At 44.4% G+C, this 107,821-nt stretch overlaps 2 protein-coding genes across 3 annotated transcripts; both read left to right on the top strand.

Moving 5' to 3' along the window:
• Positions 1-16,147: 16,147 nt before the first annotated feature.
• Positions 16,148-48,453, top strand: LOC121553387 (protein FAM53B-like). 2 transcript variants are annotated; one of them, XM_041866455.2, is made up of 5 exons: positions 16,148-16,284; positions 32,549-32,808; positions 33,449-33,503; positions 35,983-36,839; positions 46,847-48,453. In XM_041866455.2, exons 2-5 carry the CDS (start codon positions 32,725-32,727, stop codon positions 47,204-47,206), a joined length of 1,356 nt encoding a protein of 451 aa, XP_041722389.2. In that variant the 5' UTR covers positions 16,148-16,284; positions 32,549-32,724; the 3' UTR covers positions 47,207-48,453. The 2 variants fall into 2 exon arrangements, with proteins under 2 accessions (XP_041722389.2, XP_041722390.2); XM_041866456.2 differs by having other exon boundaries at positions 16,148-16,327.
• Positions 48,454-71,302: 22,849 nt separating this feature from the next.
• Positions 71,303-100,267, top strand: LOC121553260 (NK1 transcription factor-related protein 2-like). The gene is made up of 2 exons (XM_041866281.2): positions 71,303-71,543; positions 99,319-100,267. Exons 1-2 carry the CDS (start codon positions 71,303-71,305, stop codon positions 99,939-99,941), a joined length of 864 nt encoding a protein of 287 aa, XP_041722215.1. The 3' UTR covers positions 99,942-100,267.
• Positions 100,268-107,821: the final 7,554 nt, after the last annotated feature.

The raw sequence follows: 107,821 nt of genomic DNA, 5'->3' as shown, positions 1-107,821 counted from the left end.
CGTGAGATATGATAAAGATAATTATGTGTATAGTGTGAATTGATCTGTGCAGCCCTATCAACTTTGGATCGGGGGTTTTCAGAAGGGTTGAACGTTCATTTGCCTACAAACCTTTACGTTCATTTGCCTGCAACACTGCCCCGGTGAACCACCTACTACAGTATCCAGCTACAAAGGACACGTTATGGTCACAAAGTTGTTACAGTTGTCATTGTTCTGTACTGTGCCCCATCTCTATTTCCCAAGGTTTGGAGAAGAGAGTATGGACCGTGTGCTGCGGTTGGGTGGAAAAAGAGGAAATCCCAGAAGACGCTGTCATACTTGATGTTGGGAATGGTGTCCTCTTAATTGAACTGGTAGGCTTTGAACAAAATGTAAAGGTGTGTAATTACTATTATGTAAAAAGGCCAATCAGGCCTACACACCTGTAGCATATAGGACAACATTAGCTTGAATGCTTTCTTTACCTATGTCAATAATTTGTGCATTTGCATGACTTCATGTTCTTTATGCATTCCGATTTTTACTTTAGGCCAAAAGTGGATACACAAATCCCACAGGAATAGATTATTCTGCAGCCTCTGTAGAATAATAGCTTTGTTATTACATAGTAATGGAGTTGAGTGGCTTTTGTTATTATACCAGTGATAAGGGACAGTACATTTTTCTCTTTTTCAATAACAAAAATAAGCGTTTTAGTGTTTTAGACGTGTGTATACCAGCAATTGTACTGTGCATGGTTACAGCAAATGGTATACTTAACAGTGGGTGGCACTATTGAACTGTATTGAGGGTATTTTCATCCATATCGGGTGAATCGTTTAGATATTAGAGCACTTTTTGTACATAGTCCCCCTATTGAAGGGGACCAAAAGTATAGGGACAAATTCACTTATATTTGCATTAAAGTAGTCAAAAGTTTAGTATTTGGTCCCGTATTCCTAGAACGCAATGATTATATCAAACTTGTGACTCTACAAACTTGTTGGATGCATTTGCTGTTTGTTTTGGTTGTGTTGTTTCAGATTATTTTGTGCCCATATTAATTTAATATAAACATTTAGCCACATCCCTCTTAAAGCTGCAATATGTAACTTTTTGGGCGACCTGACCAAATTCACATATAAATGTATGTTATAGATCTGTCATTTTCATTGAAAGTAAGTCTAAGAAGCCAAGAGAACGGAGCACATCACTCCGGTTCTTAAATCTTTACATTGGCTTCCAGTCAGGTACAGAATTGATTTCAAAGTGGTGCTTTTAGTTTATAAATCTTTGAATGGTTTAGGACCCGAGTACATGTCTGATATGTTTGAAGAATATAAACTGAGCAGGGCTCTTAGATCCATGAACACAGGTCAGCTAGTAGAGCCCAGAGCCCAAACTAAACATGGAGAAGCTGTGTTTAGCACTTATGCTGTACACAACTGGAATAAACTACCAGAAGATCTTAGATGTGCCCCAAACGTATCCATTTTAAAATCCATGTTAAAAACACTTATCTTTTCACGTGCCTACGACTGAGCACTTAAACTTAACCACACTGTTTAGCCTTATAGCTTCCTATGTTTTTATCCCATTATTTTTTATTTTTTTTAATGTTTTTTATTTTGTATTTTTATTATTATGATGTTTTCATTATTTTTGATAAACATCTTTGTAAAGCACATTGAATTGCTTCGATGTATGAATTGTGCTATATAAATAAACTTGCTTGCTTGCGGTAGATATGTTCTATGTGCACTATTTCTATGCTTCCCATTCTTAAGTTTAGTTTCTGCGTCTTTTACTTTCGGTTTTGCACACCAGCTTCAAACAGCTGAAAATACAATACTTTTGGTTATGAAAAATATATTTCACAGCGGTTTAGATGGTACGATGATTATATACACTATACTTGCTTGTTTTGTCACATAAACTGAATTTAGGACCAGGAAATGGCGGAGCGATTTCTGCATAATGCAGCTTTAAAGCTGGAATCCTTCATGGTGAAACTGCCACGTCTGTTTGCGATATTACAACAAGTTACTGCAAACAACAAACACTTTTTTTTTCATCATTGCACACATGATAGAAGAGCACAATATGTACTGCATTTGTTTTTACCACATTGGGCGACGCTCCTCACCTCCCCTACTCTGGATTCCATCTTTAAACAACTCTACTCCATCCCAGTAATATTATGTTTAGGACTTTGGGTCTCTTGATTGGACCCCAGACAAACCCAGCCATTGATGCTTAGCACCCCCCCCTCTCCCCCCTCCTTTCAGCGCACCATATTCCCTTGCCTGGGTCTGCTGCCATGAGGGGGAACTCTCCTGTGTTTACCCTGCAGGGTGGAGGGGTAGCAGAGAGGTGTTAAAAGTAATGGGACTCCGCCCAGATTTGGATTCAGCCACCTTATGCCCGAGCGAGCTGACAAGATTTAACACATCTGCAGGAAAATGTGTGCAGGAAAAGCAGGTTTTAAATGCTGCTCAGCCATACAATACCAAACCTGGGGATGAGTGAGGTTCCTCCCCCATACACACACATGCATACTCTTATATTGTACACCTACCTCCGGAGGTGTGTACTGTATACTGTATTTGGTCAGAGCGCTTGCTGTTGAAGTCAATATTGACCTTAGCCTGGCAGCAGTCCTGTCTGGGTATATCGGATGGTATGTTGGTCCATGCCTCCAGAACAGTAGAACACATGAAAAGTGTGTGTGTTCTCACCTATTCTGTGCTATGTTAATGGGGTCTGCAGGAGTGTGAGGAGACTCAGGTGTGTGTCTGTGGAACAGTATTTTACTTCAGAGTGCCTTGCACATAGTCTGGCTAACGCGTGAGTGTGAGTGTGTGAGTATGTGAGTGTGAGACTGGCCTGGAGCATATACTGAGAGAGTGGCCAGTGGCCACAGCCGGATGCTCAGAGGGTAGGGGGACTGTCCATAGAGGTCTGTCTCTCTCTGAGGGTCATCTTTAGTACTACCTAGTATCTGCCTGAGAGCGGGACAATCCCACCTCTGTCACCATTTTGATGCACTATGTTGTTTTCAACTGTTTTAAAGCCTCACCCTCCCACCACTGGCCGAAAGCACTTCACTGAGGTTTCTGGGCGCATCCATCCAAAACGAAGGGAGCCATTCCCTTGGACAAACACATTTCTCTAAACACTGAAACACTGTTGACCCCCTCATAAAACTTCAAAGATGTGACCTTTGGGTTGTGGTGAGTGTGTGGCTGCTTGGCTCACTCCAGATGTCTAGTTTTTCATGACCTACAGTGAAGGAAAAAAGTATTTGATCCCCTGCTGATTTTGTAAGTTTGCCCACTGACAAAGACATAATCAGTCTATAATTTTAATGGTAGGTTTATTTGAACAGTGAGAGACAGAATAACAACAAAAATAATCCAGAAAAACGCATGTCAAAAATGTTATAAATTGATTTGCATTTTAATGAGGGAAATAAGTATTTGACCCCTCTGCAAAACATGACTTAGTACTTGGTGGCAAAACCCTTGTTGGCAATCACAGAGGTCAAACGTTTCTTGTAGTTGGCCACCAGGTTTGCACACATCTCAGGAGGGATTTGGTCCCACTCCTCTTTGCAGATCTTCTCCAAGTCATTAAGGTTTCGAGGCTGACGTTTGGCAACTCAAACCTTCAGCTCCCTCCACAGATTTTCTATGGGATTAAGGTCTGGAGACTGGCTAGGCCACTCCAGGACCTTAATGTGCTTCTTCTTGAGCCACTCCTTTGTTGCCTTGGCCGTGTGTTTTGGGTCATTGTCATGCTGGAATACCCATCCACGACCCATTTTCAATGCGCTGGCTGAGGGAAGGAGGTTCTCACCCAAGATTTGACGGTACATGGCCCCGTCCATCGTCCCTTTGATGCAGTGAAGTTGTCCTGTCCCCTTAGCAGAAAAACACCCCCAAAGCATAATGTTTCCACCTCCATGTTTGACGGTGGGGATGGTGTTCTTGGGGTCATAGGCAGCATTACTCCTCCTCCAAACACGGCGAGTTGAGATGATGCCAAAGAGCTCGATTTTGGTCTCATCTGACCACAACACTTTCACCCAGTTCTCTGAATCATTCAGATGTTCATTGGCAAACTTCAGACGGCCCTGTATATGTGCTTTCTCGAGCAGGGGGACTTGCGGGCGCTGCAGGATTTCAGTCCTTCACGGCGTAATGTGTTACCAATTGTTTTCTTGGTGACTATGGTCCCAGCTGCCTTGAGATCATTGACAAGATCCTCCCATGTAGTTCTGAGCTGATTCCTCACCGTTCTCATGATCATTGCAACTCCACGAGGCCAGATCTTGCATGGAGCCCCAGGCCGAGGGAGATTGACAGTTATTTTGTGTTTCTTCCATTTGCGAATAATCGCACCAACTGTTGTCACCTTCTCACCAAGCTACTTGGCGATTATCTTGTCCCTGACATCCTTGGAGAGCTCTTTGGTCTTGGCCATGGTGGAGAGTTTGGAATCTGATTGATTGATTGCTTCTGTGGACAGGTGACTTTTATACAGGTAACAAGCTGAGATTAGGAGCACTCCCTTTAAGAGTGTGCTCCTAATCTCAGCTTGTTACCTGTATAAAAGACACCTGGGAGCCAGAAATCTTTCTGATTGAGAGGGGGTCAAATACTTATTTCCCTCATTAAAATGCAAATCAATTTATAACATTTTTGACATGCGTTTTTCTGGATGTTTTTGTTGTTATTCTGTCTCTCACTGTTCAAATAAACCTACCATTAAAATTATAGACTGATCATTTCTTTGTCAGTGGGCAAACGTACAAAATCAGCAGGGGATCAAATACCTTTTTCCATCACTGTATAAGGATCAAGGAAGTCTTTCATTGGTGCTAGGTCCTCAGCCTCAGCAGTGGTCAGGTTGGACCACATGGGCGAAAGCGCTATATTTTTGCACAGATGTTAGCGTCTGTCACGTGGCAACTCAAGTTCAACAGATATTGAAGCAAAAGATTGATGCTGAAAGCTGAAAGCAATTGTATAATGCCGAAGAGTTTGGGAAATGATAGACATCTCTCATACAGCCGTACTGTAGCTCAACACATATGGAGTACCTGGCTATTGTATATTAATGTAAACATGATTCAAGTACATACTGATATCAACTCACTGCCTTTTGCATCATACTAGGAGTTGGACTTTTGAGCTGCTCTGGAGAGCTGAGCGGCTTTGACGTATGCATCGACAAGGGCGCATTTGACACCATAAGCCTAAACCCAGAGAACACTGAGGAGGGCAAAGCATGTTACGTTCAAGCTCTGAGAGGGGCATTGAAAGAGGAGGGGGTCTTCCTGTAACTGGACGAAGGAACAGCTACTACAGATGTTCAGCCAAGGTGAGCGAACCGTCGGAGACACTCCTGGAATGTTATGAGTTGAACATTGGATTACACTTTTCACGACTCCTCCATTCCACTGTTAGTTTCCAGAATGCAAAGTCAGTTCTCATCAGTGATCATGATTGTTTATGGCATATTTTATGCCATTATGATGATCATTTTATAGGCTCAATAGCAGTGGTGGCTGGTGAAAAATATTCTCGGTGGGGCTGTGCCATACTTTTTTTTTCCTGTAACCATCGCGATATATTTTAACACAAACTGCAGGACAGCAGTGCTCAGTGAAACATTCAGTAATTATTTAATGCCAATATTAAAAAGTTGAGGCATTCTTACACAAAAACATATTACACAAACCCAAGCCTTTCATTTGCATTTAAAGTGAACTTTTCACCATTGGTAGTAAACAGGCAACGCAACAGGCATGCTGTCAGAACAGAGTGGAAAGTGGACAATAACATGAAATTATTATAAAGTTTATAGGAAATCTTACACTGTATAAAAGGATGTATAATATAGAAATGGATATCAAGTGGATGAACTCAAACCTTTGACTGGAAGAATAGCATACAGTATTTTATGATCATACTAAATGTGACTAATTGTTAATGTGCTCCAGAACTGCAACAATTAATTGATACAAAACAACATATATACAGTAATATTAGCAAAGACACTATTAAGACTTTCTAGAGTACCATATATAACTGGATTTTTTATGCTAAGGTCAACTATATACAAAGAAACATGCGGCCAGAGCTGCTCTGTGTGTGTGTGTCTGTCATCTTATTTGTACAGGAATTTTGCCCGTCTGTCCTTCTGAGTGGCAAACCTCTCAATGACCCTTTGATTAAAGTCAGGAATGTCCCTGACAAGTTTCTTCTCCATGGAGAGCATGGCCAGAGCGTTCAGGCGATCCTGTGTCATGCTGTTTCTCAGGAAGGTCTTGATCCTTTTCAGTGTAGAGAAGCACCTTTCTGACTCAGCAGTTGTCATGGGTGTGGTGATGAGGATCTTGAGGAGGCTGGCAGTCTCTGTGAAAGTGCTCTGAAGGTTGTTCTCCATGAAGAACTGGTACAGGGGCACTGCACCACTACAAGCCTTGAACTCACTGTTCTCATAGATGAGGGACAGTTCGGTTTTGAGCTTGGCCTTGTTCAACATGGGGTACGCCTCCACGGTTGTTTCAAGCGCTGTATCGGGGAACTTCACACTGTGTTGTGGGAACAACTCTCCGTGCAATAGTGTTGCGCTGATGAGGTGCTGGGTGAAGGAGAACCTCTCTTTGGCATGACTCCAGGATGGTATCACATACCTGTAAAAGATACATCATCAGCTTTAATTTGCAATTAAGCTATTTTGATGCAAGTGATCCTGACTGACACATGCCTATGTCCAACTCAAGTATATGATTACCAAGGTGCTGATTGTTCAGGGTTTTGGCTACATACTACCAGGCCTGAAAAAAGTTATAGGGGGAAACACTGACAATTACATCACAACTTACCTCTATAGCCAACCTCTGTTGTTCTCCTGGTCCCAGCATCCTCCGTCGCTTGATGGGCTGTTGCTGCTCGTCAGATGCGCTGTCCCCACACAAAGAGGGAATTGAGGCCCTGGGTCCAAAAAATATATATATATAGATATAAAAAAAAATATATATATATATATATAGACAGACAGACAGACAGACAGACAGATAGTGTGTATATACACACAAACTATGTCTAGTAACTGCTTTTAACCTGTGATGTACATAATTAACTGATGTTATTACGTTTTAAAGCCTTTTTCTATTACATTTGTGAGAGGGATGCAACATCATTTTGTTCTGCTGTGCACTTAGCAATAAAGTTAATCTTCAATAACAACTAGGCCTCTTCTAGAAATTGACCTGGTGGACACCTGAATAATTATTACAAACTGTGTAGTACTTTCCTGCATTATTATCAACGTCTGATTGTGTCTTCTCTTTCCTTTTAAAATACTAAAACAAATATAATTGTGACGGCTCTATGATAATCACTCACTTTGATGACCAGACACATTTAGGCTTTTAAACTGTTGTAAGTGAACTATTCATCTTTCTAACAACATCTTTATCAGCCAATAGTAAATATAGTTATTTACCTGATTGTTAGCATGCTGTCTGTGAACCTCTGGACAAGTGCTTTAATGAAGACAGGGTCGATGTTCCTCTTCTGCAGCTGGCTGAAAAGCATTTCCACATTTGGCATGATCTTGTGGAACAGTGCCAGGAAAAAACAGAAAGCCTCGTCTTCGAGCATCCTCACAAAGCCCCCCGCCTCTCTGACAGTCGGGGCATCAAAGTTCCCAGAGTCTCTGATGGTCTGGAAACACGTTAGGAGGTCATCCCTGTACTCGTACACAGTGTTTACAGCGCGACTGTGGAAGTTCCACCGTGTTGTAGAGGCTCTGGGAGTCTATGCGCAACCACTTCGTCAAGCACGGTGGTTCGCTTGGGAGACCTGGAGAAGAAAGCAGAAAATCCTGCAAGGTCGGAAAAGAAAGTGCCGATCCTGGGGATGCGTGAAGTAGCCTGCTGCATGATGAGGTTCAGCTGATGTGCATAGCAGTGGACGTAGTGCGCATTTTCGTACACATCCACTATTTTACGCTGCACTCCGCCGGTGGCTCCCCTCATCACACTTGCTCCGTCGTAAGCCTGGGCAATAAGTTTGGCCTTTTGTCCATGTGAGAGTATGGTGCTGAGCCTCTCCAGCAGCGCTGTAGCGATGGTGTCGGCGGTTGCGTTCTCGATCAAAATGAACTCGAAAACGCTCTTGGACGTTACTTTTAGCATCGATGTAGCGTATCACAAGCACCAACTGGCAGTGGGTGGAAAGCGTCAGTCGTCTCGTCAGCTTGAATGGCGATAAAATCAGCACTCTTTACTTCCTCCAGGATGTAATCCTTAAGCACTGACAGCATACAGTCCAACAGCTCGTTCTGTATCGTCTTTGACGTGCCCTTAAAAAACGGTAGCTGTCTTCAGGTGCTCCTCCAGCACACTGTCGAGGGAGGCAACAAAATCCACTAAGCCCCGGAAAATGCCGGGGTTGTCCGAGGAGTCAGTCTCCTCGTGCCCACGCAAGGCCAACTCAAAAGCCCCACAGAACTTCACACAATCGATAATTTTGGATAGAATGTGCCTGTTTTTATCCACCTCCTCATTGTGTTTCCTCACCGCAATCCTGTGGCCGTCATCCAGCTGCGTAGCAATGTTCACCCTTCCTAATACAGCTAGCTTTACAGAGTTGTCCATGTGTGCCCTGGTGTTCTCATGTTTCTTTACCTTCTCTGACAGGTGCTTCATATCCCTCACTCCGGTACCTGTCCATGCTGAATCTGACCCCGTCGTTTTAAAAAGCAAGCACGGAAAGCAAAATAAAGCATTAGCATCAGTGCACCCAGCTAGCCAAGCCTTCCTGGTGTACCAGCTACGGGAGAAGCCGCGCATATACTGCTTCCCTTTCTCGCTAGCCTGCTGTCTGATTGAGAGGTCAGGTTGATCTGGGCCCAGCTCTTTCACCCGAACTTTCTCTGACAAAGTTCTCCTCTCAAACGGATCTTGGAGGAGAGATTTCACCGAGTTAGGGTTGGGTCTTGGAGGAGTAACGTTTGCGCTCGCCATTGTCGTCTAGTAAAAATGGCGCCACTGGAGCCCGGTCCTTATTTTATCAGGGGCGAGCTTGGGGCGATAAAATAATCGCCCTCCTTGGATTCGAATTAAAATCGCTGATTAGCTACATTTTATGTCATACATTCATATCTTAAATTAGCAATTGGCTTAACTGCTACGTAGACCCGCCTCCTCGGGGCACTTTCTGTATCGCCCAGAGCTGACGAGGCGTTTGACAGGCAGAGGAAAGGTTGCGAATATGATTTTCTATCATATCTTACACATATTACTGTGTGCATTCCATATTTCAAACACACAAATATTGACATACTGATGTTTTTATTATTATTATTATTATTTTTATTTATTTTTTATTTTATTTTTTTAAATAATTTTATTTAAGGGGGCGGCGCCCTAGCGCCCTCTATCGGCCAGCCGCCACTGCTCAATAGCAAGTTAAGTGTTATCAACAGGGACTAGGGGAGTCTCTCATCGTTGTCTGATGAACATCTATTATCTCCAAAACAGAAGCTTTTCAGGAAATGGAAAGAATGGACATATTTTACTATTAATAAACATACAATTACCAAACTTCAGATGCTATTTTCAATACATTTTCTTGATCCTGAACCTAGAGTCATGAAAGGTTCAGAGTACATTGAGGGGAGGTACTGCTTTCAATACATCTGACAGCTGTTGGGCTTGTAAATCTTTGTTTGGGTGGTTCATTTGGGTGCTTCATTTTGGTGTCTGACCTATCATCAAAACATCGATATAATGCCACAACCAAGACAGCTCTCCGGTCTAACATCAGGTTATAACAAAAGCAGCCTTGATCAGCCAGTATTTAGGCACCTTTCAATAGGCGTAAGAGCTGGGGAGATGCTAGCAGATATCCATAGACTTCCAGTCATTGCGCTAACACAAGTTAGCATTGGCTCACGAAACTACCTCTGACTGTCTTCATACTGGACACAGAGACATAAGAATGGTATCCATGAGTTCATCTGACTCTGGGGAAGTAGATAAAGGGCCTCATTGCCAAAATCCCAAAGTATCCCTTTAAGCACAACAAATTCATAACATATAGAACAAATTGGATTCATAACACATCTGAATGGCAAAATATATATATAAAAAAATTATGACATTGTACACAAAATAACGAATTAGAGTCGTAACACATCATACAAATTGCAAAAAATTAATATATCTATTTTTTATAGTACACAAACAACAGGGACCACTTTTGGCTCGCGAGCACCACTTTCAAAACTACTGGCTAAAATTATACAAACGTTTGAGAGTGCATCTTTAGCAACCCTTTCAAAACCATGTTTTAGGGCAGGTTTTTTTTTCCCACAATCTTTTATTTCTCAATTGAAAAGTTACATTTTTGTGAAATGATCACAGCAGCAATCAGTATTCCCCAAAATAAATATCTTATTTTGTATTGAGTTATTTGTCTGGTTCTTTACTTTTTCCTTCCCTTTTCTCCAAATTGTATCAGATTCCAGACATCTGACATCTAAATTCTGCAATGACAATTCTTATTTTATTAGGATCCCCAAAAGCAGCAGCTACTCTTTCTGGGGTCCACATAAAACATGACATAATACAGAACAATCATATACAAGAACAGCTCAAGGACAGAACAACATACATTTAAAATAAGAATAATATGTAACCGTTCACTCTTTCTGGCATTACCATATCACTGTAACCTGGTGTCCTTCTCAAAGCATAGGAGGTACAACTGTGAGTCACAAGGAAATGTGAGGGTTAATGCTACTAAACGTGATGATCTGGATAAGAGCGTCTGCTAAATGACGTAAATGTAAATGTAATGATATTGTCAGACACAGCAGAGGGGGCCATTTGTCTGCCGAAGAAATGCATCAAGCCTTGTCCTCTAATCAGCAGCACCTTGTTACAAGCTAAGATGTCTGTGGCTACATTCCCACACACACAAAAAACTCAAAAAACTATTTCACATGAATTCAAGAGCCTCTCATATTATGTGCTGTTGTCAAAACCAGTTTTTATAAAAAGTCCTATATTCAGATAATTAATGTCATGTTTGGATTGATGAATCCAAAATCTCCATCCGGGAAAGATTGTAACTTTTGAATGTCAAATAGCTATTCATAAATAGCTATGTGGCTTTCTAATATGATCATCTTTTGCTAATATTACAAATATTTACAAATTGCGGCAGATTTCCTATGAAACCTTTTAGTTCAGATTGCCATCAGTTCTTATTGGCCTTTTATCAACCTCATTTCCTTTGTTCTAACTTACGTACGTATTATTATCTTTAAGTGGATTTTCCTGCCTTGTGGCATTGAGGTCATCACTGACCCATATGGACTCATCATCTTCATGTGCAGTTAGTTAGCTGTAGTCAGAAGACCTTGGACTATTAGGTCTTCCTAGTGTAGGGCATTGATAATCTTGTTCACTGGACACCAGCCATATGTCCTCTCTAGCCTATGTGAGGGAGGATAGAGAACTGAGAGTACAGGGAATAGTCATCTAGTCTGTACCCTTTTCAAATGCCTATTAACCAAAGAGGGATGGTATCATGTTCAAGTTCTGTAAATCCAGAGTGACAGTGTATAGCTTATTCATTAAAGGTGCAATCAGCAGTGGAAACAATAACAAAGTGTTATCCCTGCCACTGTTTCGGTAAAAAGCTGAGGGATGGGGCTGGTGAAATGTAACCAATCTCAAATTCATAGACAGACCTATAAATGCAAGATCTCCCCATCCATTATATCAACATTATAGTTTTAACCATGTTTTGAGGATATACAGTGTTTATTTACATTTACTTTGTTTACAAACATTGGAGTAAAACCAGGTTACATTTTGGGTTCTGATGGGTTAGGACAGTTGAACTAAGCTCATGAGGCATTTATAAGTTATATTCTTCAAGAATCAATGGGTACATATCACTAATTTATAAGTACAAAAATGTATGCAGCAATTGCAGTTTGCTCCTTTAATGTACAGTACCGTTGGATTAAGCTGTGGATGTATTCATCATGTCTACCTATGTCAACATTTTCCATTCAGAAGTCCTCTGTTTGCAATCCACCTTAATAACCAGTTCATAATGAATACACAGAGGGCATGGTTCAAAGAAAGATAAGTGATTTCCTGTCTTAACTCATTCTGTCATTAATAACTCTCAAACTACCTCTAATTGGAATCTGGGCGGGTGGCCCAATGGGAGCAGTGGATGCCGAGGCATGCTGTTGAGTAAACACATGCAACGTGTTACGAGACCTACTGCCTGGAAATTTACAAGGCACTGAAAATCCTGCCTGGGTGCGCATTGACACATTATACCATTACACAACTTTTTTCCCATGAAACAAGATGCTTCTTGACTGTCTTCACTTTGTGACCAATATTGTCTCATTGAAATGTACACTGTCTGAGACGAGACAGCATCTAAGGAATTCTTCAAATGGCTCTTTGTTTGCCTGGCACAGAAACAATGTATTTGTTCTGCACCACAGATTAGATTGAATTACAGACTGAAGCTCCCTGCTCCTTACCTAAAGCCCACTCCCTCGCGCAGGTGCTGTTGCTAAGAGACGCAGACACAAATATGGAGGCTTTGCGAGGCACTGCAATCCTCCAGAGTAGTTCAGTCAACTTTTCGATACAGCATGCCTTATCGTCAGGGTATCCTGCTAATGCAGTTGCAAAACACCATTCAAATAAACTTAAATTTTCATCTGTGGATAGCACCTTAGTTCCTTGTAGATTAATAGAAGTGATTGATAGATTTATCATTACCATGCAAATGTTTATGCATCTGCTATGTGATTGTGATCCTGTCACCCTGAGGGTTTGATAGTGGTTCATTTGTTAGTTTATGAGGCTGTGAACAGGAACACACCTGGAGCTCTGGTGTTGTTAATGGAAATAAAGCACGGCCACCGTACAGCATGTTTTAAGGCAGCAGTCATTAAACTGGCTCCAGGAATTTGAGGCCTAGTAAATTATACATTTTGTTTCACTCATCTGCTTGGAGCATGTTATCCTCTTTCAACAGCCGCATGGCATGCCAAGCTAGTTCTAGGGCAGGGGTGAGCAATCCTATCTGAAAAGGACTGGTGTGGCTGCAGGCTTTTGCTCCTTGTCCTGTTTTAGGATACACATGATCTGTGTTTCATGAGTCACAGAAGACATACACTATATGGGAATACACTATATGGGAATATGGGCGTTATTCTCAAAGCATTATACCCTGATGAAAACAGCTTGTCTGTCGAAACGTTGGTTATTAGGTTATTAAATTATTTCATCTGAGCTCCTAGAGTGTGCGGCTCTCCTATTATTTTTCAAGTGTTCTACTCCGCTAGCCAGCACCTCACCTAAACAGGTGTTCTACTCCGCTAGCCAGCACCTCGCCTAAACAGGTGTTCTACTCCGCTAGCCAGCACCTCGCCTAAACAGGTGTTCTACTCCGCTAGCCAGCACCTCGCCTAAACAGGTGTTGTACTCCGCTAGCCAGCACCTCGCCTAAACAGGTGTTCTACTCCGCTAGCCAGCACCTCGCCTAAACAGGTGTTCTACTCCGCTAGCCAGCACCTCGCCTAAACAGGTGTTCTACTCCTCTAGCCAGCACCTCGCCTAAACAGGTGTTGTACTCCGCTAGCCAGCACCTCGCCTAAACAGGTGTTCTACTCCGCTAGCCAGCACCTCGCCTAAACAGGTGTTCTACTCCGCTAGCCAGCACCTCTCCTAAACAGGTGTTCTACTCTGCTAGCCAGCACCTCTCCTAACAGGTGTTCTACTCCGCTAGCCAGCACCTCTCCTAAACAGGTGTTCTACTCCGCTAGCCAGCACCTCTCCTAAACAGGTGTTCTACTCCGCTAGCCAGCACCTCTCCTAAACAGGTGTTCTACTCCGCTAGCCAGCACCTCTCCTAAACAGGTGTTCTACTCCGCTAGCCAGCACCTCTCCTAAACAGGTGTTCTACTCTGCTAGCCAGCACCTCTCCTAACAGGTGTTCTACTCCGCTAGCCAGCACCTCTCCTAAACAGGTGTTCTACTCCGCTAGCCAGCACCTCTCCTAAACAGGTGTTCTACTCCGCTAGCCAGCACCTCTCCTAAACAGGTGTTCTACTCCTCTAGCCAGCACCTCGCCTAAACAGGTGTTGTACTCCGCTAGCCAGCACCTCGCCTAAACAGGTGTTCTACTCCGCTAGCCAGCACCTCGCCTAAACAGGTGTTCTACTCCGCTAGCCAGCACCTCTCCTAAACAGGTGTTCTACTCTGCTAGCCAGCACCTCTCCTAACAGGTGTTCTACTCCGCTAGCCAGCACCTCTCCTAAACAGGTGTTCTACTCCGCTAGCCAGCACCTCTCCTAAACAGGTGTTCTACTCCGCTAGCCAGCACCTCTCCTAAACAGGTGTTCTACTCCGCTAGCCAGCACCTCTCCTAAACAGGTGTTCTACTCCGCTAGCCAGCACCTCTCCTAAACAGGTGTTCTACTCCGCTAGCCAGCACCTCTCCTAAACAGGTGTTCTACTCCGCTAGCCAGCACCTCTCCTAAACAGGTGTTCTACTCCGCTAGCCAGCACCTCTCCTAAACAAGTGTTCTACTCCGCTAGCCAGCACCTCTCCTAAACAGGTGTTCTACTCCGCTAGCCAGCACCTCTCCTAAACAGGTGTTCTACTCCGCTAGCCAGCACCTCTCCTAAACAGGTGTTCTACTCCGCTAGCCAGCACCTCACCTAAACAGGTGTTCTACTCCGCTAGCCAGCACCTCTCCTAAACAGGTGTTCTACTCCGCTAGCCAGCACCTCTCCTAAACAGGTGTTCTACTCCGCTAGCCAGCACCTCACCTAAACAGGTGTTCTACTCCGCTAGCCAGCACCTCTTCTAAACAGGTGTTCTACTCCGCTAGCCAGCACCTCTCCTAAACAGGTGTTCTACTCCGCTAGCCAGCACCTCTCCTAAACAGGTGTGCGTTTCTTTCGCCTCCATGTTATTCTCAAAGCAACATGAAAATGTACAGTAGGTTCATAACTTCATCAGCAGGCAACGTGTGCTGGCACTGTGGGGAAGCCTCACTTTTATTCCACTCATAATGTTAATCAAAAGTTGCAGAGTTGATGCCACAGCCTTCTTGCCGCCCTAACACCATGAATGCTGTGCTTTCATTTCAGTCTCAAGTGTGATACAGTAAATATTTATGTTTTTTTGTTCTATCTCCTTGGAAACCATTTGACCTCTTAATATGATTTTCGGGCGCTGATTGAATTACTCCTGCATGTAGCTGTGCAGTTTTCCTTGCCGGGGAAGCAATGTAGAAGTGGGAGAGATTCCTCCTTGCCACATTTCAAACCATCTGTCAGGTCCCAGTGAAACCTTACAGGCAGCTCAGTCAATTTCACAGTTACAGAGCACACTGGAGTAGCTAAATATAATACTGTATATCTCTGCATACACCATTATACATTAATTTAGGCTACTAGGCCTAGTATTTAGCTACTGCTACAATAGTTTACAGAACTGTACTACATGTTTCTACATGACACTTTTAAATCTAGTATATTTTTTAGTAGAGCTATGGGTGTATATAGACATTACTGTGACAAAGAAGGAACACTTTTAGACATGCCTAACAAATGGCAATCTGAATGAGAGCATTGAATAGGACCTACTTATTTTGGTAAGTGTCATAAATTTCAGGTTACTAAGGCCTGGGAACATTTCGTTTCAATTCATATGCCACAGGCTGAAGAGGGTCAGTCAACCACAGTCAAATTGTGATAGTGGACACATTTCAAGTGAACTATTAACTGTGACAATGTTACTAAAGAGTTGTACATTCAGAATAGGTTGTGGGAAAAGGCACACACAAGTAGACGATACCAATATGGGGGGGTAATGATGTAGTTTATATTGAACTAGAAATATAAGTAAATAAATGTGTAATGAATGGCAAGAAACATGCTGAATCTATTAAATAGTATCTGTATAAGCACGGTTACGTTTAATTGTTCAAATTAGCTACAACACTGTGGAATCAATAGTTGCTTCCTCCCTCTGCGTAAGAAATGGTTTCGCTGTACGCGGATTTTGTTACAATGTTCCAGCGAGTCTGGAGTTTCATGCGGTTGCTCAGTCACACTGCCATCGCCGCTGTGGAGGCAGCAGTGCGCATGAGGATCGACACACTTTTCTGGTCCTTTGTTGCGGAAATCGAAGATGACTTAACTTCGACAGACTCTCAGCTGGCCAGGTAGTAAGCCATCCATCCCGACATCATATTGTCTTATGAATCGGTAGGCTACTCTTGAGAATGTATGCTAATCCTCTTTTGGGTGTCTTTGTTGCCGAAAGTAGTTTGTTGATTGCTGAAGTTTGCTTGAGCTTTTTTTCCATGCAAGAAGCATATAATCTTGTTGCTTATGGCTAGAGAAAGTTAAATATTGTCAACAATAGAACTTGGGAAGTGTTGCTTGCTTGTGATCCATGCTATCAAAATATGTGCTTGGGAAATTACATTTTCCGGGATTACATTGAAAGGCTGTAACCCCAACACAAATGGTTATCCTGTTTTATTTCTCTTAAAATAGCCTACTGCACAATGTAATTGAGGAACAAGGCAAATACCGTGTTGCGATGCTGCGTAAACTTGCTTGCTTTCCAGCTGCCGGTTGCGCATGTCTCCACTGTAGTAGGACAGCGCCTAGTCATATAGGAGAACAGAGAGGAGTTGATTGAGAGATCATTTGCGTTGTGAGCTGCGCAGTGCTTGGGCCACTGGGACAAAAGCCTTCCTGTATTCAAGGCTCCATCTCTGTAACCCGGTTCCGTTGGTCATACTTCACTCAACTTAACCCCCCTCTCAAACCCGCACTAGTACTATTTTTTTCCCCCGCTGCTCTCACCATGCCTGTGTAGCACATGGGGATGTGTGAAACTTACTTCTCAGCCTGAAGTGTGACCACTTGCAGCTGACTGCTAGCTTTTCGCGTGGTGCTGACTGGTAAGACAGTTTCAGGAGGGTGGTCACATGTGCTAGCAAGGCAGTGGTCCTGTGTTCGAGCCAAAGGTGCGTGACCCAGATCCACAGTTGTGCTCAGCTAAACGCTGGGGGCGCTGTTGAGTACATTTGAGGGGTGAATGTAGCACATTGGGATGTGTGAAACTTACTCCTCAGCCTGAAATGTCACCACTTGCACTGCCAAATTGCTAGCTCTTTATTTTTTTATTTCACCTTTATTTTAACCAGGTAAGCCAGTTGAGAACAAGTTCTCTTTTGGTGTCACGCCGACTGGTAAGACGCTTTACGAGGGTGGCAAGGCAAAGGTCCAAGTCTTGTGTGAGCCGAATCAGAAGGTACTCACTAAGCAAGCAGTGTGACATCCTTTACACCTGCATACCCTCAAATATCCAGAGCGGGAATTGTAGAGCTGGATATGTTGTTATTATGGTTGTAGGCACATTGGGGTTTGTAAGTTGTCCCGCTGTCATTTTTTAAAATACATTTTAGTCATTTAGCAGACGCTCTTATCCAGATCGACTTACTGTTAGTGCATACATTTTTCATACTGGCCCTCCGTGGGAATCGAACCCACAACCCTGGCGTTGCAAGCGCCATGCTCTACCAACTGAGCTACAGGAGGCCTACATGTCATGGTGTGTGCCTGTAACCCTTGTCTGTTTCAAGAATTGCCAGTTGGAGGGAAGTGTGTCTTTCTTATCTCATTTTGTTGACACCCTCCTCTGCACTGCAACCTTAGAAAAGATTGATAGTCATTTGAGGTGTTCCATGAGTCACACACACACCCCCTTACAGAAAAACCACATGATTTCACATGTGTAAAATCACATGATTTCAGTGAAATTGTTTTTGGAACACTTCACATGTTTTCAAGTGTAGTTTCATGTTATCACATAAACTTCATATAAGATCACATCCCACTGGAAACACACTGGTTCAATGAAATTATTTTGAACCAACGTGGAATATATGTTGAATTGACGTCTGCCCAGTGGGATGTGATCACATGAAAACATGTGTTTTTGGAACACTTCACGTGACATTCATGTGGGTTTTCCGTAAGGGCACACAAACACACTGCGCAAGACTTCACACTCTAGGCTATACAAATAAATAATAAAGAGAGTTGCACACTATATATAAGCTCTCAGTAATTTATTGGGTAAACCAATGTTTCGGCATCACTGTGATGGCACATGAGAAGGCACTGTGATATTAGGTTCATGGTTTACCTAATAAATTACTGGGAGCTTGTATATAGAGTGTGCAACTCTCTTGATTTTTATAGCCTACAGTTTACTCGCCGTTAGTCAACACCTCTACTAACTGTTTTGAGTGTGCGCCAGCTCATGCTTTTCACAAGACTTCACACTCAACAACATATTTCAGCCTTTTATCGTAACTGAGTTCTGTAATTAACATCATCCTTCTTGTTTATAGTTTTGCAGAGGAGGGGTTGCAGCAGGGATGTCTTGATATGAGTCATTTTGTTCTTTGTTTGTGTTGCTGAATGGAATGAAACTCAGAGACTTGTGAGAAAACACTTTACATGCAACTTTGAAGGTGTTCTGAATGGTATGGTTCAGTTTCAAGGAGCTCAGACAACCAAACCACTCCTCTGCTCTCTTAACAAAACAAAGTGTTGAGATCGAGGAGTTGGCAGGGAAATGCTGTATTGTTAGATTGCATTGTTTTTGGAGTCATGTTTTGGATCATGGTTGGAGTGTGTAATGTAATTGCGTGGCTACAGAATGTTTGGGTAGGCCTACACTGATTAAAGTACCACTGACAATGGTACACTTTGACTACGGGTTTGCCAGGGTCGTTTCCTTTGGGACTAGGGAAGTTATTGTTTTTGCCCTCTTGTTATGTTGTGGGAGAGATGGTTGATCTTTACTTCATGAACTAAATACCAGACAGTACCGGTTTTGTACCAGGATGGCCTGAAATTCCATGGAACGCTTACAGTGTACTTGTCTGTGTCTGCTCTCACCTTACTGGGACAGGAAGGAGGTATGTGGGTTTATACACCTCTGTTCTCTCTAGGTTTACTGAGGGGGTTATTGGCAAGTAAACTAAAGTGTAGTTTTAGTGAATGCGCCATGTACATACAGTAGTTGACCTTTCCGTTTCTTGCTTGCATGTGAAAACTAATCTCAGTTCAACTGGCAAACTAGGTGCAAAGTCAGGCTGAGATTGGATCAGCTCTAGTATCTAATTACAAAGGGGATGTTGATAGGTGTAGACCACCAGGCTTGTGTGTGTCTGAGACAGTCTAAGGGCTGTTTGTTGAGGACAGAACAGTTTATTGTGTGTTGGTTCATACTTCTCAGCTATGGTGGTAAACACAGTTATGATGACTAAGGCCATGTCTACACTTGACACTTACATGTGACTTCTGCTATCAGAATACGAAGCTCACAATGAAAAGACAGGTCTACACACACAAAAGTCGCTTTGTGGTTTGATTGTGTTCAGATCTGGCTGACCACTTCAGGATGTGGTCAGAGATGCAATGTGTGCCGATTTCTCCTCAGTCTGGACACAATCAGGCTACCAAAAGCGCATACAGTGGGCAACGTCATAAGCACTCCTCCCACAAGTCTCCAGAATACTTGGGTTTTGGGACCAAGAGGCACCTTTCCATTATAACGTTGGAGAAAATACATTCCTAGCATGTGGGGAAGGTGTTTGCTGGCCTCATAAATGCTAGCCAGCCAGCTAATATTTAGAAAAACAATTTTTTGTTAGGCTAGAGTTAAGCTAACTAGTTTGCAATCCCTTTAGCGTTGCTTGCTGGCTAGCTACAGAGGTTAGCTGGCTACTTCACTACAGTAGTTAGCTACTTCCATCAGCTGTTGTGTTATAATCATATTTAGCCTATTCCACCATTTGTAGAATGCATACTGGCATTTGAATATAGCGCGGAAACAGACACAATGTGGACAGGGTGGACACATCTACATGTAAATGTAGACGCATGATGTGTTCGGAATTCCATGATAAGAACTCCATTATCAGAATACAAAAGTTGCATGAACTGTCAAGTCTAGACAAGGCCTAAGCTTCCTCTTGCTTGTGATACGCAGCATTGTTTAGTGTCACAAAGATTGAAGATCATATCTTCCTCAAACCTTTCCAGACAATCTGTTGATATCAAACAACTGTGCTATGTCTAATTTTGTTGTATGCATTTGCAGGGTAAAGTACAACTTTGTAAACAAATAATCTTACAGAGTATAGGCCTCATTCAAGGAGTCTCTGTCTATGTTTCTGTCAAAGTAGATTTGCATGACAAGCACGATCTACCAAACTATCCACTGCAGTGTTAAAAAATGGTTTTCCTTGCTTCAATGTCTTCTTTTTAGCACAGTAAAGTCTGAAATGCTGGAATCTACATGTGAAAGAGTCAAGTCGAACAGGGTTGTCTCAGATAGCTAGGCAGGCGGTAGGCAGACAAGAGGGACTTGTTTTGGACATGGGATAGCTGCAGTAATTTATGGAGGTAATTAAGCAGAGTTTGTTTTTAAAGGGGATCACTCTGTGCTCCTGTGTGTGCTTAAGACGCACACATTTGCAAGGCTTTTGTGTGCGTGTCCCTATTAAGGCTTCATTCTCTGAGTGGGCAGCTGTGTGCCTGTCTGCGAGGCACTGGACCATACTCTCCCTCGCTCTCTCTGTAGCCCTCTCACTTTATCTCTCTCCTTTGCTCTCTCCCCTCTCTTTCTTTCTGTGGTTCCCTGGCCAAGGCGTTATGCAAAGCCTCCAGAAAAAAGGATTGTTAGCCATGCCAGTCTGTGCCTCTGTGTTGCACACATTTGATTTTAACGACAGCCCTTTCTCTCTTTCTGTGTGACCTTCAGTCATAACTGCTCTGCTTCGCCCACAGCGTCAAAAGCAGTGAGCTGAGTTCAAAACAAAAAGTAATGTTCCACGGTTCCCCCCACGTTTCTGTGTGTATACACTACCAGTCAAAAGTTTTAGAACACCTACTAATTCAAGGGTTTTTCTTTATTTTTACTATTTTCTACATTGTAGAATAATAGTGAAGACATCACAACGATTAAATAACACATGGAAACATGTAGTAACCAAAAAAGAGATTCTTCAAATAGCCACCCTTTGCCTTGATGACAGCTTTGCACACTCTTGGCATTCTCTCAACCAAGCTTCACCTGGAATGCTTTTCCAACAGTCTTGAAGGAATTCCCACATATGCTGAGCACTTGTTGGCTGCTTTTCCGTCACTCTGCGGTCTGACTCATCCCAAACCATCTCAATTTGGTTGAGGTCGGGGGATTGTGGAGGCCAGGTCATCTGATGCAGCACTCCATCACTCTCCTTCTTGGTAAAATAGCCCTTACACAGCCTGTAGGTGTGTTGGGTCATTGTCCTGTTGAAAAACAAATGATAGTCCCACTAAGCCCAAACCAGATGTGATGGCGTATCGCTGCAGAATGCTGTGGTAGCCATGCTGGTTAAGTGTGCCTTTTGAAATAAAAAATAAATCAATGACAGTGTCACCAGCAAAGCACCCCCACACCATAACACCTCCTCCTCCATGCTTTACGGTGGGAAATACACATGCAGAGATCATCCGTTCACCCACACCGCGTCTCACAAAGACACGGCGGTTGGAACCAAAAATCTCCAATTTGGACTCCAGACCTAAGGACACATTTCCACTGGTTTAATGTCCATTGCGCGTGTTTCTTGGCCCAAGCAAGTCTCTTCTTATTATTGGTGTCTTGTAGTAGTGGTTTCTTTGCAGCAATTCGACCACAAAGGCCTGATTCACACGGTCTCCTCTAAACAGTTGATGTTGAGATGTGTCTGTTACTTGAACTCTGTGAAGCATTTATTTGGGCTGCAATTTCTTGAGGCTGGTAACTCTAATGAACTTATCCTCTGCAGCAGAGGTAACTCTGGGTCTTCCATTCCTGTGGCGGTCCTCATGAGAGCCAGTTTCATCATAGCGCTTGATGGTTTTTGCGACTGCATTTGAAGAAACATTCAAAGTTTGGACTGTCATTTCTCTTAGCTTATTTGAGCTGTTCTTGCCATAATATGGACTTGGTCTTTTACCAATTAGGGCTACCCCCCCCCCACCCCCCACCACCACCTTGTCACAACACAACTGATTGGTTCAAACGCATTAAGAAAGAAAGAAATTCAACAAATTAACTTTTAAGAAGGTACATCTGTTAATTGAAATGCATTCCAGGTGACTACCTCATGAAGCTGGTTGAGAGAATGCCAAGATTGTGCAAAGCTGTCATCAAGGCAAAGGGTGGCTATTTGAAGAATCTCAAATATAAAATATTTTGATTTGTTTAACACTTTCTTGGTTACTACATGATTCCATATGTCTTATTTGATAGTTTTGATGTCTTCACTATTATTCTACAATGTAGAAAATAGTAAAAATAAAGAAAAACCCTTGAATGAGTAGGTGTTCTAAAACCTTTGACCGGTAGTGTATAGATCTCATTTACATGATGCATTTGTAAATATTACGTCTCGAACACCCACAGATTCTAAGATGGACTACTGAGAACAAAGGAGGCATTCTGGCGTACATCATTTTCTTCATTACCACTGATTGGTGAGAGGCCTGATACGAAGCCTTATGATGAGATGGACAAACACCTCTAATGGACAAACCCTGAATTCCCTGTTGACAACTGAAGTGACTTCATGTTTTGTTTTTGTTTTTTTCCGTTCACTATCATAAGACGTCTGTTATGAATGAGTAATTCTGTTTATTCTCCACCTTCTCCTTTCTTCCTGCTTTTCTTAACGACACCGCATATCTCCTGAATCATTCAATGTTTGGTTAGACTTTCTGTTGATTCTGTCTAGAGCGTAATCCCTCAATAATACACCCCTAAAAGATTTATAGAACCTTTCTGTTGTTTTATGGTGCAGACAGTCTAAATAAAAGGATTAGCGAGAAGAACCTGTTTTCCATGCTATTTCTGAAGCAGTGGCCTGCACTTCTCCGTTTTTCACAGTATTTGCCACAGTTTCTCTGCCAAGATGTTTCGCCTCTCACAATTGTGAGGTTTAATGAGCTGAGTGAAATCAGGTTTCTTCCATCTCAGTTGTAGTTATAATGGTAGCTAAGTTAGTGTTGGTGTGTTTTGGCAATCTCTTTGCACTACACCTTCATCTTTTACATTATGTGAACGTATAACTTGATTATTACAGTGTTACACTTTACTATGCAAAACTTAGCAATCATCTCTAATGTATAATTTAGCAGGATCAATACTTGATTGTGATGGCTGTGTGTCAGGAGAGGAGACACACCTGTAGATGTGTGTAGGAGGCACCTGCAGGTCATTAGTAACACAAACACAAGCATGACAACCAGTCATTAGTAATACAAACACACGCATGACAACCAGCCTGGCGGAGATAAGACAGAGTACAGAAAGATCAACGCATTCTCAGCTGCTGAAAATGAAATTCTCACACATTTACATTAAGATTATAAAAAAGCTGAAGGTGATCATCTGCCATTATATTAGTATGAAAGTATTGTATGGAAAGAATAACAAATATCTTAATCCATCTATTTTTACTATTTTCTACATTGTAGAATAATAGTGAAGACATCAAAACTATGAAATAACACATATGGAATCATGTAGTAACCAAAAAGGTGTTAAACAAATCAAAATATATTTTATATTTGAGATTCTTCAAATAGGCACCCTTTGCCTTGATGACAGCTTTGCACACTCAGTTTTGTCATAGTTTGGTTGAGTATAAAACTATCACTTAGAATTCATTTGTTGGCAGTCTAGAGTAATGCATTACTCATAAAACATGTTTAGAACTTTGATTATTCAGAAACATAAAATACCGCCATACCGTCAAAATAATATGATATTTTGGCCATATCGTCACCCTCCACCCCAACACACACCCACACCATTCATCCCCTAGCTCCCCCCAAACGAGTCCTGCAGCGTTATGTAACTATCTTGGAGGGGTGTGCTACCCGGGACGTGCGAAATAGGATTGGAAGTTACTTTCTGTATAACGTCACCTATTTAAACACCGTAGGAGTGGCCCCCTTCCTTAGCCTTGATGGAGTCCTGTGAGGGGGATTAACCATCATGGTCTGGTCTGGAGGCTCTCATGTAACATATCCCTAGTGGATTAGGGCCTGGTTAATGTGCATAGAGCAACCTGTCAGGGGTAATGGGAGAAACCACATGCTGAGGGAGCGATGGGTGAGGGGATGAGAGAGGAGGTAATTAGTGGGGTACCTGATGTGAGGAGAGCCCTGGAATGCAAAGGGTTTTCCAGAAGGGGGGCCTCTGGCCTGTACCTCCTTTATAATCACACACTTGGACCCACCCGGTTCAGTCTTGTTCTATAGAAAGGGATGATTTAAGAAGAAGTGATCCTACATCAGCTTTGACGAGCATAGCATCATTACAGCTCATACTGGACAGCAACACTGTTTGCAGTGTCTGGTGTCCATCTCTCAAGCCTGAACTAATGTAGTCCATTGATATGTACTGTTTAGATATGACATAGTCCTAGTTTATAACATCCAGGTCAGAGGTTGGCCTTTTTCAACATGAGCACATGTCCGCAAAATGCTGCATATGTTACCCATCCATACTGTAGCATGCCTGCCCATTGTCGACTAGGAATTGTATAGATCAACCAGCAGCACTGTACTGTAGTGAGGAAACACAGACAGATGTTGCTGCAGTAGTTTGAAAAACATCTGGGTGGATGTGTTGACAATGTCTTTATGTGTACTGTGTGGACAATAAAAGTGGATGTGAAGGCATGATGGGATATTGCACAAGTTGACTGTGTTCCTCCTTTTCTGATTGAGGGGCAGTGTGTGTGTGTGTGGCACCAGATACAGTATCTGTGTGTGAGAGACTGATTATAGCTTTGACAACACTTTGTTGATTTCCTTTCGCGGCTTTTCTTATCACATGTTAGCTAATGAAGTTGCTGCTGCTCACCAGCACCCTGAAATAGAGTGCTGACTGGTAAGCACAGGGGAAGTGTTATTTGTGTATGTGTCAGTAACTTTTTAAAATGGCAACACATTTTGCACTCCCATGTGGGGGGGGTTGACATATCAGTGCCATGGAAACCTTTCTCAAGAAAGGTGTGTTTCTCTCTCTGTTGTTTTTCTCCCTTTGTCACAGGACTGGGTTGTCATGGTCACTGCTCTTCTTTCAGAGATAAAGAAGTCAATGGCCTTTCAAAGTGCTCATAGAGATAGAGCCTTTATTTGTGTAGAATTGACTTAAAGGCCAAAATCAACCGCAGTTACCGCACATCAAGTCAGACGATGTCAAGTAAAAAGTTGAATGAATGAGAGCTGCTTTGTTTGTGTTCTCACCAAGCTCCTGTTGCATGATGGGTTGTCGTTTTGGGACAAAGTGTCCAGCCAACGGGTGCTGGGGTGATGGCCGGAGGGCGGCTTGGTATGCCGTGACCTCTCCAGCCCCGTTTTACGACCTCATCCTCAACATGAGAAAGGGCTGACCCAGCGTTAACTCTTCATGCCCACACAGACGCTGTCTGAGACTTTCACTAGAGAGTGATAGCTCTCCTGTACAGTAACCACATCCAATCAGTGATGGACACCAAACACTGTGCCACAAAAACCTTACAGGGCCTGATATTGTCCCCCCAGGTGCCCATTCACACTTCACACACAGGAAGCAGGGCGAGTAGCGACGACATCATCACATCTTCCAAAAACATAGCAGACATTGGATGAATATAAAATGTTAAAGCTGCAATATGTAACTTTTTCACCAAATTCACATAGAAATGTGAGTTATAGATCTGTCATTTTCATTGAAAGCAAGTCTAAGAAACAGTAGATCATCTACATGCGCTATTTCTATGCTTCCAGTTCTTAAGTTTAGTTTTTGCGTCTTGTACTTTCGGTTTTGTACACCAGCTTCAAACGGCTGAAAATACAATATTTTTGTTTATGTGAAAGAGATTTCACAGTGGTTTAGATGGTACAATGATTCTCTACACAATGGCCTCTTGTTTTACCACAAACTGAAATTGGGCGAACTATTAGAATTTTAGCAACCAGGAAATGGCGGAGCGTTTTCTGCATATTGCACCTGTAATATCTTGGAAAAAGTGATGGGAAAATAATCGGCCTCAGCGACAATTATTTGAATAATTCAATGGGTGTTTTTTGCACAAAGGTGATGACTAAAGTGTCTTATTAGGAATTTTCAAATCTGACTTCTCTATGTGGCCGTCTATGGAAATTGGCTTTCTGGGCCGGGGGTCTGTTAAACTGCAGTACCGAAGCAAAACTGTAGGAGCAGTAGAAACCGTGCTTCTAGACCGGAACCCTGGCCCCTTAGCATGGTGCCGTTACTAGTACTGGCCTTTCTGCCTCTCCTCAGTAATTGACCATTGAGAGCCAAGGGGCCTGTCCCCAGACCCAACTTCTATGATGAAGAAAAATCTGGTTATAATTACTGTTAGGTACAGTACTTCCCCTATGGAATTGGATTATATTTAGCTTTTTTCCCTTTAGGGATTTATAAATGCAATTACTATTGCCATTTAGTATGATCCTTTTTGGACCTTAACCTGAATTGGAGCCAACAAGTCTGCAGTAGAATTTATCCAGATATGGAACATGATTTAGGCCTTTACACTCATGGGAATTGGCAAATATGGATAGGGCTAAATTGAAATGTTTCTTACAGAAGAAATATGAAAAGCATATGCATAACCATGGTAGCAATTGAAAGGGAACAGTTTGGAGATAATGGGAACATTATTAGACCAAAGGTGTGTACACTACAGACTGAATCCAAACATTTACTGTACTTTTCGCCACATTTGTTGTTAACAATCTGAAAATACTCTGGAAATTCAGTAACACGATAAGACTATTCCTGGAAAATGTGATGTAGGTTTGAATGAAAGGACTAACTGGTGTCTCCAAGTGGCAATTTCAATGCACGTTTATGACTCAAAGAAGAGACTTCAACTTTAAGGTACTGTGCCGTTGAGGAACTAGAGCAAGCACACTTGTAGTTGTTTCGTTCGGAACACAACCCTGCATCCCCACCATCACATAATTACTGTTATTTACGCAATCCAAAAATGGTCCACTATAAATCGCAATCTGGGTCAGGTAGGCATGATTTGAAAGCTTGTTCTATTGCCAAGATGCCTAGCTAAGTTATAAAATACGATCTTACAGTGTTAGACTTGCGCAAGGCAATTCAAAGAAACAGGTCGTAATTTTGGTGCCCATAGAAAGGAGTCTGGTATGTTTGCCGCGGCGACTTTTCTTCACAATAAACAAACAGGCTCATTCTGTTGAAAACAACCCAGAGTATGACGCCATGGTATCTTGTAACTGTACACCAAACATAGTGGTCATAAACGGTGACAATATATGATTTTGACATGTTAAGTGCCCATTTGGACTCACGGGTGTTTGGCTTGCTTGTATGACATCAAAGCTGTATTTTATTATAATCCTCAACATCTCATCTTTCAAAATACACTGAACAAAAATATAAACGCAACAACAATTTCAAAGATTTTACTGAGTTACAGTTCATATAAGGAAATCAGTCAATTGAAATAGCTCAGTTGGTAGAGCATGGCATTTGCAACGCCAGGGTTGTGGGTTCGATTCCCACGGGGGGCCAGTATGAAAAAATGTATGCACTCACTAACTGTAAGTCGCTCTGGATAAGAGCCTGCTAAATTACTAAAATGTAAAAATGTACAGTTGAAACCGGGAAGAGCACACTTCTCCAGCGTGCCAGTGGCCATCGAAGGTGAGCATTTGCCGACTGAAGTCAGTTATGACGCCGAACTGCAGTCAGGTCAAGACCCTGGTGAGGACAACAAGCACGCAGACGAGCTTCCCTGAGACAGTTTGTGCAGAAATGATTTGGTTGTGCAAACCCACAGTTTCATCAGCTGTCCGGGTGGCTGGTCTCAGATGATCCCGCAGGTGAAGAATCCAAATGTGGAGGTCCTGGGCTGGCGTGGTTACACGTGGTCTGCTGTTGTGAGGCCGGTTGAACGTACTGCCACATTCTCTAAAACGACGGCTTATGGTAGAGAAATGAACATTAAATTCTCTGGCAACAACTCTGGTGGACATTCCTGCAGTCAGCATGCCAATTGCACACTCCCTCAACTTGAGACATCTGTGGCATTGTGTTGTGTGATGAAACTGTACATTTTAGAGTGGCCTTTTATTGCCCCCACCACAAGGTGCACCTGTGTAATGAGCATGCTGTTTAATCAGCTTCTTGATATGTTAAACTTGTCAGGTGGATGGATTATCTTGGCAAAGGAGAAATGCTCACTAACAGAGATGTAAACTAATTTGTGTACAAAATTTGAGAGAAATAAGCTTTTTGTGGGATCTATTTATTTCAGCTCATGAAACATGGGACCAACAGTTTACATGTTGTGTTCATATTTTAGTTGAGTCATCTCAATTTACGGCATTTCTCTCACTCAGAAAACAAAACATTTGCAAGTGTTGCCCAATTAGTGGGAGGGATAGGAGCAACTTCTTGTCGCTCGCGGTGCTCAAGTTCAGAACGTCTGTCAGTCAAAACCCTGTGAAGCGCAGATCAAGATGTCATGTATAGTATGTTACTGTACAGCCACTACATTCTTATTAGTGCCCAAATCTGCCATTTTCAACCCGTCCTATATACAGTTGAAGTCGGAAGTTTACATACACTTAGGTTGGAGTCATTAAAACTTGTTTTTCAACCACTCCACAAATTTCTTTTTAACAAACTATAGTTTTGGCAAGTCGGTTAGGACATCTACTTTGTGCATGAAACAAGTAATTTTTCCAACAATTGGTTACAGACAGATTATTTCACTTATAATTCACTGTATCACAATTCCAGTGGGTCAGAAGTTTACATACACTAAGTTGACTGTGCCTTTAAACAGCTTGGAAAATTCCAGAAAATGATGTCATGGCTTTAGAAGGTTCTGATAGGCTAATTGACATCATTTGAGTCAATTGGAGGTGTACCTGTGGATGTATTTCAAGGCCTACCTTCAAACTCAGTGCCTCTTTGCTTGACATCATGGGAAAATCAAAAGAAATCAGCCAAGACCTCAGAAAAAGAATTGTAGACCTCCACAAGTCTGGTTCATCATTGGGAGCAATTTCCAAATGCCTGAAGGTACCACATTCATCTGTACAAACAATAGTACGCAAGTATAAACACCATGGGACCATGCAGCCATTATACCGCTCAGGAAGGAGATGCGTTCTATCACCTAGAGATTAACTTACTTTGCTGCGAAAAGTGCAAATCAATCCCAGAACAACAGCAAAGGACCTTGTGAAGATGCCGGAGAACACCATCCCAACCGTGAAGCACGGGGGTGGCAGCATCATGCTGTGGGGGTGCTTTGCTGCAGGAGGGACTGGTGCACTTCACAAAATGGATGGCATCATGAGGAAGGAAAATTATGTGAATAAATTGAAGCAAGACATCAGTCAGGAAGTTAATGCTTGGTCACAAATGGGTCTTCCAAATGGACAATGACCCCAAGCATACTTCCAAAGTTGTGGCAAAATGGCTTAAGGACAACAAAGTCAAGGTATTGGTGTGGCCATTACAAAGCCTTGACCTCAATCCTATAGAACATGTGTGGGCAGAACTGAAAAAGCATGTGCGAGCAAGGAGGCCTACAAACCTGACTCAGTTACACCAGCTCTGTCAGGAGGAATGGGCCAAAATTCACCCAACTTATTGTGGGAAGCTTGTTGAAGGCTACCCGAAACGTTTGACCCAAGTTAAACAATTTAAAGGCAATGCTACCAAATACTAATTGAGTATGTCAACTTCTGACCCACTGGGAATGTGATGAAAGAAATAAAAGCTGAAATAAATCATTCTCTCTACTATTATTCTGACATTTCACATTCTTAAAATAAAGTGGTGATCCTAACTGACCTAAGACAGGGAAGTTTACTATGATTAAATGTCAGGAATTGTGAAAAACTGAGTTTAAATGTATTTGGCTAAGGTGTATGTAAACTTCCGACTTCAACTGCATGTGTACAAGTGTAAATGGCTAGCAGGCGTGGAACCATGGTAAAAATGTTACACGAGGCAATTGTAAGTTGAAAATGTACCACAGAAATGTGCCATTGTAGTCTTAAAATGTAGAACCACTAGGGTTTTGAGGATCCTCAAGTTCAGCAAGCAAATACAATTAGGCGGCGAGCATTGACCAGGAGGCCTAATGTGGCCAACAGAAGTCCTCCTCAGTCTCAGGGTGCTCCTTGTTCTGCATCATGTGGAATTGTTAAACATGGCTCCAGGGGGGAATTCTCACTGTGTTTGCCTTCTCCCATGACCCCCCGTAGCCACCACGGCTACAAACACACACACGTGTACACCTCAGTATACTCAGTCCCCTGTAGCTCAGTTGGTAGAGCATGGCATTTGCAACGCCAGGGTTTTGGGTTCGATTCCCACGGGGGGCCAGTATGAAAATGTATGCACTCACTAACTGTAAGTCGCTCTGGATAAGAGCGTCTGCTAAATGACTAAAATGTCCAGGTCCAGGGTCCGGTCACACTTGTCTTCCACTTCCTGACCCCATCACTCAAATGGCCCGCTGTTAAGACACACACTATACACTCACTCCACCACAGTGTTGTCTCACCCATATCTCAGTGTCACTACTAATCAGTAAACTAATAAGTAATATACTAATAAGTAATCTGAGTTGCCAGATAAAGAAGAACATTCTACCTCTCCCTGCCTCCCGCCTCCAGAGGCCCAGTCCTGCTCCACCGCCTCCTCCAGAGGCCCAGTCCTGCTCCACCGCCTCCTCCAGAGGCCCAGTCCTGTCTCCACCGCCTCCTCCAGAGGCCCAGTCCTGTCTCCACCGCCTCCTCCAGAGGCCCAGTCCTGTCTCCACCGCCTCCTCCAGAGGCCCAGTCCTGTCTCCACCGCCTCCTCCAGAGGCCCAGTCCTGTCTCCACCGCCTCCTCCAGAGGCCCAGTCCTGTCTCCACCGCCTCCTCCAGAGGCCCAGTCCTGTCTCCACCGCCTCCTCCAGAGGCCCAGTCCTGTCTCCACCGCCTCCTCCAGAGGCCCAGTCCTGTCTCCACCGCCTCCTCCAGAGGCCCAGTCCTGTCTCCACCGCCTCCTCCAGAGGCCCAGTCCTGTCTCCACCGCCTCCTCCAGAGGCCCAGTCCTGTCTCCACCGCCTCCTCCAGAGGCCCAGTCCTGTCTCCACCGCCTCCTCCAGAGGCCCAGTCCTGTCTCCACCGCCTCCTCCAGAGGCCCAGTCCTGTCTCCACCGCCTCCTCCAGAGGCCCAGTCCTGTCTCCACCGCCTCCTCCAGAGGCCCAGTCCTGTCTCCACCGCCTCCTCCAGAGGCCCAGTCCTGTCTCCACCGCCTCCTCCAGAGGCCCAGTCCTGCTCCACCGCCGCCTCCAGCCACCAGAGACCAAGTCCTGCTCCACTTACTCCCAGAGATACATGGAGAATGGGAATCATATGCTGGCAGTGGGCCTGCATGGCTTGGCTGGCCCACATGAAACATTAGGAGGCTCCATGGGACCAGAGAGGAGAGAAGAGGACATGAGGAGGGGAATGGCCCCTGGACTCTTTTGCCCTTGTGGGTGGAGGACAGCCCACAGGGCCTGATGCCCTCCTTATTTCAACTCCTTTGTTTCCCACAGTTGGCAAGCACAGTACCCCCTTTGTCATATAGTATATTAATGCAACCTTAACGTCCAGTACATTCTGTCCTCTCCAACTGGCCCCATCCATTTTCTATCCACAGGCCTTACATGCTCTCTCTCCTCCCACTTCATTAAACCATATCTTATGGAGAACCCAGAACAGTCATGGTGTTAGTTGAGGAGCTCTGGAGGCTGTGGTAGCTGTGTATGTTGGCCCACAGTAGAAACTGCAAGCTGTCATTAGTAGGCTGTTGATTGGAGGATAAGGCCTGGCCCTCTCTAATCAGCTGTTTTGCATGCTATTCCTGATATAGCCTAGCTCTGTCTGTCGGGGGGGATTCAACTGCATGTTTTGGATTAGCTCCCTGATGTTGTGAGTGAAAGATTCCTAGAGGAGGACTCCGTAAAGAGTGAGCCTGTGCTGTCCCAGCCCAGTGGACTGTAGCTGTATGTGTTTAGGCCTGTCTCTCTAAAGGCCCTGCTGCTTGCCATATAGACACACCCACCAGGAGAAATCCTCCTGTCCTCCTCGCCCTGCGCCTGGGGACACACTGTGGTGGTGTGATGGAAAAGGTCTTTATGACATGTACTGCAATCATGGCGTGCTCACACACATTTGTGCCCATATGTAAATATGCACCCACGTATGCGTGCACCATAATGGCGTGCACACATTTGATGGGATTTGTAATATTTCTGTGTGTGTGTGTGTGTGTGTGCTCACCAAATCGCTCTCTTTCTGTCTGTTGTTGCACAGGGATTGGCTGAAGAGCGAGAGACGCTCCCCTACCACCGAGGACACTGCAGATGAGAGGTGGTCGTCTGCCCGTCCAACCTGCCCAAAATACCTTCTCCCCATCCGTCCTCACCTAAGATGGCTTCCCACGGCCTTCTCCTGCACTGGAATGGACTGGAGCAGAGCTGCGCCCTACCATGGTGATCATCTTCTCAAAAACACTGGAAAAGAAGAAGGGTGGCGATCATGTAAGGGCTAAGGACACTGAATATTTGCTGCTGGTGAGTACAACTCTGCTAGACCTATAACTAAAGCACTGTAACAAGTACCTTACAGGTGCCTCTCTCTCCACCGACCTTGGAAACATGAGTCTTGGGCTCTGTATTGGCTTCTCTACAATACAGCCTATTGTAGTTTTTGGCAGGGTGCTCGCCATCAAGGTGTTAACTTCATATGGCCTCTACGTTGGTCCTTCTAAATAAATTGTATATTGTTCTACCTCAGCAGTCGAATCAAGCAATTTGGGTGAAATGGCTTCAACTGAAATGGGGCCAATTTGAGTAGTTTTACCTCTTTATAGCCCTCAGTGTGTACTGTAAGGTGTCTAGCAGTTCTGAATGCTGACATTACACTTTATTGCTGTGACTCCCAGTAATGTTAATGACTGCCGCTTTGCCCTATTTCTCTATGAGGCTGCCTGCATCACCCTGTTTGTTATTTTCTTTGAATTGTTCTGTATGTTCCAGGATAAACAGGGTAGGTGTGTGTGTGTGTGTGTGTCTGTGTGTGTGAGTGCACTCGTTCATGTTCGATTCCTGGAAAGTTATGTACGGACATGTTTGGAGTCTGAGTAAATGAGCCTAGTCTAAGCCATGTCCTCTTTGTCTGTTTTTCTGTATCCCTCCATCTGTCCGTCAACAGTGTGAGCGCCGCACCATGAGCAGAGGGACTACCCTCTTCTCCCGTGGCACTGTGGGTGAGTGCATCACTCTCCCCTTCACTCAGACTCTGTTGTCCTCACCATAATGTTTCTTATTGTCTTCTCTTAGGCTTTATTGACTCGGGCTGTTGTGGAAACTGGTTGAATTGAACATCTGCTTTTCATGTCCTCCCTGCTTTTCATAAAAACGGTCTCACTATTTGTTCCCATTCGCTCGCATTCATTTCCTTTGTCTTGTTGCCTCGTTATAAGCTCCCCTATAGCTGTTTCTGCTGATCCCCTTCTGTCTCACTTCTCTCTTTCTCCTTCTGTCTCTCATCTCCCCCTCATGTCTGGTGTGCACCTGCCTTCACACAGAGCTGTGTACTGCACTCGTGGGACTTAACTGTAACTGACTGACTGTTTTGCCTTTGTCAATGGTTCCCTTTTGACTCGGTGAACGTCACGCTCCCCCCCGCATTAAAAGACTTGCTACTGTAAAGAATTGGACCCGTCCTGTCATCTGTTCAATGTACCTGAGATGGGGTTAACACAAAGTGATGCACATCCTACAACTGCTGTATCTATTGTTACAGCTGACATCACAAGACGTGTTATGTACTATTATATGGCTTCAGGTGGGATTTAAGTCCTTTGTTGAACACTTTTTACTGGGCGAGGCGAACCTTTTAGACTTTTTCTCCTATTGTTATTTTGTATTCTTGACATTCTTGTCAGGTCATGTCGTCGCCCCCGTCCGTAGTTTTTTGGGACTGAAACAAAGACTTCTGCCCACCAAAGAGGGAGAGAGTGTAGGCAAAATTGGAGAGAAGCATTTGAAGGGATGGGTTTGGACAGGGGTGGGCCACTTGCTGCCAATTGGGTATCAATAGAGTTCTGTGCTAGCGTTGAGCTCAGTAGTGGCTAAGTTAGCTAGAACCAGTGTGGTAGGTGTTTTGCCTGTGACGAGTAATGTTGGCGAAGTCATTTGTCAAATTCTGTCTGAATTTAAACCAATCAAGTCAGGCTGCCTTTCTGTCATTAGTGTAGGAAGCCATCCACCTTCACAGAATCATACACCTAGCTAGCCTGTCCTGCTAACTAAACCAGTCGTCAGACTGGGCTGGCTGCTACCATTATGTTAGGTAGCAAAAAGCTGTGCTTAGCAAAGTGACACCTGGCTGGCTCTCTGCCAACATTCATTTACATTACATTTACGTCATTTAGCAGACGCTCTTATCCAGAGCGACTTACAAATTGGTGCATTCACCTTATAGCCAGTGGGATAACCACTTTACAAATTGTTTATTTTTTTTAATTTTTGGGGGGGTGGGGTGGGGTAAGGGGGGGGTAGAAGGATTACTTTATCCTATCCCAGGTGTTCCTTAAAGAGGTGGGGTTTCAAATGTCTCCGGAAGGTGGTGAGTGACTCCGCTGTCCTGGAGTCATTCATAGGACATTTGGAAGTTTTCGTTCAGTCTTCACTTAACTTTTCAGTCTGAGAAAAACCCATCAACAGTCAATCAAGTGGTAAAGCATTGGCCGGTTCATTGACCTGAATGTCATTGTTTGTTTTGTGACTGGTAGTGGTGTTGGCCAAACACCATTGTACCACTGTTATCCTAGGCCTGCTCATGTCAAGTTTTGTTAGCTAAGCGTTCTGTGACAACTGCAATACTATATAATACAAAATGTTGTTGATTAATGGCACACTGCCAGGTTGCTTGTATAATCCTGTACTACCAGTAAGCTCAGGCTATTGCCCTGCGAGCCACTATGCAACTGTTGATTTTCCCAACTCAGGAGCTAGCAGCTCTGTTCCAGCAGGTAGTGTACTGTCAAGCAGTGCAGCTTGGGTCGATCCAATCCCGTCTGTAGCATTTCTTCTACTATCTGGTCTTGAACCACCTTAACCGGGCATCTAGACCTTGAGTGATGCGCTCCATCTCTCTCTATTAAAACTCCTACAGATGTGACCATACTCGCTTCACACCGTATTGTCTCTCTAACCAAGAGCTGCTACTGCTGGTCTATTCTCCCTCTGGCCTCAGGCTGCTTACTGTCTATTGTTTTCTGAAGTGAAGTGTGCGTGTGGTTATTTACTGGGTTGATCATCCTAACTCACATACGTGAAGAAGCTGCACCTTTAACATTGAACCTCACCCTGGAAGAAGCTGCATGCTGCACATTGAACATCACCCTGGAAGTTTAGCCCTGCTTTCCATGTCATTATTGTTTCACTTGAAGCTAGACTTTATGTTGACATGGCCTCTGTAGAGGAGATGAAGTGGGATTTTCAAAACTCTGTTAGATGGCATATGGGGCCTTATGTTACCAGAGGGGACATGTACTATAGGAGGAGCATTACAAGGTGTTATGATAGAAATGATTTCAGCTTAGGCCCCTGACAAAAAATACACTTTCCATCTGTTCTGTCCTGATTTATATGCCCACTTGAAAATTACATTTTGTCAAATTAAAATATATGTATAAGTGTGTGTTCATATGTGTGTGTTTGTGTGTCCATGTGTTCCAGAGGCAGACAGGTGGCTGGACCTGGGCCGAGGCTGTGCCATCCAGCGAGGGACGCCCTGCGAGTCCGGCGCCAGTCTGGAGAGCCTGTGGGACGTTCTGCCTGAGGAGTGCCAGCGGAGGAGCCTGATCTGGGGCCACGAGGTTGGCCCTGCCACTGCCATCACCAGCCTCATCCGAGACCTTAACCTGGGCGATGCCAAGCTGGCAGCCACCCAGTCCCTGGCCCTCGCCACCTCCACTTCAGCCTCCACAGCGCCCCCTAGCAAGCGCCAGTGCCGCTCGCTCTCCTTCTCTGAAGAGTTTGGTGGCTGCCGGTCATCATGGAGACCTCAGGTGTCGCGAGTGTGGACAGCGGTGGAGAAGAGGAGGTGCCACAGTGGGGGGAGTGTGCATCGCTGCTCTGGAGGAGGTGGTGTAGGAGGTAGTGGAGGTTTTTCAGGGGGTCATTTTCCTGCCATGCAGCGGAGCTCCAGTTTCAGCCTGCCCTCCCGCTCCAACAACCCCACAGACAGCACTCTGGCGCTGCCCTGCTTCACCCAGCGCCTGCCCCTTCACCCCCTGTTCACTGCCTCCCCTACCTCCCCCTCCCACCACCACTACCATCACTCCCTCAGGCCCCTCTCCTTGTCCCATGAGCAGATCAGCCTGCCAGAGCACCACAGGGAGGGGGCCAGCTCCCCGGACTTCACCCAAGAGATGGGGAGACGTGCTGGGCAGAGAGCAGGGGGGACTTGGGGCCTGTCGCGGAGCAAGTCCCAGCCCTGCGTCCTGAACGATAAGAAGATCGGCATGAAGCGCCGGAGACCAGAGGATGCTAAGGAACCACGGCCCTCCCTGGACCTGGCCAAGATGACCCAGGTTAGTAACCATGGACACACACACACACACACCTCAATGGTCTGCCAAGAGTGTCTGCCCATACCAAATGACTGAAAGGCTAAACATATTAGTGGATTTTGATTATGTTATGTTGACTCCGACATTTCAGAGCTTCATCGTTATTTTCTCATCTCGATTAAGCATGGATCAAGTTTCATCCAAGTCTTTACACAGCTTTAATACCTTTAATAACCTGAGTACATAAGGTTAGATCAGGTCAAACAAATGACTAACAAAGGAATACCTCTGTTCAGAGATGGGGAACATTCAAGGCTTCTTTCTCTGTGTCTGATCTGGTGGGGGATTGAAACAGGCTGTATTAAGTTTTCTGGGTCAGTGGTTTGTAGCGCAGAGGGTAAGTATTTTTTCCAAGCCTCCCCTTTGGGAAGTGGCATTAACTAAGGAGCATTTATTGTGTTCCGTCACGCTTCACACTGCCATGCTCTACCACACTCGGCTCTGGTTATCATTTCATTGACTCTGTTGGGTAAACACAATGCAAAGTTTGAACCCACACAGTCCACTTCCCTCCCTCCCTCCATTTTTTGCTGGATCACATTCTGCCTGGCCTAGGGGAGGCTTGTTTGTGCTTGTGTAATGTCAGAGGAAGTCGTGGAACTGCTCTGAGATTACTACTTGATGGCTCCATATAGAATGGATGGATAGCATACTGGATGCAGTCTAATTTTGCACATTGATCAGACATTGTACGCAGCCACTATATGCAGTCTACAGTGACCCAGTGACCTGGCTCACTTGGCTCTATCCCTCTGACCAATGCGTCTCCCTTGAGAATGAGCTGTGATAGATAGCACAGTTTGGAATTAAATCCAGCACATATAGAGCTAGCACAGTGTAAACACTGATGAAGCTAGCTGATATTACGTTGTGCCTCTCCTACCTCCTCAACCCTGCTCAGAGGTCCCCTGTCCTCTCTAGAGACCTCTAAATCTGACCTAGAAAGCATTCAACCTCAACCCCCCCCTTCCTGTTCTCTCCCCCCTCTCTAAGAAACTGTTCCTAGCCACCCTGAGGGTATAGCCAAGGTTGGATCAACAAGTGTTCAGTAATGGAGCCTAGCATGTTTCCTGTGTCCATGCCAGCCGCTAAGAGAGGAAAACCAAGAGCATTTTCATTATCCACACCAGTTACCTCCGCTCTCTGGAATTCCTCAGTACGCCTCTCCAATGGCTCACGGGCTTTTCTTTTGGCATCGAGAGTACCCAAATGGAGGCTAGTTTTTAATAACCTTGTTTTTGTTTTGGGTTGGGATTGTACGACTGCGCTTTAGCATTGTGTGAGGAGGACTGATGAGATCGGGTGGTGTGGGTTTGATCAGTAGTTTAAAGCCTCACACGCATGAAACCAGATATCCACTTAGCGGTATTACTCTCTCACAACACAGAATAATATAGGTCATGAAAGCACACTGACACATAGATACACACACACACATTGTCAGAGATGCACACACCCAAACTCAGTCACTCTCGGTCAAACTCGGTCCTGGTGAGTATAGTAAGGTTTAGGTAAGGTAATGAGTCAGACTCAGTACTCTAAACTTACATTCTACATTGAATTTACATTTTAGTCATTTAGCAGACTCTCATATTCGTTTTTACGATATAGCCAATTTGGACTTTGTGGCTGTGGTAACTAGTGACAACATTTGTAATGCATGTTTAGGGGTGAGGGGTTCGCCAGACCCAGAGACGTGTGGTGGTCTCCGGATGAGGACAGATGATGAGTGTTAACTGCTGGTTGGTTAAAAGGAAGAGTGAAGGCGGAAATTTTTGGCTGGTTACAACATGTGTTCTGCCTGACATCGAGAGAGAATTAATGGAAAGGAGGGTATGTTGGGCATAGATTAGATTTTATGGCTGGTTGCTGGAATTCTGTCCTCTCCAATCCAAGTAGGATTAGTGCGGGAATCGTTTAATTTTCTGTTAATTGAGATGTTAATTTGTCATGTCACTCTGTTCATATTTATTGACATTTGACTTGTTCGTGTGGGAAGCAACTCAGATTGACTTTAACAAGCATAATTGCATGAGAATGTGATTGCCCAATTCTCTCAGAGGCTGTTTTTACATGTGAAAGTGATTCAAAAGGGCAAATCCACCTTCAATCACTATGGGTGTGTATGCATATGTCCTGACGGTGAAAATTAAAAGTGAATGCTTCTTCATGTATGAGAGTTGGGCCTTACCCAGTGAATAACACACACACACACACACACTCCACTATGTGTAGAGAAACTAGGTGAGAGGTGTCAGGACTAGGTCTACCATGGATTGGTTAAATGGATCAAGGTGTTGCTGTTGCACCATATAGGCCTAGCAGTGATCCTATGGCCTCTGTCAAGACTACATCTAAGGGAACAACAGTGTTTGGCTACAGTGAGAATAACAGGTTTGTTATTCAGCAGGTGGAACATGTTGTACATCCCCCTTGTGTTTTGGATCAGACTTGTATCAAAGATTTTTATAACTAAACCAAGATAGACCACAGCCTGTCGTTTCAAATGGGAACAAATGAGTCATAGTGGCCAGAACAAGCAAGGAGGTGGGCAGAGCCAAGTACGAGCTAGCGAGATCCTATCGGCGCGTTCTAGCATGCATGTGCATATTTCCATTAGGGAACGCCTACTCTGTGAGGTGCGCGTGTGCAGTAACTCAATTAGCCTTTGCACTCCTTCTAAACAATGCAATTTTTTAACAACTTTGGCAAAGAGTAAAGTCTACAAGTGGCGCAGTGGTCTAAGGCACTGCATCACAGAGCTAGCTGTGCCACTAGAGATCCTGGTTCGAATCCAGGCTCTGTCGTAGCCGGCCGTGACCGGGAGGCACAATTGGCCCAGCGTCGTCCAGGGTAGGGGAGGGAATGGCCGGCAGGGATGTAGCTCAGTTGGTAGAGCATGGCGTTTGCAACGCCAGGGTTGTGGGTTCGTTTCCCACGGGTGGCCAGTATAAAAAAAAGATTTAAAAAAAAAAAGGGAAGGACTCACTAACTGTAAGTCGCTCTGGATAAGAGCGTCTGCTAAATGACTAAAATGTAAATGTACAAAACTTAGTCAACTCTGTTCGTAATATATTTTTGTTTTGGGAACAAAAAATTGTATTGAGATCAAATGTTTCATTGATGAGAAAATTAGCAGAATGTCAGCCAAAATCCATCTCGTTCCATCTTCTCCCACTGCTGGCAACTGGGCTTAATCTCACTACCATATTTGGTAGTGAGTGGAAACGCCAAGCAATTGCTTCACATTTATACATCCAGTGAAATATCTGTCTCATTGTTCTATCTGTGCTTGTATTATGTATCCAGTGCATGTTGTAGATCAAGGATCATCAACTAGATTCAGGCCTATTTGTTTCTAGAGTGCCATACGATCACATATACACGACATGACCAAAAGTATGTGGACACCTGCTTGTCAAACATCTCATTCCAAAACCTGGGATTCTTCTGATGGCATTGAGGAGTACACCACATCAGTCACTGGCTTCATCAATAATTGCATTGATGACGTAGTCCCAACAGTGACCGTACGTACATACCCCAACCAGAAGCCATGGATTACAGGCAACATCCGCACTGAGCTAAAGGGTAGAGCTGCCGCTTTCAAGGAGCGGGACTCTAACCCGGACACTTATAATAAATCCCGCTATGCCCTCTGACGAACCATCAAACAGGCAAAGCATCAATACAGGACTAAGACTGAATCCTACTACACCGGCTCCGACACTCGTCGGATGTGGCTGGGCTTGCAAACTATTATGGACTACAAAGGGAAGCACAGCCACGAGCTGCCCAGTGACACAAGCCTATCAGACGAGCTAAATGACTTCTATGCACGCTTCGAGGCAAGCAACACTGAAGCATGCATGAGAGCACCAGCTGTTCCGGACGACTGTGTGATCACACTCGCCGTAGCCGATGTGAGTAAGACCTTTAAACAGGTCTGGCCGTAGGGCCAGACGGATTACCAGGACGTGTACTCCGAGCATGCGCTGACCAACTGGCAAGTGTCTTCACTGACATTTTCAACCTGTCCCTGACCAAGACTGTAATACCAACATGTTTCAAGCAGACCACCATAGTCCCTGTGCCCAAGAACACCAAGGTAACCTGCCTAAATGACTACCGACCCGTAGCACTCACGTCTGTAGCCATGAAGTGTTTTGAAAGGCTGGTCATGGCTCACATCAACACCATTATCCCAGAAACCCTAGACCCACTCCAATTTGCATGCCGCCCCAACAGATCCCCAGATGACGCAATCTCTATTGCACTCCACACTGCCGTTTCCCACCTGGACAAAAGGAACACCTACGTGAGAATGCTATTCATTGACTACATCTCAGCGTTCAACACCATATTGCCCTCAAAGCTCATCACCAAGCTAAAGACCCTGGGACTAAACACCTCCCTCTGCAACTGGATCTTGGACTTCCTGACGGGCCGCCCCCAGGTGGTAAGGGTAGGTAACAACACATCCGCCACGCTGATCCTCAACACGGGGGCCCCTCAGGGGTGCGTGCTCAGTCCCCTCCTGTACTCCCTGTTCACTCATGACTGCATGGCCAGGCATGAGTGAACACCATCATTAAGTTTGCCGATGACACAACAGTGGTAGGCCTGATCACCGACAACGACGAGACAGCCTATAGGGAGGAGGTCAGAGACCTGGCCGTGTGGTGCCAGGACAACAACCTCTCCCTCAACGTGATCAAGACAAAGGAGATGATTGTGGACTACAGGAAAAAGAAGAGGACTGAGCACGCACCCATTCTCATCTACGGGGCTGTAGTGGAGCAGGTTGAGAGCTTCAATCAAGTTCCTTGGTGTCCACATCACCAACAAACTGACATGGTCCAAGCACACCAAGTTGTGAAGAGGGCACGACTAAGGAGACTGAAAAGATTTGGCATGGGTCCTCAGATCCTCAAAAGGTTCTACAGCTGCACCATCGAGAGCATCCTGACTGATTGCATCACTGCCTGGTATGGCAACTGCTCGACCTCCGACCGCAAGGCACTACAGAAGGTAGTGCGTACGGCCCAATACAACACTGGGGCCAAGCTTCCTGCCATCCAGGACCTCTATACCAGGCGGTGTCAGAGGAAGGCCCTAAAAATTGTCAAAGACTCCAGCCACCCTAGTCATATACTGTTCTCTCTGCTACCGCACAGCAAGCGGTACCGGAGCGGCAAGTCTAGGTCCAAAAGGCTTCTTAACAGCTTCTACCCCCAATCCATAAGACTCCTGAACAGCTTCCCGGACTATTTGCATTGACCCCCCCCCCCCCCACCCCATTTTTACGCTGCTGCTACTCTGTTTATTATCTATGCATAGTCTACCTGTTCCTACATGTACATTACCTCAATTACCTCAACTAACCTGTGCCCCCACACATTGACTCTGTACCGGTACCCCCTTTATATAGCATCGTTACTGTTTTTTATTGTTGCTCTTTAATTATTCGTTATTTTTGTTTATTTATTGTTTACTTCAGTTTATTTAGTAAATACTTTCTTCACACTTATTTTTTTCTTAAAACTGCATTGTTGGTTAAGGTCTTGTAAGTAAGCATTTTACTGTTGTATTCGGCGCATGTGACAAATAAAATTTGATTTTGAGTTGAACAGTGAAATCCCCCCCAATAATATATATATATATATATATATTTGTTTTTATTATTCTACTTTTTTGGTCAGAAAACTTGGAGGGGAGGGGGCAAATAAAACCACCTGCGGGCTGCCAGTTGGGAAACCCTGTTGTAGATCATGGAACATCGTATTAGTGTAGAATACCAGGGTGGTTCTAGTGTATATCCCTCATCCATACTGATGCAACGGGGTGTGAATTCTGCGGATGCATGTTGTGCTAATGAACTAAGGCCCAGCCACCAGTTGGAATTTGTGTGTGTCTGAGAGAACTTGCAGGGCAGAGAGAGGGGGGTATTTTATTTCTCCCTAAATCTCCCCTGCTGGCGGAGGGCTGGCAGAGTGGAGTCTCGTGGCCTATTAATATCTCCTCATTGGCCTGAGTTCAGGCTCATAAAATGACGGGGGGGGGGGCACCACCCTTCCCTTCCCTTCCCGTTCTCTCCTCCCCTCCTCCATTTCTGGGATGATAGTCATGGCGAGCATAGCTGAGCTGCAGTCCTTGCGGGGTTGTGGGAACACCTAAGTGGGTGGGTGTGGTGGTGTGGCGTGGAGTGGGGCCCTGCTGTGGCTGCAAACTATACACACAAACAAACCCACATGGACACACAGGTAGATCTGCTAAACTTGTCCTTGTCTGTCTATCTGTCTGTCTGCCAGTTATGGGTTAAGCTCTACTTCTCTCCCTCCCTGTTCTTTCCCTCCCTGTTCTGTCCTATCCTATCCTGTCCCTCCTTGTCCTGTCCTGTTATTTTTCCTCCTGTGTGTCTGTGTGCTCCAGGAGGTCTCTCTCTCTCTCTTTCTTCCCCATAACACACTGTCTCTCTGGGGGCAGTTTATTGTACCAGTACCATGCTTTTTATATGGCGCTAGGAAATACGCTCTGAGGAAGAGTTGTGTGTGTGTGTGTGTAGCACTGTTTTGCCAGCTTGTTAGTAGGGTGTTGTTTTGAGTGTTTGTTCACAGCCCCATTATCCAGGGGGATATTTCCTTAACCTCTTAGCTTTGTGTGTTCCCACACTAGCAACTGTCCACACTATCCAGCTAGAACAAAATGCTATGCGCCTTCTAGGGCTGGAGGGGCTTACAGGACTGGCGAGGTGTGTGTATTGTGTGTGTACATTTGTGGGTTACTTTTCAAGAGTGGTGCTCTAGAAGAAGAAAAAAGCTGGGTAAACTGCAGAGTATTAAAGCTCCTTACCCCAAATTTAACAGGAAGCAGAGAATACCCTCATCTTGCCATCCACTTCCCCTCTCTCTCTCTCTCTCTCTCTCTCTCTCCTCAGTGTGCTATAGGAGGGGATACTACAGGGGTTGAAGAAAGAGGGTGAGGCCCTCAAAAAAAAAAAAGAAGCTAAACGATGCCATTAACTACTGTTAAATGTTTACATCCATGGCCTTTGCTTGTCTGTATTTTTCTCTTGAGGTAACTAGAGTTAAGCATTGGCCTCCAGTGGTCACCTGACATACAGTATTATAATATACTGTAGGTGTGCCAGAGTACAAGTATGCTTGGGGTCATTGTCCATTTGGAAGACCCATTTGCGACCAAGCTTTAACTTCCTGACTGATGTCTTGAGATGTTGCTTCAATATATCCACATAATTTTCCTTCCTCATGATGCCATTTATTTTGTGAAGTGCACCAATCCCTCCTGCAGCAAAGCACCCCCACAGCATAATGCTGCCACCCCCGTGCTTCACGGTTGGAATGGTGTTCTTCGGCTTGCAAGCCCACTCTTTTCCTCCAAACATAATGATGGTCATTATGGCCAAACAGTTCTATTTTTGTTTCATCAGACCAGAGGACATTTCTCCAAAAAGGACAATCTTTGTCCCCATGTGCAGTTGCAAACTGTAGTCTGGCTTTTTTATGGCAGTTTTGGAGCAGTGGCTTCTTCCTTGCTGAGCGGCCTTTCAGGTTATGTCGATATAGGACTTGTTTTACTGTGGATATAGATACTTTTGTACCTGTTTCCTCCAGCATCTTCACAAGGTCCTTTGCTGTTGTTCTGGGATTGATTCGCACTTTTCGCACCAAAGTACGTTCATTTCTAGGAGACAGAACGCGTCTCCTTCCTGAGCTGTATGACGGCTGCGTGGTCCCATGGTGTTTATACTTGCGTACTATTGTTTGTACAGATGAACGTGGTACCTTCAGGCATTTGGAAATTGCTCCCAAGGATGAACCAGACTTGTGGATGTCTACAATTTATTTTCTGAGGTCTTGGCTGATTTCTTTTGATTTTCCCATGATGTCAAGCAAAGAGGCACTGAGTTTGAAGGTAGGCCTTGAAATACATCCACAGGTACACCTCCAATTGACTCAAATGATGTCAATTAGCCTATCAGAAGCTTCTAAAGCCATGACATCATTTTCTGGAATTTTCCAAGCTGTTTAAAGGCACAGTCAACTTAGTGTATGTAAACTTCTGACCCACTGGAATTGTGATACAGTAAATTATAAGTGAAATAATCTGTCTGTAAACAATTGTTGGAAAAATGACTTGTGTCATGCACAAAGTAGATGTCCTAACCGACTTGCCAAAACTATAGTTTGTTAACAAGACATTTGTGGAGTGGTTGAAAAACTAGTTTTAATGACTCCAACCTAAGTGTATGTAAACTTCCGACTTCAACTGTATGTCTGAATGTTAGCCCTGCTCATGTTTTAGCCACAGAATGTAAAGCTGACGTTGTCCATAGATAGTGAACATTAAAGTTATATAAACGTATCACTTTATATTTATATCTATTGAAACATTGAAATGCCTTTTGCTTTTATTTGATTTCTCTCATAACATGCATGTTTTCGAAAAACATTTGGGAAAAGTCTCTACCAGTTCATTGTAACAGGAAGAAGTGAATGAGGGATTTCAGGAACATTAAAGTTGTCCATCATGTGTGCCGTGGGCTCTAGCAACACACTCATCTCTATTCACCTCCATGCCTCCAACATCTGCTACTGGGAGAGAGGGACGCTTAACCCTTTCACAGCTGGAATGTCTCAGGTCTGGCTCTATTAGAAGGCTGAGGGAAAGTAGTTTAATGATGCGACATGTTTTTTAGAGAAGCAAACATTGCATAATAAGGCATCAATACCACATGTCAAAATAATTGAAGTTCAGTACATATACTAACACAGATGGAAAAAGATGGATATGAATAATCCTTAAATGCCTAGAGTAGCCTGCACCAGTTTGAATATAAAAGTGTTAGGTTGATGATATAGGTTCACATATGGGTGTAGACATAGGGGTATATTGCATTGACAGTTGGCACACAAATAAATTAAACTCTGTCTGCCCTGTGTTGGGCCACATGGGATGTGGTAATCAAGGTTAAAGGTAATGCGTTAACAACCAAACACATGCACACAGCCACACACACATACAGCTCTTCACATAACAACATAACACATGGTCTAACTCTCTTTCTCTCTCTCACACTCATTAGTAAACACACGCACACTCTCTCTCGCTTAAGCACACATGTCGTTGTAACCCAAATAGCCTGCTTTGCACACCTTGCCTGGGCACAGTGTGTTTGTTGTACTCACACGTCTCTGGTCTCTGAAAGGAGAGATCACACCCTGAGTAAACATAGAGCTGCTCCAGAGTCATCTTTTCTCTCCTGGGGGCTTGTGATGTCCATTTGTGCATCCATTTACCAGGAACAGACAAACTCTCTCTCTCTCTCTCTCTCAGCAATAACCATCCCTAACCAACTTTGTCCAACACATGATTATTCATAAGTGTCAACTAGATGATGGGTGTATGAGCTGGCCAGTTCAGGAGGTTTACCAAGCTAGGTCAAGCCAAACAATAGGAAGAATAGTATATAGAACATTGTAAGTCTTCAGGAAAGTTTGTCCCTTTGCCTGGTGTGTGTTTAGTGCTTCATCCCCTCAGTGCAGCAGGACAGGGAGACTCATGGGGTTGGGAGGAAGAGGATACCTTGGTGGTTTGCAACTGATCGCACCATGTCATCGTTCCACTGGGTTTCCTCTGACTGAGTGTAGACTGTGAACAGACTCACCAGAACATTAACAAAACTAGCTCCCAAGTGGGAGGGCGAGCTCAGCTCCACCGGTGAAGAAGGAGTCACACACCCACAGGCCATGAAGGCCAAGTTATCAGGTTTCTCTCAACAACTCTGTGTTCCAGATGACTTAATGACATTTTTGAAGTGTACATACATAGGTTTTGTGACCTGTATCAAGATTGAACAGTGAGACGACGATACTATAAATATGTTATGTGTTGTTATACTAATCAATATCTCCCTTTCTTTCCCTCGCATTTCTTCTCTCAAACAGAAACTCCAGACATTCCACAGCTTGAGCTGCCCTGGGTTCTCTGGTCCGGACAGCTGTCACTCAAACATGCCCCCGCCCTCCGCCAGGAGCTTGAGCCAATCGGAATCTGACTTCGCCTGTGCGTCTGACCTATGTGCTGAGACTCAACAGGAAGTGGACGAGGAGGAGGATGACTCTTCCTATAAGGAGTTGGACAGTGACTCAGCGTGTAGCCTGGACTCTAGGCCTGGGTCCCCATGCAGGGGAGGGGGGGGGAGAATGGGGCAGGGACACACCCTCTGGAAGGGTGAGTGTGGGACAGAGAAGGACATCTACCAGCTGGGGGGTGAGCTGGACATCGACCAGATCGAGAGGAACTGAATGCAACCTGAAGCCTTTGGATAAAGGATTGTCATAACCTTTTATGAAGGCTGAGGAATGTTTCTGAATGTTGTGGAAAGGCGGAGAATTTGGAATTTCATGACCACGAGAAGGATGCCTTACGTATGATAGGTGGATATTGAGCGGATTGAAAGGACCTTAGAGAGAGGAACCTAGCGATTCTGGACAGAGTAGTTTTTGGAACATTACAGGGATGTTTGCAAATACAGTGGAAGGGATGTTGTATTGTATGTAATGTCAACAAAGGACAAAGCACGTGGAAGTGTTGCTAGAAAGTACTGCATGTTGACTTTGCAGATGGCTTCTTTGGTTGAACTTTGAGGTCCTGCGAGACAAACGGTTGTTTTGAACTGTCTCGTTGTCTTTCTGAATCTAAAGGCAGTGGCTTTCGCTTGGCGACGTACAGCCTAACTCAGGAGTGGGAAAGTGAGGGACAGTCTTTAACACCTCCAGAAAGCCCTCTCTCCTCTTAGCCTGAGTACCTCCCTATACACCTGGACTGAACTAACCATAAGGTTTAAGTACTGTAGCATTAGCAGCAGGAGTATGCTACAACTTCTGCTTTTCTCTACCAGACTGGTGGGACATGATGGACTGGGAGAGAGGGATGAATTAGAGGAGGAGAGAAACAGTATTTTTTTTCTCATATAGACATCACCTTGACCCTTTTCTTCAACTATACCTGCCGGAAGAACATCCCCTGTTGAATTCCAAATTAGCCCCTATACCCTAGTCCCTAGCCCCTATACCCTAGCCCCTCCTGTAGATATGAAAGGAAGACAGTACCAGTATTATGGTCATTTCTTCACCTTCCCTTCTGACAGGCTGTGTGGCGTTTTCACCATATTGCTTACACCTATCCAAGGGTTTCAGATCTACAGGAGTGCATAGGGGATAGGGGTCAATTTGGAATTCAGAAAGTGTTCACACACCATCGCTGAATGTAAATAAGCTTTAATGGGTTTGGAAATAACAGGCGATTTGTTCGGTCAGGTACATGTGTTGTCTTTACACCTCAGAAAGCCCTGCTCGAAACAAACCTTTCGGACTTTTTATAGATTCTAATATGCAAAATGTATATTTGAATAAACACTGAATTTTAAGTTTTCAGTTCTAATATCAATGTATATTTTTCTAAATGTATGTTTTTTTAATGATCTGTTTGTGAAGGATCTGAATTAAGAGGCCTTTAACAGGATAGACATGAAATAAAATCACAAACTGCCTCTTCTGTGGTCATGTTGTGTTTCATTACTATCAGGGAAGGGTGCCATTAGACATGGTACAACTTGACATTAAGCCTTCACGTCGTAAACATGACATAGTGTGTGTTTACATACTGTAGATATGCTTCTGATCTGATGTCCTCTAATTGTTTATAAAGTAATTTAACTGCCATTGACTTTGGCACATCATGCCACGCAAGCTGTTTATACCCTGTGATGGATAGGGTCAGTTAGGTAAACATCTGTGTGCTATATGATACCGTTACGCAGCCCACCGGCACCAAACAAAATGGCAGAAAGTCTAGAATACCCCAGCAACGCCACTTACCTTGAACTGAGGCAAGAGGAAGTGATGTCACAGCCACATGAATGCTTCTTCTCTCCTCAGTTCAGTAGGAAGGCAGACAGACACGTCATCAAGGCGGTGCTGTTTTGCTTGGAGATATCCTGTCATAGGTCTTTAATGTCTGTCCAAGTCCGAGGGGGCTAAAAGCACCTGCTGCCACAATGAAGAAAAGAAGACTTAAAACTAGTTTATAGAGTTACACGTCTTCACTATTTTATTCTGCTCTCAGGGTGCATTATTCAAATAAAGTATTAGTGGAGTGTAGCTTTCCAACACAACAGGATGTTGCAACCAGCTGAATGCTCTTTCTATTCACCATGGCCTTTCCATTCACCATGGCCTTAACTTTGACCGTGGCCTTGAAGTAAAACAAACTCTAACCCCAACGGTGGGGTGTTACCTTACCACACACAATCACACACAGCCAAAGGCCCTAGAATGAATGCTGACTGTGTACTCAGAGAGAAGTTCTAAACTGGTCTGAAAATATTTGGATTGCTTTTCTCGCTTGTGTGAAGGGATAGGATGTAGAGTACTCCCTCTCCTCAGAGCTGTTGTTACAGCTGCCCATACAGTGCCAGAGTGGGAGTACCGGGTCCATCAAAGGATGGATGGATGCAAGGCGGTTTGAGGGAGGGATGAAATGAAGGAAAAGGAGGTGAGGCTGTTGAAATCAACAAACCTGTTCACAGGCCACTTCTCTCTCCGAAACAATGAGCCTGGAAACACAGCATCACGTTGCCACGGACAACATATCAGTCGCTCGCTCAGACCTAAAGGTCACTGACCTCCTTCCACACACATATACACACTTCCTGTCAGACAGGAAGTAGCAGGCTGAGCGGAATAGAGATTTAGAGTCTGAGGTAACGCAAACACCCACTCACACTAATGGGCCAGGCCTATAAATAGGAGGCATTATGTAGCGGAGGGAAAAGGCCATGTTACTCAAAGTCACAAATCCAGGGCTGTATAGCCTCAATTACAAGTGTGAAAACACTGCTGATGTTTTAAGGGAAAGCAGAGATTTTACTTTGTTAGCAGAAAAGGCTTTTGCTCTCAGAACTACTAAGGAGTAGAGCATGGTGCATTTATTAGTCTTGTAAATTTCAAGACGGATTCAAAGACCACTGCAATAAGAACGTTGAAGGAAAATAAATCTGGTCTTCCATGTTCAAAAGGGTCTAGCTAAATGGGCTTGTTCAGAAAGGCCGACCTACCTTATAACCTCATACTGCGTCACGACGACCAGAACTTTTAGTTCACAGAATATCCTGTATTTGTCTCACTCAGTAGGTCATGTTAGTCTCCACTGTGTGCTGGGTGAGCAGAGACACCTACAGTATCTGTGGTTGACATGTGGCCAGTGTCACATGTCACTGATTGACTACCTCTCCACTCAAAGGTCAATGGGATCTGGCACCAAGGCCCTACAGTCTGTGACCATGGTTTCTGCCAACCCTTTCTCTCTATTTCTACATCATGTTTCCTTCCTCATACGGATTTTAAGTTACACAGACCATTTAAATTTCACTTCAAGGTGCTTGTAATTGCAGTTGTAGTATCAACACCACATGCAAGCGATTCATATTCTAAGCCTGTGATTGTCTTTGCTTAACTGCACCCTCAGAGGGGTCGGAAACAACCGAATGCATCCGGCTGTTTAGGGGAAATGGAAAGAGAGCCTGTGACGCGACTTCCGCTTTTGCACGTTAACAAGGCGACACTCCATCTTAACTCCTCCACATTTACTGATTTGGTTGAACAGTGCAGAAGAGAACCCCCCAGAAATAAACCTCGCGCAGGCATTTATTTTATGCCTGCTATGTTAGGTTAGCTTAACAACCTTGACATAAAACCTGGCATTCAAACATGGCAACTAGCTCTTAGTGGGTCAGGTAACCCTTATGTAAAGATTGTAATTATTGTACATATGTGCTTCCTTGATTATCACGAGAGAGAGACAGAGAAACACAGATAGAAAGGATTGGTTAAGGACAGTTAAACAGTGCCTTTTATTATCGATGTAATCAGCTTCAACATTTAATTCAGACAGGTTTTACCAATACTCTACCCATACATTATTGTAAGCTTATATGAAGAGCATGGAGCAATGGTGTGGTATTTATGTCTGCTTCTTTTTTATCAAGATCACAACATATTGAATGTAAGTGTTGCTGAAAACTGTCGCTGGAAGCCAACTTCAATGAAGGCTTTTAGATTTGAACAACAATAAGGAATGCCTTAGTTATCTGTCTATTCAATAGCCATCTGCTGCCAGAATTCACTGCATTCCAAGCCCAATTGTTAGGCTTATAGCCTAACTACAAAAACACACAACTGGGAGCGACTCTTTAGCTAGAGGACTCCAGATATCTCCAGGAGTGATAAGTATAATTTTTGTCTTTATTTGTTGTTGTCTAATACTGTCTTTTTGCTAACTAGAGCCATCTACTTTAAGTGCTGCCTGTCTTCCAAGTGGCCTACTTGGTGTGTGAACTGCTGACTGCTCATAACTTGCAGGTGTTTGTTGACACATCAACCAGGATTAAAGGGCAGGGCAATTTGTGACTTGTTTTGGTAATCAGTGGCTGTATTGGAGAGGGAATGGTTTCTCCTCTCCTAGGGAATAAGCAATTAGTACAGGGAGGTGTGCTTTTCACCTCTGCTAGGCAATTAGCTATTAGTGTTAGGTATTCAGTCTCCCCTGGTTTCTCAACGGCAGCTGTAAGCGGCGGTCGTGTCAGTGGCGGTCTCGTCGGCAAAACTAAGACCATCGCCGAACAAGACGGTTCTGCCAAGTTGTTCTGCCGAGTTCTTCGAGGAAGGCTCCACACCACTCTCTCACTTGAGTATCTTACCTAGATATTTTCTGATGATCTCATTTGCTCTTTTGTAGCTTTGGCAACTATGTATGTTTTCTATACCTGTTCTCTCCTCTCCCTGTAGGCTTTACAGACACCTCTTGGCTGCAACCCTTCCAATTTAGTGTACCCTGAGCGCACAACCCATGTGGAATTCCGGGTCTCTGGCAGCGTTTGGAACTGTCGATTTGGGGACAAGAACGCAGAGTTCATCTCTGCCTATGCTGCCCTTCGGTCCCTTGACTTTTTGGCACTGACGGAGACATGGATCACCCCAGAGAACACTGCTACTCCAGCTGCTCTCTCTTAATCTGACTACGTTTTCTCTCGTAGTCCAAGAGCATCTGGTCGTTGCGGTGGTGGTACAGATCTACTTCTTTCTCCTAACTGAAGATTTCCTATTTTTTCCCTCTCTCACCTGTCCATCTCCTCATTTGAATTCCATGCTGTCACTGTCACTTGTCCACTCAAGCTTAACATTGTTGTCATCTTTCGCCCACCAGGTGCCCTTGGAGAGTTCCTCAATGAGCTTGACACCTTGATAAGCTAATTTCCTGACGATTGCTCACAGGTCTTCGTACTTGGTGACTTCAACCTCCTGACGTCTGCCTTCTATACATTTCTTTACAACTCTCTCTTTCCCATCCTTGCATCTTTTGACCTCACCCTTTCCCAATCCCCTCCAACTCACAAGGCAGGCAATATGCTTGACCTCATCTTTACTAGAGGCTGTTCACCTACCAATCTCACTGCAACCCCCCTCCAGGTCTCTGATTACTACTTTGTTTCCTTTTTTGTCTCCCTTTCCTCCAACCCTAATGACTCAGCCCCTACCCAGATGGTCATGCGCCATCGCAATCTTACTCTCTCCTATCATCTCTCCCTTCTGCTAAATCCTTCTGCCTCCTGATTCTGCCTCTTTGACCCTACTCTCCTCCCTTTCCGCATCCTATGACTCGCACTGTCCTCTTTCCTTCCGGCCGGCTGTGCCCTTCCCTCCTGCTCCGTGGCTGACTTATTGCGAGCTTACAGAACAGGGCTGCGGACAGCTAAGCAAAAATGGAGGAAAACGAAACTTCCGAAGGACCTATCATCCTTTCACTCCCTATCTACCTTCTCTTCCTCTGTACCCTTTGCTAAGGCCACTTTCTATCACTCTAAAGTTCAAGCTTCTGCCTCTAACCCTAGGAAACTATTTTCCACCTTATTTTCCACACAAAGTCACTCGGCTCTGTCATACCCTCACATGGTCTCCTATAATTGCTATGCAGATGACACTCACCCTCCCAGAGTGCAAAGAACCTCGGTGTGACCCTGGACAACACCCTGTCGTTCTCTGCAAACATCAAAGCAGTGACTCGCTCCTGCAGGTTCATGCTCTACAACATCCGTAGAGGACAACCCTACCTCACACAGGACGCGGCACAGGTCCTAATCCAGGCACTTGTCATCTCCCGTCTGGAGTACTGCAACTCGCTGTTGACTGGGCTCCCCGCTTGTGCCATCAAACCCCTGCAAGTTATCAAGAACGCTGCAGCCCCGCCTGGCTTTCAACCATCCCAAGCTCTCCCATGTCACCTTGCTTCTCTACACACTCCACTGGCTTCTAGTTGAAGCTCATGGTGCTTGCCTACAGAGCAGCAAGAGGAACTGCCCCTCCCTACATTCAGGCTATGCTCAAACCCTGCACCCCAACCCGAACACTCCATTCTGCCACCTCTGGTCCCCCCCCTCCCCTCCCCCTCCCCCTCCCCCTCCCTCCCCCTCCCCCCTCCCCCCCTCCCCCTCCCCCTCCCCCCTCCTCCCCTCCTCCCTCCTCGCTCTGACTTTGCTGATAGCTACTTTATTGAGGAAAAGTTTACTTACTATGCCTGTGATATGTGATTGTCCCACCTAGCTATCTTAAGATGAATGCACTAACTGTAAGTCGCTCCGGATAACAGCGTCTGCTAAATGACGAAAATGTAAATAATTACTCTATTCTATCAATTTTGTCGCCCAGTGTCATGCCCTGACTCAGGGGACGCTTATATGTTGAGTCAGGGTGTGTATATTCCTTGTTGTGCTTTGTCTATGTTTAGTATCTAGTATGTGTAGATCTATGTTGGCCGGTGTGGTTCCCAATCAGAGGCAGCTGTAGCTCGTTGTCTCTGATTGGGGACAATACTTAAGCAGCCTATTTGGCGCAGTCTAGTTGTGGGATCTTGTTCTGTGTAAGGTATGTTGTGTGTTCTACCTTGGACTTCACGTTTCGTTTGTTGTTTTGTCGTGGTGTTTATAAGTTAATAAACATGTACGTATATCACGCTGCGCCTTGGTCTGACCCGTCATTCAACGAACGTGACACCCAGTGTGTTAGTGAGAGTGTATGGGAGGAAAGAGGGAATGCGCAGCACTGTAACTCTGTGGAAGGACACGTGCTGAGAGAAAGGAAACACATGCTCTGTGTTTTTCCCATAAACTCTCCTCCTATTCTTTGTGAGGCGAAGGGGACTAGGCTGACTGTTGACTGGCTGCTAGTGATGACTGAACGCTGAACAATGGAGGACTGAAATAGATGAGACCTGGCAACTCTCCTCCACATCCACGATCCAACATGTCTGTCACATCTGGCCGGCTTGTGGCGATTGATTGTTCCAGCTGTCCTGGATCCAGAACGGTCACCTTCTTACGGGCCACCTTACATTGGCATTCGATTGTAGACCCAGTTGTCTTTCTGTACATATTAAGGATGGACTTGTGTGTAGGAGTCAAGATTCTTCAGCATCATGCTCAACCTTTATTCATCTTTCACCTTCAAGATGAATGCACGGTTACACTTATACAACCGTTTCGTGTGTACATTGACTACATTGCATGTTCATTGTATTTGCCAGCCCAAGTGAATCCTATCCATATGACCATCTGCAGTATACACACAGCTAAATCCCCGGCTTATATCAAGTAACATAAACAGATCTGTATCTCAGCGACAGAGGGACGGGTGGAGTAGTTGCGTGAACCCTGTGTTCTGTACTATACTGTATTGGAGGGAGCTGCTACAACCCAGGACTCTGAGGACTCTGCCTGTCCTGGGAGTTGGGGGCACAGGTGTTTGTTTCATCTAGGCATCTGAGGGAGAGGCAGGCAGGCAGGCAGGGAGGTTGAATGGGACCGTCTGTGCTGTTATCAATCTGCAGTGATTAGAGAGGCAGTGAACACACAGAGGACCTGAGGAAATGCAGCTGCCATGGGGCCATGACCTTTGACCCAGAGTTCAGTCCTTAGCGACGTGCCACCTCAGCAACCTTAGTGACTGGTTAATGAAGGACTGGTTAGTGTGTTGCTTAGCCATCTGGGGTCATTATTGGTGTGTTAGGCATGGACATTACCCTTGGTATGTTAAAAGGTGAAAGGTGCACTCTTTGTAAGATTTTGTGGGCTGCTTTTTGCTAATTCATCGTCTACATAATTTTTTTTCTCAAATTTGAACAACAATATGCATAATGTATTGGACAGCTCAGATTTTATTTTCTCCATATCAAACTCCAAATGTTGCCCCAAGTCTTTTGAACAGGAAATCATCAACAAGTGCTCAATTCTGAGCAGAGCAAAGTCTTCGGAACTTGGATTTCACACACAACTTTAAAGACCGTACCCCTACAACACAGACAGCATTCAACCTTTGACCTATGTCTTGCTCATGAACTATGGCCTATTCCCAGTATGAACACAGGACTTGGCAGTACTGGTAATGAGAGGAACAACAGGGAAGTGTACCATTTAGAGTTCAAGGTGTGTGTCTTGGACTGACTCCACGTCAGTTGTAAAGACTGGTAAACTTCATCCAGTACATTCTGCATCTTTCTAGTGCTCTGTGGGATGGTCTCTCAGTGTGTGCATTCTCCTCTCTCTGTCTCTGTGTGTGTCCACATGCTTGTTCCGGCTTTTCTGTAACACTGTGAACTTACAGAGGCCCAGCTAGCTGTCAGATTGCAGAGCCTGTGCAATTAATCTCCACACAATATCATCAAAGAGAACAGACAAGCGCCATTTTACCATTTGTCATGGGGGTTTATACACAATGTGAAACATGTCACTGAGTGTACAGAGAGAAGATAACAACATTAACAGCTCTCCTAACTTTATGGGCCAGGACAAGGAAACGAATGGGAGAGTTTGACGATGCTCTGACTGAACGATGGCAGATGCTACTTGTAGCTCCGCAACAAAACAGGCGGGAAGCTCCAGCCAATGGGAATTCCATGATCTGCAACAATTGTTCCACATCCCCGTGGCCCCTCACTGGATCCCGTGTGGAGAGAGTGATGTAAGCCCATGCCCAAATGGATTTCCCAGGTCATCTTGATCTGTCCGTCTGGCATTGGCTGGGGCAGTGATATTCTCTTGTCCTGCATTCTCTCCCAGTGACTCTCCTGGTTGGATTGACCTGCATGTACCAGTAATGGAGGTTTCAGAATACATGATCCGTAAGTGTGTTTCAGAATTTAAGCCATGGTGTGCTGAATCGCTCAGTCGACCATACTACAGACATACCACCCTTCACGGCGGCCCTGTGGGCACTAACAGGAAGGGGTGAGCGCCTGCCACACACCCAGCTACACATCTGTAAACATTTGCAGACGAGTGGGCTGCTGTCGCCGATGCTATCACAAGAACATTAGCTACATTTGCCAGGAGAAGAGGAAGGGGCTGATTGCAATGGATGGGGTTACTGAGTCAGTTGGGGTGACTGGCTGACCAACAGGGAGACAGCAGATTATGTTTGGGTGCAAATTCATTGTAATTATGCATTGTTGAAGCTTATTTTAGTGCAATCGTGAACTTTCTTACATGTTCTGTGTTGTATTACAATGAAGGTCATCAAGTCAGAACGGTGCCCCCTTCTTCTGCTGAATGAATAGCAAAATTGGGATATAATTTCAGAGGGATCTTGTTAAATCTGTTATCATTTTATCCAAAATAAGTCATAAAGGAGGAAAAGTAACCAGGACCTTGGAATACTATCCAATCTGGCATGAGACTGGAATGTGAAGGGACTGAAGGTATTGTACCTGTAGGTATTGTTCCCACAGCTGTTTATAAGCTTCTTAACGGTTGATGTTGCTGTTGTTCCTTTAGCATAGGTCTCTGTCAGTTATAATGGTATTTGGCATAGGTCTCTGTCAGTTATAATGGTATTTGGCATAGGTCTCTGTCAGTTATAATGGTATTTGGCATAGGTCTCTGTCAGTTATAATGGTATTTGGCATAGGTCTCTGTCAGTTATAATGGTATTTGGCATAGGTCTCTGTCAGTTATAATGGTATTTGGCATAGGTCTCTGTCGATGATCTAGCAGGAAGGACAACAAGAATGTTTGGAAAACTAATGGTGCTAGTCCTTTTTATAAAAAAAGAAGAAAAAAAGAAAGTACATTAATACAAAGTATTGATCATATTGCAGAGTTAAAAAGTAATAATAAATTGAGTAGGTAAAGGAAAATAATAAAAAACAAGTAAGCCCCCAACCTCCCATCCCACTCCCCCAACCCCACCCATCCATGTCTCCATCCAACCTTTCCATGCTACATTGTTGGGAGAAGTGTAATAATGTCATAAAAGAGATATGCCATGTTATGGTTTTGGGTCAAATTAATTTCTTCAGATGTTCTTGACCTTCTATTTCTCTCACGCACAACATCATATATAAGTATGTGGACACCTGCTCATCAAACATCTCATTCTAAAATCGTGGGCATTAATATGGAGTTGGTCCCCCCCTTTGCCACTCTACTGGGAAGGCTTTCCACTAGATGTTGAAACACTGCTGTGGGGACTTGCTTCCATTCAGCCACAAGAGCATTAGTAAGGTCGGGCACTGATGTTGGGTGCTTAGGCCTGGCTTGCAGTCGGCGTTCCAATTCATCCCAAAAGTGTTCGATGGGGTTGAGGTCAGGGCTCTGTGCAGGCCTATCAAGTTCTTCCACACCGATCTCGACAAACCATTTCTGTATGGGCCTCGCTTTATGCACGGGGGCATTGTCATGTTGAAATAGGAAAGGGCCTTCTCCAAACTGTTGCAGAATCGTCTAAAATGTCATTGTATGCTGTTGCATTAAGATTTCCCTTCACTGGAACTAAGGGGCCTAGCCCGAACCATGAAAACCAGCCCCAGATCATTATTCTTCCTCCACCAAACTTAACAGTTGGCACTATGCATTGGGGCAGGTAGCGTTCTCCTGGCATCCGGCAAACCCAGATTCGTCCGTCGGACTGCCAGATGGTGACGTGTGATTCATCACTCCAGAGAACGCGTTTCCACTGATCCAGAGTCCAATGGCGGTGAGCTTTACACCACTCCAGTCTACTCTTGGCATTGTGCATGGTGATCTTAGGCTTGTGTGCGGCTGCTCGTCCATGGAAACCCATTTCCTGAAACTCCCGATGAACAGTTATTGTGCTGATGTTGCTTCCAGAGGCAGTTTGGAACTCGGTAGTGAGTGTTGCAACCGAGGACAGACGATTTTTATGCGCTACGTGCTTCAGCACTCGCCGGTCCCGTTCTGTGAGCTTGTGTGGCCTACAACTTCGCTGCTGAGCTGTTGTTGCTCCTAGACATTTCCACTTCACAATAACAGCACTTACAGTTGCCCGGGGCAGCTCTAGCAGGGCAGAAATTTGACGAACTGACTTGTTGGAAAGGTGGCATCCTATGACGATGCCACGTTGAAAGTCACTGAGCTCTTCATTAAGGCCATTCTACTGCCAATGTTTGTCTATGGAGATTGCATTGCTGTGTGCTCAGTTGTATACAACTGTCAGCAACGGGTGTGGCTGAAATAGCCGAATCCACTAATTTGAAGGGGTGGCCACATACTTTTGTATAAATAGTGTATGTGTGTCAGCCTTGTAATGTGTTTGTGAATGTCTAACATGGTTCTGTGGCATCACAGAGATAGGCAAGTGTGTGAAATACCTTCATACCTGCACTTGAAAGATTTGATGGATGGATAACGATTCAGACCAGGACAGCGCTGATGTTGGTGTGTTTTCTGTGTCAGAGAGAGAGAGAGAGACCGACAGAGAGAGAGTCTGTACATGCCAATGTTAACTGCATTCCAATTGTGTAGCTTACAGTACTGAACACTTCTTGTACAATACGTGGATGACTGTGTATATCTTTGTTCAAACAGTCTGGCCTGTGCATGAGAGTCAACGTTTGTTTATGCTAGCTACATATGGGTGAATGAGCAAGGGAACAAACTTCACGCTTGCCTGAGATTTGAGCATTCCCTCCTCTGTCTCTTTACCCCTCCACCCGCCGTTTGATATACTCACCTAATCAGCAGTCTGGCATAGTGGGAGGGTGCTGAGGGGGGTGAGGGTAACATGGAATGAGGGTCTTCATCAGCGAGATGTGCGACCTCTAACTGTGGAGCACGTGGCATCTCTTTCCCAAGGTTAGGGAGGGGGATCCACTCTGAGGGGAGGAAATCCAACCGTCACCACTGCTTCGATTTATCAGCTTCCTTTTAAGATTTACTGCCTTGTCTGTCTCTACTTCCTGGAATCCACGGGGTAATACGGAGACACACTCATACACACTCATTTGTTTCTTGGAAAATAGGATACTGTAAAATGAATGTAGAAACTGGTTGAATGAGACTACTAAAGCTAAATAACAAAACATGGCAACAAGAAAAACATCAAAGACACAGATGGCTCTTAGCCTACCATAACAACAGTGTTGGGATTCTAATTACGGCAATCAAAAGATGCCATTGAAGTGAAAACGGCCACTTTAAAGTAGACATATTTCCTCATGCTGAGGGGCTTGTGGGTTTTCAGGCAGGGAATATGGGTTATCAAAGCACAATAAAGCTCAGTAAAAGGCCCTCCCTGTATGGAGGTTTGGAAAGCCCCCGTCCCATGCTACCAATTCCCCTGTCTCTGTTCTCCACTCTACCCCCGGGACCTCCAGATCCAGGCGCTGCTTTGGACCAGCCTGCCTGGCTTTCATAAAACAAAGACAATGACAGAATAGAGGGCAAAATCAGAGAGTACAGGGTTAGTGGCTGGCTGCATCTCCCTTTGTGTTTTCCAGTGTGAATGTAAAGAAATAGTCTTAAGAGGGCAAAACAGAAGATAAAAAAAGAGGGAGAATATCTTGGCATGAGGCGTGAGACAGAAGTTACCCACTCTATAATGGGTAACACTGCCAAACAGAAAGACAAAAACAAACTGCACTGTTACAGGATGCAGGGAAATGCCAGTTTAAGTCAGTTTGAGGGTTTATGAGGGTTTTGACATTTAATGGACATTCATTGGAACTGACATACGGAAATGACACAGTAAAATAATGAGTTTGACAGCCTATGACTCTTTATGACATCCAATCTGACACTTATGACAACTTATATAACACACTTATGACAACTTATATAACACATGCCATAGAGCGGTAACATCTGAACAGGGCTGTGTCTCAAACAGACCTCTGTACGAATGAGACCTCTGAGGTGATTGATTTGGTGTCAGGAGACGAGGAGGAAAGAGATCTATGAGTTAAAGCTGTGGTTTCTGTTTTCAACATTATGCACTCACCCCCCCTCTCTCTGCATCTTTCTGGTGCTCTCTCTCTCGCTCACAAACTATTAATAAAAACAAGGAAGTTCTCATTATTTTGAGAAGTTTGAGTAAAACCTGATGTGTAAAGTGGAAAACGACATGCTCATACAGCAGCCCCACCTAGACGAACACTATCTCTTCACCTCAAAGGCACCTCTATTTATTTCTGAAATAAGTCCACTTCTCACGTTAAGAGTGGCGTAATCGGGGTTTTCCACATGCACGAGGACACATCTAAAATCTTGTTAAAAGTTTAATCTCCCTTGTTCAGCAATATCCTGTGCTGCTATGCTATGGCAAACATACGGTTCTGCCATACACTCGTGGTAGCAAAAGCCTATAGAACAGGCAGAGGCTCTTGGGTAGAAGACACATGGGGGGCCAGTCTCCCTCAGAAAGGGGACGCTTCCCTTGAAGCAAATTTCCTCATTTTCTTCAGTTTTTCTTCTGTGCATACCATGGGACCTTTAGTGGTATGTCCAGCTGCCAAAACCAGCCACAAAACGCTTTCAAATTCATGTCATATGGGCTTGTCGCTGTTCTTCGCTCCCGTCACCCAAAGCCACTTGAAAAACTGCTGCCAGACAACAATAAAGGCAGAACACATGTACTACTGCAACATTCCTTAGTTTGGAGGTAACCATGGCTAAACGTCTGATCTACATTCTTTAATTCACATGTTATTGCTAAATATTTCCCCCGGCTTCTTTCTAATCAGACAACACAGGATGTCATGTTCAGTAAGTGAGGCAGAAATCTCTCACACGTACTGGAGTGTAGCCAATCGCTGAGACCGTTCTTAATGAGGAAATCAGCAGAGAGCAAATACAAAGGCAGTTCAGCATGAAGATAGGCTAAAATTGCTCCTCCAATAGAAATCAATCGATCACAATTATCGGCGATGTCATGGCGACGTTGGCTAGCTAAGCTCATGCACAGAAACACGTCATCGGGTCTAACGGTTGTGCAGGCCATCAAATCAAAGGCACTCTTTCGATATAAAGTTGTTTTTGACTAAAATGAAAACGTGTCAGTTTTTCAATTTCACAAAGTTGGAGTAATAACATGTTCAACTACTTAAGACGTTGAATCGAATCTAGGTTGTGCCTTTAGATTTCGAGAAAATTAACAACTAAGGAAAAAAATATCACTTTTGTCATTGACTTCTCAAACCCCGGCCTGGTCTGTTTGGTCTGTTTCGCAAGCATTCAGGGATTTCTCGTGATCAAATCAAATCAAATCACATTTTATTGGCCACATGCGCTGAATACAACAGGTGCAGACGTTACGCCTCTGGGTTTAGAAACTCTGTGATAATGGTTATACGTTCAGAATAAACCTGGGTCAAATATGTCCAATGCCCCTGATGTACTTTAGCTTGGTGTTTACACTTGGGTCTATTCCATTGGTTCAATTGTTCACTAAATCCAGTACAGCTCAAGTATTTGAGATTTGACATATGACATTTGACATATGGTCTGGTTCTGAAAGCATTCACTATTTCATGCATTATGGTGTTAATGTACAGTACTAGCTATGCTTTGATAAATAATCAGATTTTCAAGGGAACTTGCTCTAATGGCTCTCCCCCCCTCTCTCTGTCCGTGACTGAGGGATCTCTATGCTTACGACATGGGTTATTTGTTTCACATGACAGCAGTGGGCCAATATATTTCCTTGGCGGCTGCCGTGTCCGCTGTGTATTTTGTTTGGAATTACCTGAATTCCGTCTGCACTATGGGCCTGTAATGTAGAACTTAGTGACTGGCAGACAGAGAGGGGGAGAGAGATAGGGAGAGAGAGGGAGAGAGAGAGAGGAGAGAGAGGGAAAGAGAGAGAGAGAGAGAGAGGAGGGGGGGGAGACAGAGGGAAAGAGAGAGGGGGGAGAGAGAGAAACCATTACTAGGTGGTCTGGCATTGGGTGTGTGTGAAGGGGGGGGGCTCACTTGACCCCTATTGATCAGCCCTGCCCCTCTGGTTGTTAGAGAGAGGGGGTGGGAGGGAAAACCTTCACTCTCAGACACACACTTAACAAGTCTGGTGTAAAGTTTCAGCGAACCATCTGTGATCCAGTGTCTTTGTCCACTTCTGTCTCTGTCTTTCAAGAAACAACGGTTGTAGTGTGGGTATGTAAGCCTGTCCATACTGTCCACGGTGTAACAGAGTTAAAAGGAGTGCTTCTGTGTCTCTGTGAAAAAAAGACATTTAGGAGTGGACTAAAAGACAGAAAAAGACGGGTTGGTGCAAAAAGCTTTACATGTATAGTGACAGGTCCCAGACCTGATCTACTGAACAGTACTCCCGCTTTCAGCACTCCAACCAGTATGTATTGTATGTGGGGGTCAGCTGTGTGTTCGTGCGAGGGTGTGCGAAAGTCTGAGTGTGGAGGAGTGTGTTACACAACTGTACAGCCTAGGGTGAGAGAGCAGGCGGTCACAGATCTAATTACATAGAGAGCAGTGTGAGTGACACCCCTACTAAGGGAGTTGTGAACATAGTCCTTCGCCAGACATTTCCTGCCTATGCCACTAAGTCTCTGGGCCTTACATCAGAACAGAGTTATGACAGTCACTAAGGACCACTAATTAACCAATACCTGCTTTTTTGCTTAGGAGGAGTGTCTTCCCTCCAAAACCTCTTGAAATTTTCCCGCCACAGGATTTCCCTCATACAATTCAAATACAATGGATTTCCCTCATACAATTCAAATACATTCAGATTTTAGTTTGTTGAACACTTTTTGGGACAAAAATGTTATTTTCCAGTAAGAAAGTAATTCAGCTTTTTTCTCTACCCAACCACGGCTACTGTCGCTAACCAAAAGCTGTCGTATAAACAACAAAGAACACAGAACACACAAGAAAAAGAGGAACACAGAAACAATAACCTTTAGACATACAGAACTTTTGAAAATACTCACACCCCTTGACTTTTTCCACATTTTGTTTTTTACAGCCTGAATTTAAAATTGATTAAATTGAGCTTTTGTGCCACTGATCTACAGTACACACAATACCCCACAATGTCAAACTGGATTTTTTGTTTTGTTTACATTTTTACAAATTAATAAAAAATTGAATGCTGAAATGTCTTGAGTCAATAAGTATTCAACCCCTTTGTTATGGCAAGCCTAAATACGTCCAGTAGTACAAATGTGCTTAACAAGTCAAATAATAAGTTGCATGGACATACTCTGTTTAACATGATTTTTTAAAATGATTACCCATCTCTGTACCCCACATACAATTATCTGTAAGGTCTCTCAGTCAAGTTGTGAATTTCAAGCAGAGATTCAACCACAAGTGAGGTTTCAAAATACCTCGCAAAGAAGGGCACCTATTGGTAGATGGATAAACATTTTAAAAAGCAGACACTGAATATGCCTTTGAGCATGGTGAACTTATTAATTATGCTTTGGATGGTGTATCAATACACCCAGTCACTACAAAGATATAGGTGTCCTTCCTAACTCAGTTGCCTGAGAGGAAGGAAACCGCTCAGGGATTTCACTATGAGGCCAATGGTGACTTTAAAACAATTACAGAGTTTGATGGCTGTGATAGGAGAAAACTGAGTTACTCCACAATACTAACCTTAATGACAGAGTCAAAAGAAGGTCTGTACAGAATAAAAATATTACAAAACATGCAATAAAGTAATACTGCAAAAAATGTGGCAAATAAATGAACTTTTTGTCCTGAATACAAAGCATTATGTTTGGGGCAAATCCAATACAACACATTACTGCATTGTGGTAGATGCATGATGTTATAGATATGATTGTCATTGGCAAGGACTATGGTTTTTTGGGGGGATAAAAATAAATGGAATAGAGCTAAGCACAGGCAAATCCTATCGGAAAACCTAGTTCAGTCTGCTTTACAACAGACACTGGGAGACAAATTCCCCTTTCAGCAGGACAATAACCTAAAACTCAAGGCTAAATATACACTGGAGTTGCTTACCAGCACGACATTTGTATTTGTATTTATTATGGATCCCATTAGCTGCTGCCCAAATTAAGGCAGTTATATACAATATTTAAAAAAAACATTACATTACACAACAGATTTCACAACACATTAAGTGTGTGCCCTCTGGCCACTACTCTACTACCATCTATCTACAACACGAAATCCATGTGTACGTGTGTGTATAGTGCGTATGTTATCATGTGTGTGTTTGTATGCGTGTGCCTGAATGTCATACAATGACATTCTAGACGATTCTGTGCTTCCAACTTTGTGGCAACAGTTTGGGGAAGGCCCTTTCCTGTTTCAGCATGACAATGCCCCCTTGCTCAAAGCGAGGTCCATACAGAAATGGTTTGTCGAGATCGGTGTGGAAGAACTTGACAGGCCTGCACAGAGCCTTGACCTCAACCCCATCGAACACCTTTGGGATGAATTGGAATGATGACTGCAAGCCAGGCACAATCGCCCAACATCAGTGCCCGACCTCACTAATGCTCTTGTGGCTGAATGGAAGCAAGTCCCCGCAGCAATGTTTCAACATCTAGCGGAAAGCCTTCCCAGAAGAGTGTTGGCTGTTATAGCAGCAAAGGGGGGACCAACTCCATATTAATGCCCATGATTTTGGAATGAGATGTTCGACAAGCAGGTGTCCACATACTTTTGGTCATGTAGTGTATATTAGTGTTTTATCTTTCATTAATCCCCCCCCAAAAAACTTTTTTTTTCTTCCACTTTGACATTAGAGTATTTTGTATAGATCATTGGAGAAAAAAAGACAATTAAATCAATTTTAATCCCAATTTGTAACAAAATATGGAAAAGGTCAAGGGGTGTGAATACAGTCGTGGTCAAATGTTTTGAGAATGACACAAATATCTTCACAAAGTTCGCTGCTTCAGTATTATGAGATATTTTTGTCAGATGTTACTATGGTATACTGAAGTAATATTACAAGCATTCCGTAAGTGTCAAAGGTTTTTATTGACAATTACATTAAGTTTATGCAAAGAGTCAATATTTGCAGTGTTGACCCTTCTTTTTCAAGACCTCTGCAATCCGCCCTGGCATGCTGTCAATTAACTTCTGGGCCACATCCTGACTGATGGCAGCCCATTCTTGCATAATCAATGGTTGGAGTTTGTCCGAATTTGTGAGTTTTTGTTTGTCCACCCGCCTCTTGAGGATCGACCACAAGTTCTCAATGGGATTAAGGTCAGGGGAGTTTCCTGGCCATGGACCCAAAATGTCGATGTTTTGTTCCCCGAGCCACTTAGTTATCACTTTTGCCTTATGGCAAGGTGCTCCATCATGCTGGAAAAGGCATTGATCGTCACCAAACTGTTCTTGGATAGTTGGGAGAAGTTGCTCTCGGAGGATGTGTTGGTACCATTCTTTATTAATGGCTGTGTTCTTAGGCAAAATTGTGAGTGAGCCCACTCCCTTGGCTGAGAAGCAACCCCACACATGAATGGTCTCAGGATGCTTTACTGTTGGCATGACACAGGACAATCGAATCAACTTTAGGAGACGGTCCTGGCGCTTGCTGGACTTTCTTGAGCGCCCTGACACCTTCTTCACAACAATTGAACCTCTCTCCTTGAAGTTCTTGATGATCAGATAAATGGTTGATTTAGGTTCAATCTTACTAGCAGCAATATCCTTGCCTGTGAAGGCCTTTTTGTGCAAAGCAATGATGACGGCACATGTTTCCTTCCAGGTAACCATGGTTAACAGAGGAAGAACAATGATTTCAAGCACCACCCTCCTTTTAAAGCTTCCAGTCTGTTATTCTAACTCAATCAGCATGACAGAGTGATCTCCAGCCTTGTCCTCGTCAACACTCTCACCTGTGTTAACGAGATAATCAATGACACGATGGCAGCTGGTCCTTTTGTGGCAGGGTTGTTTTTTGGGATTAAGTTCATTTTCATGGCAAAGCGGTACTTTGCAATTAATTGCAATTCATCTGATCACTCTTCATGACATTCTGGAGTATATGCAAATTGCCATCATCAAAACTGAGGCAGCAGACTTTATGAAAATTAGCATTTGTGTCATTCTCAAAACTTTTGACCATGACTGTACTTTCTGAAAGCACTGTACATGCCCCACCACCACATCTAAATGCCTAGGTGACAGACACATTGTTTGAACAGAGTTGTTTCATGTGAAGATCATGGCTCAGGGGTAAACGTCTCTTGTGATCCCAACCCACCGTTATCTGTCATGCAGATGGAGATTGTGTGGTGAAGGAAGCCTGACAGTAAAGTAAATATACCACACCTTACACTGTTGCATCTTGTCAGGTCCTCTGCTACTGCTATTTCAGTGCTACTGGGATGGGCTACAACATATAGAGACGTGTTGGGGTTTAGACAGTCTACAGAAGATCACGTAGTTCAGAAATCTGTTTTCAACTAGCTAACTGTCCACATTGGAGAAATAGCAGAGTAACTTAGCTGCGGGTGCCAACCAGTGGCAGTTCACTAGTTCGGCTTCTCGCCATCTGACGAACATGTCGGAAGGGAGATGTAGTTGGTAGAATTTGGTATAAGGGTCAGTCGTGGATCGGGGTTGTTAGCTGGCCTTCTGGCAGGGTCAGCCCCCAGTCGTGAACTGTGGTTGTGCTGAGCCTTCTGCTTGATGATAGTGGCAGGGTGGCTGTTATGTGCTGCCGAGGTGGCAGCTCCGATCTGGAAGGAGTGGGAGTAGAGGTGTGCAGGGAAACCGGTGTGGGAGATAATGGTCTTCAGGTGTGACTGGAACCAGTGTCTGGTGACGGGGTGGCGTCTGTCTGTTATGGATAAAGTTCGTGAGGGGAGTAGTAAAGGGCACTGTATTGAATGTAGGAGGACAGGGAGTCAAGGTGGTTGAGGAGAAAAGGGATGTTGAATATGCCTTGGGAAGGCCGTTGTGTGTTGCTGTGGCTGCTCCTATCCAGACGGAGAGGCCTTCAGATGTGTTTGGAACCAGTGTCTGGTCATGGGGAGGTCTCTGTCTGTAAGACCTCCCCGAAGAGCACAGTTAGTGGAAGTGGTCCAGCGAAGAAACCTGAAGATGGTGAGTGTGAGGATGGTTTCCAGGGTTCAGTTGGTGTGGAAAGAGAAGAGGCCGGTCCTGAGACTGGTGATACTGATGGAGAGGATATTGAAGGTAATGGGGAGCTGGATGAGTGCGCTGGAAGGTGGTTGCCTCTTACGGATGCCCCCTTGCTAGGAGCGTGTTCTGCATGAATTGGAGGTTACTGAGGCATGCCCTGATGGTGGTGTAGAATGAGCGGAGGTGGGATGGTTGCAGCTAGGGACATGGAGCTGCAGAAGGCTCGGTCAACAGCAATGGAGGGGGCATGGTTGGGACTCAGCGTGGAGGGGGCCATGGCTGTTGGGTGGAGATGGGCGCTGAGTTCCGGCTGCAGGAAAGAAGGTGAGCGAGGACAGGAGGCCCAGTCCGGGCTCAGCATGGGTGCAGCTCATGCAGAAAGGTAGATGGGTGTGAGGTGGAAGCGGACTGGCTGATCGAGAGAAGGTGCATGCAGGAGCCTCTGTCTTGGTGTAGGTGGGGCCCATTTGCGGAAGACCATGGAAGGAGGCTCTGTCCAATCTCGGTTTGGAGAAAGCCATGCGATGGCTGTGGGGATGACGTGGGAGCAGTGATGTAGTCAAGTCACTAAACCTCAAGTCCGAGTCGAGTCCCAAGTCCCTGGTGTTCGAGTCCCGGTCCGAGTCCTGTACACTCTAGTCCAAGTCGAGTCCCAGATCTCTTGGTAGTGCTAAGCCAGTGTTTCCCAACCCTGGTCCTCGAGTACCCCACCAGTACACATTTTTATTCTAACCCTGGACAAGCACACCTGATTCAACTTGTCAACTAATCATCAAGCCCTCAATGAGTTGAACGAGGTGCGTTTGTCAAGGGCTACAACAAAACTGTGTACTGTTGGGGGTACTCAAGGAGCAGGGTTGGGAAACACTGTGCTAAGCTGTGGTCTGATAATTTAAAGCAGGGATGGGCAGCTGGCCCCCCTTTTGAAGGCCCGCAGGGGGGGCCTACCAAATGAGTTCCGTTTTTTTGTGGCCCCCACCCAATCAAAGTTGCCCATCCTTGATTTAAAGCTACATTTGGTAATGTGTTGTACAATATGAAGGCTACCTAGGTAATGCAATAGCTATCTAACATTTGCTGTTGTAGCTAGCATGTTGAATTATGCAGGAAAGAGAGACTTTCTGACAACTTGTCACTGGTCCAAGTCCGAGTCAACACTGGTCGGGTCCGAATTGAGTCACTGCATGGAGACACTGCCTGGAGATACTACTTGCAGGGCCGTAACCAGGGTTTGAGTTTTAGTGCGGTCCGGAAGGGGTTTTTCTGTTCTCCATATAGCATTTGATTTCTTTTTTATTGTATTGTAATGAAGAAAATGAGCTTCAACTTTCAAAACATTTCCTGGGGGGCAAAACCTTGCGGCAAAACAATTCTACACATTTTGCCATGGGGCAGAGATTTTTTTGTTGTTGCAGTTTTACAGCTAATTTCCTGCAATTCTACACATTTTGTAATGACTTCAAATTTTATCTGAGTGAGAATGACTAACAAAATCAATGGGGGCTCCCTGGAGGTCAGGGCTCCTGGGCACATGCCCTGCATGTGTAAAGGACATCACGATGCTAGCTTAGCGAGTACCACTTCCTCACGATTTGACCCATACCTGGTGCTAACTCAGGACCTCTGCCTTGCTAGCACACAGGACCGCCTTCCTGAAGCGTCTTACCAGTCGGCGCAATGCGAAAAGCTAGCTATTCGCTGGCGCAAGTGGGGACACTTCAGGCTGAGGAGTAAGTTTCACACATCCCCATGTGCTACACATGCCCGGTCGGTATTTGGCCATGATTACTATACGTTTAAATAGCTGGCTAGACTACCAAAAATGTTTCGCTGACATGGCTAATTAAGTGAATGTCAGCGACTGACATAACAAGGAAAAAACTGCTGATGCCGAAACAAATTTAGAAGTTGTACCAGATGTATTCTACTATTCTTACTCTCAACCTGATTGAGTTCCACAATTTTTTAAATAATAATAATAAGTAGGACCACTTATGTCACTTATTCCTGGAACCGGCACTGAGTGCCACATCACTGTCTATCTCAGTAGCCTACTATGTAAAGCAAAGTTATGAGACCTTAGTAGCGTAGTTTTTGCTCCAGTTGAAGTAGGCTCCAGTTGAAGTAGGCTCCATTTAACGTTAGCTTTTTACTTAATCCTTCTAGCTGTCTAAGTAATACTAGCCCTTCAACATTACTGCAATAGAAGTCTCTGTCTGCAGCTAGCCACCTAACTGACTGACATCTATAAGCAACTATTTACCAGTTGTGTACTCATTCTCTGAGTCGTTTGGGGGATGTCTGTAGACACGGCAGGAGTAGCAGGACGGTTTTAAAATTGCCTTTTGTCCGGCATCTCTCAAACACACTGTCAGCAGCGTCTCTTGCCTACTTGAGCCGACTGCAAGCCGGGGTTAGCAGTTTGAGTTCGCCGTATGAGAGAGTTAGCTGTTTGAGAGAGAGTTGTGAATGTGCTGCTAAAGAGGCAAATCTGGGAGGCAATTCCAGGGGTGGCAGGCGAACATAACAAACAAACAACTGTTCATGATTTCACTCGCTGGCAAAGAGGCATGTACAATTAGAACTCTGTCAGATCAAGAATATAATAGTTCTGAGCTTTGTTCAACGCTGGGATCAATATTTAGATGTTGACCCATAATTAATTTTCTTTGTGTACAAAATATTTTGGACACACCTACTCATTCCAGGGTTTTTCTTTATTTTTACTATTTTCTACATTGTAGAATAATAGTGAATACAACAAAACTATGAAATAACACATATGGAATCATGTAGTAAGCAAAAAAGTGTTAAACAAATCAAAATATATTTAATATTTGAGATTCTTCAAATAGCCACCCTTTGCCTTGATGACAGCTTTGCACACTCTTGGCATTCTCTCAACCAGCGTCATGAGATAGTCACCTGGAATGCATTTCAATTAACAGGTGTGCCTTCTTAAAAGTTAATTTGTGGAATTTCTTTCCCTCTTAATGCGTTTGAGCCAATCAGTTGTGTTGTGACAAGTTAGGGGGGGTATACAGAAGATTGCCCTATTTGGTAAAAGACCAAGTCCATATTATGGCAAGAACAGCTCAAATAAGCAAAGAGAAACAACAGTCCAACATTACTTTAAGACATGAAGGTCAGTCAACACGGAACATTTGAAGGACATTTGAAGTTTCTTCAAGTGCAGTCGCAAAAACCATCAAGCGCTATGATGAAACTGGCTCTCATGAGGACCGCCACAGGAATGGAAGACCCAGAGTTACCTCTGCTGCAGAGGATAGGTTTATTAGAGTTATCAGCCTCAGAAATTGCAGCCCAAATAAATGCTTCACAGAGTTCAGAGTAACAGACACATCTCAACATCAACTGTTCAGAGGAGACATGTGGGGAAGGTCATTTGATGGCTGTGTGGTGGAAGCGGGAAGCTTTGTTTCTGACACGGCAATAATGCTTATACTGATATTACACTCTCTTATTTTGTCTTTCACATAAACCTGGACCATATGGCGAGCCTGGACCATATGGCAGGAGGTCCAGGGTTTGGTCCAGGCAATGTGCCAGAGCTCCCAAGTTGGACTGGCGAAGTTGTACATCGGTGAATGAGCCAAGCCATCCACTCGACCTGGTTGCACTAGAGTGCAGCACATCGAATGGCAGATGGTGCGTTTGCCACAGAGGAGGCAAAAGAGACGAGATGTGGAAGGGGTGAGAAAGTAGTGTAAGGAAGTCCCAATCCCCAGTCCTGGACCGAGGTTGTGCCGAACCCACCTTCCTGGTAGGGTCCACCCCCAGCTGTTGACTGGAGCTGTGCAAGACTGCCCAGCACAGGAAAAGGCCCTGGTCATGGACCAAGGTTGTGCTGGACCGTGCAGTACAGGGAAGGTATAAGTGGAGATATGGTAGTTCTTCCAGGAGCCGGTGAAATCCACAAATTCAGCAGGCGCAGCCGATGGACAGGTGGCGAGGCCGGGCCAGGCTGGGGCACCGTAGGGAACCTGGTCTGAGGCAGCTGGCGCTGTCAGGGGCCAGGTGGGGTGGACAGCAGGTGGAGGCAGCCAGTCGAGAGGATCCGATGGGGCCACCAGGACAGCGGCGAGATGGGAGGGGGAAGTGGCAGAGAAGGGGGAAGGCAGCCGAGAAGAACGGCGAGGGAGGAGGGTTGATAGTGGCCGAGAGGAGCCGCCAAGAAGGTGAGAGGGCCCACCGGTAGCGATCTTCTGCTTTGTCTTCGTTTTCTCCTAGAGGAAAGCGAGAGTAGAATAGGAGGCTGCAATAGAGTTGGCAAAGCCCAGGAGCTCTAGCTCGGGGTAAGCCGAGGGTGGAACCACGGTAATGGACCCTGGCAGTGAGGCAGCATGCCGGGCCAGTCACAGTAGGAGCCATTGACCGTGGTGAGGTGGCGGACATGGAAAACCAGACCAAGAACGAAGGCAGGGAGGAGAATATTCCACAGGGTCATCATAGGCAGAATATTCCACAAGGTCATAATATTCCACAAGGTCATAATAGGCAGAATATTCCACAGGGTCATCATAGGCAGAGAGAAAAACAGAAGCACAAGTTACTGTATTACGACATGAAGGCACATGACAACACAAGCTAGGGGCTGCAGGGCCTAATGGATGCTGCACTGCTGGATGTGGGGGATGAAAGCAGCCATGGGAGAGATAGCTATGCAAAATAGATCCTGAAATTCTGTATCAAAGAGGTTTGCGTGGTTATGAAAACTGGGAACAAAGAGTGGAGCAGAGAATAGGCAAGCAGGCCACAGCGCGAAGTAGCCAACAGGTGGTGGTCCCAGCGTGGGCCAGTTGCAACAAATGGTGGGCCAAGCCAGCCGAGAGCTGGTCGACGGCTCAGCACAAACTTGCAGTATGGACCATTCGTTAGGCAGATGTACAAAGGAGTGAAGATGGATGCTGTTTAGGAGGGTGGTTGATTAAGCAAGGGTATTCAGGTGAGTGAGGCAAGCTTTTGGCTAATGAAGATTGGATGCATGTGAGCAGATTGGTGTGGTCACGGCTCTAAGTCCATATATGGAGTTCCTTGCTAATAAGCCGCATTCCAATATGTGTCTGGGAACATGTATGGAGTTCCTGCACCAGGGCTGCGTTCCAATATGAATGTCGGTGCCCATGTCCAGTGACGGAAAAAAGTATTTGATCCCCTGCTGATTTTGTACGTTTGCCCACTGACAAAGAAATGATCAGTCTATAATTTTAATGGTAGGTTTATTTGAACAGTGAGAGACAGAAAAACAAAACAAAAATCCAGACAAATGCATGTCAAAAATGTTATAAATTCATTTGCATTTTAATGAGGGAAATAAGAATTTGACCCCCTCTCAATCAGAAACATTTCTGGCTCCCAGGTGTCTTTTATACAGGTAACAAGCTGAGATTAGGAGCACACTCTTAAAGGGAGTGCTCCTAATCTCAGCTTGCTACCTGTATAAAAGACTCCTGTCCACAGAAGCAATCAATCAATCAGATTCCAAACTCTCCACCATGGCCAAGACCAAAGAGCTCTCCAAGGATGTCAGGGACAAGATTGTAGACCTACACAAGGCTGGAATGGGCTACAAGACCATCGCCAAGCAGTTTGGTGAGAAGGTGACAACAGTTGGTGCGATTATTCGCAAATGGAAGAAACACAGAAGACCTGTCAATCTTCCTCGGACTGGGGCTCCATGCAAGATCTCACCTCGTGGAGTTACAATGATCATGAGAACGGTGAGGAATCAGCCCAGAACTACACGGGAGGATCTTGTCAATGATCTCAAGGCAGCTGGAACCATAGTCACCAAGAAAACAATTGGTAACACACTATGCCTTGAAGGACTGAAATCCTGCAGCACCCGCAAGGTCCCCCTGCTCAAAAAAGCACATATACATGCCTGTCTGAAGTTTGCCAATGAACATCTGAACGATTCAGAGGAGAACTGGGTGAAAGTGTTGTGGTCAGATGAGACCAAAATTGAGCTCTTTGGCATCAACTCAACTCGCCGTGTTTGGAGGAGGAGGAATGCTGCCTATGACCCCAAGAACACCATCCCCACCGTCAAACATGGAGGTGGAAACATTATGCTTTGGGGGTGTTTTTCTGCTAAGGGGACAGGACAACTTCACCGCATCAAAGGGACGATTGATGGGGCCATGTACCGTCAAATCTTGGGTGAGAACCTCCTTCCCTCAGCCAGGGCATTGAAAATGGGTCGTGGATGGGTTTTCCAGCATGACAATGACCCAAAACACACGGCCAAGGCAAGAAAGGAGTGGCTCAAGAAGAAGCACATTAAGGTCCTGGTGTGGCCTAGCCAGTCTCCAGACCTTAATCCCATAGAAAATCTGTGGAGGGAGCTGAAGGTTCGAGTTGCCAAACGTCAGCCTCGAAACATTAATGACTTGGAGAAGATCTGCAAAGAGGAGTGGGACAAAATCCCTCCTGAGATGTGTGCAAACCTGGTGGCCAACAAGAAACGTCTGATCTCTGTGATTGCCAGCAAGGGTTTTGCCACCAAGTACTAAGTCATGTTTTGCAGAGGGGTCAACTACTTATTTCCCTCATTAAAATGCAAATGAATTTATAACATTTTTTACATGCGTTTTTCTGGATTTTTTTGTTGTTATTCTGTCTCTCACTGTTCAAATAAACCTACCATTAAAATTATAGACTGATCATTTCTTTGTCAGTGGGCAAACGTACAAAATCAGCAGGGGATCAAATACTTTTTTCCCTCACTGTATGGACTTCCTATTCCAGGCCACATTCCAAAATGAAAGTCTGTGCCCATTTATGGAGTTCCGGCTCTAAGGCTGCATTCCAATATGGAGACAATGCCCATATATGGAAGTTCCTGCTGTGGATTTGATGTGTTGTCTGAAGTTTAATGCTCTCCTCCCTTAAACTGCATTATAAACTACAACATAGGCAGGCAGACAGACAGGCATGCACACGCACGCACACACTCGTGCACGTACACACACGCACGCATGGGCCCGTGTGCACACATCCACACCCATACCCACACACACCCTTGAGGGTACTCCCCAGTCTCCCCAGTCTCCCCTGCATCCCATCACCACACACACACACAACGAGGTGTTTACTTTATCTGCACATTGTGTCGTGGCATGAACAAAGGTCTGTTTTGCCACACAATACTCCCCTTAGGTTATTTTCTAGTGCCCGGGCACTTATGAGGGATTGGCAACAAAGGAAAGAATGTGGATCCTGTTGTGGTCGTGGGGGGTGGTGGGAGGTGGGGGGTCTGTGTTTCCCCAGGGCCACTCAGCCAAGGTCTTCAGGGGTTCCCCTGAGGGCACACACTTAATATGTTGTGAAATCTGTTGTGAATGTATTGTAATGTTTTAAAAATTGTATAACTGCCTTAATTTTTCCTGGACCCCAGGAAGAGTAGCTGCTGCCTTGGAAGGAACTAATGGGGATCCATAATAAATACAAATAAAGAGCAGGGCTACACAGGGTCAGAGGGTGAGTTAAGATGAGTTATACACTCTTAGAAAAAAGGGTTCCAAAATGGTTCTGTGGCTGTCCCCATAGGAGAACCCTTCTGTGTTCCATGTAGAACCCTCTGTGGAAAGGGTTCTACATGGAACCCAAAAGGGTTCTATCTGGAACCCAAAAGGTTTTACCTGGAACCAAAAGGGGTTATTCAAAGGGTTCTCCTATGGGGACAGCCGAAAAACCCTTTTTGGTTTGGTTTTTTCTGAGTGCACAGGGAGGTCTCTCAAAGGACGGCATACATGTCAGCAGTAGTGTATAACTAGAGGCCTGAATTTTTCCTGATTGCGTGACCTGACCAGAGTTTATCAGGGCCCTACGTATAACCAAAGAACAGAGAGGCATCAAAACAGTCAATTCCAATGGAAAACCCCAGTATCCCTGACATCGAACAAAACATTTACTGTACAAATCGTCAAGTACATGGTGCTGCTAAGAGGAATTGTCTGTGTTATTAGCCTATCTACTAGACTCTGCCTCACTGCAGGTCAGAGAGCAAAGCCCAGTCTTCCTTGGCTGTGTTTATACAGGCAGCCCAATTCTGATATTTTATCAAATTATTGGCAAAAGAGCTCATCTGATTGGTCAACATACCAATTAGTGGGAAAATAATCAGAATCGGGCTGCCTGTGTAAACACAGCCTCTGACATGTTTTTAGCTGACTCACCACTGGACTCAAGGACTCAAGAATCCCTGGGAGAGAATGTCTTGCCTGTGGCAACAGCCGACACAGCAAGACTGAACACAACATGTGGATCCCATCGGTGCACTGCACAGCCTGGAGTAACAGGATGTGTGTGTGGGTGTTATCTGAACCGCATAATATGAAAGCATGTGCGAGTCTGTATTTGTGTGCTCTGCCTTCAGCACGCAACAATAACCAATTCCTTGAAATATTGCCTCAGAATCAAGTTCTGCTGTGGAGTGTCCTCAAGGTGCAGTAGGTTCATTCACCGCAGCCAATGGGCTTTCGTAACCGTCTGCAGATCCCAGCAGACAAAAGCCGTCTCATAATAGACAGTTGATGACAGAAAACGGGAGGGCGGAAAATTTTGTATTGACTCGTTCTGATTACAGTGGCAGGGCTGGGACCAAGGCAGCACACAACAATGGGGGCATGTACAAGGTTATGGAGTCAGCTTTTCAAAAGGCTCTGAAACAACAACTCCATATCGGTAACAGTTGACCTGAAAAAGGTCAAACTGTGTGTATGGAGACCGAGACTCTACTTAATACATCAGCTTGCGATGACAACATGCTTCAGTGCTACAAGTATATTGAGACAACAAGTTCCTTCAATAACATAAACATAACATGATCAAAAGGTTTATATATACAGTTGAAGTCGGAAGTTTACATACACTTAGGTTGGAGTCATTAAAACTGGTTTTTCAACCACTCCACAAATGTCTTGTTAACAAACTATCGTTTTGGCAAGTCGGTTAGGACATCTACTTTGTGCATGACGCAAGTAATTTTTCCAACAATTGTTTACAGACAGATTATTTCACTTATAATTCACTGTATCACAATTTCAGTGGGTCAGAAGTTTACATACACTAAGTTGACTGTGCCTTTAAACAGCTTGGAAAATTCCAGAAAATTATGTCATGGCTTTAGAAGTTTCTGATAGGCTAATTGACATCATTTGAGTCAATTGGAGGTGTACCTGTGGATATATTTCAAGGCCTACCTTCAAACACAGCGCCTCTTTGCTTGACATCATGGGAAAATCAAAAGAAATCAGCCAAGACCTCAGAAAAAAAATTGTAGACCTCCACAAGTCTGGTTCATCCTTGGGAGCAATTTCCAAACGCCTGAAGGTACCACGTTCATCTGTACAAACAATAGTACGCAAGTATAAACACCATGGGACCACGCAGCCGTCATACCGCTCAGAAAGGAGACGCATTCTGTCTCCTAGAGATGAGCGTACTTTGGTGCGAAAAGTGCAAATCAATCCCAGAACAACAGCAAAGGACCTTGTGAAGATGCTGGAGGAAACAGGTACAAAAGTATCTATATCCACAGTAAAACGAGTCCTATATCGACATAACCTGAAAGGCCGCTCAGCAAGGAAGAAGCCACTGCTCCAAAACCGCCATAAAAAAGCCAGACTACGGTTTGCAACTGCACATGGGGACAAAGATCGTACTTTTTGGAGAAATATCCTCTGGTCTGATGAAACAAAGATAGAACTGTTTGGCCGTAATGACCATCGTTATGTTTGGAGGAAAAAAGGGGTTGCTTGCAAGCCGAAGAACACCATCCCAACCGTGAAGCACGGGGGTGGCAGCATCATGCTGTGGGGGTGCTTTGTTGCAGGTGGGACTGGTGCACTTCACAAAATAGATGGCATCATGAGGAAGGAAAATTATGTGGATATATTGAAGCAACATCTCAAGACATCAGTCAGGAAGTTAAAGCTTGGTCGCAAATGGGTCTTCCAAATGGACAATGACCCCAAGCATGCTTCCAAAGTTGAGGCAAAATGGCTTAACGACAACAAAGTCCAGGTATTGGAGTGGCCATCACAAAGCCCTGACCCCAATCCTATAGAAACTTTGTGGGCAGAACTGAAAAAGCGTGTGCGAGCAAGGAGGCCTACAAACCTGACTCAGTTACACCAGCTCTGTCAGGAGGAATGGGCCAAAAGTCATCCAACTTATTGTGGGAAGCTTGTGGAAGCTACCCGAAACATTTGACCCAAGTTAAACAATTTAAAGGCAATGCTACCAAATACTAATTGAGTGTATGTAATCTTCTGACCCACTGGGAATGTGATGAAAGAAATAAAAGCTGAAATAAATCATTCTCTCTACTATTATTCTGACATTTCACATTGTTAAAATAAAGTGGTGATCCTGAATGACCTAAGACAGGGAATATTTACTAGGATTAAATGTCAGGAATTGTGAAAAACTTAATGTGTTTGGCTACGGTGTATGTAAACTTCCGACTTCAACTGTAGCATGATTTGACCCAGAGGCACTTTAACTTTACACTACTGTATTAATCTCCTGTAGTTTGTTTTCTCAAATGACCCCTTCCCCCTCCTCCTCCATCCTTGCGTGTGTGAAGGATAATTGCCCCAGTAAGATGGGACTCTTTGACTGAAAGACTGGTACAAGACTACAGGACGTCAGTACTTATCTGTGGGAGTCGACTCGCCTCGGCCCAGCAAGACCAGTGGGACAAAGAACTCTGCAACAGGGCATCGTAGTGTGTGTGTGTAGGGTGGGGGGGTATGTGTGTTTATGTGGTTGCGTGTGGGGAGGGCGACATGTTTATATTGTGTGTGATATCTTGCTATATAACGCAGGAAAAAGAGCCTCAACCCACCCCTTCCCTACAAGAAGTCTCAATCTGTCTTTATAAGGAGCAGGCAGGCACACGCACCCAAGCAAGCGCATGCACATTCATGCTCACACACACTCACACTCACACACACACACACACACACATACACACACACCCACACACACACACACACACACACACACACACACACACACACACACACACACACACACACACACACACACACACCAGCCCCCTGTCTGTCTTCATACTGCAATCAGCGTCCCCACAGGAAGCATCTAGCCTCACGCCCCCAACTGGGGTCAGAGAGCAACTATCACCCCATTCTCAATGGCCTCTTTCTTTCTCTCTTTCCCTTCCTTCATCTATCTCTCTACCTCCCTTTCTGTATAAATCTGACTCTGTGTCTCTGTCACTCGCTCTTACTCCTTCTCTTAACCAGGGCACAGAGTTTGAGTGAGTTCAGCGAACACAGACCTCACTATTTCAAAATCCTCTAGTGGTACATTGCACAGTCCTGAACTAGTCCTGTCTAGTCCCCATTGACTATGTTATGATTGACTGCTCCCAAATTATTATGGAAAGAGTCACCAGCAATGCAAACTGTTTACGCTCTGTCGAACACTAACTATGCAGCACTTCCATGTCTCGAAAACACTTTTTGTACAGTATATAATTACTTTTAGTACTACATCTTGCCGTTTAGTTTTCCAAACAGACTCCTTTAGAAGAGACTGCCTTTTGTGTGTTTTCAACAGTCCGTTGTCAAAACAATAACAGGCTGTTTTTAATACCTCCGTTATATGCAAATCTGCTCTAGGATCAGTTCCAGACGATAATAAAAGATAATTAAACACGGCGTGTTCGGATTTATCGATAATGATTTATTGCACTGTAAAACATAACATAGTGATGATGATATAATTATGATAGTAATTCCTTCAGCAGTATTGCATGCAAAGCAATCGGACTGCTGAAAACTTGAACTGGACTGACCACCTGTTCTGATTCTCCGCAATTTAGGACGCACGCACGCACCCGCACAAACACACACACACACACAATTGCTGCTACCAGACTCGTATTATGATTGGTAAACACTGCACAATTTAAACACTTGTCCCCCAATCCACCCTTCCCCAAAACTTGTGTAAATATTGGTCTATAAAATGTGCCTTCCTGTATTATATTTATGCCAACATGTTTATTCTATTCTACTTAGCCATTTACTTTATGTTTGTATACTTATCTTTTATTATTTCTTATTGTTGTTTCATTGTTGAGAAGGAACCCACAAGTAAGCATTTTGTTGGACAGTGTATACCATGTTTATCTCGTACATACAACTAATAAAACTTGAAACTTGAGAGGCACCTCCCTCACTAGTTTGGCTTTTCTCCCATGTTAGCTTCATTCTCCCCTATTTTGAGCTAGGCTAGGTTTGGCTATCTCTTTGAGCAATACCACTGGGAAAACAAAGGATACAGAGGGAATTTGCTGAACTGTTTCCCAGTTCAGGAGTCAAGCAGGATATTTTCTCAGAAAATGATTAATTTGTGTTGCTGGAACCGTTAGGAGGAGAACAGCTACAACAGAACAGAGAAAAGTAGGGAGTTGCAGTGAACTGCATTAAGAGACTGAGACAGGATTATGCCCTATGCCAGCTTATTGATAACAAACCCTTGACACATTTAAACTCAACCTGATAGTGTACCAGCCCAGCCCAGCCATTCCCATGCCTGTGTAGGCTACAGTATGGTCCAGGTCGCCACAGTGATTCATCACTTATACTAACAGTGTGGTCAGCAGCAGTTGGTTCCCAAGCACTGCAGGCCTCATTAGTCTGGGGGGCTGTTGAGAAATAGCTCCTTTAATCAATGGAAAAGTTTTAGAAGGTAATTACCCATGGTCCTTTAGTGGTTCTCTGTCGGTCTGTCTGTCTGTCCACATAATCCACACAAAGCTATGAGACCCTCTAGCCTCCCCCCTAAAATAACCCCCCCAAATAAAAACCATGCCAAGTGGTTTCTTTGATAAGAGCTTGCTCTGTTGTTTGTGTGTGTGTGTTTTATAATGAATGACAAATATGAGGGCTAACTTTGAACAATACCTGGAACAGAACTAGACTAATACTCCCTATCTCTTCGTCACTGTATTCAACCTCACCCAGTCAAACCAGGATAAGGATATTCATTAACAAGAACATGAGCTGATGTTATGAAATTCAACTGCCACTACCATAGGCTGTACACCTCCTATCTTATCACATCCAAACATTATAGACCTCTGTTACACAGTGTTCCTTCCTATGTGACCCCCGTCCTAAACCACAGTAGGAAACATGAGAAGCCATGACTAAACAAATGATCCTAGCGATGACTTTTCAAAACACCCCACAATCGGCAGCTGTCTGAGACGCTTAGACAAATATTCCTCCTCTTTGAACATGAGTGGTGATACACATGCACACACGCACACACACACACACACACACACACACACACACACACACCTATTCATGAACACACACACGCACGCATACACACACTGAACCCAGAACAGCAGCTGGTCATTGTGCTAAAGTGTTAGAGAACGTCTGTCACCTGGAGAAGGTCTTGACAGTTATGTTGACCTTCTTTTAACTCCCTCCTCAAATGGCCAATACACCCTGGCAATGTTTAACAAGCACACAGGCCAGAGAGATTGTGTGTGTGTGTTTGTGTGTCTGTGTGTGTATGTGTGCACTGTAAAGGGGTTACCATGAATTTGACAGTAATTTAAAGGCAGCTCGGTTTGCAAGTAAAATTCTGTATTTAAAATTACTGAACAAAAATATGAACGCAACATGTAAAGTGTTGGTCCCATGTTTCATGAGCTGAAATAAAAGATCCCAGAAATGTTCCATACGCACAAAAAGCTTATTTCTCTCAAATTTTGTGCACAAATTTGTTGACATCCCTGTTAGTGAGCATTTCTCCTTTGCCAAGAGAATCTATCCACCTGACAGGTTTGGCATATCAAGAAGCTGATTAAACAACATGATCAATCATTACACAGGTGCACCTTGTGATGGGGACAATAAAAGCCACTGAGAATTGAATGTTAATTTCTCTACCATAAGCCGCCTCCAACGTCATTTTAGAGAATTTGGCATGCTGGAGAAGTGTGCTCTTCACGGATGAATCCCAGTTTCAACTGTACCGGGCAGATGGCAGACAGTGTGTATGGCGTCGTGTAGGTGAGCGGTTTGCTGATGTCAACGTTGTGAACAGAGTGCTCCATGGTGGTGGTGTGGTTATTGTATGGGCAGGCATAAGCTACGGACAACGAACACAATTGCATTTTATCGATGGCAATTTGAATTGTCATGCCATTCATCCACCGCCATCACCTCATGTTTCAGAATGATAATGCACCGCCCCATGTCGCAAGGATCTGTACACAATTCCTGGAATGTCCCAGGTCTTCCATGGCCTGCATATTCACCAGACATGTCACCCATTGAGCATGTTTAGGATGCTCTGGATCGTGTGTGCGACAGCGTGTTCCAGTTTCCACCAATATCCAGCAACTTCGCACAGCCATTGAAGAGGAGTGTGACAACATTCCACAGGCGAAAATCAACAGCCTGATCAACTATGTGAAGGAGATGTGTCATGCTGCATGGGGCAAATGTCGGTCACACCAGATACTGACTGGTTTTCTGATCCATGCCCCTACTTTTTTAAAGGTATCTGTGACCAACAGATGCATATCTGTATTCCCAGTCATGTGAAATCCATAGATTAGGGCCAAATGAATTTATTTCAATTGATTGATTTCCTTATGTGAACTGTAACTCAGTAAAATCTTTGAAATTGTTGCGTGTTGCGTTTTATTTTTTTGTTCAGTGTAAATACGGTATCAAAGCAAGTACAGTGTAATGACACACAGTACAATACCGTGAAATTGGTTGTATTATACTGTAAAAAAGTAAATGCTACCCTATTCAGAATGAATAAATGAATGAAATTGATTTAGGGGAGGGGTTTATATTTTATAGTGTTTTACTGTAATTACAAGGGATTTGGTGCAAGCAGGTTGGCTGCTAGGTAAAGTGTTTACACATTACAGCATATTAATAAATATTTGGCGTTTAATATCACTTGCACTTCTAGAGGCCTTAACAAAGGATTCCAAACTGGCAGCGACTACAGGGAAAACAGACATTAGGACACGGCAAAATGCTCAACCATTTGGTTTAAGACTGGCTACCACTCCAATCTGCCCCCTATATATATATATATTTTTTTTTATAGATGGGTCACTATAACCACATAGGAGTTAAATTGGTACAGCATTCTCACTCACAGGCACGCCTCAAAATATGTTAATGAGACAGAAACAATAATACCATGCACCCATTAGTGGTCCAAAGGTTTTTGTTGTTGTAAAGATACAGTACAGTACGGTATTGTATTCTGTGGGGTGGAATTACAGTACCATTCGAAATACAGCAATTTTCCCACAATGCACCACAATTTACAGTATGCTGCAGTAAAACGTTTCAGAGTTTTTTACTGTTGATAATAGCTAAGATTACCGTATAAATTACTGTTTTCCATTACAGTGTGTGTGTTTGTGTGTGTGTATGTGTATATGTGTGCAAAACAGCTCGTAGCCTTTCATATCCCTGACATTACCTTTTCGACATGGGAAGTGTACTAATAATCCACCTATGTTTTAAGCCCAGTAATCATTTGACAATGTTGCACAATGTCCTTCATTGGCTCCAAGGAACAAACTGTGCTGACAATGACTCTCATGTACCTAATGAAGGTACAGTATCCAGCTTCGCACTCACACGCACGCACGCACGCACGCACACACACACACACACAACCACCACATGTTTCTGCAATTTGCAAGGTTGGTGGGGCTGAATTTTATTTTTTAATACATGAGTATTGTAAAAGCTGGCCTAAGTAACCAAAAGTAGGCCAAAGCACATCATGATTATGATGTAACTTGTGGCGTTGAAGTTTTCTGGGAAAGCAATTTGCCTGGCATTTCACAGGACTAGATTACACCATATAGCCAGAGGGTGGCGCCAAACCGCTTATTATGACTGAAAACCACAGTTCTGCTCATCTCCCAGTTAATCCTGTTATTTACATGTAAATAGGTCTATGGTTCATACAAATATCCTTATTTAAACATTACATGTTCTTAATCATATGTAGAAAGATAGGCAGAAAGACATAAAAATGGATAAACGGTGTAACAGAACACGAGGTCCTCTTTGGAGGAAGAGAATGCGATCTCTGAAGTTACAGCACCCTCTTCTGACAAACACAGAGCTCATGACGTCAGGCTGGGTTTACTTACCTATCATCTGCACCTGTTGTTTTTAAGAAGGAATTCTACATCAAAAGTAAATCTGAAGGTAGTGCAACGATTCAGAGAAGAGCGAAAAAGATACAGTGGAATCAATGGAAATGTGTCTCGAGAGAGAGAGAGAGAGAGAGAGAGAGAGAGAGAGAGAGAGAGAGAGAGGGGGGGGGTGATAATAATGAAAGGAAGAGAGAATGTGTGAGTTTGTGAGAGAAAGTAAGAAAGAGGTTAAAAGAGGGACTAAAAAAAGAGAAAGAGAGTGAGCGCTGAGCATCAAATGGCACTCAGAGTCTCCATCATCCCAGACAGCATCCCTCAGTGTTTATGGACGTGGCCGTAAATGTGAACACTCATGTAATGGGATCTGTCGATAAAAACCACGGCAACACAATCTATGGGAGTTTACTGAGGACCATGAGTGGCCAGGCTGTTAGACAACTGGGATCTAATTTTCTCAATATGAGCTTCTAACTCAACAGGCTAAAGGTCCCATAACTCACAAACACATCGCAGAGATTTCTGAACTTCTCTAGGATAGACAGAGTCATCTAGACTCTAGAGAGTATTTATTGTAATGACATTGTGCCATTCTTAAATGAATGATAAACCCATAATGAACGGTAGGTACCATTACAGTAACATTTGCCCAATATCTGTCACAATGCTGATCAATAAGTTGACAACTTTGTAATTGAGAGACGGATGATGAGGAACAGTTTATGATGAATTCTTAGAAAGTGGAAGATTTAGAGTTCATATGTATGGCATCACCTTGGTGATGTGTGTGTGTGTGTGTGTGTGTACAGATATCCATGTCCTTTGAATTGTTTTATTCCTTCTCGACTGTAATGTGATTTGTGGATTTAAATAAAGTATTTAAAATGTGTGTGTGTGTTATAGCATGGGGAGAAATATGGGACAGTGTAGATTAGGAGAACAGTCAGACTACGAGTGGATCACACTGATCAATGAGATACACACTCACTCACACACACACTCACATAAATACACAGACATAGACACTGTGCTACACACACATGCACATATACACACATTAATGCATGCAACGCAAGCACATAAATAAACACAGACGCTCTCCAAACACTGTGCACACACTGTCCTTATTAGAAAAACACATTAATCTTTTGATTGGGGGATTTTAGAATGGGGGAGGAGCCAGAACCAGACGTTCTTCCCAGACAGAGGAGCAGAAGACAAAGGTTTAGAGTCATGGATAGTAGGAAGGAATGAATTAACAGCTGAATTGATTACTTTTACAGATAACACTCTCCTTAGATAATCTCAAAACACTACATTATCTAGTAAAGGACATCATCTACCACCGGTGTTTAATAGTACCCACCTGGGTGGTGCACAGCAGCCATTTTGTGCCACACATCATTTGCGGGTGAGCAGAGAGAGGGGCGAGAGGAGAGGAGGGGGGGATGAAAGAAGAGGGTCGAGATCCACATGGGTAGTGATGCCTGCAGAGGCCAGCCATGCTGTGGCAGGGGACTGAGGGGAGGCATCTGGAGGCAGCCACCCGGCTCCCCTGGTCTCCCTGGAGAGAGGAAAGCAGGGGAGGGGATTGGAAAGGAGAGGGACCATGCTGATTTACTATCAGTGGCTAAAGGAGAACAATTCCGTCCCAATCATTTCCTGGTCTTTGACAGAGACACGAGCCAAGGGATGGGGAGCCAGAGGGTGAAGGTTAGGGGGTGGAACGGTCACCCTTTCCCTGTTAAAACACTTTATCCTGACTGGAGCTAATACAGTTAGTTTTTATAGGATTGTGAAAGTTAGATCTATTTAGTTTTAAATCTATCTGTTTCTGATACTTATTCTTGTGCTATTATTTGGCTGTGGTAGTCATTGTTGCTGTGGAGGAGGGAACCTGTACATACTGCCTGTTATAAACTTGGTGGTTTGAGCCCTGCATTCTGATTGGCTGAAAGCCATGGTATATCAGACCGTATACCACAGGTATGACAAAACGTTTAGTTTTACTGCTCTAATTACGTTGGTAACCAGTTTATAATAGCAATAAGGGTTTGCGATATATGGCCAATATACCACAGCTAAGGGCTTTGGCCAGGCACTCCGCATTGCGTCGTGCTTAAGAACAGCTCTTAGCCGTGGTATATTGGCCATATACCACACCTTCTTGGGCCTTATTGCCTAAATATACAATGGGTTAAAAGCTCCCCATGTTACACACTTTACTGTTGTCCCGGACTGGGGTCAGTTCCATTCAATTGAAGCTTGCTTGCCTATTATTTTGAACAGGGGTTTCTGTCCACGTTTCGGTTGAATTCAAACAACAGTGTGACGTGTCAGAGGTGAGTGTGCCTTGGGGAAGCTACAGTGTGGATGGATCAACAGTAATCCAGTGCACTGTCAAAGGTCACTGTCAAGACTGTAGGGAAAGGTTCCCTCAGCCATGTGTTGCCAAAGTTCCATTAGCAATCTGTTATCCTCAGTCCATTGAGAGGGAGGGGGTTGAAATGGAAGTCAGGCTACAAGGAACAAACAAACAAAAAGAATCATAAACACACACACACATGCTTGTATGCTCTTACACACACACACACACACACACACACGCACGCACACACACACACGGCACAGACCTTGTTTGATGAAAAAGAACGATTAGGGGAGAAATGAGGGAGAATCATCAGGGGAAATGGCTGATGAAGACTTTCTTTATTAGAGCAGCATTACTTATCCAGTGCTCAGTGTAGCAATTAAACTGCCCTCAACGGGAGCTTCGTGGCGCGGCACATCCCTCACGGTAAAGTCTAGACCAGACAGGAAAATACACAGTCAGGATCATGGTCGCATCATTCATCATTTCTCACTCACATTTAACATGGTTGCACAAGTACCACATTAATCTATGTTTTCCTGAATTACTTGGAACAACTCAGTTATGCATTATAACTAGTGGAGGTATATTACACATTTTATTTGATGAATATTGTATTTCATAATACTTTGAAACATTCATACATCATGGTATAGGCAAGTCCATGCACCTCAGTTTAATCATTGCCATTTACCAATACATTAGACCAGTCTCAATGGGACTGGGACAGTCTGTCTGTTTAGGGTGTGGAAGAGGAGGAAGGGGAGATGGGGGTGAGCGGCCTGTGTGTGTGAGTCTTTGAATAGTTTATCTTTACCCGTAACTCTCTCTTAACTCAGTCAACAACCTTTGACCTCTGTGGATGTTCAGCACACACTTAGAGAGAGGGACTAGAGCCAACACAGGAACACAGTAGTCAGACGCCTTACCGCTATGCACACACACACACACACACACACACACACACACACACACACACACACACACACACACACACACACACACACACACACACACACACACACACACACACACACACACACACACACACACGCAGGCAGGCATGCACGCACACACACACGCAAGCATGCACGCACGCACACACACACACAATACAATCCCATTATGAATTCAAATCCACAGTGAATAAAGCAATAAAGCTCCATGACTCTGCCATCTGAGTCGACACACCTACCTTCCAGTGGTGTATAGCTGATCTTTTCAGTTACTCTATTTGCACTGCCACCATGACAGTGTGTTTGTTTTCAAATCAGATCGCTATCTTAGCTCACGACAAAGGAGACACTAGGCCATTAATGCATATGTTGTTTTGGCGATGCAGCTGTACATAGTGGACAGTTACATATGTAGCTGATTTAGGATGTCATCACCAATTAGAACAGTGGAATTGGGTGAATTGTGGTTAGTTGGCTACACAGGCAGGTATAGCTCGGACTATTGGTTGAATGATACACTGAGTGTACTCAACGTTAAGGACACCTGCTCTTTCCATGACAGACTGACCAGGTGAATCCAGATAAAAGTTATGATCCCTTATTGATGTCACTTGTTAAATCCACTTCAATCAGTGTAGATGAGTAGGCGTAGACAGGTTAAAGAAGGATTTGTAAGCCTTGAGACAATTGAGATATGGATTCTGTATGTTTTCCATTCAGAGGGTGAATGGGCAAGACAAAAGATTGAAGTGCCTTTGAACAGGCTATGGTAGTAGGTGCCAGGCGCACCGGTTTGAGTGTGTCAAGAACTGCAACGCTGCTGGGTTTTTCAAGCTCAACAGTTTCCCGTGTGTATCAAGAATGGTCCACCACCCAAAGGACATCCAGCCAACTTGACACAACTGTGGGAAGCATTGGAGTCAACATGGGCCAGCATCCCTGTGGAACGCTTTCGACAACAGAGTCCATGCCCCGACAAATTTAGGCTGTTCTGAGGGCTAAAGGGGTGTGTGTGTGTGGGGTGTGTGTGTATACTTTCACATCCAACAAGACGTCAGTCCAATGGATGATGAATTGGATTGTGTCACTGTCTCTCCCAATCACGATTATGCGCCCAAATGGACTATAAAATTGGCAGTTACTGAGTTTGGTTTGGACTACCTCAGTGGTGCAGACAACAAGTTCAAAGGTCGTGAGCGTTGACTTTGACAGAACACAGAGGTCAGGGTCACATATTTCATTAGCACTTTGACCTGACTCAAATGACAGATCACACATGTATGAGAACGTATGATTAGTTTTCTGTGGGCTGCTCAATGGACTAAACCAATATGACCCAACAATCAATCAGTTAACTCCTCATGCCTGAATTCTGATGAAATCTCTAATTCAAGGTTGGGAATACAAGGGTCTGGATAGTCCATGATAAAGTCACAAGGAGGGAATGTCAGTATTGTATCCTTAATGCGAAATGATCGACCAAACTGAGAGACACTGACTGGACATATGTCACCATGAGAAGAACAGACACAAAATAGACCTCTTTTATAACTCCCATTTGATTGTCATCCATACACATTAAATAATTTCCAATGATAACATACAAAAATTCAGTGTCATTATTGAATTCCCGATGCAGTTTAGGCCCACTGTAGCTAGCTAACGACGTAGTATTTGGCAAGGACATAGAAACAAAAAAGAGATAACAGTCAATGGAGAAATATAAAGGGACAAACACAATCTGTTTCTACACTAGATAGATATAAATGACACCCCACCCCCCTACTTTACATCATGCCTGCTCTGCCTCATCCACCGCCGCTCCCCTTCCACAGCTCAATGATGACAAATCCCGTCCCCACAATTTATATTTCCTAATTGTAATTAGTAAGAATTATCAATTATGGTTAGTGCCTAATTGCCCTTCATAAAGACAGTTCCCCAGGTTTAAACGGGTCCATTTAAATAATGTAACTAATAGCTCTTGCCTTTACGTGGCGGATACATCTTCATTGTTTGGTACGCTGCAGCGTGATAGTCGTTTGTAATTTAAACGTGGCAATCGAGTGAAGGAGTGCAGGTGGCGTCGGGGGAGTCATTATTGTTAATGAATTATGATGTGACCTTCTCAGAACAATGGCTAATCAATGCTAGCATTGACTGACAGTAGAGCCACCACAGCTGCCAGCTATTACACACAGACCTCTGCCTCTGGAAGGATGGCAGCAAGTTATTTAGCTTGAAACCGTGTGTGTGTAATGCAAATAGTCCGGGTAGCCATTTGATTAGCTGTTCAGGAGTCTTATGGTTTGGGGGTAGAAGCTGTTAAGAAGCCTTTTGGACCTAGACTTGGTGCTCCGGTACCACTTGCCGTGCGGTAGCAGAGAGAACAGTCTATGACTAGGGTGGCTGGAGTCTTTAACAATTTTTAGGGCCTTCCTCTGACACCGCCTGGTATAGAGGTCCTGGATGGCAGGAAGCTTGGCCCCAGTGATGTACTGGGCCGTACGCACTACCCTCTGTAGTGCCTTGCAGTCGGAGGCCGAGCAGTTTCCATACCAGGCAGTGATGCAACCAGTCAGGATGCTCTCGATGGTGCAGCTGTATAACTTTTTGAGGATCTGAGGACCCATGCCAAATCTTTTCAGTCTCCTGAGGGGGAATAGGCTTTGTAGTGCCCTCTTCACAACTGTCTCGGTGTGTTTGGACCATGATAGTTTGTTGGAAGCTTTCAACCTGCTCCACTACAGCCCCGTCGATGAGAATGGGGGCATGCTCGGTCCTCCTTTTCCTGTAGTCCACAATCATCTCCTTTGTTTTGATCACGTTGAGTGAGAGGTTGTTATCCTGGCACCACACGGCCAGGTCTCTGACCTCCTCCCTATAGGCTGTCTCATCGTTGTCATGGCTGCAGACATGTAGTCATTTAGGCAGGTTACCTTAGTGTTCTTGGGCACAGGGACTATGGATGTCTGCTTGAAACATGTTGGTATTACAGACTCAGTCAGGGACAGGTTGACAATGTCAGTGAAAACACTTGCTAGTTGGTCAGCGCATGCTCGGAGTACATGTCCTGGTAATCTGTCTGGCCCTGTGGCCTTGTGAATGTTGACCTGTTTAAAGGTCTTACTCACATCGGCTACAGAGCGTGATCACACAGTCGTCCGGAACAGCTGATGCTCTCATGCATGCTTCATTGTTGCTTGCCTTGAAGCGTGCATAGAAGTAATTTAGCTTGTCTGGTAGGCTTGTGTCACTGGGCAGCTTGCGGCTGTGCTTCCCTTTGTAGTCTGTAATAGTTTGCAAGCCCTGCCACATCCGACCAACTGTCACGCCCTGACTCTGGGGACTTGTATTTGTTGAGTCAGGGTGTGTATTTTCTGTGTGGTATGTTCTATGTTGCATTTTCTATGTTTAGATCTAGATCATGTAGATCTATGTTGGCCGGTGTGGTTCCCAATCAGAGGCAGCTGTAGCTCGTTGTCTCTGATTGGGGACCATACTTAGGTAGCCTATTGGCACTAGTGGGTTGTGGGATCTTGTTCCGTGTGAGGTATGTTGTTTGTCTACCTTGGACTTCACGTTTCGTTTCATTTGTTGTTTTGTCGTGGTGTTTATTCAGTATAAATAAACATGTATGCATATCACGCTGCGCCTTGGTCCGTCCCGTCTGTAAACGAACGTGACAGAAGATCCCACCTAACGAGGACCAAGCAGCGTGTCCAGGAGCAGACAGCCTGGACCTGGGAGGAGATCCTGGACGGTAAGGGATCCTGGACTTGGGAGGAGATTCAGGCTGGGATGGATCGCCGTCCTTGGGAGGAGACAGTGGAGGCCCAGTATAGAGAGGAGAAACGGTGCCAACCGTGCTGACGACGGAGACCCGAGAGGCAACCCCAATAATTGTTTTTGGGGGGGCACACGGTGTGGACGACGAGGCAACAGGAGGCCGTTAAAGGGCGGATCTGCAGGTTAGGAGAGGAGGCCACCATGTTACGGGGGCTATTGGTTCAGAGGGAGCAGGAGTTATTCGGTCAGAGGGAGGCGCTACAGGAGGCTAAAAGGGAGAAGGAAAGTGTAGAGGCACGGCGAGAGGAGCTGGTTAGGCAGCAGAAGGAGCGGGGGTTAATAAAGGAACCCAGTCCCGCTCCTCGCACCAAGCAAGTGGTGCGTGTCGCCAGTCCGGTCCGGCCCATTCCTGCTCCCCGCACTAAGCCAGTGGTGCGTGTTCCCAGTACGGCCTGACCCGTTCCTGCTCCTCGCCCCAAGCCAGTGGTGCGCGTCGCCAGTCCGGCCCGTCCTGTTCCTGCTCCTCGCACTAAGCCAATGGTGCGCGTCGCCAGCCCGGCCCAGCCTGTTCCTGTCCCTCGCACCAAGCCAGTGGTGCGCGTCGCCAGCCCGGTCCGGCCTGTTCCTGCCCCTCGCACCAAGCCAGTGGTGCGCGTCGCCAGCCCGGTCCGGCCTGTTCCTGCCCCTCGCACCAAGCCAGTGGTGCGCGTCGCCAGCCCGGTCTGGCCTGTTCCTGCCCCTCGCACCAAGCCAGTGGTGCGCGTCGCCGGCCCGGCCCGGCCTGTTCCTGCCCCTCGCACCAAGCCAGTGGTGCGCGTCGCCAGCCCGGTCCGGCCTGTTCCTGCTCCCCGCACCAGGCCAGTGGTGCGCGTCGCCAGTCCGGTGCGGCCCGTTCCTGCTCCCCGCACCAAGCCAGTGGTGCGTGTGTACAGTCCGGCACGGCCCGTGCATGTTCCACCGGTGCCTGGTCCGGCACCGGTCAGCTGCTCCACTCCGGAGCCAGAGCAGTCCGCTCCACCGGTGCCCGGTCCAGCTCCGGTCAGCGGCTCCGGTCCAGACCCAGACGTCAGCCCCTCTCCAGGTTCGGGGTCTCCCACACCAGGGTCCAGACAGGGCTTGGTACTTCGTGGGAGGAAGGAGAGGGGAAGCAGCGCGCCGAGGTCCAGACCAGACCAGGGGCGCAACAGGGAGGCGGAGAGTAAGTGGTCGTCACGCCCTGAGCCTGATCCGCCTCCGAGGCGGAATGCCCACCCGGCCCCTACCCTGTTATGTTTATGTTGTGCGGTCGGAGTCCGCACCTTTGGGTGGGGGGGGTACTGTCACGCCCTGACTCTGGGGACTCGTATTTGTTGAGTCAGGGTGTGTATTTTCCGTGTGGTATGTTCTATGTTGCATTTTCTATGTTTAGATCTAGATCGTGTAGATCTATGTTGGCCGGTGTGGTTCCCAATCAGAGGCAGCTGTAGCTCGTTGTCTCTGATTGGGGACCATACTTAGGTAGCCTATTGGCACTAGTGGGTTGTGGGATCTTGTTCTGTGTGAGGTATGTTGTTTGTCTACCTTGGACTTCACGTTTCGTTTCATTTGTTGTTTTGTCGTGGTGTTTATTCAGTATAAATAAACATGTATGCATATCACGCTGCGCCTTGGTCCGTCCCGTCTGTAAACGAACGTGACACCAACGTCGGAGCCGGTGTAGTAGGATTCAATCTTAGTCCTGTATTGACGCTTTGCCTGTTTGATGGTTTGTCGGAGGGCATAGCGGGATTTCTTAGAAGCATCCGCGTTAGAGTCCCGCTCCTTGAAAGCGGCAGCTCTACCCTTTAGCTCAGTGCGGATGTTGACTGTAATCCATGGTTTCTGGTTGGGGTATGTACGTACGGTCACTGTGGGGACGAAGTCATCGATGCACTTATTGATGAAGCCAGTGACTGATGTGGTGTACTCCTCAATACCATCAGATGAATGTTCTTTATTGACCTAGTCACTGGTCCTTCTTGCTTTGGTTTTTGCTTGTAAGCAGGAATCAGGAGGATATAATTATGGTCAGATTTGCCAAATGGAGGGCGAGGGAGAGCTTTGTACACATCTCTGTGTGTGGAGTAAAGGTGGTCTAGAGTTTTTTTTGCCTCTGGTTGCACATTTAACATGCTGGTAGAAATGAGGTAAAACTGATTTAATTTCCCCTGCATTAAAGTCCCTAGACTAGAACCAGGTAAAGTACACTCTTGGAAAAAAAGGTTATATCTAGAACCTAAAAGGGTTCTTTGGCTGTCCCCATAGGATAACCCTTTGAGTGTACTTTATCTGGTTCTAGTCTAGTCTGTGGGGGTCTCTAGACCCTGGTCCATTGCACTGTAGGCTAGGTTGTTTGTTGTATCTACTCTGTTGCCTATCTACTGAAGATTCTTCTATGAGTATTTAGTAAAATAAGTGTACGTTTTTCTCTCTCTTTTTGTCCCCTTATGGCATATACACTGAGTTTACAAAACATTAGGAACACCGTCCTACTATTGAGTTGCACCCCTTTTTGCCCTCAGAGCAGGCTCAATTCGTCAGGGGCATGGAATTTACAAGGTGTTGAAAGTGTTCCACAGGGACACTGGCCCATGTTGACTCCAATGCTTCCCACAGTTGTGTCAAGTTGGCTGGATATCCTTTGGGTGGTGGACCATTCTTGATACACACGGGAAACTGTTGAGCATGAAAAATCCAGCAGCGTTGCAGTTCTTGACACACTCAATCCGGTGCGCCTGGCACCTACTACTATATCCCGTTCAAAGGCACTCTTGCCCATTCACCCTCTGAATGGCACACATACACAATCCATGTCTCAATTGCCTCAAGGCTCAAAAAACCATATTTAACCTGTCTCCTCCTCTTCATCTACACTGATTGAAGTGGATTTAACAAGTGACATCAATAAGGGATCATAGCTTTCACCTGGATTCACCTGGTCAGTCTATGTCATGGAAAGAGCAGTTGTTAATGTTTTGTACATCCAGTGTAAGTTGTTATTGGTGAACAGGACGTGTTGAACTGACCTTTACCTCATCATGACAGGAGCGCCCCATGACTGACAGTGTCCCTCAGTGTAATTTACCCCTCCCACCCCCCTCCACCCCCCCACGTCGCCCTCCGTCCCCTCCGACGATGGAGTCAACCCCTTTACAAATCACCCCCAACTTTACACATCTGCTGCCTGTCAACATCTGCCAGAGGCACTCACCCGTCCCGGCCGTAATGAAAAACTCTCATTACGGCCCCAAACAGGTACAGAGGCCGTTAGGACAATTACTGGGCAATGCCACTGACCTTGTAATCACAGTCAAACTAAAGCAGAGGTCTCCAACTCCATGTCTGGTGGTTCCCATAGGTGTGGTGAGGATACTAGGCATAACCAAACCTGTGCTAATAGAGGGGGTTGTTTTCTATCGATCAACGGTTTCACTGCAGCCAACACAGACACAGCGTGAGGGGAGGTGGTAGTTGTATGGCGCATGGCTTGGCTCGGTTTGGTTCGCTGGGGATGGGATTTTGCCTTGAATTCACATCAGAAAAGGAGCCAGTAACTTGGGCATTATGCTAGGTTGCAGTATTGGGAGAATAAGAAATCATTGAACTTTGTTTGAATTTACAAAGCAAGTGTTTATATCATTGTATCCATCTGTATAATTTCAACTTTACTAAAAGCCATAATAAATCATACATAATCATTCACTTCTTGCGTTTCTGTCTTCTTGGCTGTACTTAGCAACATGACTAAACATTCCTGAGAGTCTGGAAGTGAAGCCATGGAGGAGACCATAAGTGCTTTAGGGTTTAGGAAGCACAGTGGAGGTAACAAGTAGCTCTGACAGTACCTAACACTCACTGATCCTCTTTGTGTTCTGCACTTTACAGTGGGACAGGGGAGACAGGAGGACGAAAGAGACACAGTGGCCTGTCAATGGAAGCCCCCCTCACAATGTGACTCCTGCCATTAGACAAATTATCCGACATTTAGCAGACTGGGGTAGCCTCCCTGGTGAGTTAATGACTTTATTGGCCCTGGCGGGGGATCCTGGATGGAAGTGTGCCCCCCTGGCACCCCAGGAGCTCTGGCTGGGTCTGGGGTCCCTCTCTGATCTCTGGCTCTGCCCACTATGGACTCATACAAGGCCAGCTGCTGTCACCGTCCTCTGATGTCTACCTGGTCCTTCTTTGTCCCCGGGGCCGTGCTTTGTGTACTGGCCTCATGCAAACAGATGTCCGGCCACTGGGCCTGCTCGCAGGAAGTTGTAAACCTACAGCGTGCAGTGCTCTATTCATATGGAGCCCGCACAGTAACTGTAGCTGTGCCATTGCCATACACATGCTAATGTAGACAAACAGGATCCTCAGGAGGGGGCTGCTTTAACAAATGTTTGACTATGTAACTACTATGGATCATGTCAGTCCACCAGACTACGACTGGCAGGAACAAAGCAACCATGTAGAATAGTAATCACCCATAGTCATAAACTACACAGGACCAGGGAGGAAATTGTAGATGGGGAATAATTTGGGAGATCGTTTAACAGTGTGTAAACTTGATTTTGGTCCCCTTCCTCACTAACATAGACAGGAACCAAAGTGTAATAGCGATTTTGTTTGCCTCCTTCACCCATAAGAGTGCACAGGTAGGACCTCACGTAAGTTTCTGTGGTAGAGACTGTCACTTGATATTCCTACCCGGAAGCGGGAGCTATGGAATTTTTATTTCAAATTATCCCATGCACTCACTCTTTAACAGAGACATTACTGCCCCTCGAGCCAGGGTTAACAATAACTTCTTCTTAGTTTGGGTTAACTTCTTTTTGTTTTTTTTGTGGGCTGAGAAAGGAAAAGCTTACACAAAATGTATACTTTATAAAATATATAATATAATAATCAGAGTAATACAAATACAGCAGTCCAATCAATAGTCAATCAAAAGTACAATACAAGATACAATGTTCACTTTTAGTAAGTTATAGTAAAGACTGTCATAACTAGCTCCAGAGCTTGTAAGTAAAACTACCTCAGAATACTCAAGTGCAGCAGATCTTCAGCATCCAAAAGAAGAAGAATGATCTATCATTCTACTCATGCACATGCGCATAGCATAGTGGTGGGGGAAATATAGCGACGGCAGCCTATCAGAAGAGTTGGGGCATGGCTTATTGGGGGCGTGGCTTTCAGTTTGTCATTTTTGGCCACCCTTGAGAGTGAATGTCATTCCAGTTAATTTGTTCCGTTTTTTTATTTGATTCCATTATTATAGGAGCCAACTGCCAGCACTGAATTCTAAATGAAACTTGTGTAAGTGCATGTGATATTAAAGAGCATGGTAAGGTCATTGTTGAGATAGTCACTTGGTTACAATATTGTAGCCAGTAAATGTGAAAATCGTATTTAAAGAAAGTGTTTGGAGTCATTACTTAATCTTATGGAACAAACTTAATATCTTGATTTACAGGAATTTGATCTAAATGCTTGTTATCCAGTTAAAGAAATGTGGATACTGTAGATACCTCCTAATAAAAAAATATAATTGGAAAAATATAAAATCTTAGTTTGTATTTATGTTATTTATTAGGTTTAACCAAAGGGGAAAAGTAAGTGGCATGTTGAAAGAAATAGGTTGCACCAAAACAGCCTCTCTCTTCCTCTGCCCATCTTCTGTCCATCTTTAACTGTTGCACCAACATGGTTAGGACATCACTTTCACCAGCAGTCTTCCAGTCTGCTTTATCTCCACGCTCCTCTCATTCTCTGTGCCAATAGGTCACTTTAGCCTCCATCTACCCAGAGTGGTGTCTTAGGTGGTGCTGTAGTTTTACAGGATATTGACAATAGGCCCTACTTTACATAATATACCTACACTTGCATGGTGCACATAGCCTAAACACGCATGCACAGTATTTGACCATTGTTTACTAAAAATGAATTTCAATATCATTAAATAAAATGATCTAAAAGGGTCAATCAACAAATAATACTTCTAATAGGCTACAGTTTAGTTATGGCTTGGCCTCCTGACCGAAAAACGACGTTCTGTAATGATGGCCAGTTTTATCAGTGTCTGACACCCGCTGGGAATATTGATCCAGTGCTGGTTTCACCGTTTCGGCCATCGCTAGGCTTCCATGTTTAAAACAATCATATGTCACTGTGCATTCAATTCTAATCCCAAAGATTTTAGTACCAATCGATTGATTGTGAACATAAATAAATCACAAAACGAGAGAAAATCATCAGACAACATACTGTAGATGCGTTTGCTCATTGTGGGGCAGACCTGCCTGTAATCATGTGCATCATAGTTAATTTGTATAATAAATCATCCACTTTAAGATATAATTAGACTACAGGACTGTTGTGTTATCCACATTTATTAGTATTGGAAATCTATCCCAAACAAACCAAACTAAATACTATCTATCCCAAACAAACACAATAGATGCGTAATGCTGACTGAAGTCTCGCTTTATTTTTTGTTGTGTGAACTAACAAGGCTTTCTTGGTGTCCCTTTTGAAGACAGCAACAGCTAAATTAGCCTATATGTCAAAAATGACAAACCAACATTTTCTAAACTTGAAACATTCAAACTTTTTACAGATAATAATAATACTATTTAAAAAACGAATCATGGAGGGGAAATAGAGGATTGTATCACCTATTATTTCCATGGCAGCAGGTTTGCACAGACAGTTTTATTTAGCAACCTGTCACCTATTCACTTTCGGTAACAGGTCGGATATCATTGGATTTAATGATATAGGTGATTATCGACGAAAATATTTAAGTCAATTACAGGAGGTCTTGTGAAAGGCTAATGTGGCTGTCACGTGGGAGCCAGAAACCGCGTCTTCGAATCGAGCAGAGAGGAGAAGCTTTAAAGATCTCACTCTCCTCACTCATCGACCGTCACTTGGCCAGACTGACAGAGAAATCTGAGGGCAGGTGCACTTTATGGGACAGACAGTTGACCAGTTTAACCAACGTTTAAAGAAGCGCAGAAAGTATGCCAAGTGACTACCCAGATGCGTAATAGCGCGCGAGAGTTCTCACCTCTTATCACTGATCAATTTGGAGGGCTTTTAAAGGATGTTGGATTCCAATGAGTCTAACGTGAAAATGACATCCAGTCATAGGATTTCTTTTTCTATAATTGATATAATGGACCCAAATAAATTTAATAGCAAGAAGATATGCGAACTTTTCCCAACAAAGGATAAGTTTCCTTCGCAGAACGTACGAGTGGCACGTTTTGAAGAGGACGCTGGCGCAGATGGAGAGCCGCCACTTGTGCGCATGGAAGCAGGTAAAGATCTCACAAAACTACAGACAATAATTTATTTTTGGTACAGGTATACCCGCAGTTTTTTGTTTTGTTTTACGGGAAAATAGAGCATCAACAAACGTATGTAGCCCATGTCGCGTGTTTTATTCGTTCAGTTCAGCATAATATATTTGTTTCGCATTATTACATGAATAATGTCCATATAATTTATTTTCAACATAGGGATACAATAAATTATATAATCTGTCCATAGTTAATTTAATACGACGTAGGCCTAATAGCCAATATGAGAAACACCTATAGCTTCTTGGTTCACTGACCAACTAAGAGTGTGGCTATTTTGATCAGATAAAATGTTGTCATCTCTATATGACCTTCCCTTAATTTCCAAGGCTACGTTTCCTTTTAAGAAACCCACAAAGGGTTTCTCCCACAGCCCGGGTGTGTGATTGGCATTGGGACAGGCTGGCCAGATAATTGTTTAAATCGTCCCATTGAGGATGCCTCCGTTCGCTTTGATCGATATCCCATTACTGCATCCTGCATATCTCCCTCCAGCACCTTGCAGGTACAAACTTCAAACCACATCCCTGTCTGATCCTAAATATGGTTCGATTAAAACTTCCCTTTAAATAGATTAGATTTATCGATCCACCAATAAATATGAAACTCCATTAGCACGTCATAGGTAGATGGTGGAGCTGAATTTGGACTGGATTTCTTTCCCACAACATGACATTTGAGGCGATTTGTGATTAATACATTATTTAGGGATTAGAGGCTAAGCCACCCATAGTACCCTTCTTAACCCTCGTTTCGTTCCACTCGCACAACTCCCTGATTTTAATCAAATACATTTTACAGTTATGCTATTAGGTATGCCTATTTTAGACTATTTATTGGTTTTAGCGATTTCAGACAGTCTTAAATATACTTATCTTTTCAATTTCAAGGATAATCCTTTATTTTTCCTCATTCTTACTTTACGCATGGATCTCAAATTAGTCTCGGTAGTCCCAGACGTAGAACATTGTTGTAGAAGGCAACGCGTCTGCCTAGGGAGACTAATCTCAAATAGGCTACTGTAAACGTCGTTTAGGTGGAAGTTATGTATCTAGAGAAGAGGTGCGGTCGGGTGGCGCTGTCCATTCAGCACCACTTAGGGCCTACAGTTTTGCGCATGTATGAGCTTCCTCAACAACAGGAATCCTTTTAAGATCTTATTTCCCTATGTATGAAATCAAAAACATTATCTAATTTGCTGAGAATTTGTTTAGCTTTTGGAAAGCCCATTTACAGTGCTTATGTTCATGTTTGTGTTCACAGGCGAAGACACAGGGACTGACCAATCAAGTAGCGCAGATCTCAAGCACCAGGCAGCCGTCAACAACCCACTTTCAGTACACTCAACAACTGAGCCAGAGGAGCAAGAAGAGGGGGGTGGGGACTGCATCAGCAGCAGCGCCGAAACTTCAGCCACACATGACCCCACGCCTCACAAACGGCGGCGCTCGGATCACGATTGCGTCAAGCCGCGGCGCGCTAGGACTGCCTTCACATACGAACAACTGGTGGCTCTGGAGAACAAATTCCGCTCTACGAAATACCTGTCCGTGTGTGACAGACTGAACCTGGCTCTGTCCCTCAGCCTCACCGAGACGCAGGTCAAGATCTGGTTCCAGAACAGAAGAACCAAGTGGAAGAAACAGAACCCGGGCGCGGACAGCACGATGACGCCCGGGTCGACCTCTTTGGTCAGCGTCAACCCATGTCCTGTGACTTGTGTGTCGAGTTCAGCCAGTTACCAAACTTTCCCGTCCTTCAGCTCTGGGAATATGATCTTCCATAATGCTGGTGCGGTTCATCTGTCGTCAACTGGAGGGCTGTTACATCCCTTCCCACCCAATGGTTATCATCTTCAGCCGTCCTACTTTACCCCACATTTATGAGACCTGACCTACTTCGTCTATGGTGACTTGAGGATGGACACACCATGATAGGATTATAACTAGCTATTGGAATCTCTCTCACAAAAGTGTAATTTTTAACACTGTCTGTTGAAAGACATCATGACAGGCATCAGTCTGCACCGTCAAATGATAACCAGAAGAATAACTTCAGACTCTTCCCACAGGGCAAAAAACTGGTTGAATCAACGTTGCTTCCATGTCATTTCAACCCCACAAACTTACTGTATGTTTGTATGATGTCTCACTCACAGGATTTCACTGTTCATATCTGCAAATTTTGAAATGAACACATGTAAATTAAAACATATACAGTACCAGTCAAAGTTTGGACACACCCACTCATTTCAGGGGTTTTCTTTAAAAAACATAACTATTGTCTACATTGTAGAATAATAGTGAAAACATCAAAACTATGAAATAACACATGGAATCATGTAGTAACCAAAAAAGTGTTAAACAAATCAAAACATATTTTAGATTTTAGATTCCTCAAAGTAGCCACCCTTTGCCTTGATGACAGCTTTGCACACTCTTGGCATTCTCTCAACCAGATTCAACTGGAATGCTTTTCCAACAGTCTTGAAGGAGTTCCCACATATGCTGACCACTTGTTGGCTGATTTTCCTTCACTCTGCGGTCCAACTCATCCTCAGCCATCTCAATTGGGTTGAGGTCGGGGGATTGTGGAGGCCAGGTCATCTGATGCAGCACTCCATCACTCTCCTTCTATGTCAAATAGCCCATACACAGCCTGGAGGTGTGTTGGGTCATTGTTCTGTTGAAAAACAAATGATAGTCCCACTAAGCGCAAACCAGATGGGATGGCCTATCGCTGCAGAATGCTGTGGTAGCCATGCTGGTTAAGTGTGCCTTGAATTCTAAATAAATCACAGACAGTGTCACCAGCAAAGCACCCCCACACCATCACACCTCCTCCTCCATGCTTCATGGTGGGGACCACACATGCAGAGATCATCTGTTCACCTACTCTGCGTCTCACAAAGACACGGCGTTTGGAACCAAAATCTCACATTTGGACTCATCAGACCAAAGGACAGATTTCCACCGGCCTAATGTCCATTGCTCGTGTTTCTTGGCCCAAGCAAGTCTCTTCTTATTATTGGTGTCCTTTAGTAGTGGTTTCTTTGCAGCAATTCGAACATGAAGGCCTTATTCACACAGTCTCCTCTGAACAGTTGATGTTGAGATGTGTCTGCTACTTGAAGTCTGTGAAACATTTATTTGGGCTGCAATCTGAGGTGCAGTTAACTCTAATGAAGTTATCCTCTGCAGCAGAGGTAACTCTGGGTCTTCCTTTCCTGTGGCGGTCCTCATGAGAGCCAGTTTCATCATTGCGCTTGATGGTTTTTGCGACTGCACTTGAAGAAACATTCAAAGTTCTTGACATTTTCTGGATTGACTGACCTTCATGTCTTAAAGTAATGATGAACTGACATTTCTCTTTGCTTATTTGAGCTGTTCTTGACGTAATATAGACTTGGTCTTTTACCAAATAGGGCTATCTTCTGTATACCACCCCTACCTTGTCACAACACAACTGATTGGCTCAAACGCATTTAGAAGGAAAGAAATTCCATAAATTCACTTTTAACAAGGCACACCTGTTAATTGAAATGCATTCCAGGTGACTACCTCATGAAGCTGGTTGAGAGAATGCCAAGAGTATGCAAAGCTGTCATCAAGGCAAAGGGTGGCTACTTTGAAGAATCTAAAATCAAAAATATATTTTTATTTGTTTAACACGTTTTTGGTTACAACATGATTCTATATGTGTTATTTCATAGTTTTGATGTCTTCACTATTATTCTACAATGTAGAAAATAGTAAAAATAAAGAAAAACCCATGAATGAGTACGTGTGTCCAAACCTTTGAATGGTACTGTATGTATAACATATATAGAGTCCTAATATGTGATGAATTATGGTTTTTGTTGTTGCTACTGAGAAGCAAGATATAATTAATTGTGCAAAAACAGAGAGAATTTAGACTGTCACAGAATGAACTACGATAATGGATGGGATGTTGGTGGAGAAGGTTTAAATGCAGATCAGATTAACTTGTCTCAATACCTCCTTCTGGCCAGTATAGCTCCATGTTATTGATGTCACACATTTGCTTTTTACTCCACTACAAATAATATTTAGTTTGCAATGACTGACTCAATTGCTGAATTCAGGTAAATCATTAACATTTACTAGGGTGCATGTTTGTGGTGATAATGCATTTGAGATGAATGTTGGTGAAATGCTTTTTGGGTCACAATAAGTTGATTATTTTGTTTTAGTGAAAAGTCTGCTCTCTTTAGTGCAGATAATTGTAATTATGTTTTTATCAATGAGGCCTCTCTGAAAAATATGTATATACTGCCATCACGTGGACAAAAAAAGGTCAGACTTCAGGGGGCCCACTTCACGTGTAAGCACTCACACTAACATCATTCTTTACATGCTTCAACTACACACTATAACCACAGAGGGTCGCCATCTTCTCACATTGTTTAATATACCCAATTAGTGGTGAGTGCATGAGGATAAAACACAATCAACACAGATTTAACTGTATGTCTTGGTTTCAAAACACTGGTATTGATTACCTAGTTTGTATGCTAGTAATATTGCTTATCTAATAATGGTTTGTTGACTATAAATACACAAGTTCAACTCAAATATATGTTAGAGTAAACTGCTTTGTTTTCAGTAGCTAGAGAGTCAACATCCATTTACATGAATGTATAATTGTGACACAGTATTACTGTAACCTCAACCAAAGTACTTCAGATAATGCGGTGTACATAGCAATATAAGCAGTCAGTGTAGACTACAGGGTTGGTCACTGACCTCAACATGGTGTAACTCTGAGTCAAAATGTAAATATAACACAAACACGGAGAAGCTGGAATGTCACCACTGACCGCAACTATGAGAGGTCAGCAAAGCTTGTAAGACGTGCGTGTGTGTATGTATGTGTGTGTGTGTGTATGTTATGTGTGTGTGTATGCATGTGTGTGTGTGTGTGTGTATGTATGTGTGTGTGTGTGTGTGTGTGTGTGTGTTTGTGTGTGTGTGTGTGTGTGTATGTATGTGTGTGTGTGTGTGTGTGTTTGTGTGTGTGTGTGTGTGTGTATGTGTGTGTGCGTGTGTTTATAGAGACATGTTTAACAGTGCTAAGGAATGCTCACCCTGGCCTCAACTCAACTTGCTATTGCAAACTGTCGTTGATGATCCATCATGATCTTCAGGAGAAGAAGAATACCAAGGCCATCCCTCTTTTACCCCACTTTTCTATTCACTTCATACCTTCCATAGCTCTCCATAGCGTCCATAGCTCTCCATAGCTCTCCATAGCTCTCCATAGCGTCCATAGCTCTCCATAGCTCTCCATACCTCTCCATACCTCTCCATAGCTCTCCATAGCTCTCCATACTTCTCCATAGATCTCCATAGCGTCCATAGCTCTCCATAGCTCTCCATACCTCTCCATACCTCTCCATAGCTCTCCATACTTCTACATAGCTTCCATAGCGCTCCATTCCTCTCCATAGCTCTCCATACTTTTCCATAGATCTCCATAGCGTCCATAGCTCTCCATAGCTTCCATAGCTCTCCATAGCTCTCCATAGCTATCCATACTTCTACATAGCTTCCATAGCGCTCCATTCCTCTCCATAGCTCTCCATACTTCTACATAGCTCTCCATAGCTCTCCATACTTCTACATAGCTCTCCATAGCTCTCCATACTTCTACATAGCTCTCCATAGCATCCATAGCTTCCATAGCTCTCCATACCTTCCATAGCTCTCCATAGCTATACATAGCTCTCCATACAATCCATAGCTTCCATAGCTCTCCATAGCTCTCCATACCTTCCATAGCTCTCCATAGCTCTACATAACTCTCCATAGCTCTCCATAGCGCTCCATACCTTCCATAGATCTCCATAGCTCTCCATAGCTCTCCATAGCGCTCCATACCTTCCATAGCTCTCCATAGCTCTCCATACCTTCCATAGCTCTCCATAGCTCTACATAACTCTCCATAGCTCTCCATAGCGCTCCATACCTTCCATAGCTCTCCATAGCTCTCCATAGCTCTCCATAGCTCTCCATAGCTCTCCATAGCTCTCCATAGCGCTCCATACCTTCCATAGCTCTCCATAGCTCTCCATAGCTCTCCATAGCTCTCCATAGTGCTCCATACCTTCCATAGCTCTCCATAGCTTTCCATACCTTCCATAGCTCTCCATAGCTCTCCATACCTTCCATAGCTCTCCATAGCTCTCCATAGCTCTCCATACCTTCAATAGCTCTCCATAGCTCTCCATACCTTCGATAGCTCTCCATAGCTCTCCATACCTTCCATAGCTCTCCATAGCTCTCCATAGCTCTCCATACCTTCCATAGCTCTCCATATCTCTCCATAGCTCTCCATATCTCTCCATACCTTCGATAGCTCTCCATAGCTCTCATAGCTCTCCATAGCGCTCCATACCTTCCATAGCTCTCCATAGCTCTCCATAGCTCTCCATTCGTAAACTATCAGCATCAAATGTGCAGCACATCTATTTCCAGAAGAACTAACCATTTATGGCTGACATTATTATACTGCTACAGATGTAAGGTGTGTGTGTCTTGTAGGGGCCCTTGGAGGATGAACTATCTTTGTAGAGCAGCCAGAGGGTATATACTGTGGTAGACCACCTATGTGAGATATGCTGTACCTCATATGCATGTACTATTATCAATAACCAGGGCTATAGTACTGTGATACATGGCCACATGGCTCCACCTAGCTTTCAATTACAGGAAGCTTCTACCACACTGACTCCTTTGATCTGTTAGTCCTCTGTCTGTGGGCGAACTATTTTAATTAATGCCATGTCTTCTGAGGGCAGTGGAGAATTGTGAAGGGAAGGGGAGGGAGGTTGGTAGAACTGTGAAATGAGACAAATTTACTCTTGACATCAGCTTGACGTCTGGAGGGTTGACACATTTTTGTCGAACAGATGGAAGACTCCGCAGTCAAAGGCTGAGGACTGTCAACATGTCACAGAGGTGCTGGCAGCTCTTCTACCTTTCTCGGTCTCTCTCGGTCTCTCTCTCGGTCTCTCTCTCTCTCTCTCTCTCTCTCTCTCTCTCTCTCTCTCTCTCTCTCTCTCTCTCTCTCTCTCTCTCTCTCTCTCTCTCTCTGCACACTCAAGATATACTCTTGAAGTCTTACTCTTAGCCTATACTCACATTGCAGGAAAATGTAAATGTTCCTGTGCCAACAAAATGCATTATTTTGTCTTTCTAGTTGTTTACAAAAACTCACATATGTAATGTGTTGACATCAAGTAAACACTGACTTCCGATATCCTTGTAGCTTATAGGAAAAAACATAACTTTCACTCTTCTGTTTTGCTTCTTTGCAAGGAGTCTTGTTGCTATGTATACATTGCTGGTAAATTATTGGTCCCTGTCGTAGTGCACAGTGTTTCATTCCAACACAGTCATAAAAGCAGGGAGAAAATGTACTGTCAACACTTCTAATCAATATTTGATGAAAGGCAGCATCATTCAGGATTCCACCGGCTTTTAGCTGGAGGCTAGCCAATGACAATGCACTTAATATTGTCCATGGTGTCTGTTGGGGTCATTTGGGTCTGGGAGGGAGGAATCCTGTTTAAAATTCATGTGATAGTATTCTCTGGGGCAAGGTCAGACGCTAATGTTACCAGTGTCCTCATATGCCTGAGGTGGAAAAGCGGGAAAATTACATCCACAGTCCCTGTTTATTTTCTTATCTATTTGATGGTAATGGACAGGCAGGAGAGTGTAATAAACCAGGATAGCAGGTGGCAGAGAAGGCAGACCGAATCGTGTATGCATGCCTCTGCCTATATTCTCCTGCCATAGAGGTCCATAGGGACCAGTAGCATTTCCATTGAGGGCCACAGGGCCAGATGGAGATGGAGAGGGAGATGAAGAGGGAGAGGGAGAGGGAGAGGGAGAGGGAGAGGGAGAGGGAGAGGGAGAGGGAGAGGGAGAGGGAGAGGGAGAGGGAGAGGGAGAAGCTTGCATGGAATGAAGATTCCAGTAAATTATGTGGTGATATCATCGATCTACAGAAATGAAAGTTGGATGTCAGAGTGTCTGATTCTCAGCTAGAACTCAGTCTTCGGTGTGGAAGGTTTCCTTGTTGTCATGGATACAGAGGGTTTGGGCTGCACTGATAAACATTAAGCTAGTATATCTTCTGAACAGGTTTCCATGGTAAACTGCATAGATACATTGATCTATTATTTTTCCCCTTTGATTTACATTTCAATTATCACAAAACCAATCAAATCATTCAAGTACACTACAATGCATCTGGCGAGGGGAGGCAGGCTCATAGTAATGGCTGGAATGGAATCAATGGACGGTAAGCTATCAAACAAATCAATTCTACACCCTAGACTAGAGTCATATGACAAGTAGTGCAAACCTCTGAAGTGGAACGGTATTCATACTTCTAAATTGAAGGCTTCAATTACGCTTTTAGCTTTTTGAGAGGGAAAGATCTTCCATCTTGGTGTTTGGCAAATAATTGCCGTTATTACTGTTGGTTCTCAACTGGGTTATTAATTCCTAATGAGAGCTGTCGACATCCATTGAATACACATTCCTTTAAGCAGCAGAGGAAAATCTATGTCAGTACCAAGGTTGTTTTGATCAGAGATTAACATGGCACAGACAATAGGACAAGCAGCAGTCCTGATGTTGCCAGTTGCCACCCACACAAGTAGCATTCCACTGCAGGTCGCCAAGGTTATTTTTCCATCGCATATTTCTGCATTAGAATGAGGGAGACAAAAACATGTAATATAATATTTTTCACAATTACAATACTGTACTATACACTGAGTATTCAAAACATTATGAAAACCTGCTCTTTCCATGACATAGACTTACCAGGTGAATCCAGGTGAACGCTATGTTCCCTTATTGATGTCACTTGTTAAATCCACTTCAATCAGTGTAGATGAAGGGGAGGAGACAGGTTAAATAATTATTTTTAAACCTTGAGACAATTGAGACAGATTGTGTATGTGTGCCATTCAGAGGGTGAATGGGCAAGACAAAAAATTTAAGTGCCTTTGCACAGGGCATGGTAGTAGGTGCCAGGCGCACCGGTTTGTGTCAAGAACTGCAACACTGCTGGGTTTTTCATGCTCAACAGTTTCCTGTGTGTATCAAGAATGGTCCACCACCCAAAGAACATCCAGCTAACTTGACACAACTGTGGGAAGCATTGGAGTCAATATGGGCCAGCTTTTGACACCTTGTAGAGTCCATGCCCCAACGAATGAAGGCTGCTCTGAGGGCAAAAGAAGGGAAGGTATTCCTAATGTTTGGTATACTCAACAATGCAGGCTTGACCTCAATCTATCAGTAGAGTCCAAGATTGGGCTTGGTGCTCCAAGAATTACTGAATAAAAGTTCCAGCTTTGTGTATTGGAGATAGTGTAGTACAACTGGGATGGTCTTCATCTTCATGAGGTATGGCTGAATCCATCTTTATTCAAAGAGCAGCTTGAAGATGCACACTTAAACACCATCACATAGGTTCTTCAGTTGAAATATTGTCACATTAAATGTGTGTTGAACAGGGACACTATCAGTCCTCTGGCAACATGGCTCAGATTACTAGGAGTTCCATATGTAAGGCCTGATTTATTTCACTGCAGGATACAGATTAAGTTCAAGTTTCAAGTTTTAATGTCACATGCATAAGTACAGTGAAATGCCTTTCTTGCAAACTCAAAACCCAACAATGCAGTAATCAATAACAATACTACTAAAAATAGCAAGGTAGA

Source organism: Coregonus clupeaformis, chromosome 37 (genome assembly GCF_020615455.1).
Source record: "Coregonus clupeaformis isolate EN_2021a chromosome 37, ASM2061545v1, whole genome shotgun sequence".
NCBI lineage: Eukaryota > Metazoa > Chordata > Actinopteri > Salmoniformes > Salmonidae > Coregonus > Coregonus clupeaformis.
Note: the sequence above shows the minus strand (reverse complement) of the source record. Positions and strands in the feature narration are given on the sequence as shown.

Excerpts from the sequence above, each read along its gene's own strand:
- LOC121553260 (XM_041866281.2), top strand. The coding sequence starts at position 71,303 with ATGGACAGGTGGCGAGGCCGGGCCAGGCTGGGGCACCGTAGGGAACCT. Across the intron at positions 71,544-99,318 it reads CGAGAGGAGCCGCCAAGAAG|GCGAAGACACAGGGACTGAC; the intron begins GTGAGAGGGCCC and ends TTGTGTTCACAG.
- LOC121553387 (XM_041866455.2), top strand. The coding sequence starts at position 32,725 with ATGGTGATCATCTTCTCAAAAACACTGGAAAAGAAGAAGGGTGGCGAT. Across the intron at positions 33,504-35,982 it reads CTTCTCCCGTGGCACTGTGG|AGGCAGACAGGTGGCTGGAC; the intron begins GTGAGTGCATCA and ends CATGTGTTCCAG. Across the intron at positions 36,840-46,846 it reads ACCTGGCCAAGATGACCCAG|AAACTCCAGACATTCCACAG; the intron begins GTTAGTAACCAT and ends TCTCTCAAACAG.